Genomic DNA, 117,500 nt, shown 5'->3' on the forward strand with positions numbered 1-117,500 from the left:
CGTATTTATGTGTGCGTCAGTGTGTCGGGCTTGCGACGGTGTGTGTGTGTGTGTGTGTGTGTGTGTGTGTGTATGTTGAAATATATAGCTTCTTGCAAACGCTTCAGCCGTTGTAAATCCAACACTCTTAAAGGAGGTCAGACAAGTGAAAGAAATATTCCGGCCCCAAAGAGAAGCAGAAGGACAGCCAAGAAAGAAAACAGTCCCATTGTAGACCTGTTCTAAAGTAAGAATGTTGAACGTCAGTCACACAGAGAAATGTAAAGCGACGTTTCGTGCTTCTAAGACTGGCGCTAGTGTGTGTGTGTGTGTGTGTGTGTGTGTGTGTGTGTGTGTGTGTGTGTGTGTGTGTGTGTGTGTGTGTGTAACGTGGTAAAGAAGTAACAGGACACCATTAAAAGACAGGCCAAACAAAGATGGAAGATGGTAGTTAAGTCACACCAGGGAAACAGTCGAATAAAACGTGAACACTGGTAATTCTTGCTTCACAAGATACAAGTCTGACAGTTATAATTTTATTGTCGGCACGTTTCGCTCTGAAGAGAGAGCAATCCAAAGCAGGGGAGATAAAAGAAAAAACCAAACGTAAAGCTTACAGAGTTACTTCCCATATAGTGTTGATTGAAAATTTTGGTGCATAATTGTTATATATATTTGTGAAAGTAGATAAATTAGATAAACATAAAAGAAGAAAAGCTGTCTAATTTGCGATCAATAACATGAAGACGGGCTTTTCTTTAGATCGCTTGAACCTGTATCAATCCACTTGTTTAAAATACGATTGCCATTAAAAAAAAAGAAAAAAAAAAAAAAAAAAAAGAAAAAAAAAAAAAGAAGAAGAAAAAAAGAAGACATGTCAGTATAGTTGTGTTGTACTCACCTCAATTCACAAATGTTCTTGTTGATCTGTCAGTGAATGCATTTCCCCGCCAGTGTACTACGGTGTGAAGGATAAGCACAATCTGAATCTGAAATAGATGATTAAATTCTTTAAAGATAAAATTTTTTCGCATCATATCAGGTTGACATAAAAAGTTTCTAATTCCAAACGAAATTGTACTTTGAATTTTGTTTGCAGAACGTCGGCCGGACTGAGGAGTCAAAATCATATATACTCATTCATTCAGCTACAATTGTTATCGATTTCCCCAACTGAAGAGTTTTCTACTTTTAGTGACATGATAGCGAACACAGGCCTTGATTATTTGTATGTGATTATTGTCAGGATACTGGATCTGCGTGTGTATCAAAACTCAGATCACTGTCGACAAAACGAATGTGTGTGTGCGCGCGTGTGTGTGTGTGTGTGTGAGAGAGAGAGCGATAGAGCGAGCGCTGATGCAGGGGAGATAAAAATGAATACTGATAGGCATAGAGTTACTTCCCCCATCTTTGGGATTCACTATAAAAATTTTCACGCATTGTGGAAAGTCTGTGCAAAATTTATTTGTTAATTCATTTTTTATATCTTAAACAAATTACTTGTCTTGGAAACATTTGTTTAGTGCGTACATTGTATTTTCATACACACAAAAATCCCAGTTATTCTCCTTGAAAACTAACTGCAAACTGTCGGGCAGACTTGTTGTTGTTGTTGTTGTTTGTTATTATTATTATTTTTTTGTTGTTGCAAAGTCAAACAGTCGCTCGATGTGTATGAAATACATTTCACTGACATTCTGATAATTTCCGTGACATATGAAAGAAAAGGCAGTCTTGGGAAAACTTGTGCCTTCTTTTAAAAGAAGATTGTTCTCCACATTTACTTAACACAAACAATAACATAAGAAATCCAGCAGCAACAACAACAACAAAACAGAAATTACGGAGCCATATAGGAAGCAGCCATTCGCCGTTTGGCAACCATCCAAAACGCAAGATGGGTTGGTGGGCATGAGTGGTATTTTTTTTACCCAGCCTTCGCAATTGCAGCGATTCTTTCTGGCTCACCATACTCCGCACGCATACTTTCTCCGTGTCCCATAATAAAAACAAGACACAAAACAACCAGGCTTTCAAACTCTTTTTTTTTCCAACCATCTTTTACAGAAGTTGTATCTCATATAAAAATGTACTCCCTGATCTCATGTACAGTGTGTGAAAAAGGTGCATTGAACATCAACCAGTCAGACACAGAAACAGGAAAACAGACCACTCAGGAACAGGACACCAGTTGTCAAGATCACAGAACAATGGCCAACCACAAGCTGAATGATAGTGATCGTAACTCATAATCCCAGGTCATTAATGAGGTGATTTTGAAACTTTTTGTTGTTGCTGCACCGCAAATTCTGTAAACAAATTGACAAAGTTGTTTTTTTTTTTTTCAGTAACAAGGATACAACGGTTTTGTAAGCAGAAACGGATTATTAAAAGACAAAAAAAGGGAAACATAAAACTAGGATTTATAAAGTACAACCAGGAAAAGATATATATATAAAAAAAGAAAAAAAAAGAAGAAAAAAAAAGGACAAAAAAAATTGGAACAGTACCGATTATACTACAGTGTAAATATCATATAATCAGTGTCAAAACATGTCATAATCATAGTAGAACATGACAGTGGTCGGATTTATGGACAGAAGATAATTCATCACAATCGTTGACAATCTAGTATTGTCCTTAGCTATTTTGTTTTCAAACTGTTCAAATAGTCCTACAAATATTGAATTCCAAGACTCAACATCATTTGGTGACCAAAAAACAAAACAAAAACAAACAAACAACAACAACTTCAACAAAAATTAAAAAAAACTACCGCTAATCTGACTTATGTTTATGTTTTGTCTTGATTTGCATTAAAAAAAAAAATCTGTATCGTCTTGTTGATATGGGTTCCAGCTGTCCGTGACAATATGTTAAATTTAACTGTTTAACTACTGAACCTTAGTAAAATGAGATCCATGAGGCATGGAACTGAAATAAAACTACCACTACTCTTTGTGTACTTCAAGTGGTGTCACTTACTTTGCTGAACAAATGTAATGCGAACCCAAGAAAGGAAATCCAACTAAAGAATGATGACAGAAACCCTGACATGAAACCTCAGTTTTATCGAAGTGGGATGACAACCTTCACTGACGAGCATGCTTGTCAAAAGCAGTCATGGGTTAAAATGTGCCTACGCGCGTTTCGCCTACGGACTGTCAAGCACATTCGTTTGGCCTACGCTTTGTTCACCAGACTACAGTGCTGTAAACATCCAAATGGATGTTGTTTGAGTGATAGGGAAGCAGGCTTTGTCGTCGCCCCCACAACCCCCCTCCCGACCCCCTCCACTCACTGTGTGACCTTTGATGTGTGCATTCTAAAATAGGTGAATTGTATATGAACACGACCGTTCACAAATGCATTCTTTTATCCTTTCCATGCTGTTCTTGGTGCACTCCGTGTTTGCAGGCCCTTGCGCTACACCAGGAGTTCATTTTCAACCCGACCATTTATTGTTGTGCAGTAATGAAAGATCACCTCCACGTTTGCGTGTGATAAATTCCCTGTTGCCCTGGTGTGTACATTCTCACCAATGACCACCAGCATCTTCAGATGTTCAGAAAACTGAATATAGACTGTTTCAATTTTCTCATTAATTATGCTCATTCCTGTATTCGTAGTTTGTGTCAGTTGTATAATCTGTGCAAAATGCATGGTCTGATACCTGTTTTAGCAGTTGAAAAAAGTTTTTATCACGAAATGTGAGAATGACCTGATGGCGAAACGAATGGGAGTGTGTAGGTGAAATGACCCCGCTGACACGATTACAGAAAGGGAGGGTGGCGGGTGATGGGGAGGGGGTCGAGGGGGAGGGGGGAGCCGGATTTGGGGAACAAAGCGTAGGCGAAATGTGTGTGGGCGAAACGTGTGGCACCCGATAAAAAACAGACCGAGCAGAGATAAGAAAGCATAAAAATACGAGTTCAAACGCTGGATGTTCACCAAACGAAGATGAATGCAAAAACTGAGTGGGGAATAACAGTAAGCATAAAACTGACAACGCTAGTCAAACTCTGGGTATTTTTGCCGACAGAACAGAGACGTTCGACGGGTAAAATATTGACTCATCCCAAAACAACAACATCCCCCCCCCCCCAAACAAAACAAAACAAAACAAAACAAACAAAAACAACAACAAACAAACAAAACAACAATAACAACCCCCCCCCCCCCCCCAAAAAAAAAAAAAAAAAAATCAAGCAGAAATACTGACAAAACGAATAATGTTGGCTTAAAGCGACTGCTGAAAAAAAACAACAACAAAACAACCTAACAAAAATGTTTACCAACACCACGTCCAAACGCTGACATTAAACCCGACATAAGGTATCTCATTACGGAGTTCATTGAATGCTCACAAAACGTATTTCTGATCAAGCAGAATCAAAGAGAATGTCAAAACACGATTCCAATGCAGTGCAGAAAGACAAATGGAATGAATATTTTTGTTCTCTTTTCTTTTCTCCATCATTTTCCTGGTATGGTCATTGCAAAGGCGATTTCAAAAGAATGGAATAAAAAAAAAAAAAAAAAGAAAAAAAAGTGCACTGTCCAAAATGTAATGCTACCCCTTTTACATTCCCCATTATTACCTTCATTTGATGAATGATCATCAAAACAGGAACTCATATAAAGTTATAAGTTGATTTGTAACACATATTACATCATATATATAAATATATATATATATATATATATATATATATATATATATATGTGTGTGTGTGTGTGTGTGTGTGTGTGTGTGTGTGTGTGTGTGTGTGTGTGTGTGCGTGTGTGTGTGAGTGTAATTCGTTAGAATGAAATCCAATCAAGAACTGGAATCCACTCGCAAGAATAAAATGAAATCCAACTGATCTTCGTTGGGAATAACTACTTACGTTACATTTCCATACGAATGTAGGACGTGTCCATAATTCTATAATAGATAGGTCTGTAATACTCAAAATGTCAATCTCAGCAATATTCTTCAGCACAAAGAATATATGATATCGCTTAACTTGCACGGTTTCACAAAATACGCAAGATCTTACACGGCAGGTCCTGAACATGTGAAGAAAAATACAGAAATCAGAATAATAGGGAACACTGAGTGACGCAAACAAAAACAATACTGTCACCAGTATGCAGAAATAGTACAAGCGATAGTTTCAACAAACGTGACAGTGATATGGAACAATCAACCCCCCCCCCCCCCATCCCCTACTCCCCCGCAAAAATTGACGTGGCTTGCGATGACATTGCTCTAAGAGAACACACAGTGATTATATACAGGATGTAGCGTGTCACAATGCATAAAGTCTGACATTGCAAGGCAACAATGTGGTCTTCTACAGCTACACGACGGTGATCGGAGATATGTGCGGTGTTTCTAAAGCACTGGGGAAAAGGTGGGTGAGAGAAGTCAGCAGAATTCTACACGGAAGGACAAGTGACTCTCATTTTATTTTTAAACAACAGCGAAAATCATAGTTATTGTTCGAAAAACTGTGCCCGAGTTCAAATGTATTTGAAAGTGGTTCTTTTCCAGCAAACTGGTTTGACAGAACTTGGATTAAACGCTAGTCGACATAACAGGGCTGTGTGTGTGTGTGTGTGTGTGTCCCGGAGTCAAGAGCATACCAATATTTTGAAATTAATGCACTAACGTTTTTCTCTCTGAACTATTTTCACGCCAATGACAAACTCAAGAAGATTGATTCTGATTGGTCACACACTACAATTAAGTGTCTGTGGGGAGGGATCAGGGTCATCAACATGTCAGTATGATACAGGATCGAGCCTAGTTGGCACAAAGACTACTGTGTGTTGGGCCCCTGTTCTATCGGGATTACTGCCTTTTCCTCAATTTCTTTCTTAATTAAAAAAAAAAATCTCTCTCTCTCAGTAAATCGAATAACTTTCTTCCACAAAAATTATTCATTGAAAAAAAAAAGCAGCTTTCGAATGGAATAGTAACAACACGTGCTCTTAGTCTGGATTAACTGATTTCCTGAATCAGGCTCTGCGACGGAAGAAAACAACAACCAACCATGGTATTGAAACAGGATGCAAAAAATAGGACACCAACTGGCTGTATCCTCTGTAGATATGCATGTCATGTTCAAGTCACGACCAACAAAAATGACTACAAGAAACACAAATTCCTTTGAATGGCTTACAAAGGGGTTTCCTACCAAAAGTTGTTAATAAAACAACAACAAAAACCCCTTCTGTTTCAGAATGGACACCGAGAACAATTGGTGAATTTGGATACTTATGAATGATAGTAATATTGGGTCGTTGAACATCAACGGTATTACTCCTGCACCATCAGATACTAAATCACGTGAATACAGCGTTCTCAATAAATACCGATATTTTTTCTCCTCATCGCTGACAGGTTCACATTGCTTGTAATGCAGTTGTCAGATTTCCCCATCCCGCCCCCCAAAAAACGGCATGCACGATTTGACATTTATAAGACAATGCTGTAAACGGTTAAATAGGTCAGCGTGAAAAAAAAAGGTCAAACCAGTTGCCAATCTTGTTTTCTCTTTTGGTCTGGCACGTTCACTTGTGTGCCTGAAATGACCAATTCAAATGGACACTGTGTGAATTTGGACATCGGGTGTGTGAAACGGCCATTTCAACTGGATATTCGTCACTTCATTCTAGCTGGGGGTCTGATCCAAAATTTGCAAAATCCACCGACCGAGATCTTTGAAGTCGACATTCATTTTGAGGCATCTTTCGCAGAGCTTTGCGTTCATCTGAATTCGTCCCATCTCCTCTTTTATATGAAATATTGATAGAAATACAACATAGTCGTGTGCGAACGTGTGCATGGGATTTGGGATCATTTTTAATTACCGTACAACTTACACATTATTCACCGCTCTTCTCCCACATTTTTTTTGTTTTACACAACAGAAATGATTTCAAATATTGAGGCATATAATTCAAGGCGTTAAAAGAGAGGGACATGGGAGTGAGAGGGAAAACAAAAAGAGAAAAGGTACAAAAAGAAGAAACCACAAAGTATAGTGGTCCACGTTGGAAAAAAAAAAGTAAAAAGAGAAAAAAAATTCAGATATTGCAGGTCAGTAAATACTGTACATACCACGAATTAAATGAAGTCCATGACAAAACGGCGACCAGCGCTCTCCAGTACACGTTAAGATACATATGATATACCCCCAGCAATTTCAGAAAATGACCCAATGTTAATTGAAGAATTTCACTCACCACAAAATAAACACAAGACCGCACAAGAAAAATCACGGTACAAGAAACCGCAAGACCAATGTTTGGGAAAGAAGACTTTGATATGTGTACCAATGTACCACCAACAATCCACATTTTGTTATTATTGTAAAATCATATATCTAGTGTTCCTGACATTTCCGTTTTTTTTAATGCTCACAACGCCAAGACACTACACAACACGGATTAGCATACTGTAACATTCTTTCACACCTCAGATCCAAACATTACGTGTGTTTTTTTTTAACCACTGCTAAACCCGATGATAAAAGTGTTGGTTGATAAAATAAAAGTCGGTGAAGGTAAACAATAATGGACTTTAGTATCATATGGTTCATTGGAGTTAGGTCTCTTCACCGCGTCTCTCTCTCTCTCTCTCTGTGTGTGTGTGTGTGTGTGTGTGTGTGCGCGCGCGCGTGCGAGTGTGTGCTGAAATCAAATCAATATTCAATTCTCTTTCCTTTACAGTTTGCAACGTTACTGGGCCCTACGATTCTGTAAACAATGTTGTCAAAGTTATCTGTTCTCATTCGGAACTTTGTCTCGAGGGCGAAAACGAGTGTTGCATAGCTGATACAGTAGTGCCAGAACTGAGCTCCTCATCATCCTTCCCCTTGTCACCTCTAAACGAAATATGCTGGAACTCATCTTCTGACCTGGAGTAGGGGAAGACAGGCAAAACAATAACCTAAAATGACCAGTCGCACACATTGGAAGGCATGTTATGTTAAAATGGTCAACACAGTGATTTGGATTTTTCCATCGGGGTCAATAAATTTCGAAGGGGCCTTGAGGGTGAAATTATTCATACTATTCATACAAGCATATACAGGCGCCCGCAACTTGCTCTTTCATACATTCGCCGATAAAAATTTAGTAAAGAAAATGACAAAGCGAGAGAGAGAGAGAGAGAGAGTGTGTGTGTGTGTCTGTGTGTTTTATGTTTATTGTAAAACGCTTTTGAGCTCCCTTTCAGGGAGGAAAGCGCTCAGAAAGTATCCATTATTATTATTATTATTATTAGAGAGAGAGAGAGCGTGAGACTGGGGGAGGGGAAAAGAGGGGTTGTGACGTATGTTACATGTTAAAAAAAAAAAAAAAAAAGTCACTCAAATTGTAAGGACGTTTCGCTCAGGATATCCACATCAGAAGGTCAAAGTTCAAGTTCACAACAATGCGTATTGAAGAAAATATTGAAGTTTAATTCAACTTGGTACAGTGATTTTTTTTTTTTTTTTTTTTTTTTTTGCCAGAACATATATGCTTTGTAAATCTAGAGGTCAAAGATAATATAAATGAGTGTCTTTTCGCCGGATGATCCGCTTTGTAGTCCTTTTTTCACGCAAATATCTTTGTTGAATTAAGTGCATATCACAAGTGAATCTTGAAGGTCTTGCCATCTCGTGTTTTGTATATAGTGATGAACGTGCGTTTCTTCTTTTTTTTTCTTTTTTTTCTTTTCTTTCTTTCTTTCTTTTCTTTTTTTGGAATGGGCACGTTTTACTGAGTACATTCTAAAAGCAGGCGCCATGTACTTGGTTTCGTGTCTGAAAACCTGCAGAGGTGTTGTGTAGTGTTTTGTTTCCGATTTGGTGAAGGATAAAGCGAAAAAACCAAAAAAGGACATTGCACACACTATTTGCCAGGAACATCTATATGCAAACAGAATCTAACAACTCTTGAAAAGACGAGAACGACTTTTCAAACCGTCATCAGATCATCATCTGAAATGAACTTATTCATAAAAAAGGGGGAAGAGAATTCATACTGAAGAGGTGATGTGGTTGAGAGGAAGAAAAACTAAGATATGAACCCCCCCCAACCCCCCCCCCCCCCCCCAAACAAAGCAATCTCTAATAATAATGATGATGATGATGATGATGACTATAATAATATCAAATGTATATTGCGCTGAATATTGTGCAGACGAAAAAACAAAAAGCTTTCACACAAATCCGTCACACGTACGCAAAACTCTGGTTCAAAAGTATGGACCCCCGCTCCCCCCACCCTCAAAAGAACGCAAAACGCTCATAAATATAAGCTAATAGAAAGCCAGAAAGCCAGAGAAAGTGAAGACCGGAAAGGGGAAGGGGGTATGTTGGAAAGAGGCAGGTTTTAAGGCTGGACTTCAAAGAACTGAGTGTAGTGGTTTGAAGAAGCGAAAGAGTGCTCGCTCCAAGTGCAGTATCGTCCAGAGACACAGAGAACGTGGTAATGGAGTAGATCTGCAGCTGATCGTTGAGAGTGAGATGTGTTATAGAGGTGAAGGCAGCCACAGCGATGTGAAGGGCCGGGTTTGTTTGTGCGTTCATAACAGAGAGTGATGATCTTGTTCTTTATTCTGTGAGAGACAGGGAGCTAATGGAGAAACTGAAAGAGAGGAGTGATTATTCTGTGTGGGACAGGAAGCCAATGGAGAGAGTGAAAGAGGGGAGTGATGTGTTCATATATTTTTCTTTCCGACGACAAGTCGAGCGGCAGGGTTTAGTTTTGTGCTGAAAGGAGTGACTGGATGAAGCAGGCAAACCAGACAAGACAGACTTTCAGCAGTCGAGGTGAGAAAGAATGAGAGGAGCGACGAAGTTAGATGTTGCGGTCGATGTACAGGTAATTTACTGATGAAACTCATACGCCGTTGTTCACAGCAGCAGGACTGACAGATCTGAGAGATACATTTTTGCACACACAGTGTGTGACTAAGGTTCTTGACAGAGCTGGAAAGAGGGGTTTATTTATTGTCAAGTTTGAATGAGCCAGTAGTGATGAGAGTTTCTGTGACTACTGTGAACATTGTTCTCGGGACCTTTTTGCCGCGTGGAGGATGTTTGGTTACATCACGAACATAACTTCATGAACATGAGGGGATGTCCGAGTGGCATTGTTCTCAAACGATGCTCACGGTCAAAGGACGTGTTTAACTTCATGAACATGAAGGGATGTCCGAGTGGCATTGTTCTCAAACGATGCTCACGGTCAAAGGACGTGTTTAACTTCATGAACATGAGGGGATGTCCGAGTGGCATTGTTCTCAAACGATGCTCATGGTGTAAGGACGTGTTTAACACAAAGTTCACTTGACACAAACACAACTTTGATGACATTTGTTTTGCGCCTTCACGTCATCATTTACAGTTGAAAACTCAAAACACAGCAATTATTTCACACACAACGTCCACGTTCTGAAATTGCAGTCGTTTTCAGAGTAGAAACCATGATGGATGTCTGCTCAGACGTGGCACTCCACTGATGAAAAACAACAACAATAAACAAAACTACCTATCTCCACCGACTTGCCATCTCTGTGTTCAAGACTTTCAAGGCATGTCGGTGTTTTCCTTTCGTAATCCAGTTAAGAAATTTCTTCGTAAATCGGTTATGAGAGCGTGCAGAAGTTTTCTGTTCTCTGGCATTGTTTACAAGCTTGAAGATTATACACGAATATAGCTCTTCTGTTAGTAAAGTGTAATCAAAACAATGAATGATGATATACGTTTGAATCGTTTGATGTTTGGTAGTGAGATAGTGGTTTATCTCACAGGAAAAAAAAGAAGAGATACGGCAGTGATAGAGGAAGGAGGGGAACACAACCATCACACTGTCCACATGAACCAAGCATGTGCTGTCGCCGTCTGTCCAATGCAGAGCAGCAAAATGTCCTCTGGCCACAGCTGACCGTCGTTGATTGGGCCTGGGGGACATGGGGGCGGGGGGTAGGTGGGTGGGTCGGGGGGAACAACGAGAAAAATATTCAACGAAGTGCTTGTTGAAGAAGAAAATTTGTCTACAGACAATGGGCTTCTCCACGCCTGTTTTCCCCAATCAAATACATGAAGCCAACGCACTCAGAGACAGAGAAAGAGAGAGGGAGAGGGAGAGAGAGAGATCTAAAACGGCAAAGAATCACATTGTACCCACACCACAAAGCCGGATATCAACAAGTTAAATAGCTTTATCCAAAGCTTCTCAATGGGCACACTGAATTCCATAAACCCGACGAAACACTGTTCTTCCTAGCCCAGCAATACCCGGCAGGGAGGTGTATATTTCCTTTTAAAGTCAACTGGAAAATACACAGGAATGCCAACGAATTGAAGATTTCTATTTATTATATCAATTAGAGGAGGAGGAGGAAAAGAAAGAGGATCAGGTGGAAGAAGTTGTAGAAGAGGAGAAGAAGAAAGGTGGATTTAAGTCGAAGGGAAGCTGTTCTACATGGCTGACCATACAAAAGATTCATTGTCAGTGTGTATCACTTAGTGTGAACTGTTCTATGGTATAAAGGTAGGCATTGTGCAGCGATTACAGCCAATATATACGTTTCAACTGATGATACTTTGTCATCTTGACAAGGTGGCAGCGCCTCTTCAACTGAAAGAAATACCACACAAAAGCAGAAAGAAAACATATTCGTGATTTACTTCTGTTGTTTTTTTCTTCTTCTAAAATCAAGCACTGGCTGGCTATGCGTGGGTAAAAAAAAAGAAGGAAAGCTCGAAGGGAGATATCAATATAAAAAGGCACATTTCACATTCCTACGAAACTTAAATTCACCATGCATTGTAATGCTAAGTAGTCTGTGTTAAGAAATTTGACGAGTGAATACAGCTTTCCGTCGCTGTCACAATGCCGTCAGCGTCTACAGATATTGTAGTGCACATCCGAGCACACTCATCTCCTGAAAACGAGTGCTGTCTGTCAGAAATGGTTCTTTTTCATAAGGAGCGATCAGCACATTAAATCATTAAACTCATGTAGACCTACTTTAAAGCTGTGACGCGCATACTTTATGATGGTGGAAACAAGTAAGTAACTGCCACTGTAACAGGAAGTGAATCATGTCTGTGTATTGTTTTTTGTTTGCTATTTCTTTGTGAACCTTTGATGTTCCTACTTTTTTGCTTGTAATACATCATTTATTCATCTATCCATATCGATCTGTTGTCGTGTTCACAATGACCACTTGGTGCAGGGTGGGGTGTTATAGGGGTCAGCATAGCAGAGGATATAGTCAGGTGACCAATTATTTCTGTATATGATTTCTGAGAATATAATACTTGTTTCTGTCTGCACAACCTCTGTCCCCGTGTTACTCGAATCATTCAAATGCTACAATCCTCACTGAAAAAACAACAACAACAACACATACTACAACTAACATGCATATCCACAACTGGACATGCAGCATGTCTAACAGCAACAAAACCCTTTTCACTGCAATGCTCCCACCTTCTTCACCATAGCCTGTGTATAATGTTGTGAACAAGCATCCAATATGGGAAAGGGCCGTATTCATTCGTGCGTTTTCGATTAGAGCACAAACCATTTCACAAACTTCAACAGAGCACTACGATCTTTATGCGGCTATTCTCTGTGCAAAGCATGCTGATAACAAACAGGTTTGTCCGTTGTTAGTGCGTTCCAGTTCCAACACACTGGGGTTAGTTGGGGAATGGGGGTGGTTTGTGGTGAATGGAAGAGAAGGAAGGTGGTGGGCGGATTATGTGTCAATGTGCCACAGATTATCACTGCCAAAAAACTGGCCAGAAAACCCAAATTGTTGGGCTACTTTCTCTCCCGTGTTTGATGGCGTTACGTGATACAAACCCAAGAACAAGTACGTGTCTAGAAAACACAATTCTTTCACAGTCAAATGAATCAACTGGTGAAATGATTGCCACTAGTTCCACTGTCTGATGATCTATTCTTCTAAAGTGCTCAGCCTGGCAGGCTAGGACGTCACAAGAAAAGAGAGGTGAATGTAATGGGACTGTGTATTCGGCATGTCATGTCAAACACACCCACAAAACACCCAATAAATGCAATATCGGATGAATGAAATGCACACTCTCAAAACCATATCCACAGTCGCGGTCACAAACGCAAGTCATTCATGTCTTGAGGACGTAGATAGTATCGAACGCTTCACTTTTGGCAAACAAGTGCAAACAGGGAGTACAAGAAACTAGTCAGCTTACATGAACAAGTACACACCCACACTAAAACGTACTGAAAGAGAAAACGGTACTCAACCGACCCAAAGAAACAATCAGAAACCACTGATGATTAACAGTGCAGTCGAGTCACATCATTTCTCTCGCAACTCCACATCCATTCCAAAAAATCATAACTGATGTTTGTACAATACTTGGAAAAATAGCAAACGAAAGTATGACCAGAGAACACTTTGACAAAGTATGGTACACTTTAAACATAATAAGTCTGAAAGACGGAACTAGGCTTGTAATGGCAGCATTCCTTTGCATTCATGCTCAAGAGCAGAGACATACTTTACCACTTTACCACTCCTGATCAACATTGCACACACAATCCACTTGTTCAGTCTTTCAGTTTTCATTCCACACTGTACTCAAGACACTTGGGCCAGTTATTGCAGTGATTTCACACACTGGAGACCGCGACAACTTGGTTGAAATGCCTCAAGTTCACAACTGCTGCTTTTAGTAATTCCTATTCTGTGAACCGTCGTGGCAGCACGGTTGCATCTGTTGATAAGCGTGTCAACAGTTTCATTTGGTTAATCAGGGCATCAAACGAAATGCTTAATCCCGTTTTCTTTTCTTTCTTATTTCTTATTTCTATTCAACATTTGCAATCAACGAGTTTGTTTGCATCACATGGTTCCTCAACAGTGAAAAAAGTCTACAAAATACAATGGTGTGTGAAACCCCTCTAACACCAACAAAAGAAACTTCCTCATTGAACATGCACATCACAAATTGATCTTTATTTTGGCTATCACAAGTTCCCCTCCACTGTACACTCATGAATTTCACAGATTCAAAATATTGCAACAAACCTCGTCAATCTGAACAAACAGGATAAATGAAAGAAAAGTTGCATTCCTTCTGCACAACACTGTATGAGAAACAAACGATTGACTTCTGCCGTATAAAGCACAGTGTAATAAGAAACATTCCCAACACTTGTTTGTCGTCAGTCTGCTGGGCCCCACTGGCTTGCAGTCGGCACAGTGTTGGGTAAGATCACACAGTTTTGGAAACAACAGTCTGCCCCATCAATGAAGTCTCCCGCCCTGAGGAGAGAGGAGATGTGTGCGTATTCAACAAGGGGCTGAGCTGTTGTCTGGACAGTCCCGGTCCAATGACTGACGGCCGGACAATGTTCGATGTCGAACTTTGGGGCTCTCCGGGTGGCTTCCCCCTGGGTTGGAAGAAGAAGGCAAGGGGGATAAGCCTGCGCTGGCTGGCTGAGGTGGAATGGGAGAGGGTTGCAATGGATGTGTTAGGACAGGGACCAGGAGGCTGCCCCCGCCCCGGGAGTCAGTCCCCACATCCACGTTTGTCAGAGGGTTCATGGAAGCGGAGAGGTGAGATAACAATGGCAATGCTGTCAGAGAGGAAGAGTCCCTGGAGGAGGCCGGGTGATCTGTCCTGGAGTGAGCAGAGGGGGGAAGAGGCGACGAGGGGATGGGGTAGGGCGACACACAAGGGTCAGACACAGCGCTGCTATGGTCACACTCCACAGGCACAGCCAGGGACTGGGGACGAGGGCCGGGGGGCACGGGGGATGTGGAACACATGTGAAGGCGTTGAATGGGGGGTGACCCTATGTGTCTTTCCTGCATCATGCCCGGCACGGGGGACTGGGGGCTGGGCAGCCCCTGTCCCAGCACGGGCACCTGCAGGAAGGAGCCGGGGCCGAAGGTCGGGGTCACGGGGTGATGGTGGAGGAGGCCCGGAAAGCCCGCCACAGGGGACCGCAGAGGGGTCAGGAGATGGGACTGCGGCGTGGCGGGACTGCTGGCTAGGCTCAGGCCTGACGTCACCTGCCGGAACGACGCGGGCGACACACTGTCCAGACCGCTCCCTGCCGACCTCAGCGGGGTGTTGGTGCTGCAGGGACTCCGCCCTTTCAGACTACCCGGGGTGCCGGATTTGCTGCTCCCCACGGAATCGCTCTTGGGCGTACGAACCTCTTCCCCCAGATCAAAACTGGAGTTATCGATGCCGGGGTCTTTGAGGTGGTGCTTGGCCTTCTTGCTGCCCCCACGGCGGGATGGGCAGGGGGACTTGGCCAGCGGAGAGATGGCCTGGTTGGAGCCCAGCCCGTAGCTGCGGGACACCCCGGAAGCGGTGTGGGAGCTGGAATGGATCATGGCGTCACAGTCCAGGGAGTGGCGGGAGTCCGGCACTGCGTGGGCCGAGGAGTGAGCAGCGTTGGAGGGGTCGTCCAGGTCGATGGAGGTGTAGGATACCAGGGTGGGCCGCACGTCGTCCTCGTCCTCCGCCGCCTCCCCGGTGATCATCTTGACCTCCTCGTCACACGCCGCCTCCTCGTCCGCCCAGTTGCTGATGAGCGAGTCCTCCATGTCGGAAGCCGTCTCCACGCTGCCGCACTGCGCGCCGCGAAGTTTTTCCTTGCGCGGCCCAGAGTCCACCATTCTCTGGGCCACGGGGTTGTCCTCCCCATGCTTCTCCCGCTTGTACTTGTCCTTGAAACGGCTGTACTTGGCCCCGCTGCTCCGGCTGCGAAGCAGGCGTTGTTTGAACCGTTGGTGCGGCGTCTTCTGCCCGGGGTCGCTGTCTAGCGAGTCCGACTTTGGCAGCGTGGGGTGGGACTGGGAGATGCCCTGGCTGTTCTTGGGCTTCTTCTTCAGGTCCGAGGTGGCGGCCTTCTCCTCCTCGCACTTGTCCCAGACGTTGGGCACGCTGCCGTGGTGCTGGTGGTGCAGGTGGCCATCAGAGCCCAGGTCCATGCTGAACTGCTTCATCAGGGGCCGCCGTGCCGCGGACTCTGACCGCAGGTGCATGAGGCGGGGGTTCTGCTGCACGGGGCTGAGGGGCGGTGACGTGATGTGGATGCCTGGCTCCGACAGACAGGGCGACACGGACCCGGGGGTCAGCAGGTGGGGACTGTGGGGCACGGGGCTGAGGGAGGCAGGGCTGAGCGAGGCGGGGCTGAGGGACAGAGGGCTCAGCAGGCCAGGGCTGGGCAGCAGGTGGCTGGGAGTGGACAGCGTCTCCATGGTGATGGTGACGCGGGCTGGAGATAGACTGCCTGGAACCACAGACACACTGAGCTAAAAAGAACAAAACATACGTTTTTTAAACAATATTTTTACAGACCATTATAATAAATAATAATAATGGTACTCCTATAGCGCTGAATCTTGTGCATAGACAAATCTAAGCGCTTTCGCACCAGTCATTTCTCACGTACGCATAACTCAACTGGAGAAACTAAAGACAAGGAAGAGGCAGGGAAGGGAGGCTATTTTGGGAAGAGGTGGGTTTTAAGGCCAGACTTGAAAGAGGTGAGTGTGGAGACTTGACGAAGCGAAAGAGGAAGTTCATTCCAATTGCAAGGTCCAGAGACAGAGAAAGAACGGCAGCCAACAGTCGAGAGTTTGAATCTGGGTATGCATAAATGGAGTGGATCCGAAGCTGATCGTAGTGAGCGAGATGGAGTGTAGAGTAGAAAGGCAGCCACAGAGATAGGAAGGGGCTGATTTGTGAATACATTTGTAGCATAGAGTGCTGATCTTGTACTTTATTCGGTGTGAGACAGGGAGCCAGTAGAGATGTTGCAAAAGAGGAGTGATGTGCTCAGATCTTTTCTTTCTGAGGACGAGTCGGGCAGCAGAGTTTTGTATGCGCTGAAGGGACTGAATGGATGAAGCAGGCAAACCAGACAATAGAGAGTTACAGTAGTCAAGGCGAGAGAGAATGAGAGAAACGACAAGTCTGGATGTTGCGTCAATGGACAGGTATTTCCGGATGGAACTGATGCGCCGCAGTTGGCAGTAGCAGGATTGACATGTCTGATTGATAAATTTTTGCATGGACAGTGTGTTGTCAAGGACAACGCCGAGGTTCCTGACTGAACTGGAAAGAGGGATGGATGTACTGCCAAGTTTGATTGTGTCAGTTGTAATGGAAGAGTTTTTGTTTAGTTCCTATGATCACTGCTTCAGTTTTGTCCGCGTTCAACTGTAACTTATTTAGAGTCATCCAATTTTGAATATCCAGGAAGCAGTTAGATGTTTCTTGCAAGAGCGACGACAGTTTTTCAGGTGTATCACTCTTCTGGAGTTGAGTGTCATCAGCATAAGAATGATGACTGACATTATGGCGGTTGATAATTTCAGCGAGAGGAGCAGTGTACAGTGTGAAGAGCACTGGGCCTAAAACAGATCCCTGTGGGACTCCATGTTCAATTTTAACGGGTTCAGACTGGTAATTATCAACAATGACAGACTCCCACCGCACATTTTTAACATTTGACTTTGCGGTATGGCCCCCGGCATGAAGGAAGAAACTGAGGGACGAAATGATGGACGTAGGAAAGGAAGAACAAGAAGAAAAGGAGGAGGAAGATATGAAGAAAGAAAAGAAAGAAGTGTTTATCATCTTTTCAGGTCTGAGGTACTAGACGAGACGAACAGTTTTCAAACAGCTGATATAAAACCAACCCACAAAGTCTGAATAAAGCCTTTATACGTATGGTTTGGGATACTACAGTCACATTTAGCAACACATTCATCAGTGAACGTCCTGCGAGTTGATGTCTTCTCCATGTCACTACCGTCACAGTGTGAATCCAGCCTGACAGACGAATGTTGCAGTGCCCTTCAGATCGTGTCCGCAGCCCAACAGTTTAACCTGTATTCCATTGCCGGAACTGGAATTACTCTCCAAAAGACACTTCTATGACGTGGATGACCCTCGATTGCTGCGGCCCCAGTCTTCCCATTTGAGCTCACAGTACACTTAGCTGAGAGTAGGAGACGGCCACGGGCCGAAAAACACTCACTTCTGATAGGGAGACAGAGACTACCAGCAACAAAAACACACACAGACATGGAACAATAGAGATATTAACAGACAGCAATGAACACAGACACACTGATAGAGAGATACAGATAGGCAACAACAAACACAGACCGCAACAAAACAGAGAGAGAGAGAGAGAGAGAGAGAGAGAGAGAGAGAGAGAGCCAGCCAGCCACAAGAAGACCATCAACAGAAAAATACTGTTGTCATAGTGATGGTCATGTAGTGTCAAGGTTTGTTTAGACAGAGACAGGCAAACAACCACGGACAGACAGAGTCATAGAGGATAGCACCACTACTAACTGCTGTTATCGGAGTAGTGGTAGTGTTGTGTCAATATTTATTTAGACAGAGACATGCAGACAAACAGACAGAGTCACAGAGGGAAACACACAGCCTGGGTAGAGCATCACTACTAACTGTTTTCATCGGACTGGTGGTTGTGTTGTGTCAATGACTGTTTGGACAGAGACCGACAAACAAACACGGACAGAGACATAGAGGGCAACACACGGCCAGATGAAAGCACCACTACTAACTGTTTTTATCGTAGTGGTGGTCATGTTGTGTCAATATTTACTGAGACAGACACACGCAGACAAACACAGACAGAGACACAGAGGGCAGCACTCAGCCGGGGCAGAGCATCACTAACTGTTGTCATCGGAGTGGTGGTCATGTTGTGTCGATATTTACTGAAACAGACACAGGCAGACAGACAGAGACATAGAGGGCAGCACACAGCCAGGGGAGAGCATCACTAACTGTTGTCATCGGAGTGGTGGTAATGCTCCTCGCTGGGCGGGCGGACGCTGAAGGCGAAGCTGGGGGGCTGGTTGGACACGGAGGTCACCAGGTCCGTGTCCTCCTCCTCCCCGTCCGCCTGGCTCACCTGCACAACACCACACCACACAGTCACCATGGCAACAATAACAACACCCACTACAGGTACGGTTCCAGGAACTCGCCATAAAAAAAAAAACAAAAAAAAAAACGAAACCGAAACTGACTGACTTAACCGTCGACCCGTTCGACGAACATGAATCAACCAGTGTGGTGTATGGTTTACATCAAGTTAATATTTAAGCATTTTATGTGCTTTGTGTATATATGCTGAGTGACTGTGCTTCACGTGCAGTGTTTGTGTTTTATGCTTCAAATCAATTTCTCTTATTAATTTTTTTTATATAGATAATATAGCATTCTGTATTCTGCAATCAATTATACCAAAACAAAACAAAACAACAACAACAAAAAACCCACAAACAAACAACAACAAAAAACCCAACCAAACAAACAAAAAACCCAAAACAAAACAAAACAAAACAAAAAAACCACAACTAAAACAACAACCCCCCCAAAAAAAACAACAACAACAACAAAAAACAACGACAAAAACCAGCAAACCCTCAACAAGACAACAAATCAACCAACCAGTTATACACCCGATCAAACAATCAATCGTTCAAAATTGTGGGTCAGTCCATAACCTGCATCTACCACTCTAATCAAGTAAAGATCTACTCAAACCAACACATGAACGAGGGTCTAGAACTGTACAAACTTAATGTATTCATTTGTCAAACCCAGACACCACCTCAGAACCTTTTAAAGCTTCTTCTTCACGTGACAATCTTGTCATCTCATCGTCCAGTGTGTCTGTACCCGTTACCCAGTCTCTCCGAGAAAACTAATCTTTCAATACCTGGGACTCTTGAAATGGAAGCATAGCAAATTCTGCATTCCCGACGTGTATCGTCGAGCCGGCAGTAAACTTCATAATAATTATTATAGATCCGATTAATTTCTCTTATGTGTGTCTTTCCTTTTTAAAAGTGTAATGTATTCACTTGTTTATCTATTCTATTTCCTTGTATGTTAATGTCTTATGCATACCTAGGGTGATCTTTTATGGCCTAATTTGCGCATTGGGTTTAAGCGTATACATGTCTGGTCTCTGCTCCCTAAAATTGTTAAAGCGGATTTGGTGTAGCGTACATGGATCAGCCCTCACGCTTAGACACCTCCTGGAAACTGAAACTGAACTCTCACCTCATCGGAGTTTTCGGTGACGCCTTTGGGGTAACAGTCGGAGTTCATATTATTCTTAGTAACAATCATCAGTAATGATGAATGGTATTCGTACAGCGATTTTGTCCAAGCAGATTTAGACTCTATGCGCTGGAAATCAAATCACCCATTTGACTTGCAGCCCACCCGAAAGTGACTGACTGTACGTACCTCAACCATATACACACATCCATGAGCAGAAAACAGATTGACAGTGAAGGAAAAAATCTTGTTCATGTTCTTGTTGCTTTTAGTATAGCCGACCGCGCAGGGCCATATCAGGACTGTCAAACCATACAAGCGCTCAACCGAGTCAACTTAAAACCGTCACATCTGAAAAAACAACAACAAAAAACAAAACAAACAAACAAACAACAACAACAACAAAAACAACAACAAAAAACCCCACCACACAAACAAAAAACAACACCACTAGGGCAAACCCACAAAACAGGAGAGAAAATCACACAAAGAACGCTTCACAGAACAAATGAGTTTTTAGCTGGGATTTGAACTGAGGGATTGTTGGTTGGTGCAAAAGATCAACAGACAGCGAATTCCAGGCAGTGGGAGCACAAAAAACCAAAACTCCGGTAGCCGAAAGATTTTAAGTTCATTCTGGGCACTTTAACGATTTTTTCCCCATAGAGGACCGGAGGGAACGCGAAGGTTTGTATGTGAGAAGTGCTTCAGGCAGATAATGCAAAAGTGCCCCATTTAAATGGCGGTAAGCAAGTGTAACAGATCACATGTGTGTAAGGCTATGTTTATGTTTCAGTGGTCTAGTAAGACAAGGAGTGACAACTTATAGGAAAGACGTCAGGAGCGAATGACGTCATTTGCAGTTTCTGCAGTTTCGGAAAGCATTTTTTAAAGGCCGGACTTACTGTTTACAATCCTTGATTTGTTCATGAAAATACAGATGGGGATCGAAAGAAAATCTGTACATAGTTCATGTGTAAAGATCATCATACCTCCGGGACTGGCTGAGGCTTTGGGATTATCATTATTACTATAATTTTACGGGATAAAAAGAGAATAAATAAAAATGAGGTCTTGTTTTGTCGAAATATGAAATTCGTGTCTTGACGTCACTGTTGTAAAATGGAATGCTAAAAGAATACACCACAAGCCCATATATTTACACATAAATAAATTCCATTACATGCTCATTTTGGGCACATTAAAGATTGTTTCCCTTGAGGGCCGGTGGAAACTCGAAGACTTGTATGTGAGAAGTGCTTCAGACAGATCAGGCGGAAGTGCCCCATCAGAATAACGGTAGGCAAGGACTATCACTATGTAATGGCTGCGGAACTAACTGGTAACCAATGTAGCTATTTCAGAAGTGGTGTCACCGATCGCTCTTACTTGGGCTTTCTCAGAATAAGCCACAGGCACCGTTTTGAGCTCGCTTTAACCGCGAAAATTCTTCTGCTGGGAGTGTGGAGAAAATAGAATTGCATAAATTCAGACGAGAAGTGACGAAAGTTGAAGCAAGGCAAGCGCACGAGGTTGCAGTAAGGAATGACCGAATGGATGAAATACGCCTCAAATCCAGGAAAGAAGCGAAATAAACATTGTTAATACGTCTGTGCATGGACAGAGTCTGATCAAGTGATCCCTGAGATACTTCACGGACAGTCTGAAAGGAATAATGCTTCCCACAATGTCTGCTGATCCACAGCCTGTCATTCCCAGACGATCGGACAAACCAACAGGTGAGAGTTCTGTTTTATCTTTATTTTTGACTCATTTGTGTAAACAAAGTGAGTCTATGTTTTAACCCAGTGTTCAGTTGTCTCTGTGTGTGTGTGTGTGTCCGTGGTAAACTTTAACATTGCCATTTTCTCTGCAAATACTTGTCAGTTGACATCAAATTTGGCATAAACATAGGAAAAATTCAATTCTTTCCAGTCATCTTGTTTAAAACAATATTTCACCTCTGGGATGGACACAAAAGTTTTTTTTAAAAGAAGCCAAATTATATGCAAACTGAATTAACTGTTATATTTATATATATTTTTTTTATTATCTAAACTTGGCACTTTGATCTGATATTCTGACACAACAACAAGAGCAGTCATTTTTATCATTTTTTTTGTTCAAACAGGAACTTCTTTTGCTAAGCATGGAAGTTATATTTATTTGCATGATTTTGGTGCAGATAGTAAAAAAGGGAAATTAATCTGTAATTAATGCTAGGGGGCTTAATTTGCTTTAAACTGATCTTTCTCATCTTAAACATTACATTTTGAAATTATACTCAATACATAAAAAGCTTGTGTGTTTTACTCTCAGTGTACAGGGCTTTCACTATGTTTATTCGCCCAAATGGTCTTTTTCGGAAAATACTAAAATCAATACGACGAGTGGACTTTATAGATCTATTGGCTGAGCCCTGAAGGTCATGGGCAAATCAACTGCGTACACATATTTATACATATTCAAAGCGCGTGCTCATATTCTTCGCGAACGCGAACGACGCCATTTTGTTTCAAGTTGTTGGCCTGCCCGTTCAATCCTATATTCAATCGACAATACACGATAACGTGTGATGGAAAGTTGGAGGAGACTGTTAAATATTTATTCAGAGAAAGATTTGTGAACGCCTCATCACTTACTGGATTATGCCCCAAACTGCCATAAAAATAACCACAGAATCAGTGGGAATTCACAGTTAAAAATAATAAACCATGAGAGTTAATACCCTTGAATTGATGAAACGCAAAATTTTCCAGTCGTGACTTTTCTCAAAATGAAGTCCTTTTCACTTCATATGACGTTTAAAAATACTTGTACTTGGCTCTACATGTTATTAGTTTAACAAAATACTCAATTTTCATATCAACTTTAAAACTATAAAACTAGAATGAACATAAAAGAGAAATTGAATCCACCGTGTCAACTGGGTGTAACAAAACTTGTACATCTATCTAGATCCAGAGAAAACGGCTAAATGTTGCAGTGTGATTGCGGCGATAGCCAGGTCTCCTTTACCGCGGACTTAAAAAGAATTTTTAATTGCCCTTAAAGATTTTTTAAATGCCCAAGATACACCAGAATAATACGATTTCAACAGCGTTCTCACTGCGAATGCCGGAATCGATTTATCGCCCTTTAAAAAAAAAGCATGTTTATATATTATATTTTTGAACGTCAGTTAAGGAGCCATGATAGTGTAATGGATACGACAGATTCTTCTCACCCGAACACGCTGGGTTCGAATCTGCCATTAGGACTTTTTTTCTTTTTCTTTTAACCCGAAGCTTTATAACAACAAATACAGAACACATTTTAATGATTAGATTTTTTTAAAAGTGTATCACAAGTGAGTCTTGAAGGCCTTGCCTCTCTTGTCTGATCTGTGTTCGGCACAAACTTTTCAATATTCATGCATGTAAGGTAGTGATAAGGAACTCTAGGGAGAGCTGGACAATGCAAGGTCTTCAGAGAAGAAGCCCACCCTCAGTCAAGTGTTTCGGCCCCTTAACTCCTTACAATCTAAGGGGTCCGGGCCACACCCAGGTCATTCTCGTATAATCTCTTTCAGTTTTTCTCACCTCATCGGAGTTTTCGATGACGCCTTTGGGGTCACTGTCGTTGGTGCCCTCCTCGTCCACCTTGTCGCCGTTGTCGTCGTTGGCATTGTCTCCTGGCGCGCTGCCCGTGCCGTCGTCATCAGTGGCCTGGTGGTGGGCCTCCTTCAGCACGGACAGAAACACCTGACACGTCACGCTTTAGTCCTCGCTGTTTCAGGTCTGCCCTCGTGTGTGTTGTGTTGTGTTGTGTTGTGTTGTGTGTGTGTGTGTGTGTGTGTGTGTGTGCACGGACAGAAACACTTGACACGTCACGCTTTAGTCCTTGCTGTTTCAGGTCTGCCCTCGTGTGTGTTGTGTTGTGTTGTGTTGTGCAGTGCAGTGTGTGTGTGTGTGTGTGTGTGTGTGTGCACACGGACAGAAACACCTGACACGTCACGCTTTAGTCCTCACTGTTTCAGGTCTGCCCTCATGTGTGTTGTGTTGTGTTGTGTTGTGTGTGTGTGTGTGTGTGTGTGTGCACGGACAGAAACACTTGACACGTCACGCTTTAGTCCTCGCTGTTTCAGGTCTGCCCTCGTGTGTGTTGTATTGTGTTGTGTTGTGTTGTGTTGTGTGGTGTGTTGTGTGTGTGTGTGTGTGTGTGTGTGTGCACGGACAGAAACACCTGACACGTCACGCTTTAGTCCTCGCTGTTTCAGGTCTGCCCTCGTGTGTGTTGTGGTGTGTTGTGTTGTGTTGTGTTGTGTTGTGTTGTGTGTGTGTGTGTGTGTGTGTGTGTGTGTGTGTGTGTGTGTGTGTGTGCACAGACAGAAACGCCTGACACCTCACGCTTTTTATCTACGCTGTTTCGGTTCTTGCCTTCGTGTCAGTGTGTGTGTGGGGTAGGGTGGGGGGATGGGTGTGGGGGTGAGTGTGTGTGTGTGTGTGTGTGTGTGTGTGTGTGTGTGTGTGTGAGAGAGAGAGAGAGAGAGAGAGAGAGAGAGAGTGAAACAGCTGACACCTCACGCTTCAGTCCTCGCTGTTTCGGCTCTTGCCCTCGTATCAGTGTGTGTGAGGGAGTGTGTGTGTGGGGGGTGGGGTTGGGTGGAGAGGTGTGTGTGTGTGTGTGTGTGTGTGTGTGTGTGTGTGTGTGTGTGTGTGAGTGGACGGGGCGTGGGGAGGGGAAAGTGTGAGTGTGTGTGTGTGTGGTATGAATGTGTGTGTGTGTGTGTGTGTGTGTGTGTGTGTGTGTGTGTGTGTGTGTGCGCGTGCGAATATATTCAGAGACAGATAGAGATTGAGTGAGAGAGAGAGAGACAGAGAGAGAGAGAGAGTAATGTGTGCCTGTATCATGATGTGTGTATGCGTATGAGCACGCGCGAACACTTGTGCATTTGTTTGTACCAATGCACGCCATTACAGGCATTCACTATCATGACCTTAGTTTTTGTTTGATATGAAATGTACAATCTCCACTTAAACTAACAGGTAAAATGAAACTTCAACATACAACGTTTGCAACAAACGAACACGATAAGTCCCCATCTTGCGCAAAATTGAAATAAACATATCAACATGATGTTTGATGTGTTGTGTCATAACGTGCAGATCATCATTAGTGACTTTAATCTTTGCCTGTATGTTAGACACCAAACATATCAAACATAATACAAGAGATCATAATCAATGCTTAGAATTTTCTTTTATGTGACACTAAAACACCAAATTACGACACAGTGAAATGACAAGCATGTAAACCTCCTGTTTTCTTCAGGCAAAGTGAAATTTTTTAACCAATGAATGGTACACAAAATGTGCCCGGAAACACACATGTAAATATGTTACATTACTCAATCAAAACAATTTGAACAGCACATTTGTTTTCGTGTCCATTTGCAAATAATTCTGACATTGTTATTTTGTCTCCTGTTTTATAACAGGTAACAAGGAAAATAAACATGTGGGGAAAATACATGCACAAACAAAAGAACAAAACATAATGAATTGACCTAATATTCCCCAAACAAGTGACGATGAAAATGAACCCATGTGCAGACATTACTACTCTAAGAAAAAATGAACAAAAACAAAAACAACAACAACAAAAAAAGAAATGGAATGAAATGGAATGAATCGAAACCAACCACCAAAGGATGAATTCGATAAAGTAAATAACAATACATATAAGGAAGTAAACCAAAATCAACGGCAAATATTTCGTATCATTCTCAAACACACATGCGTTGAGAAACATTCAAAAATCGTGGAAGGTGCCACATTCACCGAGTGAAAAATACAGGCATGCTTACATAAAGACTGCTACGTTAAAAAAGATAGAACAGTGCGATAGATCGGATACTAGTGCTGTCTATTTCAAGTCCCTGCCCCCGCCCCCTACCTCACTCACATGCACACATGCCTGAGCATGCGCGCTATGCACAGTAGACCACTATCATCACTAAACTAAATGGACGAAACAGCATAATCAAAGCAAACCATGAGGATTAAAACATCAACAAGTGAACCGAAATAAACACTCCAAAATTCAAACTATCAAAAGGAATGCAAACAGAACAGTTATAAAGCCGATACTGACGCAACGAGTTCAATAAAAGCTGGAAGACTGAGGTAAAGAAAAGACTGAAAAAAAAGCAACGAAATACACCGAAACAAAAGAAAGAAAAGAAGCAAAGCCGATGGAAACAAAATAATTATGCAAGAAGAAGGTGATGAAGAAAAATGATACATTTAGAAATCACCGCAATGAAAAATGATTGAAATCATTTGTGCTCAATCATTCAGTTATTGTTTAACAATTAACGCATAAACCTAACACCTTCCGAACTGAAATTTCGTGAAAGATATATTTTTGGGTTTGATTTACAGTGTATTCATATGAAAACGAGCACGATAACCATTTCTGTCAGTATGACACTCTCTGTGAATTGTCTCTGTGGTCCGTGGTCCAAATGCCACAGCAAGCGGACAGAATCACACAATCCATGACATAAACCACTCAACACATTTCGTCCCAAGCTTTTGAAGCAGCAGGATTTCTGACAGTCTTCAGCAGTATAATGAAGGCTGATCAATACAATACAGGTATGTATCATTTGTTTTGTTTTTATTAAAGCAGAAATGAAATCGTTACTCATTATCCAAAACTTTCGCTTGCACATACACGGGTACTTTACATTTTAGTTTTATTGATCGTCTTCCTTACAAAACGAAACAAAAACTCAGGAGGAGGGATGCAGCAGTTGGTGAAAACTCAAAATGTGACTCTACACACGAAAAAAAACTACTGTCTTCTGCATGAAGTCCTCTACAAAAAAGCGAAGCTTCCATCAGGCGGCAGGTCATACCTTGAGCTCAATGCCTTCATCTCGTTTACCCAGTTCCAGTGCAGCCATTTCCTGTCTTAACTCCTCTTCCACTTCATCGTCCAGCTCTTTATACTTGTAGGTTTCCTGTTAGTAGTCACATGCAAGGTAACACAAGCACACACTCACACTCCATGCTGCCAAACCCCCACACACAAGGCACACAGATTCTGCCGTGTGCACAGTTTGTGGCTCAACACAGGAAGAAGGCAGCACTAAGCACTTATGGCACCACAATTCACAACTGAGCTATGAATACTCATCATCCATTCTGAAAAAAAAAGAATCATAGCTCTGAAGTAGTTTCAATGGAGTCTGGGACTATCAAGTGCCAAGCAGTTTATAGTGAATTGTATTTCAGTACATGTATAGTAATGAATATTTCCAGACAAATGAAGCCACTTTAATAAATGAAATAGCAACTCGCGGCAAATTACAGTCCAACTATCAATCTCTTAATATTGCAGTTTTGAACATCAAATGAAAATATTCAACAAACAAAGATGAATAATGAATTCTTTTATGTTAGAAAATGTTAACCAGGATCCTCTGTACTCAACTGTAAATGATTTTATCAAAGGGAAATTGTGATTTCCTGTCTTTTTGATTAATTCATTCATCTTTACTCATCCTATAATATCAAATGATCAAGAAAATAAAGCAAAAGAGGAAGAGAGATAGAAAGACAGAGAGAGAGAGAGAGAGAGAGAGAGAGAGAGAGAGAGAGAGAGAGAAATGGTTTAGTTCTTTTTATAAACGTATCTGCTATTCCACAACGGCACATTTTGCCTTAACATTATAACTGGAATAAGTTGTTTCTGGTCACAATCACTTGTGATAAAATAACTTGACAAACGATGAGCAATGCTTTCAGAAGTACCGCACTCACAAGACAAGTGCAAATAGAAACAAAAAACTTGTAGTAGGTTTGATCCACATTGGAATGTGCAGCCAGAAAAAAAAGATGGGAAAATTTGAGAGAACTGTGACACATACATATACGGCTTAACTTAGTGTGTATAACGACGACCGCAAAGAAGAAATCAAACAGCCTGCACATTACACATACACACACGGAAACACAAACACGCACACTGATGCGTGCAGCAGGAAAAAAAACAAAAACAAAAACATGACTGGAGAACTGTACGACAAGCAAACATGATCATTTCTTAAATATGCATAAAGAACACCCACATTTATACCCGCACAACTTTCTGCCCTTGACTCGTATTCTGTTGACTCGATTGAATCTTCCATTAGATCGTATCTGTTTTGTGACATTTCTCTTCATTTGATGTTAAAATACCAAATATCTTACACCTTCAGTAGGTCTGACTTTTGAAGTATTAGTAAAACCAATACTACACACACACTCACACACACACACACAAAACGCAAACACATACAGCCTTGTTTGTGCGTACGCTCGTACACACACACACACACACACACACACATATATATATATATATATATATATATATATGAAGGAACATTATTTCATGAGTCATTCTTCATTAATCAATTGATTCACGTAACTGTGAATAAGTTATAGTATCTAAAAATATCCATGAAATCATCTTTTGTATATAACAGTAGTGCATTAAAATACGTGGTCACTTTTACATTAATCAGTTTTGTAGATTGCATGGTGGTGTGAATCCACCCCAAAATGACTTCCCATTTGAGCAAACAATGAATTCACGTGGAAGTTACCGTTTTAGAGCAAAGGGTTCAGCATGTCAAACGCCACAGGATCTATTTCCACAACTGGCAATGCTGAAGTTTAGCATTCAAAACAGATCGAATCATTCATTGGTTCACACGTGTGTTTTGCGATTCAGTAATTAACCACCCCAATCCAAAAAACTGAAATGCAACAACTGTCTACTAGTTCATGTAATGCACCAGTCTGACCTCGCTTTTAATACATTTAATGCAAACATTGTTTGGCTTTCACCGTACAGTTGAAGGCAACACGACTGCATTCTGAAATAACGCTGATGGTTTTTAATGCGAAAAAAACTGTCTAGCTTTTACAAAGTCAGCCTGAATACATTCTGAAATAATCCAGACGGCATTTAATGCACAAACTGCCTGGCCTTTATCACATCACTGGCTTTTAACATAGCATTAAATGGTATTCTGAAATACAGCAGAAGGATTTTACTGCACAAGCTGCTTGTTCTGAACACACGACTGCACAGTCAGCATGGCTGTGAGTATTCCAGCGCCACAACCATTTCTTGCCATGCACTTCAGCACACACTGTCAATTCTCATACTGACAAGCACGATTCATCAACGAACGCCATTCCAATCATCAGGATTTTAGTGCACATACCATTTGTTTCACACACACGTCTGAAAACACAGCCTGGCTGTGTGTATATATTCTAACTCCACAGCCTCCCTCCCGCCCCTTGCCCTCATGCACTTCAACACTGTCAGTTTTGACAAGCACGGATCATCAAACAACGCTTCTGCAATCATCAGAGCCTGCGAAGGGCAGGGGGATGAGAGGGAGAACACTGACCTCCAGGTGTTTCATGAGGACGGCAACCACCACGTTGACCAGGACAAACTGGGCCATCAGCACGAACACCACGAAGTAGACCGGGGCGATGACTGGGCTGACGCAGCAGTTCCTCACACAGTCGTCAGCGCGGTTGCAGTCCTCTCTCAGAGTATCCTGAAGGCAAAATGTGGCCGTGTTAATGATGGTATTAGCCCCCCCCCCTCTCCCCAGCAAAGAAACAAAACCTATAAAAATCAAACAAACAAGAAGAAGAAGAAGGAAGAGGAGGAGGTTGCAAAGAAGAAGAAGAAGAAGAAGAAGAAGAAGCAGCAGCAGCAGCAACATCAGCAGCAACAGCAGCAGAAGAAGAAGTAGGTTTGGTTCAATCCTCTAGCAAACCATCAAATGACACATGCTATGGTTTGAGCTTAAAAATGATGTCGTCAATTCGCCGGAGGCATGATGTTTTTTCATCAGTCTGGTCAAGTTTTTTTTGTTGTTGTCACTTTCCAAGATCACCATTCTCAAACTATGAGGTACCTAGAAATTACTGTTGACCATGGTCATTGGGAGATACCGTATGCATCAGCCTTTCATGTAAAGAATGATGACCAGAAAACCTAAATCAAACATTAGGGAACTAGCTTTCAAATCTATTTTTACACAGTCTGGCCTGCTGTGCATGCATAAAAAAAATACACTTACTACTCATATCCACCACATGAAAAAATACAAACCCTGTGTCAACTTAACACTACAATACGCTCTCCTAAATGACGGTTTTCACTCCTGGGATGTGCGAAAACAAACAAACAAACAAATAATTTAAAGCAGCAGACAATGTTCGACCTTCATGATGCCATTCCAGTTGTCGCCAGTGGCAACTCTAAAGAGAGTCAGGAAAGCCATGCCAAAGTTCTTGAAGTGGGCGTGTTCACTCAGGCCGACACACGGGTGTTCCAGGGAGCATTCTGAAAGAAGAGCGTGGGAAGTGACGGCACTGATCAAAACAAAAATCGTTTTTGAAATACATTTTTAATGACATTTTCATTACACAATGGAAACACAGAAGAAAGAAAAACAAACATATAAATAGGACACACCACACACACACACACACACACACACACACACACACACACAGAGCAACATACACATAAAACCTATCAATGTTCTTTCTGCTCCAGATTTTTCACCCCAGCACTTACTATCACTATCCATCACTGTTTTGAAGTTTTGTTTGATGTGCAAGGTAACAGAAACGAAAGTGAACATTTAAAACTCAAAACCAACAAAGTAGTTTCTGGTTTTGATACTTTTTAAACAGAACAGATTGTTTTTGTTGTTACAGGGCTGTCACGGACAAATTATTATAATCTACAAACTGGCACACTTACACACACACACACTTACGCACACACACACAGACACACCAATAAACACATACACACACACACACACACACTAAACACACACACAAGCAGCGCTCTTCCCACTCACCAAGGCGACCAAAGAGCTCGACGCCCAAGGCAGCGAAGATGAAGAAGAGGAGGAAGAAGAGGAGACCCAGGTTGCCCACCTGGGGCAGGGCCTGAATCACTGTGTCCAGCAAGGCGCGGATCCCTTTGGCCATCTTCAGCAGCTTCAGCACTGGGGGGATAGGTCATAACAATGATGATGATGATACTGCTACTCATGCTCCTACTACTGCTAAAACTATGATAATCATCATCATCATCATCATGATAGTGTTAATTCTACCTTTTAAGTGTGAAGCCTATTTTATGCTCAGGGACATCTGTTTGCCAGGGGATGTTTTGGTCACATAAGGTATTCTCTCTCTGTGTATATATTATATATATATATATATATATATATATATATATATATATATATATAATATATATAACACAATACTACTACTACTACTACTTCTGCTACTGCCACCATTACTACTATTACTAATGATAGAGATGATGATGATGAAAACTTGTGCAGATATTAATGGGATTCTGCAACCATTCTTTATTTGTATGTAATTGATATCATTGCTATTATTCTTTCATTGCACACAGACGCTTACATACACACACACACACACACGCACGCACACACACAAACATATATACACACACGGAAATTTGCGTCTGGTGGCACCCAGATGATGCTTATAATTATAATTTTAACAATGTTAATTATGATGACGATGACACACACAACACACACACACACACACACACACGATTCAAGAATATTTAATCCTTTAACCCATGCTGGGTTAAAGACGATATAAAGTAACAGCACTGGTATCATTCACCAAAAACTGAAATACAAACAACAAATAAAACGAAATTGGTGATAAAAACAGAAAAAAACAGTCACGCACATACAGAAAAAGCAGTCACGCACATACACACAGCCACCCCTCCCCCCACACAACCACCAACACCCCCACACACACCACCAACACCCCCACACAGACCCCACAGCCCTAACCCCTGGCGATCCTGAGCACCCTCATGACGCGGATGATGGTGGGGTTGATGGGGATGACGTTGGTCCTCATCTCCTCCAGGACGATGCCCACAATGGACAGGATGACGATCAACATGTCCAGCTGGTTCCAGCGGTCACGGATGTAGCGCACGAAGCCCAGGGCCACGATCTTCATCACCGCCTCCAGGATGAAGACGCAGGTGAAGAAGTAGTTGAAGATCTTCAGGGCGAACTGCAGCTCCTGTCACACACGCGCAGACACACACACACACACACACACACACACACACACACACACAATACATGGTGCATGGAAAGTTAAGGAACGCTGATGAAGACGTTGAAGATCTTCAGTGCGAGTTGCTGCTCCTGTACACAGACACAGACACACGCACAAACACACACACACACACACGCACACACTACAGAGTGCACACAAGAAGTGAAGGAGTAGTTGAAGATCTTCAAGGCGAACTGCAGCTTCTGTCTCACACACACACACACACACACACACACACACAGACAGGCACACACACACACACACACACACACACAATACAATGTGCACAAAAAGTTGAGGACAAGACAAATGAGGTCAGGCCGTCTTCAAACTGAACCATAACTTGTGATGTTTTGGATTCGGATCCTCAACAGTTGTTGATTCGGAAATACAGCTTAATCCAGAAGAATTACAACATATTATTGGCATGACTGTGAAGACTGTTTTCACACTATGTTTAATCCAAATATGGCATTGGCAGGCAGAGATTTTCCAGAGAAAATGACAATGTTAAAGTTTGCCACGGACACACAGACATGCATACAGACAGACAGACAGACACACATTCACAGACAATCGGACACTTGGTTATTGCATAGACTTACTGTTAACACAAGTAAGTAAAAAATGGACCACGTTCAGCGAACTTGTGCGCACCCACTCACGCGTGCATACTCACACAACAAAAGCAACAAAAAAAACCAACAAAAAAACCAAAACAAACCAACCAACAAACAAACCCCGCCACCCACCTCTGGCATCATGTAGTACTCCATGGCCATGGTGATGACGTTGAGGCCGATGACCCCAGCGATGGCCAGGTCAAAGTACTTGCTGCTGATGACCGTGTGGATGACCAGCCGGGGCCTGGAGTATGGTGACCAGTACGGTGCTTCTTGCAGCTCTGTCCGAACCAGTGCACTGCGGTCAGTGTGCTAATCAAACCATGAAAAGACTTGGGGAGGTGGGGAGGTAGGGGCGAGGGGGTATTCAAACATGCAACACATCAACATCGTGGTTACGCAAATCTACAAAATTAACACCTTCTGACATACACACTGACAATTTTCATTGCAAAAACAGGACTACAATATCCTATCGATAATGAAGGCCAGGATTCCAGACATAAAATCTCGGCGGGGAAAAGACATCATTCAACAATTCAGTGTGGCTATCCGGTGGTGACCAGTCGTTAGAGTAAATACCATCCACCCATTCCAAAAGAACATTTACAGAAGCGGCCCACAAAGAAAGGTCCACAACTTGCTTGCCGTGAGAGAAGAAACAGGGCAAAACAAAGATGAAATACATTTATATACACAGATGCACCAATGTAGCATGTGTATGTTGGCTGCTTTTGTTAAAATGAACTTTAACACTGGTAAAAATGCCTGAATAGTACGGCGAAAAATAAAACCAACGTGTGAAAATATTTCTTTCAAAGAACTAGTCACTGGTTTCTCAAACCGAAGAATATAGATACATTGAAAGCAAATATCAGGAATGTGGACAGTGCTGACAGTGCAGTATGACTCTAGCTATGTCCACCGTGTTGTTGCTGATAGTACTGATATGATGGTGATGTCTGCCATCTATTATTTCAGACTAAATAATGTAACTCCTTATCGTGAAACTCAGTCAAGAAACCAGCCTCCAGTTCAGCCTGAAAGGACATTTCAGGATCTGCTTTGTAAAGCATGAATTGGATGATGATGGATGCACGTTTCATGTTGACGATACCGGCGATGATCATTGAAACAACACGAAAAAAACAAATACGCAAAAACATCTTAAACATCACACTGATAACGTTTTTCGAATGAAATCAACTGTAGAATGGGAGCCAAAGAAAACACATTGTATTTTCAGCAAAACTCATGGCATGAATCTAAACTTAAAAAAGATTAACCCTTATCAAAATATGAATATTTAAACATTTAACAAGGAATTTTGTTTTCACCATTGAATAAAGATGACGGTAGAAATAACAACCGATCTGTTAGGTACTTCTGTAATTGAATCTTATCTTGATGTTCTTTCACGGACATTTTTTTTATATACTGAATTTGAAGCATTGAAAACAAAAGGAATAACACGTTACCATTACTTTCGACGACAAACCAGATAATACAAATGGATAAAACTTTAAGAAAAAAATCATGAAATGAATAAAGACAACGACAGTTTTCAATGCATGAACATGATTGATGTCAAGACGTGCAGAAGACGAACTTGCCAACCTTTATCAAAGGCAGAGAAACTGTGGGCAGTGTGCAGACAGGACATGACACATCAAATTGCGACAAAACGAACACACTGAGTCTGGCATTGGGAGTTATCAAAACTGAAAACAACACCAAGAAACATGCATCTCTACACTACAAAATCAGTGCCAGTTAAAGAGTCAACTCGAGAAAAACAACAACAACAACATAACTGCAATGGTCAAAGACTGAATATTTCCTCAAAAGGAAATGAAAAATATCTAAATAAGTAAACTAAAGTTACTGATGCCATAGTTCTCTGCAAAGAAAAAGCTGACCAGTAAATTAAAACAAAATCATTCACAACTGTCCATCTCACCTTATGACCTAGTTTGAGGTTGAGGTTAACATGATTTGTTTTGCTGTTTCCGAAGAAGAAACATACGGAACAATCAAATAATACCAGCTGTGTTCCAAGACCACTCAAAATCCACCCATATTTCAACATCTTCAGTCAAATCTTTTCTGAAACAGTGAAACCATCTATAAGAGTTTCACTGAAGCTGTCAACAGATGATACCATGCTGTAATCATTATTTACAATTCGAGTTAAATCGATGTATTGTTCTGTTGTCACATCTAGAATTTAATGTCAGCGAAGAAACTGATTTATTTGCACGATAGTCTGGTTTTTGTCTTCTGAAATGCGTGTCGTTAAGAAAACGAAAATCAGTCAGTATCCATCAGTGTGATCCTTTATTGTGTCTGCGAACACAAAACACTCTGCACACTGCTGAATTTGTTGCACCTATCGTCGAACACACACCATGAAAACATATTTTGCTGCTGCTCTGTAAATACTACCATTTCCAGTGGACTAGAGCACAAAACGCAAGTTAAGTTAAGTTGCTTTAAGGAGGTGTCACTGCGTTCGGACAAATCCACATACGGTACACCACATATGCTAAGCAGATGCCTGACCAGCAGCGTAACCCAACGCGCTTTGTCAAGCCACTGGACAAAACAAAAATGGTGAAAGATGACAGAGTATCCACTGTCTGTCGCAAATATCGCTTGCGTAGTGAAATAAACATGCCTTCCTTTTATTGCATTTTTCAGTGGAGTGTGTGGTCTATATTCACAATTCTATGCTGCATTTACTGTCAGCAGTGAGCTGACAAATGAATTAAAAAATCAATTAACTGCATGATTCACGACAACGTCAAGGAAAAAGATCGATTGCATCTGACACGAAAGAATGAAACGGAAACAGTGAAATTCAGACACTGATACAATCACACAAATACTAACACACTACACGTTTGCAACCGCTGATAATAAGTCTAAAGGCAATACATGAATACAGTGAAAGCAGGTGAAAAGTAATAATACAATCACTCTAAACAGGAAAAAAAAAAAAAAAAAACAGACAAAAAGGAGAAAAAAAGAGCAAGCCGGGGTTTTCGTCAAGAACTTGAGCATACAACTTTGTTGTAAAAAAATAGACTGCTTAAATAAGTACCAACCACCTTTAAAAGTTCTCACACCGAATGAAAAATGAATCAGAAATGACATTCCATGCATTATATTTCCCTTTCTTTTTCAGAACATGTATCAGCTTTGTGAAGTCACTGAATACGGATTTTGAATATTGTGTTTGTGGTGGTGAAGATATGCGCACAGCACACACGAATAGGAGAAAATGCAAACATTTGCCTAGCCTACTTGGTGAATGAAAGGTGCCCAGCTCTTCACCTGGTGGCAACTGAAACATGCTCACGCATGATTTCCCCCACAAAAGCAATGACAATTGGCAGATGACGGCTGTTGAAAGAAAAGGTATTAACAACACGTCAAAGAAAAATCGCTTGCTGACATCAAACTGATTATGCAGACTCATAAGACACATTTAAATACTGGAGGAGACTGAAGGGTGAGCAAGTAAGCAGTTCACAAAGGGAGAAACTTTAAAAAGAGAGAGACTGAGCTTAGAAACATAGCGACATATCACAAACACAAATGGGGCAAAACCAATTCATGAAATTACCCTAAGATGACGAAAATGGTTATTACCAAGCATTTCAAAATTAGATCAAATAAAAAGAAAGTTTACGTAAGCAGAAAATAAACTCATTCGTGTAGAACGAAACATAGGAGCAATTGAAAATATCACAAAACACGAATAAGATCCAATCCATGCTATCAAATAAACTCGAACACTTACACAATGAAAATCATAGAAAAAAGCCTGGTGATGTGATGAAGACGTGCAAACAGAAGTTTAGCAAACAGTTACTAAGTCTGCTACTACACATTAATCAACCAAAATGAACTTAAAATAATAATCAAAACAGTTAGTTCTTTCACATAACAAGGCTTTGAAATACCTGCGCCATTTCATGTTTCTGTCTACCGCAGATAATATTATTGTTAATTGATGATTTCACACATAGTTAACATATCAACATAGTGACAGTGAATTTTCACGAAAGAATGTAATATTCATGACACTATGCCCATGGACAAACTTTACATGAATGGTAATGATCACCCATGAAATTGCACATCAGAATTAGACGGTTTTAGATTATGTGCTTCTGCTTTAAGCAAATACAAGAAAATCACCCCTCTGCAAATATCTTATGCCATTTTCACGTTTTTGTTCATGTGTGTACACTTTTATAACACCCCTTCTCCCAAGATAGATAATATGCGGTATGGAAGATCTCGATGATAAAAGCGATTATACATATGTACACTGACGTTCAGCCGATGGCAAACTTTTGATAGATATACTGATGACAGAAGCAGCTTATATATATATATATATTTACATATATGTATACATTTAATGTACACAGCGAGCTAGATTATATGAATGAAGCCTTGTTAATGTGATGCCAGACTCAGCAGACAATACCAACCAGAACCCGATCCAGATTCTGTGGGGCTAGCGTCCTCATGCTCACTCTTTCGTTTCTTCTCCAGCTTCCCCTGCCGCTTGGCAGCCCGCATGGCCCTCTCCTCCTTCTCCTGGGACTCGCGGCACTTATGGAAGTTCTCCACCACCACGCCGACAAACATGTTCAGCACAAAAAAGCCCACCAGCAGGAGGAAGGAGATGAAGTAGAGCAGTCGCCATTCATTGTAGTTTTCCTTCGGCTGCAAAAAGGAAAATCAAAACGAACTTCGTTTGTTGAGACGATTGGCTTAATCAGTGAAATGAAGACAGGATTATTGTTAAATAAAAGGAAGATCAGCGAAAAAAAAACAGACACAGGCACAGACTGACAGGCAGGCAGACCGACACACACACACACACACACACACACACACACACACACATTACACTATATTCCTCAGAATTGCACGTTTGTGTCCCAAACAATAAGAGATAGAGAACGTTCGTACCAGTACCGCTGTTTACACTGATCCTCAATGGTAACGGGCGAAGAGGACCACGTCATACTTTACAGACGCTAAAGTCAGTTTCAGAGTGAAGCGGTGGCCTAGCAGCAATGCACCCGACTAGAAGGCGACTGTCAACAAGTTCGATTTCCATATACAAACCGGAATATCTAACCCCGCCTCCCTTCACTTGACCTAAAGTGATGGTGTGGGTGTGGGACGGAAGTCCTATGTGCAGCATGCAATAAACGCAAGAAAAAGAATCGACAGGAACTAAAGAATTGTCTCTGTCCGAATTCTGTGGAAATATCTACTCTGATAGTACAACAAACAAAGCAGCCTGAATTTCACGCTGAGAAATCGGTTTGACAAAACGTAGCACATCAACAATAAACAGAAACGTCTTTTTTGTGTACAGAACAATATCCGCTTGTGACATTAATCTAAATCAGAGATTTTCAACAGACTTAGACAATAATTATTACTGTGTTTGAAAGAACTTGTTCTGATATATACCAGATATTTGCTGCCCTGCATCATTTACAAAACTTACAGCGCCAGATTCAGCTCATGCTAACAAACCACCACACCCCCAGAACACCCTTTGCTCATAACATTTTGATTAATTCAATGATATTCATTTTATATTTTCCTAAAGAGCCACCCACCCTGACAATTAATAAAAGCGAAATCATAGAATAGGTTTCTATAAAACATACTTTGAAAACATATCTTAAACAAGAGAGGCAAGGCCTTCAAGACTCACTTGTGACACACTTAAAAAAAAATCTAATCGTTAAAATGTGTTCTGTATTTGTTATTATAAAGCTTCGCGTTTAAAAAGAAAAAAAGAAAAAAAAGTCCTAAACAGATTCGAACCCCGCGTGTTCGGGTGAGAAGAAACTGCCTTATCCATGACACTATCGTGGCTCCTTAATTGACGTTCTAAAATTTAACATTTGAACATACTTTTTTAAAGGGCGATAAATCAACTGCGGTATTCGCAGTGAGAACGGTGTTTAAATCATATTCTGGTGTATCTTGGGCATTCAAAAAATCTTTAAGGGAAAAAAAAAAAAAAAAAAAAAATCTTTTTAATGGCTATCGCCGCAATCACACTGCAACATTTAGCCGTTTTCACTAGATCTAGATAGATGTACAAGTTTAGTTTCACCCACCGGGAATGTAGTACGACACGGTCGATTCAATTTCTCTTTTATGTTCATTCTAGTTTTATAGTTTTAAAGTTGATATGAAAATTTAGTATTTTGTTAAACTAATAACATGTAGAGCCAAGTACACGTACTTCTAAACGTCGTAAGAAGTGAAAAGGACTTCATTTGAGAAAAGTCAAGACTGGAAATTTTTTCGTTTCATCCTGATCAGTTCAAGAGTATTAACTCGCATGGTTTACAATTTTTAACTGTGAATTCCGACTGATTCTGTGGATTTTTGTTATGGCAGTTTGGGGCATAATCCAGTAAGTGATGAGACGTTCACAAATCTTTCTCTGAATAAATATTTAACAGTCTCCTTCTCCAAATTTCCATCACATGTTATCGCGTATTATCCATTGAATATAGGATTGAACGGGCAGGTCAACAATTTGAAACAAAATGGCGTCGTTCGCGTTCGCGAAGAATATGAGCACGCACTTTGAATGTGTATAAATATGTGTACGCAATTGATTTTTGCCCATGACCTTCAGGGCTCAGCCAACAGATCTGTAAAGTCCACTCGTCGTCTTGATTTTAGTATTTTCCGAAAAAGGCCACTTGGGTGAATGAACATAGTGAAAGCCCTGTACACTGAGAGTAAAACACATAAGCTTTTTATGTATTGAGCATAATTTCAAAATGTAATGTTTAAGATGAGAAAGATCAGTTTAAAGCAAATTAACTCCCCTAGCATTAATTACAGAGTAATTTCCCTTTTTTACTAACTGCACCAAAACGTTTGCAAAATAAATAAAACTTCCATGCTTAGCAAAAGAAGTTCCTGTTTGAACAAAAAATGATAATAATGACTGCTCTTGTTGTTGTGTCAGAATATCAGATCAAAGTGCCAAGCTTAGAGAATACAAAAAATATAACAGTAAATGCAGTTTACATATAATTAGGCTTCATTTTTGTGTGTGCCCATCCCAGAGGTGCAATATTGTTTTAAACAAGATGACTGGAAAGAACTGAATTTTCCCTATTTTTACGCCTAATTTGGTGTCAACTGACAAAGTATTTGCAGAGAAAATGTCAATGTTAAAGTTTACCACGGACACACAGACACACACACACCCACAGACAACCGAACACCGGGTTAAAACATAGACTCACTTTGTTTACACAAGTGAGTCAAAAATTCAGTTCCTGATACTGCATCCCGATACCATCATCTGCATCACAAAACTGAAAGCCAAATCCAAGAGGACGAAAAAAGAGATGATACTTTTTTGTGTTCAGCTAACTTTACATGTTCCATCCGTACTGGAAAACCCAAACCAAACAAACACAAAAAGTGCCGTGGTGTTTGTGTTCAGCTAATATCCAAATTAAACTGAAAAAAACAACAACAAAAATCTGCAAAACATTCTCTGGGTTGGGTCGCAAGTTTCCTTAGCGTTAAAAACGTTCCAAAGTCTAAGGAATTACCGTTGAGTTAGGAGTGGACTTTATGCTGAGCAAACTTAGCTCTGTTAAGATCGCCCATGTGCTTTGATTTCTCCTCTGCACAAGATATAGCGCTATGTAAAAACTGATTGTCATTATGCCACCCGGCATTGGAGTTTGAACAACTACAGACACGTAGCCAATCCACGGTCTGACCTGCTGGTCGACGCCCACAGCATCCAGCCCTGTGTACATGATCTGCACCCAGCCGTCCTTGGAGGCCAGCACGAAGAGCGCCATCAGAGCCTGAAAAAACAGGGCACCACAAACAGACTGAACACAGGGCACCACAAACAGACTGAACACAAGGCACCGCAAACAGACTGAAAGAAGGCAGGGCACCACAAATGGCCTGAAAGAACGCAGGGCACCACAAACAGACTGAACACAGGGCACCACAAACAGACTGAACACACCACAAACAGACTGAACACAGGGCACCACAAACAGACTGAACACACCACAAACAGACTGAACACAGGGCACCACAAACAGACTGAACACAGGGCACCACAAACAGCCTGAACACAGGGCACCACAAACAGACTGAAAGAACGCAGGGCACCACAAACAGCCTGAAAGAACGCAGGGCACCACAAACAGACTGAACACAGGGCACCACAAACAGACTGAACACACCACAAACAGTCTGAACACACAAACAGTCTGAACACACCACAAACAGACTGAAAACAGGGCACCACAAGGAGATTGAACACAGGGCACCACAAACAGCCACAGCCTGAAAACTGGACTGGGCACAGAAACAGCCACAGCCTGAAAACAGGGCACCACAAACAGACTGAACACACCACAAACAGACTGAAAACAGGGCACCACAAACAGACTAACGCAGGGCACCACAAACAGACTGAAACATAAAAACAGGGCATCACAAACAGCCAACAGTTCCATCACCGGCAACAAAGTTGAGCCTGCATGATTCTGGGAACAGCTGTCACACACACACACACGCACAGACATACACATGCACACACTATCTATCTCTCTTCGCGTTTGCAACCACCCAGACAACAAATCCTAACGTATGCAAGCACACGGACTCTCTCCAATTCTCCGTCCATCTTTCTCTCAAACAGTAAGAAAAGCCACCACTGGACGAACAACAGTAAAGTTAAAACCAATGAAGCTGCATGATGATGAAAGTGTATGGTGCATGACTGACGTGTACACAGACACGCTTCAAACAGGTTCATCAGTTCATCCAACACGCCAGTGAAGCAGGCCCTGACCTGTCCCAAGCTGTCAAAGTTGTACTTGTGGTTGATCCACACGTTCTTCTTGTCCTCCTCACACTGAGTGCGGTTGGTGATGTTCTGGATGCTGGGCCCTTTGCAGTAATAGAAGGTGCCTTTGAACAACTGCAACAGGAAAGAATGGATAGGTTAAAAAAAAAAGTGAGCTGACGACAATCATAAAACAATCTCGACGCGTATATGTCACGTATTGGCATTTATATTTTAGCACATCCTTGACATAATATTTGCACTCACTCACCAACTCACTCACTAACTCACTCACTCACTAAATAATTAAATCAATCAACCAATCACTTTATCGTCTGAAACTGAGTACAGATAATTATTCGCTTTCAGGCTCATTGTAAGAAAAACAAAATTGTTGAGAAATAGGACTTTTGAAAGAAGAAGGCATTTATCCTACCATTAAATCAAAAACACTCACATGAACATGGTGTGATAGGGTTGGGGAAGAGGGAAGGAAGGGCGTTGCACTATCAACAATGTTCGTGGATATAAGTTACAGCATGTAATTTAAAGTTATATCACTTAAAAACGTATGTCAAATATTTGAATCATGCAGGCAACCACCAACGATCGTACTCACAAGCCAGCTAGCTGATCAAGCAGCTTGATCAACCAGACAACCAATGAATCAACCACAAACTTTCTTACTCAGCCAGCCATATGGAACATGTCTGAATATCACAATGCATACCTGCAACCAAGCTAGCAAGCCCCCCCACCCCCTAAAAAAAAACCAAAACAAAAAACAAAAAAACCCACCCTAAAACAAAAAAACAAACAAACCAGGAGTGTAGCCCTGCAATGTATGTGGGCGGCAGTGTATATCAAGGATTGATCTTACACCTGAGGACCCACTTCAGCAGTTTCAGTCTCTCAAGGAGGCGACACTGTTTTCGGACAAATCCATATATGCTACACCGCATCTGCTGGGCAGTGGTCATACAGCAGCATAACCCAACGCGCTGGTCAGGCCTTGAGTGCATGCTAATATATGTGTACCTGTCAGGGTGTGTTTCCTCTGCAGAATTTTGATTTCCCAGTCAAACGTTGGAGAAGTCCAGGAGTGGGAATCAAACCCAGCCTATCACGGACACTGTGTTGGCAGATGAGCGTCTTAACCATTGTGCTACCTTCCTCCCACCCCAACTTAAACAAAAACCCATGAAGTCTGCTCCGTCTATTCATTCGGCGTGCCGACGGCAAGAGACTCCAACTGATATCATTTAAGAGTGGAAAGACAGGAAAAGTGAAGACTGAATACAACTGGGTATCAGGACGCCCAAGATCACACACACACACACACACACACACACACACACACGCACGCACACACAGAGACACAACAGACAATATAACTGGGTACCTGGACGCCCAAGATGGCATACACACACACAGACACAAACAAACACACACAGACACAGCACAGACAATACAACTGGGTACCTGGACGCCCAAGATGACATACACGCACACAGACACAAACAAACACAGATAGCACAGACAATATAACTGGGTACCTGGACATCTAAGATGACATACACACACAGACACAAACACACACACACAGACACAGCACAGACAATACAACTGGGTACCTGGACGCCCAAGATGACATACACACACACAGACACAAACACACACACACAGACACAGCACAGACAATACAACTGGGTACCTGGACGCCCAAGATGACATACACACACACAGACACAAACACACACACAGACAGCACAGACAATACAACTGGGTACCTGGACGCCCAAGATGACATACACACACACAAACACAAACAAACACACACAGACACAGCACAGACAATACAACTGGGTACCTGGACGCCCAAGATGACATACACACACACAAACACAAACAAACACACACAGACACAGCACAGACAATACAACTGGGTACCTGGACGCCCAAGATGGCATACACACACACACAGCCACAAACAAACACACACAGACACAGCACAGACAATACAACTGGGTACCTGGACGCCCAAGATGACATACACACACACACAGCCACAAACAAACACACACAGACACAGCACAGACAATACAACTGGGTACCTGGACGCCCAAGATGACATACACACACACACAGCCACAAACAAACACACACAGACACAGCACAGACAATACAACTGGGTACCTGGACGCCCAAGATGACATACACACACACACAGCCACAAACAAACACACACAGACACAGCACAGACAATACAACTGGGTACCTGGACGCCCAAGATGACATACACACACACAAACACAAACACACACAGACACAGCACAGACAATACAACTGGGTACCTGGACGCCCAAGATGACATACACACACACAAACACAAACAAACACACACAGACACAGCACAGACAATACAACAGGGTACCTGGACGCCCAAGATGACATACACACACACACAGCCACAAACAAACACACACAGACACAGTACAGACAATACAACTGGGTACCTGGACGCCCAAGATGGCATACACACACACAGACACAAACACACACACACAGACAGCACAGACAATACAACTGGGTACCTGGACGCCCAAGATGACATACACACACACAGCCACAAACAAACACACACAGACACAGCACAGACAATACAACTGGGTACCTGGACGCCCAAGATGACATACACACACACAGACACAAACAAACACACACAGACACAGCACAGACAATACAACTGGGTACCTGGACGACCAAGATGACATACACACACAGACACAAACACACACACACACAGCACAGACAATATAACTGGGTACCTGGACACCCAAGATGGCATACACACACACAGACACAAACACACACAGCACAGACACAGCACAGACAAAACAACTGGGTACCTGGACACCCAAGATGACATACACACACACAGACACAAACACACACAGCACAGACAATACAACAGGGTACCTGGACGCCCAAGATGCCGAAGATGATGAAGAAGGTGCAGCAGATGAGGACGATGTTGCCGATGGGCCTCAGGGAGGACAGCAGGGTCTGCACCACCAGCTTCAGGCCCGGGGCACGGCTGATCACCCTGCACAGTGTAATTTCCACGCTGTTATCTGATCCATTACAGACTGAATGCTGCCCAATGTCAAGTGCGTTCGTTTCACTGATGTAAGCATACCATTTCTGACTATGGGTTGGTTGAAGCCTTACCACACGAACACACACACACACAAACACACACACACACACACAAGGTACCTCAGAGGTCGCAGTGTACGCAGAAGCCTGAAGACCCTCAGGATGCCGAAGATGCGCGGACTGCTGTTGGCGGTGAGAGAGATGAGGATGTCCACCAGAGAGATGATGACCAGGAACCCGTCCATCACGTTCCAGCCGCTCTTCAGGTAGGCGTGCTTCCCAACGATTAGACCTTTGGCAATCACCTGAAAAAAGAACGATCAGATCTTTGGCAATCACCTGAAAAAAAAAGAACGATCAGATCTTTGGCAATCACCTGAACAACAAAAACCGTCCAGACATTTGTCGGTCAACTGATAAAACGACCAGACCTTTGGTTCAACATTCATCAGAAAAAAAACCCACAAAAAAACAAACAAACACGTGTGAGGGTTCTCATTATTCTTATGGAAGCAAAAACTTGCATTCTTGAAGACAATACCTATGGCAATCTCCAGAAAAAAAAGTGCGAGGGTTCTCATTACACTCTCCAGGTAGGATTTTTGGCAATCTCGTGTGATGGATCTCGGTTATGATAATGATGATGGTCACGATGATGATGATGATGATGATGGAGGTGGTTATTATCATTATGTATAGGCCTTAAGCAAGTCTACAAGACAGTCAGACAGACACACTTGTTGCACACACGCACACACACACACACACACAGACCCACCTTCACCAACATCTCTATGGCAAACACCACTGTGAACACATAGTTGGCGTACGTGAGAAACTGCCTCTCCTGTAAGAGTACAATCAAAACAACATGTCATTTGATAATCTGTAAAATGAGTTCACCACATGGATTACTGAACGGTGGAAAAAAAAAATGAGCGGATCACGTCAAAGTAACATTACATATCCATTTATCAGTTAGCCACTGCACATCGATTATAAAATTAAGCATAAAATTATACCATTTGATGCGTTTTTCTTGCATAGACGGGAATTTGTGTGAAGAATCTTTTTTACACACGGAGGCTCAGATTTTAGAAATGGGTATATACACGAACACACACGCATACACACACACACACACACACGAACACACACATGCACGCAAACACACGCAAACAAAAGCACACAGACACACACACACACACACACACACACTACCACACACACGGACACTACACATACACAAACACACACACATATATACCGACACACACACACACACACACACACACACCGACACACACACACATACCAAACACACACAACACAACCCCCACACCCGACACACTCACACACGAATACACACACACAAACAGACACACACACACACACACACACACACACACACACACACACACACACACTCACTGAGCTGGTGGGAGGGATGTCAGGCCGCTCCATGGCCAGAGTGATACAGTTAAGGGCGATGAAGAAGAGAACACAGTTGTCGAACCAGCGCCGAGAGATCAGGTAATGACACAGGCGACGCAGTCTGAAACATAGCCATTCTGTGCTGTGCTGTGCTGTGCTGTGTTGTGTTGTGTTGGGTAGCGTTGCAACGGGATGCGCTGTGTTGTGTTGTGTGTTTTGTTGCCGTTGCGGTGTGTTGTGCGTTGTGTTGCCGTTGTGGTGTGTTGCGTTGCTATGCGTTGTGTTGCCGTTGCAGAGTGGTATGGTGTGTTGTGCTGTATTGTGTTGCAACGGGTTGCGTTGAGTTGCGCTGGGTTGTGCGATGTGTTGCTTTGTTTTGTTCTGTGCTGTGTTGTGTTGCCGTTGCGGTGTTATGTGGTGTGGTGTTAGTGTAGTGTGGTGTAGTGTGGTGTGGTGTAGTGTGGTGTTATGTTGCCTTTTGTCACAAAAGATTATTGTGTGAAATTCGTGGCTGAAGTATGAAATCAACTGACGTAAAATGGCTGTGTGAAATCTGGCCCAATCATCATCAATATATTAAAAAAAAACCCCAACTTATCCGGAACTACAAGAAAGAACACAAGCAGACACACACACACACACACACACACAATCAATGATCTTAACTGTTTACATTCATTTTACTATTACACTATTAGGAATAGAAAACAAATCCAGAGACAACGTCACACCTGAGTTGTAAGAGAACGCACACACACACACACACACACACAGAGATAATTTTATTTTCTTCGCTCACGCGTGTTCGTTGGGCAGCAGGTAGAAGGAATACTCGTGACGTTCCAGGAAGCAGCCTTTGGGTTCAGGGCACCAGGAACAGTTCCAGTCCTAAAACAATTGACAGCGCTGACACTGGGTCCCGTTTGATGCACAGTTAACAGAATACAAGTTATTTCATTGCACGACTATACCTCTTATTATATCTAAACATTGTACAAGATAACTGAAATGTGTGCAGATGTGTCAAAGATTGACGACAATAACAACTAACATCAACGATAATAATAATAATTAGAAGAAGAAGTAGAAAAAGAAGATGGAGGAGGAGAAGAAGAAGAAGAAGAAGGAGAAGAAGAAGAAGAAGGAGAAGAAGAAGAAGAAGAAGAAGAAGAAAAAACAACAACAACAACAGCAACAACAACTACAAGCTCCTTACAATTTCCACCCCTGACGCCCGCTCCCCTCTCCCCCATCCCAACTAACCGTTATGTCAATGTCAGGATCGTCCTCGTTCTCCCCCCCTCTCCCCCTCCCCACTCACCGTTATGTCAATGTCAGGATCGTCCTCGTTCTACCCCCCTCCCACCCATCCTCCCCTCCACTCACCGTTATGTCAATGTCAGGATCGTCCTCGTTCTCCCCCCTCTCCCCCCCCCCACTCACCGTTATGTCAATGTCAGGATCGTCCTCGTTCTCTCCCCCTCACCCCCCCCCCCACTCACCGTTATGTCAATGTCAGGATCGTCCACGTCCTCCCCCTCCCCCCCCCCCCCACTCACCGTTTCGTCAATGGCGTCACGATCGTCCTCGTTCTCCTTCCCCCCCCCGCCCCCCCCAACTCACCGTTTCGTAAATGGCGTCACAATCGTATTCGTTCCCATATCCACCTCCCATCCCCCACTAACCGTTTCATCAATGGCGTCAGATCGTCCTCCTTCTCCTCTACACCCCCCGCACCCCCCCCCCCCCACTCACAGTTTCGTCAATGGCGTCAGGATTGTCCTCGTTCTCCCCCCCCCCCCCCACTCACCGTTTCGTCAATGGCGTCACGATCGTCCTCCTTCTCCTCTCCCCCCCTCATTGTCCTTGTTCTCCTCTTCCCCCCTCCCCCCCACTCACTGTTTCGTCAATGGCGTCACGATTGTCTTCGTTCCCCTATCCACCTCCGTTTCATCAATGGCGTCAGAACGTTCTCGTTCTCCTCTACCCCCGCCCCCACCCCACTCAACAACAACAGCAACAACTACAAGCTCCTTACAATTTCCACCCCTGGTGCCCACTCCCCCCCCCCCCTCAACTCACCGTTATGTCAATGTCAGGATCGTCCTCGTTCTCCCCTCTCCCCCCCCCCCCCACTCACCGTTTCGTCAATGGCCTCACGATCGTCTTCGTTCCCCTATCCACCTCCCACCCCCCACTAACCGTTTCATCAATGGCGTCACGATCGTCCTCGTTCTCCCCCCCCCTAGCCCCCCCCCCCCCCCCCACTCACCATTTCGTCAATGGCGTCAGGATCGTCCTCGTTCTCCCCTCCCCTACCCCCCCCCCTCCACTCCACTCACCGTTTCGTCAATGGCGTCAGGATCGTCCTCGTTTTCCTCTACCTACCCCCCCCCCCCCCGCCCCCCTCACTCACCGTTTCTTCAATGGCGCCAGGATCGTTCTCGTTCTCCTTCTGCCCCCCCCCCCCGCCTCCCCTCCACCACGCACCCCTCCCCCTCCCCACTCACCGTTTCGTCAATGGCGTCAGGATCGTCCTCGTTCACCTCCTCGGACTCCCCCCGCTCCAGCGCCACGCTGACGTTGACGTGGTCGTGAAGGTTCTTGGCCTTGTGCTGCTCCTCCTTGGACGCCCCGCTCCCCAGGGAGTTCACCGTGCGGTGGCTGGTGAACGAGTTCTGCCGGCTCAGCTCGAAGGAATTGCAGACGCTCTTGCCGGAGCTGATGGAGTTGTTGCGGCTCCAGCTGTGGTTGCTCTTGATGGAGTTCTTGGGCGTCAGGGTGCGCGTGCCCTTGACCGAGTTCTGCGGGCTGAAGGTGCGCTGGTTGTTCAGCGGCAGGTGCCCGTTGCAGTCGCTGATAAAAAAAAGTCGGGGGTTGGGTATGCAATGAGAATAAAGAAGGCAAAAGTTGGAATTATTCGTAATTGTTTTAATCTGGTTCCCCTATTGAATACTCTCGTTCGTTAAGTGATTTTCTATAAGTGTTCTTTATCTATTTTATTCACTTCAAATATTCAACTTTGATTCCACCTTGCACCTATCCTATCCACCATACAACCCTTCCTTCTTTCCTATCGTTTGATTTATTTACTTTTAAACGGTAACATTCAAATGTCAAAATTAATAACTTAACTAAATGACTACAATCACCAGTATGTGTGAAGGGACATTTAAACGAAATTCCTCCTGAATACTCTTGATAATTACGTGGATTTCAAAGCTTGATTGTTACATTTAGATATTGCATACTGTTTCGGATTTAACTTTCAGTAAAGTACACTTTCAGGCATTGTTTCAAATCTTAAAAGGGAAGAAGAATAAATTGTATACGGTTATCAATACTTTGAACGACGTAAACAGATATTTTTAATGAAATCTCAGAATCTTGAAGTCAGCGACAAAGACCATTAATTTCCTATTTATCTGTCTGTCTGGCTATCTACCTTCCTGCCTATCAGTCTATCTGTATACCTATCAAGCTATCTAATTCTGTATGTCTGTGTCTCTATATATCTATCTGTGCACAATTCTGCTGAAGCTGTATATAATCTGCGCTCATTTTCTCTTCCACGCACTAAAATATGCAGAATAACTGCATTACTGAAATATTGTTGTGCAGCATTTTGTAGTTTGGAGGCATAACGAGAGCGAGAGAGCGAGAGAGACAGAGAGAGAGAGGGAGAGAGAACTTTTACAGAGAGGAGAGAGAGAGAGAGAGAGAGACAGAGACAGAGAGCTCAGAACTTTTAAAGAGAAAGAGAGAGAGAGAGAGAGAGAGAGAGAGAGAGAGAGAGAGAGAGAGACAGAGAGAGAGAGAGAGAACATAACTATTAATGTGAGGTCACCGACCTGTATTACACATAATTACACGTGTTGTGCACACACACAGAAACCAAACCTTGAGCAGGATAAACGACAATAAGCAGAAAAGACATACTGACGATATAACAAAAAAAAAAGACGTGAAGAGAGAGAGAGAGAGCGGGAGAGAGAGGGGCAGAGGGAGAGGAGAGAGAGAGTCTACCCCCGAGGTTAATGATCCAATCATATCAAAACATTTTTTGACAAAAAGAAATTGAGATCTCATGCCAACACTCCATGTTTCTCACAGCAAAAAAACAAATATAACAAACAAACAAAAATCAACAACATGTACACATACAACGTCAATACACACCAAACTGTCTCAAGAACAGAACAGATTATCACTCCAAATGTTACCACACCAAAACCCAGATGAACAAATGGTGACTGCTGGACCTTTTAAAACGAAGTTAAAATGGTAAAAAATGGTTTAAAATCAAAGGTATCTTAAGATGAAGATAAAAACGACGTTTCGAGTCATAAACTCTTTGTCAAGTGAAGAGGTGGAGAAGCCTTGGCAGGTCTCAGCAGCCTGTATTGTATTTTACCTTCATCTTAAGGTGCCTTTGATTTTAAACCATTTTTTAAAACCGTTTTAACACCAAAACCCAGTTGCACCACAAAATGATCCATTTACTCTGTTCAATCCCCAGTTGACAACATTCATTTTACAGATGACAAAATTTCGAGCAGTCGGTGTGAAGCATATTTTTTTTATATGTGATATAAGCTAAACACACAGAATGATAAAAACACAAATCAATGCCCATCAGTTTTAGTGAATATTAGCCAATACAAAATTGGCCAGGAAACGTTATATCACTGTCCACATGTGCACAAAATTCAAATCAATCATTCAACATCCTACAGGCTGCCTACATACACGGACATATAAGCACAACAATTGCTGTCTACGAGGTCTCGCAAATGTTCCTATCATGTCAGGATTATTCGGAAAGGTTTAACTCACTCAGTACGGCCAGTCCTCTCTTCTCCTCTACACATACCCCTCGGATGTCCAGTGGGTGTCTGAATGACCCAACCTTTAGCTTCCGTCGTCAGAATTGTGGTATTCTTTGTCAACATTCACCTCTTCAGTATAAGAGCCTTCCGCTTGCAATATTTTGATGATGGTAACTGGGGTGAAACGCTGTTAACGTCGTCTCTTTCGCCGTTCGTATGGAGAGAGTTAATTTCATAACATTTAATTCTGCATCTTTCGCTACCAAAGAAACAGTTTGACAGAAAAAAAGAGTACATACATTAAATTTGTTTTTTTCTTTGGCCTTGTAAGTTTGAGACAATCTCAATGTCTTATCCTCACTGTGACCTTCACCTGTAGTCAAAGTCAACCACGAAGCTCAGAGTTTCAGAATATCTTGCAGGCATCTGGTTTGTCAGCCATATAGTAAAAAAAAAAAAAAAAAAAAAAAGTCTGCACACCTCTCTGGAGTTGCCTAGAACATGTGACCTGGAACCAAGGTCAAAGTCAAATAATCGATCGTTTTCAATAGAATTCAAATAATGGGGAAACAACCCGACTGTCAAACACAGAAATCTGTTGTGAGTAAAACGCAGTGCAATGCAATACAACCAACTTCGATCCAGCGGTGTGCGACATAGCGTCAGCTTCCAAGGACAGACAGACAGGCAGACAGAACGTGGCAAACTTCCCAGCTGTAACCGGTTCCTGTACCAAAGAACTGGTACAAAACAAACAAGACGATACTGAACAGAAATCAAACCTGATTTGACGGAAACGTGTAAAACAGAATCAAGTAGCAGGTTTCATGCAAACGAAAAAGACGGGGCATAAAAAACAACAACATAACAGACCATTACGCACAAAACCACGAAATCAACAGAACACTCACACGCACAATAGATATTCCATGATCAAGACTGACCAAAAGATGGAAAATATAAGTCGAAGAGAATGAGGGGAGAATTACAGATCGAGGAAATGAAGCTGTACTTTCTTTGATTTTCATAAAAAAAAAGAATAACAAATATACCGTCATTCTGGATCTAAACTCATTTATCCTGAACACCAAATGATTAAAAAGAAATTAATGGAAATTGTAGAATGTGACGGCAACTGAAAAAGAAACGTCTGGACCAAATTTTTAAGCCAGTCGCAGTTGCTCGGTAGAACTCTGGACACATAGCCTTTAACAGAAATGCTACGACAGATTGGGCGGCAAAGGAAGTCAAGCGAAAGGACATCCAATATTAACCTGTTATGTTAAGCAAAAAACCCCGCCAAAATCATGGATACAGACAATGACGTTTTGGAAGAATGGAGGAAGAGAGCATATTGAGACACCACCAACGAAAACAGGGCCATCTGCAGTGGACATGTGTTCCTCATGAGAACAAAACTTTACTGCATCCGGAGAGATTTATAAAACACTGTGGAGAAGCAGACCAGTATCCATATCGCAACCCAAAGCTTTTGTCTATTTCCGGAATGCAGCATGGCTTCTGAAAACCCCAACGAAGGCTAAAATATGATTATAACACGGAAGATCCACGCCAACAGCTTTCAGTTTATCGTCACCTGATGGATCCAGCACACGAGGAAAGGAAAGGAAAATGAGAACAAAATCAAAATTTCGCATGATTCACAATGAAACACGAGGTTATAGGGAAAAGGCAGATTTTGATTTTCGGCGGGGAAAGGGAACACGGGAAGACCCAGCACACAGAAAAGCAAGATGTACAGTTCACTCGTTTTCTTTTTATTATTATTATTATTTTTAAACTTTGTTTGAAATGGATGACAACTCCAACACACACAAAACACAATGTTTGAATATTACCTGAAATAATACGTGACACAGCTGAAATGGAATGAATAAATAATAGGTTTAAGCAGCAGTACAAAAAAACTGTCATGCAAGAGGAATTTGTGACAGCAGTATGGATTACTTTTGAAGCACATGCACATCACTAAAATAAAAATAACTCATATTTTGCATTCAGTTTTCTACTTAAAAAACAACAACAACCTAAAGCTAAATACATTACTAAGCAAACTTAACGAAATTAGCAAGGCCAAGGGTGATTATATTTATGCTAACTACATCATGGAAAGAACAACAAATAACCAGAGCAGCGAAAACACTAGTCATCCCATAAAAAGAAATTCTTTTTAAAAAGACTAATAATAATAATAACAATGATAATAATAATGATAATGATAGCAATGATAATAATAATATTAATAATAACAAAACAAAAACGACCTCTACACAGATGGATATAAGAAACAAACATTCCAACATTATAACTCCCCACGCCTCCTGTAACAACACCATCGACACAACCACCACCATCATAGCATTGACCAGGCGTAGCCCAGCGACTCACGGCTTGCTGGGCATGGGCCTAGTCTGCCACCCACCCACCACAGCAGCCTCCTAGCCTCACCTCTGGTTATGCACCCCGGGTGACACGGGCACCCCGGGGCTGTAGAGGGTGGGGGACTGGGAGTTCTGGCTGGAGGAGAGGGTATCGTCCTCCACATCGTCGGCGCTGTCGGAGAGGCTGTCCACCACCAGGCTGGTCTTGTCGCCGTTGCGCCGTCTGTTCTTGAGGCGCCAGCTGCCCCGTTGACTTCCCCGGCTGCCCGTGCGGCACAGGCGTGGGGAGGGGCGGGGGGAGCCCTTGTAGCTGATGCTGGTCTGTGGGACGATAAAAATAATGAAAGATGACTGCTGGGTCTATGGAACCAAGAGATGGAGAAAGTAAGATAACTGCCGAGTCTATTGAAAAACCAAATAGAGAAAGTATGATACTGCTGAGTCTGTTGAAACTACAAATGGAGAAAGCAAGATAGTGCCGAGTCTACTGAAACAACAAATGGAGAAAGTAAGATACTGCTGGGTCTATAGAAACTACAAATGGAGAAAGTAAGATACTGCCGAGTCTATTGAAACTACAAATGGAGAAAGCAAGATACTGCCGAGTCTATTGAAACAACAAATGGAGAAAGTAAGATACTGCCGAGTCTATTGAAACTACAAATGGAGAAAGCAAGATACTGCCGAGTCTATTGAAACAACAAATGGAGAAAGTAAGATAGTGCCGAGTCTGTTGAAACAACAAATGGAGAAGTAAGATAGTGCCGAGTCTATTGAAACAACAAATGGAGAAAGTAAGATAGTGCCGAGTCTATTGAAACAACAAATGGAGAAATTAAGATAACTGCCGAGTCTATTGAAACTACAAATGGAGAAAGTAAGATAGTGCCGAGTCTGTTGAAACAACAGATGGAGAAAGTAAGATAACTGCCGAGTCTGTTGAAACAACAGATGGAGAAAGTAAGATACTGCCGAGTCTACAGAAACTACAAATGGAGAAAATTTATAATAAACTGTTAGTTGTGAGATAAGACTTAACGAGAATGTAAAATACTCTTGAGTCTACAGAAACAACAAATGGAGAAGTTTATAAAAACAAAACCTATTGGTTGCAAAATAAGACTCGCTTTTGATAAGAGATGTCCAACGTTTCAGACCTTGGGTCTGTCATCAGGGACTGTGTTAGAAGGAAATGACAGTGGAGGTGGAAGAAAAGCTTAAAGTTATGAGTGTTCATCAGTAAAAGGAAGCGAGGATGAACGTTTGGTCTGTGGGAGGTTGGAAAGAAGTGGTTCAGGGCTGGGCTGCACGTGCTTATCTTTGCAGCGCAAAGTTTGCTTTGCGCTGTGAATGTTCCTGAATCAGCGTATCTAGGTTAGGAACGTTCTTCACGCGAAGCAAACTTTGTGCCGTTCGAAACGAACGACGAGCGCCTAAAGGCTGCAGTCACTCAGCCCTACGCAGTTATGCAGCCTGTTGTGCAAATGACTGTGTGTCTAAGGCGCTTAAAACTAGGTCTCTGGCCGAAGATAGGCGCTATATAAGTATCAATAATGCAATGAACTAGAATGAAATGAAACGAAGGGTAAGAAGAACTCACAGGAGTCTTGTCGCCCTCAATGGTGAGGGAGGTGCGGTTCGTGTGGACGGACACGGTCAGCTTGTTGCTGTCCTTCAGGGTGCTCTCGTTGGGCGACCCCTGAGGCGTGGCCATGGGGGTGCCCATGGGGGTGGCGGCCGTGTGGGTGATGATGGGCGGGTTGAGGGGCCCCTCCTGCCCTGGGGGCTGCTGCTGCTGCTGCTGCTGCTCCTGCGTGATGCTGCTGGCGCCCGTTTGAGTGCCGCTGTCCTCCTTGGTGGCCGCCACAGAGGCTGGGGAAGGGAGAGTCCGCATCTTCCTCTCTGTGTGTGGACAGGACAAACAAGTCATGTCGTGTCATCATCTTCCTCTCTGTATATGGAAAACAGGTAATGCCATCGTCTTCCACTATGTATTTATGGACAGGGCGAACAAGTCACGTTATCGTCCTCCTCTACGTATATGGCAAAGACGTCATGTCATCGTCTTCCTCTGTATATGTGTGTGTTTATGCGTGTGTGTAGAGGGAGAGGGTGGTTTGGGATTATGGTAAATCAAGCCGAGATGTTGTATTACATGCTAGTGTACCAAGGTTGGTCCCCCCAAAAAAAACAACAACAAAAAACATCGCATATAAAAACCTTTCCCATGTTCATGTTATGTGTGCGTTGGATTCTGCTTAGGGCTGAGATATTGTGTTAAGTGAGTGAGTTGCCTGCGGATGCACAATTAATTTCCGATAAAGATGTATCGTATCGTATTGTAATTGTATTGTACTGTATTGTACTTCACATTATCATGAATCATTGTTGTATGGCCATACACACCTTTCTCCTTGTTGTTCTTGAGGTCCAGCGAGTCCGACGCTGTAATTCGGTCTGGTTCCCTCTGAACATCGCCTATGTTGTTGTTCTCGGCCAATCGCTGACGTTCTTTCTCCTTCTCCTGCTTCTCGATCTCCTCTTGCTCTTTCTGCTTTTCTCGTTTCTTCTCTTCATCCTGGTTGTGACACAGATTCGTTCAGAGCTTCATGACACATCCACCACCGTTGTTGGTTTTTGTTGTATGAAACACCTTAGTATGAAAAAAGTGTTGCTAATGTCCGAAAATCTTGTTTCCTTATAACTTCCTTAACATTTTTTTTTCCAATTCTCGATGTGATTGAGGAGCAATATATCTGCATAAAAAACAATGAAAAACGAAAGCGCGCATTCACGTATGGAAACACGTACATACCATACACCCTCACACCCACCTGAAAAAAACCCAACTGAACACACAGGCGAACTTGGAAAAAGCTAATCGGGATCACCAATGCAGCGATAAGTGAATCGGGAATGTGTGAATCGGGAATGGACAAACCGGGAACTGTCAATTCGGAATGGGCAAATCGGGAATGCGTGAATTGGGAATTGTCAATTCGATATGGGCAAATCGGGAATGGGCAAATCAGGAATGGGCAAATCGGGAATGCGTGAACTGGGAATGGTCAATTCAGAATGGGCAAATCGGAAATGGTCAAATCGATATGGGCAAATCGGGAACGGTCAATTCGTAATGGGCAAATCGGGAATGCGTGAATTGGGAATTGTCAATTCGATATGAGCAAATCGGGAATGGGCAAATCAGGAATGGGCAAATCGGGAATGCGTGAACTGGGAACTGTCAACTCGATATGGGCAAATCGGGAATGCATGAACTGGGAATGGTCAATTCGGAATGGGCAAATCGGAAATGGTCAATTCGTAATGGGAAAATCGGGAATGGTCAATTCGTAATGGCAAAACAAGAACGTGTGAATCGGGAATGGGCAAATCGGGAATGTGTGAATTGGGAATTGTGAAATCGAAATGGGCAAATCAGGAGTGGTCAATTCGTAATGGGCCAAAACAAGAACGTGTGAATCGGGAATAGGCAAATCGGGAATGTGTGAACTGGGAATTGGGAATGGGCAAATCGGGAATGTGTGAATTGGGAATTGTCAATTCGGAAATGGCAAATCAGGAATGGTCAATTCGGAATGGGCAAATCAGGAGTGGTCAATTCGGAATGGGTAAATCGGGAATGTGTGAATTGGGAATTCTCAATTCGGAATGGGCAAATCAGGAATGGGCAAATCAGGAAAGTGCGAATGAGGAATGGGAGAATCGGGACCACACCCCAGCTAACCTCGGTGGAGAATCCCTCGACGAGGATGGCGACGAGGAGGTTGAAGAGGACGTAGTTGCCGAAGGTCATGAGGGCGATGAAGTAGAGCGAGGCCCAGGGGGACGTGTAGTTCATGCCGTTGTACAGTACCGTGTTCCAGTCCTCCTGGGTCAGCACCTGCCATCCCCAACCCACAACATACAGCACAGACATACACACAGACACCCACCCACCCCGCCAGATACACACACAGTCACACGGACTCACACACAAACACACACACAGACACAGACATAAACACACACACACACACACACACACTCACACACAGACACACGCACCCATAGAAAGGCAGACAGACAGACAGACACACACAGAGTTTCAAGGAGGTGGGAAAACATGCCAAATCACATCTGCTGTTAAAAGGAGCAGATGCCTGATTTCACATAAATGCCATAGGTCGTGTAAAACATTAACATAGCTTAAAATATAAACAAATACATTAATATTTAGGAAAATTAGAAATAAAAGCACTATCAGCCATCACTACACACACGCACGAGTGCATGCATACACATACACGCGCGTACGCACATACGCACACACACACACACACACACGATAGTAAGCTTATGCATTCTTGAACATTAAACTTGCTATCACCTGAAATACACTTTCTACTTACTTTCGAAATGTTACAGAACACAACTTCATAATTTAAAAAAAAGTCCTAGTAAACACATTTTAAATTTGAAAGTTAAGCTGAGGCATAATGCCGATAAAAGAATACCAAATCATTAAACTAAAATCTTGATTATTTTCATTAAAATAAAAACTAAAACACACAGTTTCACTTTCATCTTCAAAATCAGGTATTTAAAATGAATAATAGTGCAGGCCCATTATTGAGCAGAAATTATGACTCAATTGAAGAATGGAAATTTGTCAAATCACATTCATCAACATAAAGATCTGGTCTCTAACATGAAACACGATGTTCAAGAAATGTACAAAACTGCCGAATCTGAATTAATATGAGAACTCGGAACGACAAAAACAAACGTAACAGAACTATCTATAGTTCTATCTGCACACTAATCATTTAAACGACTGCAACATATCCTAAAAAACAACAACCAGTTTTCAACAATTCACTGTGAAAATTGAAAACAATGCAAGAAATTCACAAGCCACAATGTAATATGTCTCCCAAATTTCACACATTATAGCAATACTAATAATTTCCAAAACATAATATAACAAAAAGCAACAACAGCCATTAATGACAAAATATTTGAGTGTCCACCAGAACGTGAAAGACATATCAAAAACATTTATGCGGGAAAACAACCGCCATTGACTTCCTCTAGTAGTCACTACAACCAATGACACTACCACGCTCACGTACTAGCTGTAACGAGCTGCCATGCAAAAGAATACCACAACGACCAAAACAAACCCCAACCAACAAAAAAACACCCCCTCCCCCCAAAAAACCCCCAAACAAACCCAAAATAAAACAACAACAACAACCAAAATCCCACACCCACGCCCGTGAAAGAAACAAACACTGCAGAACAACTTGTCACGAGCTACCAACAAGGGCCATACAAAACGAAGCATGAGCACAACGCACTGACCTGAAAGACGGTAACAAACGACCACAACAACGAGTCAAAGTTCGCACGCCCACAGAAGCAGTCCGGGGAGGGGTGGGGGTGGCACGGGCAGTGGGTCCAGCTGCGGCGAGCACAGAAACTACCACCAAAGATACGCATGCCAAGGACACTGCACGTGGTACAGGGAAAAAAAGCAAAACACACTCCTGTCAGTCAGGGTGGGACCACGGACCGGAGGCATGCAGAAGAATAATTGTCCGTGGGGTTATTCAGAATGAGTAGTTGGGCAGCTGTCGTCCTTTTTAAGCATTCATCTTCTTTAGTTATCTTTTATATACATGTTTTCAGGATGAAAAACATTTGATATCTACAGAAACACACGTGAAAGGTGTTGATCAGCTATGGCCTACTTCTTGCCAGTACCCTTTCTGCCCAAAACGTCACCGTGTTTCAGGTGTTGATACTGTTAATCTTTATTAAAACATGCTGAAGGCATCACACTGTGCGGGCTTTAGGGATTTTTTTTCACGAACAATTTGATGTATGTTATCGATTTCACAGATGATTGTCAACTGTTGATCGATATCAGATACAGCCCTTTTTTGTATTCATGACTGTTTCAGATGCATTTTTTCCATTTAATCCTTTGTTCTCATTTTGTTCACATTAATTTTTTGTTTTGTGTTCACTTAAAAATATAATATCAGAAGGTCGGAAAATATCATTATTCATTTCCCATTGATCCTAGACTGGTGACTTCATCATAACTTTGGTTCAAACAGTCACAAAGCGAATTTCTGCAACGTTCAGTGTCGTCTTCGAAACACGACGATTGGAACTTGACTGGCAAAGCCAGACCATGCGTTTTAGTGCCTAACTACTCACTCCTTCCTGTGACAATTCTACGTCTACAAATGTGACAAAAGGCAACATGCATACATGTACGACGAAAGAACTCCCGCACCCCTCCTCCCTCCCCGACCCACATACATACGGCGTTGCATACATTTAGCTCGCATCTAGTTTCACAAAACACTGCTTGGTATTACGATGGTAACAAGCCAGAAAGTTACAAGAAAAACAACAACAAAAAACAAAAACGCCACCGCAATATAACTGATAATACAGATAGACATTGTGGGAAATAGCCAACACACAGGGATACACGCGAGCCTGATTGCGCAAAGTTAAAACATGAGTGAACATGCGAGCGGACGGAAGAAAAGAAAGACATAAATATGGTGAGGGAGACACATCTTTATTTCCAAAGTGTTGTTTACTTTCGTCTTCATTTTTTTAGAGAGAGAGAGAGAGAGAGAGAGAGAGACAGACAGACAGACAGCGTTTTCTTCTGTTCTCGTTATCTGTTGTTTTTTCATGATGTAGCTTGCATAAACATAAATATATAGACAGAGAAACAGACACACACATACACAGACACGCCGAAATGAATACAGAAAAAAGACACAGAGAGAATAAGCTTTCACAACAACTAGAGACGGGACCACGACACAAGGGGGGATAAAAGGAAATTGTCAAGGACCATGCAGAGGCCACCAGGCAAAGGAAGGGTGACGGGCACGCCAACAGCACGATACCTGAAAGACGGTAATTATCGCCCACAGCAGGGAATCAAAGTTCTTGCGATCACATCGCCGACCAAGAGTTGGTGTGGTCGTACAGAATTTGCAGCCGAATAAGTTCATGCCCAGAATGCTAGAATAAAGAAGACATGGAATTTATAGCAAAGCAAATGGAAACAGATCGAGAAATTATGAACTGCGAAAAGGGAATGCGTTAGAAAAAAAGGAAGTGGGAGATGGACGATTCTGAGAACAGCAGCAGCAGCAACACGCACAGACAGACAGACAGACAAACAGACAAACACACACACACACTGACCGTATCAAATTTGCACGATACAAAATTGTGTTGTAGAAACTATTTGGGGAAATTTCTATTATCGTCGAAATCTGCATCAGTCAGTGTTCCACACAGCGGGGGCCGAACAACATCGTTGTACGTTGATTTAACCCAACAATAAACAATGCTCCCCGTATTTAGTTCTGCACTGACATCAGACTGACTACAGAAAACAGTGAGTAGGTTAAAAAAACCCAAAAAACAAACTATACAAAAGCCAAGAATGCTCACATTTAAAATAAAAGATATTGAAACACCACAATGACGGGCGCAATAGCCGAGTGGTTAAAGCATTGGACTGTCAATCTGAGGGTCCCGGGTTCGAATCACGGTGACGGCGCCTGGTGGGTAAAGGGTGGAGATTTTTACGATCTCCCAGGTCAACATATGTGCAGACCTGCTAGTGCCTGAACCCCCTTCGTGTGTATATGCAAGCAGAAGATCAAATACGCACGTTAAAGATCCTGTAATTAATAATTGTGGGTTATGGAAACAAGAACATACCCAGCATGCACACCCCCGAAAACGGAGTATGGCTGCCTACATGGCGGGGTAAAAACGGTCATACACGTAAAAGCCCACTCGTGTGCATACGAGTGAACGCAGAAGAAGAAGAAGAAGACACACCACAATAAAAGATACTGACACACTGCCTCATTTTCTCAAATTTCAACCAATTATCTGTGATTTACACTGGATGCTAGCACAGAGCTCTATCGACCGTTAGGCCCGTCTTTCTTTACACTCATTTATCTGTCATCGATTATACTCCCCGCCACTATCTGTCGATTCTACCCGTTTTTACAGTGACATCTTCGGCCACAAAACTCCAGTCCTCTTGACGTTTTCAATGGCATCTAAAAAGAGCTTCTTTTTTTCTTTTTTTTTCTTCTCAAAAGCAGTTCAGCATCCACCTTTTCAGAATGCTAAGTGGAAAATGAATCAGTGTGTGTGTGTGTGTGTGTGTGTGTGTGTGTGTGTGTGTTTGTGTGTGTGTGTGTATACGTGTGTATGTTTATGTGTGTATGTTTATGTGTGTGTGTGTGTGTGTGTGTGTGTGTGTGTGTGTGAGGGAGAGAGAGAGAGAGAGAGAGAGAGAGAGAGAGAGAGAGAGAGAGAGAGAGAGAAACACCACGGACACATGCATTTATGATCAACTCATCGATCGAATTATTTCTTTCTCTCTTTTTTTCAAGGACACACACACACACACACACACCAATTTCCCCTTCACGTACACACTCACAAACACAAACACAAGTTCTCTGTCTTTCTCTCTCTTTGGCGGCTGGATGTAATAATAAAACAACGTCACACACACACACACACACCCTCCCCCCAAAGAAAAGAACCCCCCCCCCACAACCCCCCCCCCCCACCAAATGTTCTAACAAAAAACGTTTCGTTTCCTGGCACACACACCTGAAGATGAACATGAAGAGCACGAGCAGCGCGAAGAAGGTGGCGACGTTGTCCATGGTGCGCAGCATGACCACCAGCTGCCGCCTGAGGGCCGGCATGAAGCGGACCAGCTTCAGGATCCTCAGCAGCCGGAACGTCCGCAGCACGGACAGACCGCTGGCCCCGCCCTGACCCAGCTCCACCACGCTGCAAACACACGCCCAAAAGTGTGCGTCTGTCTATAAAATTTCTCTGTCTGTCTGTCTGCCTACCTGCATGCCTGCTGCCTTTCTATCTGTCCATTACTCTAACTTTTCAACGGAGTCTTGGACCCTTAATGGCCGCATAAAGGACCATTCATCTTCTGATCTATCTATGTATTTGTGTATCTATCTATCCATCTGTGTCTGTCTGTCTGTCTGTCTACCCACCTACCCACCAAGGTCTATCAAGACAAGGCAAGAAGTATATTTTCACGTGCCACATGGGAGCACTGAAACAATATACACATACATCTTTTACATACACCATATACATAAAAGGTGAAGTCAAAAACAAACAAAAACGCAAATTCTAGTTGACAAGCAATTAAATATAAAGTTAATTTTCCTTAGTAACTGAATAATAATGCAAACACTTAAAACATGTAAATTTTCCACAGTACTTGACTGTTTTTCCCTATTAACAGATAAAGTTCTATCGAAATGAAAAACGTCTGGAAGAGACAAAGGATTTCAGTTTTTATAGTACTCTTTTTTTTCCAATCTATCTATCTGTCTGTCTGTTTAAAGCACATCTCTTTATAAATCAGTGGTCTTACTAAAACGTGGGCGCATGCTCAAATTGTATGTTGGTCTGAGGGGAAACGTGCAAGGCATTTTTTCTCTCAGATAATAAGGTATTTTAATGTATCTTTTATTGCGACAGTCCAGACGACCACACTGCCTTATTTGGGCTGAAAACTGTAAATTTCATTTCAGACGACCACACGGCCATATTGGGGCTGAAAACTGTAAACATCATTCCAGACGACCACACGGCCTTATTAGGGCTGAAAACTGTAAACATCATTCCCACAGAAACAAGAACAAAACAAAACAAACCAAACGGCCAAAGTCTTTTTAAAAAACATACGTAAAAAATATATTCTGCTGCTTATAACCAAGCCGACTACACAGGGCGATAAATCAGGGCTGAGAAACTGTAGCCTAAATATCGATCCTGTGGAATCTGAAAAAAAAACCAGCAACAAAAAACAAACAAATAAACAAACAAAAAAGAACAACAAAACACAGAAAAAAAAACGTTCTGACGTTTGTTTATGATAACAGAACAGTGATCATCAATGCTGATGGCGACAGTGGTAATTACCAAAAATCTAATGTCAGTGTTACATCACAGTCCTTTGATTCATTGTTTCATTTAAAGCGCGCAATATTCCCAGAGGTAAAGATAAAGCATATATTATGATCAGCAGTGACAAATTTTCTCTTGCAGCATGTAGTCTACACGTGTTACATTTGCCTTCGTTTCTAAAATCACTTGTATTAATTTGACGAAATGGATATTATCACGTAGCGCTATGTTTTTGTACAATGTAAATAAAAAAGAAAAAAAAAAACTTGAGAAAGAAAACAGAAAAAAACCCAAAAACAAACAACAAAAAACAAAAAACAACAACCAAAAACAAGAACACTATACTAGATTAAAAAAAAGGTTTTTAGTCCGTACAGCAAAGGCTGCATCTACACAATCACGTTTCGTCGATAAACAGAAATATCATTTGTGCTTCTTCTCAAAACTGAGCACACACTTCCTTCTTGCTCATGATCCACAACTCATATGTGATAAAAAAACCAGTGCAGATTTATACTCATTTAATAAAGCCCAGTATGAATGCGAACAAATAAACCCCACTTATCTATTTTTCCCATTAAACTGCAGATGGATGCCTTAGCCAATCTCATAACAGCAGAAACTTAGCAGACACAAAACAGGTATAAGTTTACCTGAGAATAACAATAAATCCATCAAAGAGATTAAACCCATCACTAATGTATCCAAAGGCACCGTAGGCGAGGATCTTGAAGCCCATCTCCGTGGCAAAAAGAACACAGAAGACAATGTTGCTATACTCCAGAACCTTTGTCAGATTATCAGGCTGCACACAGACAACACAAAAAAGATGTTGACTTTTTCCGACAAAGTAAGAAGTGAACACACACACACACACACACACACACACACACACACACACACACACACACCGGATCTGAAGAATAAACAGCATATCAGTCGAGTCACTTGAACTATGGTAAGTACAACACAACATAGACTTTGGCAAGAACTATCAAATTGTCTGAGGCAATCAGAAACAACGAAACTACACTGGTCGTTTTCGATTCTCTGTAGCCTCTTTGTGATTGTTTCACAAGAAGGAACGCACATTTGATTGAGTATTCAGATTTTCGTTTCCCTTTAGATACTTGAAAACACAATGTGGGGCGAAAACAAGGGAAACATATTGAATACACAATCACAGGGAAATCGTTTCGCCAGGTGTTTCTCAAGTGAATATTTACCAGGTAGACATCAAAATGACCAGATGGGTTCACTAACATACCTGAATCACAGAAGAAAAAGAAGAAAGTGAGAAAGAGAATGGTAGAGGGAGAGAGAGAGGGGTAGGGGAGAGAGAGAGAGAGAGAGTAGAGAAATGATATGTAAATGAAACAAAGTATCATAAAAAAAATTAACAATCTAAATTCAAATATCAATAGTTGATTGTTATATTTAACACCCATGAAACAAAAATATCATAGTATCATAAAAGAACACATTAATTACCATCATAGAAATATCCATAACTGACTATGATATTCAACGCATATGAGGCAAAAATATTATATCATAAAAACACATTAATAACAACCATCCAAGTATCCATACCGGACTGTGATATTCAATACCCATAAAATAAAAGTATCATTGTGTAAAAAAACAAAACCCCCATTAATTACCGCTATCAAAATATCCATACTTGACAGTGATATTCTACACCTATGAAACAAATGTATCAAAGCACCATTAAAACACATTAATTACCACCATCAAAATATCTGTACTTAATTGTGATATTCTACATTAATGAAACAAAAGTATTACAGTATAATAAAAACACATTAATTACAACCAACAAAATAATAATACATGCTTGTTATATTCAACACTCATGAAACAAAAGTATTTCAGCATAATAAAAACAAATTCATGGCCACCATCAAAATACCATACCTGATTTTGATATTCTACACCCTTGAAACAAAAATATAATGGTATCATAGAGATATTTATTACAACCATCAAAATATCCGTACCTAATTGTGATATTCAACCCCCATGAAACAAAAATATTATGGTATCATAGAGATATTAATTACCACCATCAAAATATCCGTACCTCTTAATATTCTACAGCCATAAACCAAAAGTATTTCAGCATAATAAAAACACATTAATGACCACCATCAAAATACAATACCTGATTGTGATATTCCACACCCATGCTGAGAGTGTTGAGAAGGATGGCGACGAGAATACTGCGCTGGAAGAAGTTACTCTCCACCAGTTTCTTCATGCAGCTCTGGAACTGGTTCAGCAACGCTGCAATGGACAGACATGCCACTCTCATCGTTTCGATGCCACGGACAAATATAAGGATCAAACATTATTTTCAAAATCTTGAAAAAAAAGGAAAAAAAAAAGAAAAAGAAAAAAAGAATCAACGACTAACTTATGACAACACATTCACGCTAGAATCTTGAATATTATATTACTTACGTTTACTGGTTATAATTGCAAGTTTGTTCTTATCAATCTGCAATCAACAAAAAAACCCAACAGGTGATTGAGAATATCTTGTCCTCTCCGACTTCAAGAATTCTCACTCGAGCCATGCATTTAAACTGAATAATTATACACGTTGTAACAATTAACTTTAATGCATCAAGATGCTTGTTTCTTTGCGTGCGTGGCGCGCGTGTATGTGTATGCGAGCGAACGTGTGTGTGTACGCGCATGTATATGGATGTATTTTGGGGAGACGTCGGTTGGTAGATGTGTATGTACGTGTGTCAAAGGGGAAGAGAAAACTTGGAGAAGAAGAAGAAGAAGAAGAAGAAGAAGAAGAAGAAGAAGAAGAAGAAGGACGAGGAGGAGGAGGATGATATAGATAGATTGATAGAGACATAGAGAAAAAGACAGGCACACAGAAAAGACAAACTAATAAAGAGTGAGAGAGAGAACGGGAGAAAGAAGAGAGGGAGAGAGAGAGAGAGAGAGAGTGGTAGAGATAGAGAGAATGACAGAAAGAGGGAGAGGCAGACAGAAGGAATGAAAAGGGCAGGGAGGAATAGGCACAGAGAACTACAGAGAAGGACTGGAAAACTTTTATGAGAATGTGAGAAAGTATTTTCCAGTTATGGGATCTTCAGCGACTAATGTCCTCTTCTGTTCATTTCAAAGTGATAGCTGTATTGTCCACCAAACGCTTTATATCTCTTCTGCAACAAACATTTCTCTGTTTTAGCGTGCACGAAATTCAGGATTATTGACGAATTGGAAGCTGTTGTTAGTGTACAGAAACGATGGCAGAGAATAACCACAAAATCAAAGGGAGCAGAAGCAATAGAGAGGAATAAGGATGACGTCGAACGTGACAGAGAGAGAGAGAGAGAGAGAGAGAGAGAGAGAGAGAGAGAGAGAGAGAGAGAGAGAGACAGACAGACAGACAGAGGGACGGAGACAGAGACAGAAAGAGACAGAGAGAAATGGGAGGGAGGGAGGGAGGGTGAAGCACATTTAAGACGACGTAAGGCAGATTAGTAATAAATACACACGGGAAGTATACAAAGAGTTAGGTACACACAGTATCACGAATGCAAGTGCCACTTCAATATATTTTCCGGTAGTGGTTTAATAAGCATCGTTTCTGAAACCTATAACTGCAGGTTAAGCTCAGCTAAAAACGTGTGAACATTTGAGACCTTTTGCGTCTGTTAGGTTTACGTATAAAACCTGTTATGGAATCGATAATATTGATATTTAATATTCCTTCAAAATTGGTAATTCTACCAGCATAAAAATTATGATCGTATAACTATGTAAAACTACACATGGAAAAAGAGAAAACTCCCAGCAAAAGAAAGAAAATGATTATCTGCTACTGGTTAATATTTCAGGAGGCTCATGTAGTCAGTCCACGGTCAAATACCATTAAAATAATTTTTAATAAATAGATAAAATGAAATGAGGTCATATTTGCTTTGTCTATTTTATAGTTTGTGTCATCACACGTGCACACACGCGATCTTTCAATTAAGCAATACTCAAAAGTAATGTGATATTGCCTTTGTATTGCAGTACTGATTGTAAAACACTTTGGTTTATACAATATAATAGGCGCAAAACTGTTGATACAGAACAATAATTAACAGCATTAACATTAAAAGTTTTCTGCGAAAGTCATTAGCAACATTTGCGTACTCTAAATCAACAAAAACAACAATGAAAATAGTGTCGAATTGTATCAAAGGATATGATTTAAAAAAAAAAAAGACAATCAAAATGCTTCAGATGAATTAGAACACCACAAATACTCCATATAGTTGCTATGAACTATGCTTTAGGTGGCACTTACATTGTAGACACAAGAAAAAGAAATTAATGATTAAAAAAAATCAAAAAGGAAAAGCAGTGCAGATTTATCAACCATGACAGGCTGTGACAGTTATCCTGACTGCATGCAACTGAAAGGCGAAACGGTTGAAAGATCAGGGGGATCACAACGAAAGTGTTAAAACAGTGAACACAGGTACACCCTGCAGAGTGACTAGCTTGGTGACTGCAGGCTAAGTCAGTCTGCCACACACAGCAAAACAAAAATGTCTTTTCTGGTACGAGACATTTACGTTTGTGTGCATCAAGTTCATATATATATATATATTTATCTTTTTTTTTTTTTTTTTTTTTTTACATTTTCGCGTAAACGTTACTCATATATATATATATATATATATATATATATATATATATATATATATATATAAAATATATATATATATCAGGATCTTTGCTTTTCTATAAAAAACCCATTTATCTGCATATTTTTAAAAAAAATATCATTTTATCTGTTCTCCTTTTGGCTCAGAAACAAGTCATTTCGGAACTGAGCCAGTGTTTGATAATATTAACTATCATGTTTATGTAATCTTTTAAGCCTTAACTTGACACACACAGAGCCAGCAATACCAGATATTACACAAACATAGTGCAGCAATCGTTTATTGAATGTTAACTAAATATCCGGGTTTTAGGATGTAAAGCGTTTATGTCTACAATTTATCTGGGCCCGAATAAGAAATGAGAGAGCAGGGGGGCTCAGGGGGGAGGGGGGGCTCAGGGGGGAGATGACAAGTAAGACAATTTATCGATTTATTGAGACAAGTTGCTATAGCGCATATTCTTGAAGCTCTTTCAGGTTTTAATTATAATTTTATCACCAAACTGAAAGATGCATATATTGAAATGCATCTGTTAAAATGGTCAGCGCACATGAAATGAATCTACCGAATTCAACTTCATGCACATATCTTCTCTGTTTAAAAACAAATCCACTTAACACTGTGATATGCAGTTTTGTCGCCATTAAAAAGCAACAACAACAAAAGCCAACAACAACAACAGATAAATCGATTTATTACAGACGGTATAATTTCGGATTTGATAACTATATTTCAATGTGTCTTTACACTTACAAGCAACATTATCAGAAAAATTGTGCTTCGAACAAATTGGTGCTCACTTCAAATAAATATGTGAGAAACTGATCTAAGAAAATCAACAAAACGCAATAGTGTAAAATGATCTGGTCATTGCTGGCTCATACTGGTCAAATATATATATACCAAACAGAATGCCTCATGGACAAAACGTCAGTTGAATGAAATTCCATCCGTAAAAATTGAAAAGACAGTAAAAAGGCATCTAAAAACTTCAGTGGATCATGTGTTGTAAGATGTCTTTCCTTTTTGTTGTTTTTTCCCTTCTCTCTCAAGGCCTGATCAGCGTGTTGGGTTCATGTGAAGGTCAGGCGTCTTGGGACATATATGGTGCAGCGTATATGGATCAATCCGCACGCTTTGACAACTTCAAGAAACCGAAATTTCTTCTTTTTTTTCTTGACAGATATTGTACACGTTTCTTCTTCAAGCATATTGGACGGGAAAAAATCCAGCATAATTTAGCAAATATCTTCTTCTCTCCATCGAACCCATGTCCATGAGACACCCTGGCAAACCAGAACAGCACCACTGAGAACAAAAGGTCAGAAAGCCTCGGCTGGCGGGGGAGCACAATACCACAGATATTACTTGGGGCACGTCTCCGGTGCGATTCACTTTCCCCCTCCTCCTCCTCCTCCTCGTCCGACTCGGACTCGGCGTCGTCGCCGCCGTCGTCGCCATCCTTCTCGCTGTCGTTGTCGTTCTCGTGGTCGGAGTGGCTTGGGTGAGTGTCTAGCTCGCTTTGAACAGACAGCTGAGTGCTAAGCTGCTTGTCTGCCACAATGTCCATCAGAAGGTTGTCTGCGAATAAACCTGTGTGCAAAACCTTCCACGGTTAGCAAGGCCCGGCCAGGGAGGGACCAGAACACATGAGAACAAGAGCAGGAAACGCACACAAAGAGGTAGAAATGAACTGAATACCAAATCCGAAGAGACAACTAAGCTGAGTACCAAATCTGTGAAGAGAACTAATCAGCTGAATACCAAATCCGAAGAGACAGGGAATGCAGAAGCAAAGTGCTTAAAAGATAAAAACGTATGAAAAATATTGTTGTAAACCTCACACTGGAAAGTTAATACATCATTCTGATATACAATTCCGTTTCATCATCTGGAACGGCTGTACTATGCTGTCTCTCTTCATATACTAACAACAGCACCATAAACACTCTATACATGGTCAGAACAATATGATTGATTTACATCGACACAGTGCAACATGCAACGATGTACAGATTGTTTGACAAGTCTAAAAAAATATATACTCACAACGAAACTGTCAGAATATTTGACACAAATATAAATGTAAGCTACAATAGTCGCTTAAGAAAAAACTACTTTCAAAGAAAGATACAGCACTGAAGCATGAATAAATTCAGGCGGTTGTGACATTTCAACAGCAAAAAAAAAAAAAAAAAAAAAAAGAAAAAAAAAAGAAAAAAGAAAAAAAAGTGAAGATAAAAACACATAGAAAAAAACAACTCTATCTCTCCTATTATATTCATAAACAAAGAGAGGAAAAAGAAGCGCCTCAAATCAGAGACACACTGACTAGTGACATAATATAAAAAAACACACGATGAAAACAAGCAAGAAAAAAGGGACTATTTAAATGAACTGAAATGGTAATGGCACAACTGCAGAAATGAGCAAATATGACATGAAATGACAGTAAGTAGTGTCAAACTAATCTGAGGGGAGGGTTACTGCTGCCTTGTTTTCCTTACAAGGCACTCTTGTTGGCACAGTTAGGCAAATTTGTTTTGGTCAGGGTATCCATTCCTTGACATGGACACAGTGCTGATGGTAGAGCCCTTCTCTTGCTGCCCGTGGCGTGGTGTGTGGGAGGGGAGGGGGGTACAAAGAAACACAGAGGAAAGTAAACAGAGACATGTACATCACCATGCAAGATTACGAAACAGGAATCCAAATCAGTGGTGAAGCAAAAAACAGAACAAATGAACACAGACCATTGGAGACACTTACTTCGTTTGTAGCGCATATATTGTTTCAGGTGCTTTTTCTTCACGACAAGAAAGACGGTGCGAAAAGTACGACAAACGATCAAGCATCACCAGACCAAACAGAGAGTCATGCACAATTCAGAAATATATCCAGTTACAATGAACTCAAGTAAACACAATGCACAGTAACATACAAACCGGGAACCGACGTCCTCAAGCATTCTGGCATGTATTTATTCTCTTTAACATTTTGAATAACCACACTGTGAATTTGGACTATGCAGACCATTACTATATGTTACATTCAAATTTGTGAAATATGAAAATTGTCAGGATTATTTCTAATGTACCATTTGTCCTAAATGCCGAGTAGGGTTTGCCATGATTTCCAATGATACGCATTGTGCTTATTTCTCTATGAAATTTAATTAAGGTTTGAATGGACCGAGATATTGCAAAAAATGAAGTTACTCAGAAAGTAATGACGAAAAACCGAGTTCTGTGGTTTTTGATACTGTTTATCAATTAAACGTCTCAAATATTCTTAAATCCGAACCATGAACATATATGTCTAGAAACAGTCCTATGCAGACACCGGAACATTTCCGATTAGCTTGTAGGAAAATGAAACAAAACGTGTATGCAAAGTATAAAATCTTAAAAGAGAAAAACGAAACCTGTTTTACTCAAGTAGAAATATGCTTTTTTGATAGTCGAAACATTCACATCGTTTTGCAAACCAGTTGCTCCATGTTATTTTTTCATTTATGCAGTTACAAAGGGTATCCAACTTACAATGGCTGGAAGCAGACATCGAATAATCCGTATTCAGACTTTTCAACTTCATGTGATGAAACCTAATTTGAGAAAAGACAAAATCTATATTTATATTAGTAAACATGTTTGATAACATAAATATTATACATGAAATGTGTACTGTGCAATATAATTTTCCTTAATCATTTCAATGGGCTGACACACACAAAAAATTAATTATCAATGAAACCACATGCAATCTGTCAAAACCAACTAACTCACTGATATCTGGTGAAATGTTAAGCACGGCACGTTTCTGTTCAACAGGCAGAAACGCACCACGGTGCTTAAAATCTCACCAAAAATCCGTGAATCGCATGTATACTTACCCTTGTTATACAAGTTGCTAACAGTTAGAACGAATCGATGTTTGTAACACATGATAGGCATTAAACACAGCCATAGCTTAATGGCACAGGTCTAGATTTACTTGCCTGTCTGTTCCACATGTATGGTTGTTGAGGAGTTAATGGCATGTTGGGAATAATAAATGAATAAGCAACTAGCTTGTTTGACTTGAAAACAACAACGCCCGAAACTATTTCTTTTGCTCAGTATTGTATAGTGGCACAAACACATAGTTTTAATGTAGCATTGAAACGTAGACTAGACGACATGATTTGAACACACAACTGACCGACAGAAACAGACAGACAAAACCGACATTCGGCAAAGACAATGACAGACATAAAAACTCGTTTTAATACTTACTGTTTTTATCGTAATATCTTTGGAAATTATGGCCATACTACTATCTCAAAAATTAAGTTTCCCCCCTCTATCTTCAAAATTCTGGAAGTAGAAAAATATATGAAGGACTGATTAAAAAACACTATTGCTTGGAGTTCTGAGCTGATGTCATGAAATCTTAAGCTTTAAGTTAAGTAAGCAGCCAGCCAGCAAGCAAACAAACAATAATAAATATAACAAAAACAGAAAACACAAAACAAAGCAAAACAATAGAAATAAATAGGCACACTTCTTTAAGGCAGTGACCTGTGGGAATGTAGAAATATTCACCATTGCCTGTAAAAACTAAGGTATCCAGCGTTTTTGTAGTTTCTGAATCAGTAGGAAATCGTAGTTAAATATTCATCATTCCTTATTATTACTAAATTCATCCTGTGTCTATGCAGTTTCTGAACAAATGGGAAATGTGGTATAACATTTCAACATCGTCTGTTATTGCCAGGACTATAATGTCTGAACTTACGGGAAATGTAATTAAAGATTGGTCATTGCCTGTTGCTACCAAGCGTATCCTTGGACACTGCAGTTTCTAAAACAGTTCACCAGCATTACTGTCGTTTACTGAAGACGATCAGACACAGAAATAGACAATGTTGAGACATGACGTATCATGTCACAAGAAGACAAAGAAACATACAGTAACATATGACATGACGTCATAAGATAGATAGCATTTATAAAGATGAGGTGGGGGTGGGGGTGGGGGTAAATTTGAAGAATAACAAGGAATGAACTGAAACGATCGCAATCTTCAAATAAGCATCACTGACCTACCATGTAGGATACATTCAACAATATCAATATGAACGAAAAACCCCCCCAAAGATATGGCATTAAAAACCAGGCCCAACGAAATGTCAAAAAGTAAATGAGCAAATTAGGCTGAAGGCAACAGATTAAAAAAAAATTAAATGTGACAGGGAAGAAGCTGAACAACAACTGACAGGCTGTGATATGGCACTAGTGTAGACTAAAAGGCACACACGAATGGTTCGCCATTTCATGCCAAGGTCCATGCTTTATCAAATCTCGCCGCGGCAAAGCATCTGCAGCTGAATTTTCCAGAAGCCGTCACTGTACATGTTCACACAAAACTCAAACATGTACCTCCTTTAAGTGCCATTACCATTCCATTCAGCAAATCAAAACGGTGGTCAATGCAGAAAGGAATGAATGAAACCGTCTTCAGATGAGAATAGCCTTGGGTGGTGGGGGTGGGGCTGGGGCGAAATAAAGCAATGCATTATGTGAAATATACCAACTGAAGATATTAATAAAATACACTCACTCAGTCTCTTCTTTTGATGAAATATTCCAATCAAAATAACTGACCGGCTACACTAATTCAAACCAACCTGTACTATTATATTCCTGTCCAGTTGAAGCTTACCTGATATATTTCAAATAAGCTATTAAAGCATCTTCTGCCCTAATGAAAAATTAAGACACAACCGAGCAAAATCATTATGTTTAAAAGACCAATCCGTGTATCTACTGAAAATGACGCAATCAATATAACATATTGTTTTATCACACAAAGCTGCGTACATTTATTACAGAATTGTTTGCTAAATTAAAATAGAGGCTCACATCAATCGAGAAGTAAAACATCAAAACTTGAACGCCTGCCCTGACAACCTGGCTAGACATACATACCAACCCATCTTATTCAGCACTATTTGTCATCTTATTTTCCAGTTGATAAAATCAAACCTACTCCGTTTAAAAAAAACAACAACAACAAAACAACGCAATATAAGAATGCGTTCAAGTCACTATTGCTCTCAAAATTACCGAAAAGCACTCTCCTTTCATTTATCCAAATTAGAGAAGATGAAATGCTTGTACACTGACATTACTACTTCCTGACACTTCAGCTGTGGTTGTGGTCCTAAAAAGTCCCATCACGATCTTATCCGTGGGATCTCATAACGACACATCAACACTGCAGTGAGAGCCAACACCATTGTGATTTAAAAAAAAAAAGAAAACAAAGGGTGAATGTGAAACACTGGAGACGGGGAGTGAGAGAGGTCGGTGGGGGAGAGAGAAGAGGGAAGGTGAAGGGGGACACAGTGCTCATCTGTCCTTACCTTTGTCTGCAACCGACTGCAGTTTTGTGGGCTCAGACTCCATGTTCAACAGCATATTGGAGGCCGCGAGGGCGGCATTTTTGGCCCCGTGGGCAGCAAGCACCTCGGGGAGCGAGGCAAGGGCCCTACCACTAACACTGCTAGTAAAGGACGACCTAAGGGAGGTAAAATTCGGTGCCGGCTGCTGCTGAAATTTGAGCAGCGTCGGAGTCAGGGTCTCCACCGCTCCCAGCGCCAGAGAGTTGATGGACTCTGAGGAGGGGTTGAGGCTGTGCGGGTGGCCCGGAACCGTCAAAAAGTTGGGTCGCCGCGGCGATGACATGGGGTCCACGTCGGACTGTTCGGGGCTGGCGCAGGGGGCTAAGGGGCTGGACTCAGCCCGCACCGCGTACACGTCGGGACTGACTACGTTAAACTGGTAATGATGGTGGTGATGATGAGGATGGTGGTGGTGGTGGAGGAGGTGGTGGTGGGGGTGGGGGTGGGGGTGGTGGTAGTGGTGGGAGGGGAGTAACTGTATGCGACTTATCTGACGGCTACCTTTCTTCTTAGTCCTTTTTCTGCGCAGGGTTATAGATTTCTCGGGGTTTATTTTCTGACGCTTCTTGCTCTGCACGTGTTTATTGTAGGCCTGCACCAGTTTCCGCTTGGCTCTGCGCGCCACCTGCGCGATCAGTTTTAAGAGTTCCGTGTAGCACCCTGCCGGCTCCGAGTTGCTGGCCAGCGTGCTGCAGGACTGGTACCGCTTCCGCTCCTGCAGCATCCGCTCCGTCTCTCGCTTCTTGGTCTCAGAAAACTGAGTGGCGATCACAACAAGACATAGGTTGATCATGAAAAACGAGCCAATCTGAAACAGAAAGACCGTGGATTGCACACGTTTCACTGCCCTCAGAATCAGAATACCTTTATTATCTCGTAGAGAGATTAAGTGTGGTGAAGTCTGTGATACATGCAAATAATAAGCAAAACGGTAAAATCTGACAAACAACATATACATAACAAAATGACACTCAACTCAGTCATAGCAAAGCAAGTCATTTAACTTTCAATCATTTAAAACGCACACATACAAGCGCGCACGCACACACCCGCCCGTATGCAAGCACCCATGCACACTTACTGTATATACACATGATCAAATGAATATAGTGGTAAAATCAATATAAATTGATACTAATCTGTAAAACATTCAACCAAAGTTTAAACAAACATGGCATGGGAGCATCAACCCCAGGCATTTTAACATCAATTTAAGTAAACCAATCAACCACATCATCATTAAGACCAGCATCCCCGTAGTAAACTTAAAACATCTCAGCTCAAAATCAAATTCAGAAAACTAAAATCACTATCACAGTAACATTAGAATCCTTATAATACGACAGCACAGGACAAAAGATGACCGTAAAACAACATGTTTCCAAGTGGGTGAAAGCTTCACTACTAACCACCAGTATGTGTGACGGGACATACATTGAACGAAAATCATCCCTTTCCTTTTCCTAGGTGAAAGCTTTTAGTTTGGTTTGTCTCTGCGTTGTGGACTTGAGACATTTCTCTGTCAAAGATTTCGTCCGCAGACTTGTATCTGTATGGTACAACTGGTAATTCATAAAACACAAACAACGAATCCTAAACCATAGGGGAACATAGAAAAACTATCGAAAGTTGAGGAAATGTCCAACGAACAGGACTAATTTTATTCCAATAGTGCGCTCTCCTCTCTCCCTCTTCCATACACACGCACACACACACACACACACACACACGCGCGCGCGCGCACACACACACACACACACATGCACGCACGCACACACACACACACACACACACACACACACACACACATACACACACAGAGCTTCCTTCAAAGCACAGTTTCATTTCAACAGGGGTGGAAATGAACCGTTTGAAAAGTAACTAAAGTAAAGAGAGTTTTTCGGGACAGTAATCTGAAAGCGAGGGAAAAAAAGACACTCACCACAATTAAAGCAACAAAATAAATCCAGTCCCAGAAGGAATGTGCATCCTGGATGTAGTACATTATGTTCACCCAGCTCTCCAAACTAATAACCTGAAAGGAAATAAAACAACAATATCTGAATGTGGTTTAAAATCGAGAATATTGTAGGAATTATGCCCGGCTTTAATGATAACGGCAGCTAATTCTAGGAAAATGTACTCACACACACACACACACACACATACACACACACACACCGAAACAGGCATGCACACACACAAGTACACACGCACAGACTCACGCAGTTTAGCGCGAGCACGCGCGTGTGTGTGCTTTGTGTGTGTGTGTGTGTGTGTGTGTGTGTGTGTGTGTGTGTGTGTGTGTGTGTGTGTGTGTGTGTGTGTGTGTGTGTGCGCCGCGCGTGTGTGTGTAAAGAAAATGATACAATAAAAACATACGACATCTGGGTAAACACTAATGTTTACTATTAGATGTAGTAACATTTTAAAGACTGTATCAAAAGAAATATTTCCATGGAGTTAGTCATTTCGACGAAGAAAGAAAAGACGTACAAATCGGTTTTTGCGACTGGTTTCTATGTTCTGCCGAACAATTTTTACCACTCTACCAATGGTAAACGAAATCTTTCGCAATGTAATTACTGGGCTTCTTAAATATATCTCTCTCTCTCCCTTCCTCACACACACACACACACACCCTTCTCCCCACCCATCCCCTACACTTCTCACCCTCCACACACACACACACACACCCTACCCCCAACCCACCCAACATCCACTCCCCACCCACTCCCTACACATCCCACCCTCCACACACACACACACACACCCTACCCCCCACCCATCTAACACAAACTCCCCACCCATTCCCTACACTTCCCACCCTCCATACACCCACACACCCTCCCCCCACCCATGTAACACAAACTCCCCACCCAGCCCCTACACTTCCCACCCTCCACACACCCAACCCCCCACCCATGTAACACAAACTCCCCACCCAGCCCCTACACTTCCCACCCTCCACACACACACACACACCCTACCCCCCACCCACGTAACACAAACTCCCCACCCAGCCCCTACACTTCCCACCCTCCACACACACACACCCTACCCCCCACCCATGTAACACAAACTCCCCCACCCAGCCCCAACACTTCCCACCCTCCACACACACAACCCCTACCCTCACCACCCAACATACCACTCCCCACCCATCCCCTACACTTCCCACCCTCCACACACACACACACCCTACCCCCCACCCACCCAACATCCACTCCCCACCCAGCCCCTACATTCTCACCCTCCACACACACACCCTACCCCCCACCCAACTACACAAACTACCCACTCAGACCCTACACTTCCCACCCCTCCACACACACACACACACACCCTACTCCCCCACCCTCATAACACAAACTCCCCACTTAGCCCCTACACTTCCCACTCTCCACACACACACACCCTACCCCCCCCCCCCCACCCTCATAACACAAACTCCCCACCCAGCCCCTACACCTTATGCATGTGTGTGAAGGGGCGCTGCACAAGATTCAGCGCTATATAAATACTATTATTATTATTATTATTATTATTACACCTCCCACCCTCCACACCGTCACTTCCACACACACACACACACACAAACACCCCCCCCTGTCCCCCACATCCCCCCCACACCCTACCTGAAAAATCACCACCCAAGCCAGACCGATGTTGTCGAAGGACACGGCGCCCCGAAACGGGTTGGTGGCCATGGGCTTGCAGCTGGTGTAATACTGGTTCCAGTTGACGCACGAGTCGTTGGAGGGGGTGTTGTTGCCGTACGGGGAGGCCGTCCCGTTGCAGAGGATGCCCTCGTACTCGTAAAGGGGCAGGTTCTCGCACTTCCGCATGCCCCCCTCGCCCGGAGGGCTGCAGATGAACTCCATCTTGAGGGGCTTCTTGGGCTTGAAGTACAGGTTGGTCTTGATGTAGTCCCTGCTCGGGGGTAGGGAGTCGGGTTGGATCGGGTGGGACACAGTCATGTTTCGTTTTGAAAAGGTATTCCGTCACGTTTTGATTAAAGGGGAAAACACAAGTTTCAAATTTCCATTTTGTTACTGATTGTCGACGAAAAATAACAACAACAAAAAACAAAACAAAACATGAGACAGAAACATAAGAGAGATAAGCAAAGAGAGAGAGAAAAAAACAGAAAGAGAGAGAGTGTGGAAAACAAAGGAAAACAGGCAAATTAAATATGCCACAAGCCAACCACTACAAAAAAAATATGAACCCCCCTGCCCTCCCCCCCCCCCGACACACACATAAACACACAGAGAATTCGTGTATGTGTGCGTGTGTATTTGTGTGTGTGTGTGTGTGTGTGTGTGTGTGTGTGTGTGTGTGTGTGTGAGAGAGAGAGACAGACAGAGACAGAGAGAGAGAGAGAGAGAGAAGTCTGTGTTGATGATGAATGAAGATCTGGATAATGACAAAGCTGCTATAGTGTGTGAGTGTGAGTGACTGAATGTGAGTGTGTGTGTGCGTGTGTGTGTGTGTGCGCGCGCGTGTGCTTGTGTGTGTATGCGCGCGTGTGTGTGTTTGACATTCCTCCAAGCTCCCCAAGCCCACACCAAACCAAACGATGACCGATGACTGACTAACAAGCCACGTACGGGATCCTGTACTGAGTCTCGTTGATGTCCAGGAAACACCGGTGTCGCAGCACGCCTGCCCACAGCTGCACGCCGATGATGCCGAAGATGAAGAAGACGAAGAAGCACAGAAGCAGCACGTTGCCCAACATGGGAAGGGTGTCGAGGAGAAGCATCACCAGAATGCGCATGCCTGCAAAGGAACGGAAACAACGAGAGAGGTTTTCGAGTCTTTGGAGGGGGGGAATTTTGTTTTAATTTCCCGTTACAAGGGAATTAAATGCAAAAAGTTTACTTAATGTGTCACCCGTAGTAATTTTAGATATTTAGTAAAAGTATCGATTTCCAACTTTCGATGTTCTCATTTAAATATGAATAAAAAAATAAATGAGTAAATACATGAAAAAGTATTAAAAAAAAGAAGAAAAAGAAAAAAAAGTAAATTTTTCAAATAAAAGAATGATATCAGGCTTACATTTACGGGACTCAGGCATTAAAGCAGAAGCACTTATATTACATATTGTAAATATGAAATAAGAATAGCAGAGATTCTCAACGTCAAAGAAAGGTTTGCAAGACAAAAAACATACTACACTTCCATCTAGAGGACTCTATGTGTATCAATATTTTTTTTTTCGAAAGTTCAATTCTTTAATTTCTCGACCAGGAATGCAGCGAAAGAACCACTAAGAAATCCCTGAGAAATAAAATAAAGTATACCTCAAAGACGGTACTGGCTAACATCACTCTACAAACACGAGCTCTACTTTTTTAACCCATTCAACACTCGGGAGTATACAATCTCCGTAGGCTTCCTTACCATACTGATGTGGAAAAATGGAGAAGGAAATATGTTTTTCTTCCAAAATACGCTTGGACACATCCGGAAATACTGTAGAAATTAGTTTCCTTCCCTTGCGGTTTATGCATATATACGTAGGAACGTGAAAACCATTTAAATGATGATGAATTTTGATGCCAGAGCGATGCTGGGGCACTGAGGGCTCAATGAGTTAAAAACAGTTCACCACGTTGACTCCCGTGGGCACGGGAAGCACAATCAGACCCAGCACCAGCAACAACAGTGGGTGTCAGTCTGTGGCAGGCGTGTGTGCCCTGGGTCCCCCTTGGGGTGAAACTGCTAATTACATGCAATAGAAACGGGAGTCTGAACCAGAGCCATTCTCTATTTTCAATAACCTCCCCAGCGGCTATCGAAGGTCTCTGCCCCAGACTTGAGTTCGGAAGAGTGAGTGAGTGAATTGGTGAGAGAGGTATTCAAGTCGTCAGTCAGTCGGTCACCTAATCAGCCGTTCACGAGTGAGTGAGTGAGTGAGCGAGCAAAGCAGCCAGTCAATCTGTCCGTTCTTTTAATCTCTCCCCAGTAACTTATCTAGTTTTTTTTCTCTAAGCTCCAACGTGAAAATAGCAAAATCTTTCAACTGATACTGCTCAGTTGCAAACTATATACATGGCTTTCTACAGTATGTTTCTCGTCCATACTGTTTCTTTTGGGGGGAGGTAAGGGGGGGGGGGGGGGAGGAACAGCAATAAAATCCTAGAAAAGAGCTGTTAAAACACAGAAAAGCGGTTTCCTTTACGTATTCTGAACAAAATGGCTGTGTATTTATTGTTCTTCACTGCGTCTCAGTTATAACATTGGTGTCCACGTTATTAACCTTTTACAATTACCGTGAATGCGACGTTCTTTACCTGTTTCATTTCATTTCTTCCTGGTTGTTGTTGCTGTCTCGTTCATCTGGGAAGTTACTCACTGACAATCTTAAAAAAACAATGGCAAACAATACAAATCAAAGCACCCTTTTAAATTGGAATGGTGTGCGGCTTTGGAATAACTGAAGAAGATGAAAGTCCAAAAGAAAATCGCCATGCGATGTTTAATTACTCTGCACCAAATCCACTTACTTGGAATCCTATTGATTGCTCTAAGCGGCCTCAAAACGCGAATGGTTCGGATGGCTGATATGCTCAAATTTTCCGTGTCCACTGCATACTCGACGGTTCTGCAAGTCAAGAACAAATTATCACAGAATGTGGAGATGAGAAAAGTCACCTAATTCAGAAAACGAAACCTCGAAATGTTTCTTTTTAAACATACAGTACATAAACAAGGTGACGGAAATGGCTAAAATACATATGCAAATAACAAAAATGTTACAGAAAGCATAAAACTGCCGTAGCAATTAGTTATTTTAGTTTAGGCTTAGAGTGAAGAAAAAAATAGACCCCCTACAGATTATCACCAAGGTGTTAAAACAAGCGGAGGAGGAAAATCATGATTTTTTGGGCATTGAACTGAAATTTGACCATATTCAAGGGGAACTGAAATACAGTGCACAACTTAAACAAATCCACAATTGAAACAAATTAAGAAATCAAACTAAGGCAAACTTTTGTAGTAATTTTATGTCAGTAACTAGATCAAAAGTTATCATTTTTTATTTGGTTGAAGCATGGAGCAGAGTTTCAAATTTACAGCATCAAAAAACCAACTGAATGAAACAAATAAAATGAAAACTGATATGGACCATTCTGGATGAAAACAGTACTGCACATATTCAGACTGACGCTGGCATTAAGGCCTTTTAAAGACAGTTCTGAAAGATGTCATGAAATTTGAACACACACACACACACACACACACACACACACACACACACACACACACACACAGAGAGTCAAGAGTCACACTCAGTGTGTTATAAACAACAACAACAACAAAAAACAACCCACAAAGAAACACCAATTAGGAGAACTTTTACTGTTTCCCACCCCGAGATTGCACTCATGAATGAATAATCACGAGAATAATCAACGAATTCCATATGAATCTCAAAATACGTAAAATGTTGTCTTTTACTTTATTATTTTTTCTATCAGTATTTGTTTCGCCTTTCACTCCACCGGACACCGGTACTGCCTTGGCCACTGAAAGCAACACAGCTTCAGTTTTTCAGCACAGCAGCCACTACGAACACTGTCATTTTACTGCCAGTATCACCGCACGGGTGATGTAAAGCTTAACAATGATGTAACACTGAGAAAATAAAACACCGGTGTGATGACACATAGCAACGGGGAAAGCATGAAAGACGTAACACTGAAGCCAGGTGTTATCATACCTAATGTTCTATACTTTTTGTGCTGCATACACAATACATAACATATATGTCCTTCTCTTTTCTAAGTTATGTGCCAGTGAAAGATCAACCAGTCATATAGATTTTGCATAATTATATATAAATCAAAGTGTTTATTTTATTTTATTCCATTTTTCATTATAAATCAAAGTGTTTTGTAAAGGCGTGTAATTTTACTTTTAGAACCGATAAACTAAGAGTTCCTTTGAAAGTTTATCGTAAATATAAATATAAAAAAACAACCACCAAGAAGTGAGCAGACAACAAAACCCAACAGAGGAACGAAACGGTATCAGAGTAAAATCGAATTAAAAAAAATACAAAAAGAAAACAACAACAACACCCCCCGCCCCCCCCCAAAAAACAAAAACAAAACAAAACCCAAACAAACAAACAAAAACAACAACAACAAAACCCAAACAAACAACAACAACAAAAAAATCCCGACACAAAACTACTATTCAAGAACCGCATGGAAATACCGGGGGTGGGGATGGGGGGCGGGGAAGCTAGCAAAACAAGGGGGCTGGTTTATATGGGACCAGTGGCACCCAACAGGCCAACACACTGAAGACCACTGAAGCCTCTTATGCAAGTTTGACAGTGCCACCACAACCCACACTGTGCAAACTGGACGCACACAAGAAACAAGCAATACACGAATAGAAATATGTATTAAAAAAAATATCAAGCTGTCCACCATGGTACAGACTGCAAAGAAGGCCACACTGAACAGAAACATCACGTTGGACAGCGGCTTGTTAATCAATAAATAGTCGACTGTAAGTCGCTTGGTTAGTCGTCCTGTGTGCTTCACACTGAAGATCAGTACAGCCAGGTATGATAACAATAACACATGTTCTAATATTGTTAGCTGTGCTGACACCAAAGCAGTAATAACACCTTACCAAGACTCACTGGCAGAATTCATTCTACAGATCCATACATTGTTACGCATACACTTTCGACACCGAATAACAACATTACGTTTGGAAGAAAAAAAGTTTGTTCAGTCCCGCTAGTGACAATAGTGACAGAATACGAAAAGGATGGCAAAAATCAAAACCTCGTGTAGCCAACTTAAAAAAAAGGTCCCCAGGAGCGTGCAATGGGAAAACCGAAACAAAATAAAACACCGATCTGCCGAACAGAAGCAGGAAGATGGTACAGCAGTTCTAATGAAAGGCAACATGGTCGTCGGGATGATTGAAAAGGAGGGAAATCAAGCAAACGAGGGATGTTCAATGCCCCTTACCAGTTTACCATAGCAACCAGACAATCGATACACTGATTCCGTTGATTAGCAATACTGCCTGGCTTAATTCTAATGTGTACAAAAAGTGCAAAATGGCGACAGAAGCTTAAACTGAGTCTGTGCACATTCAAATTATTCATTCTCTTGCCAAAGGGCTTGAAAAGTATGCAGTGCTGTTGTCACTTTCGTGTTGTAGTTAAAACACGCAAGACTGTCACAGTCACAACAAACACCTAAACTCTACTAATTTATTCCAGTATACAGAGAGAGTATGCCATTAGTACGCCACCTGCTTCCTTTAAAATACATGAAAAATAAGAATCCGATGTTGAAGGGGTAAAGGAAGTTAAAAAGATCAAAGAGATTGAATTCAACTTCGTCGTTAGTGCCAACACAAATAAATTTATAACGAATCAACCATCAACGGGTTCGTGCATTAGGTCGCTCTGTTGTGTTTTTATAGCTGTAAAGCTAACTGAATCTGGATGCTCACTGGGTGACTGTCTAAATCCATATTTCACACTGACATTCAAACATTAATTTTCTCTTCTTTTTTCAGAAACCTCAGCCAGTTATATACGGCTCCAAATAGCAGAGGATAAGCAGAGCTTACACTTTGCTGTCTAACGTAATAAAGTATCCCACAGCAGACAAAGCTGAAGGGATGACAGGAGGAGGAAAGGAAACGTCTGATGGGACGAAGAGTCCTGTGTATTCATGTCCAGGTTTCAGTAATTATCCACCTTCATTTTGCCGCACCTGAGATAATGAAGCTTCTTGTGTTTTGTGAGACCGGTCTTGCGTGTATTTTTGGCGACATCGACAGATGGAAAACAAGTAACACAATGCACGAATATTTAGAGAAATAATAAACTCGAATGATTTCCTGGATTAATCATAAGTAGCTGACAAGTATCAACTCTAAGAACTTACTTTTTTCCCCATGACTTGAATGGAAATCAATGAGGCTTATTTTGAATGGATCGAATGTTGAAAAACGACTTCTTTTTTCTATTAGAGTATCCATTTCGCTCTCAAGAAACATTCTAAATAGTCTTAAAGTAGCTTTGTTATTCTATCAGTTAATGGCAAACGAACTCTGATTATGGCATGGACTTCTGGTTGCCACAGTAACTGATGACACAGCAGTTTAAAGATCGAAGCGTGCCCGCATTCCCATGCTCATGCACATGCACAAGATTGCAGCAGAGTTTCACGCGAAGGTGAATTTTGTTGGTGTTAAAGTGAAACGTGTCATCAAACACAAAAAAATAAGGCAAAAAAGTCTTACTTGTTTAACATATACTCTGCAACACTATTGGGCATGGAACAAGAAACAAAATTTTATAAGCATTAAAAAGTGACTATATTAATCAACGAAATAAAGAACCGATAAAGTAAATTAAGAAAGAAAAAAACACCGTTACTGCACATATGTTTTCCCGTTATAAACAAATTAGAAACGCTGTTATTTCAAAACATGACCTGCATTAGATGTTAATGTAAAATCAAAGTAGTAAGAAAAGGAAACAGACTAGGTGTACATCTTCTAAGGAACTTAGTACAAGATAATTTGCAATAAACATTTTAGAAGGAACAAATATACACAACCTTGTTTCAAATCAATTCAAAGCAGTGAGCAGCGCGTGATTATTATACACGTGACTGAAACTGTGAAAGGAAATAGGTCTTGACTGTTTCTGGACTGTTCTCTGCAAACAATATCTACTGGATACGTATGCACGACCTATCATTTTTGAAACAAACCCTGTGCATCAAATCAACATTCTCTTACCTCTTAAAGAAAAGAAAATTAAATGAAAGAGTAAAAAAAAAAAAAAGAGTAAAAAAAAAAAAAAAAAAAAAAAAAAAAAAAAAAAAAAAAAGCCAATGCACATGATTCGGTAAATTAATGTAAGTAACATTCAAAACAGGCATAAATGAAACATATACACACGTACAGGATACGTGAAAGAGTGGTACTTTGTTGTACCGAAACTGATACATTCAAAAAATGATACAATGGCACATCAATAAAGATCTTGGTTTCACTGATTTATGTTTTTTTTTGGTCTTTTCCCCCGAGCATTGAATACGCATCAGTTTTTTTCAAGATAAATAAAAATCGGCAAATGAGAAAGAATATAGTTCAGTTTGAAAGGATTCCGAGGTATCGTTACTGCTTTGTTATGTCAAATTAAGTTCATCAGCAAATACCCACCCAAACAAACACCCCCCACCCCACCCCACACACACACCCAAACTCACACATGCACGCATTCACAAACTTACACATTTATACAGGCATATATAACCGAGTCATTCGGATGAGACGATAAACCGAGGTCCCGTGTGCAGCATGCACTTCAGAAGCGCATGTAAAAGAACCCACGGCAACAAAAGGGTTGTTCCTGGCAAAATTATGTAGAAGAATCCACTTCGATAGAAAAAAACAAATAAAACAGCACGCAGGAAAAAAAAGAAAGAAAAAAAAAGAAAAAAAAAGAAAAAAAAAAGAAAAAGAAAAAAAAAAAAAAGAAAAGAAAAAGGGTGGCGCTGTAGTGTAGCGACGCACTCTCCCTGGGGAGAGCAGCCCAAATTTCACACAGAGAAATCAGTTGTGATAAAAAGAAATACAAATACAAATATACACACACTTACAAAATAACACACTTTAATTTCACGCTGGCCGGTCTTTAGCCTCCTTCTGTAATATGTTTATTAGAATGCTACAATAAATCCACAGCTCTGTTCACAGTAACTCTGGATTGAAATGTATTGTCACAGGGACGAAAGTGTGAAAAAAAGGTGCCTTGAATGTCTTGAAAATTTAAACGGTTGAAGCATAACTGAACTGGAAATTTATCTATAATATTAAATCGGAATTAACACACACACACACAGATATATATATATATATATATATATATATATATATATATATATATCATAGTATTATCATAAACATTATATTTCATTATACAATACGTACCCAACTACATGCCCACACAAATCGTGGGGTGATAGATTCCCTTAATAGAAATATACTCAGAACACTCACGTTCACAGACGCACACACAAAACCAACACTTCCACTACGGAAGAGAGAGAGAGAGAGAGAGAGAGAGAGAGAGAGAGAGAGAGAGAGAGAGAGGGGGGGGGGGGGGGGAGGGGGGAGAGAAAGAGACAGAGACAGACACAATGAGGTAGACGGACGGACAGAGACAGAGACAGAGAGACAGTAAAAATACAAAAACAAAAACAAAACAACAACAAAAACAAACAAAACAAACAAACCAAACAAAAAACCCCAAAAAACAAAAACAAAAAAAACCGTGAAGAAAGTATTGTATACACCGAATATCAACCAGAGTTAGAATAACATCAAGATTCAAAAACTCCTGTTTCGTGACGATATAATGATGATCTAAGATACGAACAAGAACTCTACAGACTGTGTACACGCGGTATTCTTGTGCATGTTCACAAAGATGACATAAAAAACAAAACAAAACAAAACAAAACAACAACAAAACCGAAAAAAAGAAAAGAAAAATGCAACGCAGTTTCAATTCCCACTGGAACTTTAAAAAAAAATCACACTTGTCCATTAAATTCTGGGATACATGGCACTTGTAGGACATATGCTTACTCATCCTTGTCATATTTGTGATTGGAATGCTGACCATAAAAAAATCACTTCATTTGAAGCCAAGTTACGGTCTAACGTCTTCAGATAAAAAGCAATTTAAAAACTAATCCTAAGTCTGTATGAACGAACGTAACTAATAACCAGCCTTTTAAAATGCATACAATGATAGATCGAGTCTCCGTCAAAGCTGTTTAACGATATACGATCAAAAATAGTTGCAACTAGTTGAAACGGGTCTGGAAAGCTCCCCGAGGACACCCTCATCAAGGGAAAGGGAACAAGGTAAAACTGATGTGCATTCACAAGAACAGTTTGTGAAAACAAAAAGTAGCACGAGGTAGGCGACATTCTCTGGAGAACGTTAAGAACACTGAAGTAGAATGAAAAAAACAAAACGGAGGGGGGTAGGGAGCTGTGGCAGGTAAAGGACGACAGGAAGAAGAAGAAGAAGAAGAAGAAGAAGAAGAAGAAGAAAGGGATAACAATGACTATACAAACAGATAAACACACAAAATATTACATATTCTGATAAAACAACAGAGAACACACTACCAAACCCAGCCGAATATTGATACATTTTTTCGTTGGCCATTGTACCCTGAGAAAAACGATTTAATTTACTCAGTCGTTTCAGAACAAGAGGCAGCAAAACACGTGCGTTCAAAGGAGTGTTACCCGGACCTTCCATCCACAGAAGGATGTTGCACTTAAACAAATGTGCTTCCGCCCCCCCCCCCCCCTCCACTCCTCCCTATCCAATGAAAACCAGCGACTGATATATGGCGAGCGAAATCGGCCAGCTCTGAGCAGGATACTGCTACGACATGCTACGAATAACAAACCAACAAAGAAACAAATGGGTGGGTTGTTTGTTTGTTTGTTTTTTCCACTTAACAAAAGAAAGGCGGCTGTGGTGAGTCAATGTTTTCAGCATGCCAGTGCCAGTGACGACGCCGATCTAACGTGAGTAATTGGAGCACCACCCCTTTTCCCCTTGTAAATCCATCACTTCCCCTCTCGCCAATTCTTTCGCCGCCGCTTCTTTCCCCCACCCCCATCCCACCAACCCTCAACATTGCAGACTGTCCTATATACGCTAATGATATTCCGCTGGAACGTGGCATCTACAGACTACTTTAAAAAAATCGATTGCAGGTGCAGGGAAGAAGAGGGCGAGGAAGTTGATTTAGGGAGGAAGAGGTGGGCGTTTCTATTGAAGCGGGTGCGTAAAGGGCTGAACTGGGTGTCATTTAATTATCTAGCACAAACATTATGTCACTAATTAATGTGTAATTACCTTAAGGCTGTCTGTCCTTTCTTAAGTCTTCCTCGTCTGATTTCTTTTTGCAACGAAAACCGAGATTCGCCTATTCTGAATAACTATCGACTGTAAACTTTCTATAGAACTGTTACACTAATAAACTGCTTCGAAGAACAGTATTAAGGTAAGTTTACGGTGGTACAGCCTACAATGAGCTTAGTAGCATGCAAGCAAGCAAAGGAGCAAGGCAATATTATTATGAAGAAAAAAAAGGAAAAAAAGCAGGGGGAAAGTGGATTAATTCCATTTGAAAATTGTGATTACATCGGATGAAACAGTTCAATCAGAAGATACAATAATTATTTTACCATCTCCTAACACAAACAGATGAGCTAATTTTTAGTGTGCAAACAGCTTCCTAACTGATCGCCGCCAAGATACGAGATACAAGAAACAATTTGACAACGCATCACAAACACACATACGCACACAAACACCTCCGACACACACACACACACAGAGGTTTGTGTTGTCTGTAAGATATATTCCTCACAGTTTTCATCATGGAATACCATTCAATGTCTGTTTCTTGCTTCGAACGATTCTTTCTTTATGATTTTATAATAATGAATTAAAAATCATATACCAATAGCCGAATTACAAAACGAAATGTTCTTTCATGATTTCTGTATCGTGCTATATGACAGCAATTGGGTTTAAACGACTTTCGCTGTAAAACAATATATAAAACGGGCCCAAAACATTTTTCACTGTTACCAAAACGAGACAAGAGGTGCGTAAATCCTTTTCGCTGCAAACAAAATGAGAGAAAAAGCGCCTAAGTATTTTACGTTATAATAAGAATGTGACCAGGACGACATAAACACTTTCCACTGTAAACAAAATGAGAGATTTAGGGCCTATTTTTCTTTGTAAACATAATGAGACAAGGGGATGGGGTTGGGGATGGGGGGTACATAGTTTTCGCTTCAAACGAAACGAGAGAAAAGGGGGCTTAAATACTTTACACTGAAAACAAAATTAGAGCAAAAGGGACATAACTGTCTTCTTTTTTCTTCTTCTATCGGTTAATCTGTTAACCGTAACCAAAATGAGAGCAAAGAGAAGAATTAATTTTTCTTGTAAATAAAATTTGAATAAAATGTCTGAATGTCTTTTACTGTAAATACAATAAGAGCAAAGGAGCCTAAATGTTTTTCATTGTGAAGAGAGAGAGAGAAAGAGAGAGAGAGAGAACGAGAGAGAGAGGAGAACAAAGGGGCATAAATATTTTTTAGTGTAAATAGAATAAGAATACTACACATTTCGAAACGCTGAAAAAAAAAGAGAAGCAAGAGAGAGAGAGAGAGAGAGAGAGAGAGCGAGAGCGCGAGAGAGTATTCTCCCTTGGCTTGCCGTTTCAATTTTTTTGGGGGGATTCCTTCCCTTGCACCACAAAACGATCTCGCTCAACACCCGTTCGTGTGCTGCGATGTGCTGCTGTTTGTTTCTATCCGATTAACAAACCGCTGAGCAAGATTTCTCCAGCTTCTGCTGCATTCTCGTACTTTTTAGCTTTTGTTTTCCCCATTTGTCGCCCACCTCCCTCTCCCCGTCTCTCGGAGATAAGTCTGGTTCCACAAATGTTTATATTTTTCAGAACGCGTCGCCGGCTGTGGCCCTGAACAGAATGTTGTGTGAAAAACTGCGAGAGAAATTTACAGCACATGCAAATCAAGAATAATTCGTCACAAGGGACGAATCGAGTGGCTTGTTTGAAAAAATATTTCATACATATTTCAACGTAGATTGGAAACGCTCCATGTCAACCGGTGATTTCATGTTGTTTCAATGGCATCCTGAATGCGAAAAATGAGAGCGCGAAGGTGTGTGTGTGTGTGTGTGTGTGTGTGTGTGTGTGTGTGTGTGTGTGTGTGTGTGCGCGCGCGAGCGTGCGTGCTTGTTTGTTTGTTTGTGTGTGTGTGTGTGTGTGTGTGTGTGTGTGTGTGTGTGTGTGTGTGTCCTTTTTTTTTCAAAAAAGAGTGTGGGTGGGCGGTCATGAAAATAACAGCAGCAACGTCATCACAAACAAGACAGGAGGGAAAGAAAACTTGCCCCCTTCCTTCTCAAGGAATATTGAGTATTTCGGATTTTTTACACACTAAATATACATGAACTGGCGGGGGATGACATCCCGAGACTTGTTTTCATTCTAACCGTAATTAGGCAAATTCGGTAATTTAATCAAGAGATTCATCCAATAATACGTTCTCCTTTAAAACCCGTGGGGGGATAAACTGTTGCAAAATCCCAAATGTAAGCTCAATGCGTTTCCTTTATTACATCAGCGTGATAACCAGTTCTGAAGCCTGACATCATAGTTCAGGACATGGTGAACATTCCTACTAGCCCCCTTCTACCTATCTTTCCCATCACAATAATATCATTACCTCAATATTAATCGTAATTTACTTTATTGTTTATGATGATGATGATTATTATTAGCAATATTATTGTTGTTGTTGCTGCTTTTATCATTATCATCATTACTGTTATTATCATTATCATCATTATTATTACTAACATTATCCTTCTTCTTATTATTATTTCTGTGAATTTCCTTTTATCTCAAGGCCTGGTCAGCGCGATAGGTAATGCGAAGATAAGTTATCTCTGCTCCTTTTTTGTAGCGTATATGGATCTGTCCGTACGTCCCGACACCTCCTTGAAACTGAAACTTAAAACTAACGATAGTCCTGGTGAATCTGATGACAATAAAGACTCTGACGAGCACTCACCAGATATCAGACTGAGCGGGAAATTGAAACCGAGTTCATCATGGTAACATAACAGAAAACACGACTGAATTCAGCAATTCGCTAATCATGATATCATGATAATCCACGATGATAATGGCGCTACATTGATCCACGTTCTGTCGTCAGCCGATGGAGTCTCCCGTCGGACCAACGGATGAGTAGGCAGGCAGGCTTATCTGTCGGTGTGTGTCATCATATGGTTGAAGAGGCCGATTACGGATGCTCAGCACTTCCCACAGGTGTTGCAAGGGAAAACGTCTCCAGAAGTTGAGCCCTGCTTCGCTGGCCATTAAGGAGAAGCGTGTTCTGTGAGAGTTCCCAGGAAGCGATGTCTATGTCACAGGCTTTGAGGTTTGTCTTCAAGGTGTCCTTCAAGCGCTTGCAGGGTCTTCCAAGTTCGCGGTGGCCTTCCTTCAGCGGGCCATACAAGAGCATCTTGGGGATCCTGCTGTCTGTCATGCGGACAACGTGTCCTGTCCAGCGCAGCTGGCACTGGATCAGCAGGCTTTCAATGCTGGGCAGGTCGCTCCTCTCTAGGAGCTGGAGGTTGGAGACCCTGTCTTGCCACTTTATGCCAAGAATCTTTCGTGGGCATCTCTGGTGAAACTGCTCAAGTTGGTGAATGTGACGGCGATACGTCGTCCATGTTTCACAGCAGTACAACAAGGTGGTCAGCACAACAGCTCTGTGGGTTTTGATTTTGGTGCTGAGCCTGATGCCTTTGTTGTTCACAGCCTGTTGTTGAGTCTGCCAAAGGCGGAGCTGGCCTTGGCGATGCGCAGTGTCGTCAGCCAAGCCCGAGAGATATAGCAAGACAGCTGCAATTTGGGTCAGGAAGATTGCAGACCACTCTCAGACATATCAGCCAAGGGGATCACACTGGGATATGTATGCCCGTTCATTATATCTGAGCCCCGAAAAAAACATCCCGATGTCTTCGGAACGTTTTCTGTTCTCAAGCCTTGAGGTGCACACTCCGTGTCACGCGCGCACTGACGTTGCGTATGTGTTTCTGGAAAAGAGGGCGGGGGGGGGGGGGGGGGGGGGGGGGGGGTGTGTGTGTGTGTGTGTGTGTGTGGGTGGGGTGGGGGGTGTGTTGTGTGTGTGTGGGGGGGGGGGGGCGAGGGGGGAGGGTAGAAGTAGACGGGCAGTTGGGAGTGGGGGGCTATGTTAATCACCGGCTAGTCAGTACAGATGCGTTGCTGCATGCCATTCATCAACCAAGTATTACGAAATAAATCTTCCCCATGAAGGTAATGATTTTCCATGTGAAAATAGGGAAAGCGTAGCTTAAACCTACCATCAAATCATCTTCGCAAATTCCGTGAGATAAAACAAAACTCCATTCAGAAAAATGGCATATTCCATCTAATCAACGTTGAAAAAACAAAGACGTATACTGCACAAACAGCAGCAAGATTAACACGATTAAAATATATCCTTGAAAAAACAAAGTTCCCAAGATTCCCTTTAATCAAAAAGGAGATCCCATTCCATTAGGCTGACGATTTTTCCCACACAATCGTTGTTTACAAGATCCGAAAAAAATCCATTCAGATGGCACATATGTGGTCTCAGCTGCATGCGTGCGCACGGAACACGTTGTACCACTCTTTTTCTTCTTCTTCTCTCTCTCTCTCTCTCTTAATGTACTCTTCGTGTGTCTTTCTTCATTGGCCGAGGTGCCCATGTTCGCAAGGATAGTGCAACCTGAAGATAGAACTGATTCCCTTCCTCAAATACATTTTTTTTTTTAACGTAGCTCTGAAGCGGGTAGAAATCTACTAATGCTGCTCGCAGAATACAGCCACGGGACACTGATGACCGTGGTTTATTTTCTTTGTTGTTGTTGTTGTTTGCTTGTTTCCCTGTACGGAGACTATATCGATGTGAGATGAGGTTGGGGCTGGATTGGTAGCACGTGCATCGGTGTTGACAAACATGGGTATACAGGGCGAGGTCCATCAAGCTCATACAGAGAGTCTGGCCGAAGGCATCAAAACAACTCGTCAGGATAAAGTTTACACATTTCATCCATGGTATGGAAAGGAGGAGGGCGGGGGCGTGGGGGAGGGAGGGGGGGATGAAAGAAAATCAGGTGAGTGGGATTTTGGTGGTGGGATTGGGAGGTATACGTATTAGTGCCGTGTTATCACAAACATTTAAACACAAAGTAACAAAGGCTTTGTTTGTTTGTTTGTTTGTGTTTTTTTGGTGTTTTTTTTAAATAATACGAGTGAACTGGTGGTACCTTATTATTTTTTTTTTTTTAAATCTTTTTTTTTCTCTCAATAATACGAGAAAATGAATGGAATCTACTCGACTAAAAGAGAAAGAAAAAAAAAAGGAGGGTGGGGGTGGGGGTAAATGGTAGTTACGCATATCAAACATGTGTTGACAAGGAGTATAATTAATACTATATTTGAGCAAGTCTTCCAACTGCACCGTCATCTTCCGTAAATAACTCTTCCCTGTTAACTTCAGTAAACTGATTTGGTTTCAACATTTGCGTGCGCGCGCGCGAGCACACATACACACACACATATGCGCGCGCGCGTACACACATACATACACACGTGCGAGCGGAAAAACACACATAAACACACGTTTTTTTTTTAATTCTAAAATTCGTTTTAACTGGAATCACTCATATCTTCACCATCATCTCTCTTAATGTGTCTTTATTACACAAACGACTGTCACAAAGTTAATCGCGACAATTTTTAACTTTTCGAAACAGAAGTGTGTCTTGTCACCTAACCTATCCCGTTCTCAACCCACAAAGACAAAATAATACAACACGAAATTTCCCTGAGCAAATATCTACGTCATTTCTTTTGAATACATAGGGTGAGGCCTAGTTCAGTAACATGAGAACGATAGCACAGTTTGCTACGTCTATTTGGATTATTCTTGGAGCAAAATCAACATCTTAGCACGTAACCGCTTTCAGCTAGCTTTTATACAACGAACAGGGCATCATTAAGACAAACACGGACATACATTCCCACACTCGCCCCCACCCCCATACACATGCAGAGAAGACAGAAAGAATACCGTCTTAGTGTGCGTGTGTGTGTGTGTGGAGAGAGAGAGAGAGAGAGAGAGAGAGATCTAAACAAATAAACCGGAAAGAACAGATTTGTCCTTTCTCTCCTCTCAAATTTAGCTCATAGGACTTTGTCAGGAGAGCGTCTTCTGTGACGTATTGTCTACAAAGTACGTCATCACCTACGTTTGACGTCAACATCAATGTATGCTTGATTATTTCTATTTTCAACTTTTTGTTAGTTGTGACCTCCGAATTCCAGTTGTGAACACCCACTTGTCATTCCAGTTCTTTTCTCTTTGTTAATAATTATATATTTGAAAATGCTCTACAATAAGTAATGCCAAAGAAATCAAATGAACAAGCACAGTTTCTCTTCTTTGTCCTCATGCATTGCTGGGCTGGGTGGATTGCAAAATCTTCGAAAAAAAAAAAAAAAAATTCTGTTTTCCATCCCATTGCGCAATATCCACCTTTTCCATTCCCGTCTTAAAAAAAAAAGTCCCTGTGCTCTCAGTTCAGATAGAAACGCCTCTTCATAAACATACACTTTTGCAATTGAAACATTCATACAACATAGGCGTACTAAACAAGGTTTCGTTAAAAACACGCACATTCTTGCCGTTACGCAGGCTTGTACGCACGCCTGTTCAATAAACAACAGTTTTACACCATGACACGGAATATGGGACTACACTGCTTGCAGATCGGCTCAAGCTGGCGAGGTATCGCCTTCGACGAAAACAAAAGCGTGCCTGGATATGATCATTACCTGTCGCCACGACTGACTGCCATGAATAATACACGTGCCAGACTGCCACAAGAAATCAATACACATCCACCAGACACGGCCTATCGTCTGTGCAGGAGAGAGAGGGCATCGGTGTCAGAGGACAAGACAAGGACGGAGACGACACGGCTGCCACAGTGAAGCGCACACAGCACGAGGAGGCACAACACGTGAAACACGTGATTGACTGTACGTGCGTTCAGTTTTAGGTTAACTTACTTAAAAAAAAAAAAAAAAAAAAAAATAAAGGAGGGGGTGGGGGCTGGGGGGGCGGGGGGGTCGAGGTCGTTGGTAATAAATGATGTCAAGGTAAACACACACAAACGTAGGGAGGAAGAAAGGAGGGGGCAGGGAGTGGTGAGGGGGTGGGGGTGGTGGGGGTATGGGGGGCAAGTGATGGAGAGGAGTTCACTGACTGGGGAGACGTGACAATGGCTTGAGTGGGGAGAGAGAGAGAGAGGAGTGGACAGATACACGTTGAAGGGGAGGGTTATGATGGTAGTGGAGGTGGAGCAATGTGGTGGGTGGTGGTGGTGGGTGAGGGTTGGGTGAGAAAACCATGGATGAGATAAGATCATGGTGATTTGATGCTGTAAATATCCACCTGCTTCTGTGGCATAAATTTGCGTGAATGTGATTTTTGACCCCACCCCCCTTCCCAAAATAGAAGAAAAAAAAATCCTAAAGGCGTAGGCGTTGTAAAATCTCAAGTTTAAGTCTGCATGACTCTCCTTAATGCATGACTTTTATATATAGATTCCATGTTCAAATAATAAAAAAAAACCCTTTAAATTTCACAGTGACAACAAAAAATCTGAACTGTATTGGTGTAATCGGATCTACTTAGAATACAGTGAAACTCATACTAAATACAATAATACCAATCATTCATTACACATTTAAAGCATACATACAAAACAGGTAATGACCACTGAAATACACTATGAATACTTCTTTCGCAACAAAATAAGAAATTCTACAAAATAAAGCCAATAAACAGTTCAAATCAGAAGTAACACTCATCATGCTTTCATTTTCTAAACACTGAAACTTATAATACGCAACATCTATAGTCCTCCTTTTTGAAACAAATCAACGAAAGATTACCAGATCAATAGTGTTTTGTTAATATGTAACATATATAGTTATTTCTGCTTTTATTGTGGAAGATAAGAAACGTTGTTTCTTAATAACAATAATACAACAAACAAATCTGTTATCATTAAGAATCTTTGATACTCAAATAGTCGTCAACAAGGATAAAGAACGTCTTCATGTATGCCAGAATGCATCACAAAAGTAAAAAAAACTTTGCAACAGTCAGTACCGAAATTGCTTACCAGCTAACTACAAAAGCAACCATTTCATCAAATGAACCTTTTTTAAAACCCTTTTTTCAGCACCGGGTAAAAATATTTTATTGTTTACAAATCCTGCCAACGTTCTTTGTCCTTAAACAAGCTGGGACTACATAAAAAAGAAGACGAAAAAAACAAACAAAAACAAATTCTACCATCATTCCCTAAAACATCCTTCACAAAAAAAAACCCAAGAAAAAAACAAAAAAACAACAACCCCACAACACACGAGGGTACTCACCCAGCCAGAACGATGAAGCAGTCCAGACGATTCCAAGTGTCGGCCAGGTAAGTCTCCTTGCCGAAGACCCCCATGGCCATCATCTTCACCAGCATCTCGAAGGCGAAGAAGACGAAGATGAAGTGGTCGAAGGCTGCGAGGACCTTGCACCTGGTCGTGCTGCACTCGTCGTCCTCACACGGCTGGTACATCCCCAGGGTGACGCAGTTCAGGAGGATGACCATCATGGAAATCCTCTCGAAGTGAGTATGACTGGTTAAGGATTACTGCGCAAGTGGTGTGGACCCCCCAACCTCCCGCCAATGCACACCCATACCCATCATGAATATGATTATTGCGCACGTGGTGTGGTCTCCTCAACCCCCACCCCCAGAACCCCCAATACACACCCTTCCATACCCATCATGAATATTGTATTGCATTGTATTGTACAAAATATTAATTATTGTATTGTGTTTTATCGTCTGGCATTATCTTGTATTACAATACAAAACATCTTTATTAATCCGATTGGAAATTCCATTTTCATTCAAAGGCTCGTCATTCACACCACACAGTCTCTCAAGAGCCCGCAGTCGAGTCTAGCATACATAAGCACATGACAAACGTTTGTACTGTATTGTACTGTTTGTACTGTATTGAAAAAAAAAAATCTAACTGGATTTAATTGTAAAATGAAACAGATGATGGACATGCTGATCATAGTACAGAGGGCACAAGAAACTGTGGAGATGGGAAAGAACTCAGAGGAGGAAGCAATAACTCAGAGGAAGAACTCAGACGAAAGAGGAAAAGGAGGAAGCAAGAACCCAGAGTAGTTTTGGAGAGGAAGTCGAAAGACAGGAGAATAACAAAAACTCAACACTGCCAATAAACACAGAACAGAAATAAGAACAATCATAACACTAGCAAGAGAAGAACAGGAATAGGAACAACAACAGCAGTAACAACAAAAACAACAAGAGAGGCAAGGCCTTCAAGACTCACTTGTGATACACTTAAAAAAAAAAAAAAAAAAAAAAAAAAAAAAAAATCCAAGCTTTTTATGTATTGAGTATAACTTCAAAATGTAATGTTTAAGAGAGAAAGATCAGTTGAAAGCAAATTAAGTCCCCTAGCATTAATTACAGAGTAATTTCCCTTTTTTACTATCTGCACCAAAACGTTTGCAAAATAAATAAAACTTCCATACTTAGCAAAAGAAGTTCCTGTTTGAACAAAAAATGATAATAATGACTGCTCTTGTTGTTGGGTCAGAATATCAGATCAAAGTGCCAAGTTTAGAGAATACAAAAAAATATAAATATAACAGTAAATGCAGTTTGCATATAATTAGGCTTCTTTTTTGTGTGTGTGTGTGCCCATCCCAGAGGTGCAATATTGTTTTAAACAAGATGACTGGAAAGAACTGAATTTTTCCTATTTTTATGCCTAATTTGGTGTCAACTGACAAAGTATTTGCAGAGAAAATGTCAATGTTAAAGTTTACCACAGACACACAGACACACACACACACACACGCACACACACACAGACAACCGAACACCGGGTTAAAACATAGACTCACTTTGTTTACACAAGTGAGTCAAAAACGACGTCAACAAACGAAGACAACAACAACAATACAACAACCGCTACAACGCGCATGCTCTTGGACTCTTGTAACATTTTCCTGCCGTCAAGACAGCACAATATACAAACGCACAATAACCAAACAATCCTTACAACAAAAACAACCTCGAACGATATCACAAGAACAACAGCTGTTACGTAACAAATCCGCAACCACAGCAACCGCAACCAAAACAAACAGCATCATGTATCCCTGAAAAACCTCTTCCTGCCAAAGAGATCGTTCCTTCCTTTCGCACACAAACACCGAGCAACAGCATTGTTCAACGCTGTTTGCACTCCTCGGCCTTTTTCCTACAAATCTGGTTGGCAGCCCAGTGGTTTATCCAGGGATATATAAACATCGAGATATTAATCTTCCCTCCCGCCCCCCTCTCTCTCTCCTCCTCTCTCCAACACCCACACCCACCCACGCGCATACACACACACACACACTCTCTCTCTCTCCTTCTCTTTCGAGCGCGCGCGCGCGCACACACACACACACACACACACACATCCACCACCACCACAGAGTCAGACATGCAGAAATAACAGGTAACAAATCGTGATATCGATCCACCAGCCTCCTGTTTCTATCGGTTCAGCGCTTCTGCATGCCCACGCAGCAAGGTGAGACACGAACAGGCGCATGATAATCGTATCTGATGCGCACTGTGGGAATTCGGAAAGCAATACAACATACAGACGATCCACACAGTGCTGGCAGACGTTTCACACCACACCGCACACAGCACAAGACACCAAGCCATTGTTTCAACTAATCGCCAGAAATGAACCCAACTCCACAACGTGCATGTGGCTCATTCCGGTATTAAGTTGGCCAACAGCATAAACGTCATAATAAAACCATAACAGCAAAGCAGTGAATAATCCTGTGAACCAACTCGGTATTCGTTCAAGGCTATCAAAGGAAACAATTCTGACTTCGGTGTATGTGTCGGTGTGCTGTGATGGTATGTGTGTGTTGGGGTTGGAAGTGTGAGGTGGCTTCTGGACAACCTCACTGGTCCGGGTTAAAAAGAGGAAAATTTAATCTTAGCCAATAGCAAGAAAAAAGAAAAAAACAAAAGTACCCAAACGCATATCAACAACTATAGAGAAAACAGTACACACGCAAAAAGAAACCCAACCCAAAATCAACAAGAACAACAACATTAACAAGAACAAGAACAAGAATAATACTGATGATAATGATGATGATGATGATAATAGTTTATGTTTTGCGCATATTTTTTGTGCTTGATGCAACTTAATGTGAATGCGCAGTAATACAGCAATAACAACAACAAAAGCAGTGTGGCTGCTAAAGAACCGACAACACTTGTCAGCCATAATTAGCTTGATCTTAATGTTTTGTTTTGTTTTGTCGTGTTGTTTTTTTTTTTTATAGAAAAAAGTGAGATTTTTGTAAAATATAAACAACACAACTTTAAAAATATACGCTGCGCTGTTTTGTATGTATTTTCTTGTTTGCACTTTGTGAGTAAAGACATGGTTTATTGATAACGACAATGGCTTCTGTTCTAAACTTATTAAACTGCCAGCTTCCAGCTGGGCTGAAAGGATAATTGTGGATTGACATTCTGGAACATTTTTGCTTGACGACAGGTTTCCACATACGCCACCTTGGGAAAATATTTAGACCATAAGACCGGTATCGTCTCTTTCTCCACCTCTCTAGACCATCTCTCTCTCTCTCTCCTTCTTTTTCTTCTTCTCCTCCGTTTGTTCTCTCTCTCTCTAGTTTCATTAAATCAAACGTTATGCAAAAACAGTGAAAGTGCCACCACTATACGAAATATGCAAAAGTGAACAAAGTAACATTCAATTGTCCCTCTTTTCTCTTTTTTTTCCCTGTCAACTTGGCAGTTCTGTAAAACTGACAGTAACGAAGGAGGTGATCGCCAGAGTCGTGTTGCACGTGCCTGTAGTGTGCATCAAGACGAGCATGTCACAACAGCAGACTCACTTCAGCCACGCCCTGCCATTGTTTCGGTTGGCGGGGGCAGGGTGAGAGAGCGACAGCAGAGTTGACTGGGAAAGAAAAAAAAAAGAAGAAAAAAAGCGGGAGGCAGACGCAGGGAAGAGAAATGATAATTATAACCTATTTATGGAAACTGAGCTAATCTTGTGATGAGACAAACCGCAATTATGATGTGATGTGCTGTGCTTTTAAGTGTGAGCGTGTGTGTGCGTTTTCTTACGTACATGCATGCATGCATGTGTGTATGCGTGCTCGCGCGCATGTGTGTGTGATCCTATAATTACCATATCAGTCCTTTAGTACAATAACCAGACCCGTTGCTAATACAGTTTCGTTATTTCAAGCATGGTAGGTTCTGTTCTTTTCCCGCCAACAATAACAAGCATAATAATGATAATCAGACGCATTTGACCAAAACACCGAAGACTCTGCATGTCGCCATGATAATTTCGACAGACTGGCTGAGAGACAGGCACAGATAGGGGCAGGGGAGACTACAGAAAGAGTCAACGAACATATTATACAATCCTACATTCCAACCCGCATCTCCCACGCCATCCAGAGACATGAAACACAGAGACAACAAACAGCACAAAAGCATACACTCCAATCTCCACACCACCCCTCCTCCTCAAACACCCCATTCCACCCTTTATCCACAGACATAGAAACAGACAAACAAACACCCACCCACCCCCAACCCCTTGCCCACCCACCGCCCTTCCCATTTACAGCAGCGAACACGGTCTGTCTCATTTTTCCGATAATGAACCCACCGAGCAGCACCATATAGAACAGGCGGGGTTGATCGTTTCGCCGAGCGTCACGTGCTCCGTTTCATTATGGGGAAAGGCTGGCTGGCTGGATGGATGGATGGAACCCAACAGATCATTTCTTGGTGCCGACCCAACTGCCGCCACAGGATCCCCCGAATGCTATGCTATGGCATCACAGCATACTCTTCGTGACGAAACGGGAGTCACTGGCGAACTGATGATACGATACTAGCCTGCAGATCCCGTTTCTCATCTGTCACACACACACACACACACACACACACACACACACAGTATCTCCCTCTCTCTAACTGCCTGTCTCTCTCTCCCCCCTCTCTCACTCATTGTTTTACGTCTCTCTCTCTCTGTGTCTCTGTCTCTCTCACAGACCGTGCGTGGGAACTACTTTTTTTGAGCGGTAGCAAGTCTGGATTGCGCTCTTTATTCATGGAGGGTACATATATACCAATGCACGTATACACAAGCACACGCACGTACAAGCACTCACACATGTACATATTCTGCGAACCATGCAGTTATGATTACACTGACCAACCAACAGCAGAAACATAGAAAAAATGCATATATTTACTTATATATGCATATTACAATACACCACACTGCACACTGCACACACACACACACACACACAGAGGAGAAGGAGGAGGAGGAGGAGAGAGACAGACAGACAGACAGAGAAAGAGAGCAAATTGCGCTGTGTTTATTGCCTGATGGATGTTTCCGAAAGAGAAATAACAATTTCCCACACAAAAAAATCACAATTGCATTTCAAATTCGAACTGGATTTCGAATGTTTTGTAGAGGGCAAACAAACATTATGAGAGGGGTAAAAGGATACGCTGAAAGCTCCTCACCATGACCACACAAAAAACGATGAAATGTAAACAAAATGAAAAAAAAATAAAAGGAGGAGAAGAAAATGAAGAGGAGAGAGAGAGAGAGAGAGAGAGAGAGAGAGAGAGAGAGAGAGAGAGGAGAGGGAGGGAGGGAGGAGAGAGAGAAAGAGAGATAGAGTCAGACAGAGGGACAGACAGAGACAGAGACAGAGGCAGAGACAGAGAGAGAGACAGACAGACAGACATAAAGAGAGACAGACATTGATGAAATATCTTGCAAGCACCGTTCTGCTCAAGAGAAAAACAGAAAGAAAATGGTAGTCTCAAAGTCTCAACACCCGATGCCCCTTTCACTCCCAGACGGAAACAAGACCCAATTAGCGGGGATGGGGGCTGAGCCAGGACAATCCCACTGACTGACACGAGGCTATGCATGCACGTGCGAGTGTGAACAGTGTGTGTGTGTGTGTGTGTGTGTGTGTGTGTGTGTGTGTGTGTGTGTGTGTGTGTGTGTGTGTGTGTGTTCATCTACGATGTCGTCAAAATGTGACCTTACATTTTCACTGTTTGCATCAATGGTATTGACTTAAAAATTGGTTTGTGATTGTCGCTGTTAATCAATTATAGTTAAGCTTTGCTGCTTCCGCTCTTGTTTGTTTTTTTCTTCTATCTAAAATTTAATGTCGTTTCATTTGAGTGAGACACACACACACACACACGCACGCACGCACGCACGCACACACACACACACACACACACACACACACACACGTGTATATGTATGTGTGTGTGTGTGTGTGTGTGTGTTGGGAATGGAAGTGGGTTCTCGCAATGAAAACATGTGTTGCCGTTACTATTGCCAGTTGATATAATATAAGTCTGTTGTGAGTGTCAGTGTCGGTGACTGATAAGAGACAAGAGCTCCGTATCAATTTGTCCTTTTCAGGAAATCACACACGTGTGTCAATATTGATGACACACAGCAAAAGGACCACGCTCGATGAATTCTGGTCTCGTTCTCTCGCCTGCACCTCCCATATTCCTCTTGTCTTCCATACCATTTGCTTTGATGAACTCCCCAAAGACACACACACACACACACACACACACACACACAGACGCGCGCGCGTGCACACACACACACACACACACACACACACACACACACACACACACACACACACACAGATCATCTCTCGCCAAAACCAACTCCCTTAGCCTTTATGAACACATGGCAGAGAAAACCCATCTTCATTCGCACCACGTTTCACCCCCGACATCATAATCATTCCGCGGGACTCTGCAATCCGAGAAGGATTCTGATTCCCCAAGGAGGAAAAAATGTCCTGAGGCTTGCAGGAGGTCATGATGATCCTGAATCTGTCTCCCATCTTTGGTATTGTCCATGTGATGAGAGAGAGACAGTGAGAGAGAGAGAGAGAGAGGGAGACAGACAGACAGACAGACAGAGACAGAGAGAGTGCCAGCGGACAAGATGACTTAAAATCGATTCCAAACGTTCTTCTGAGAGGGTGAGAGGGAGAGAGAGAGAGAGACAGAGAGGAGATAGATAGACAGAAAGACAGACAGACAGAGACAAAGAGAGTGACAGCGGACAAGATCTTAAAATCGGTTCCAAACGTGCTTCTGAGAGGGTGAGAGAGAAACAGAGAAAGAGAGAGAGAGAAGAGAGAGAGAGAGAGAGAGAGAGAGAGAGAGAGAGAGAGAGAGGCAGAGAGAGTGACAACGGCCAAGATGACTTAAAATCGATTCCAAACGTGCTTCTGAGAGGGTGAGAGAGAAACAGAGAAAGAGAGAGAGAGAGAAAAGAGAGAGAGAGAGGCAGACAGACAGACAGACAAACACACAGACTGACAAAGACACAGACTGATAGAGACGGAGGGAAAGAGTGAAACAGAGACAGAAAGACAGAGGTAGACGCACAGAGAGACAGAGGGAGAGACAGAGAGAGAGAAACAGACAGACAGACAGAGGCACTGACTGAGAGAAACACAGAGAAAAAGGCAGACAAACAGTAACAGATAATCGATTCCCAGTGTGGTTCCACTGAAGGCAATCTGTGCCTGAAGCAACACACAGACCATTGTTGTCCGATCACATGGAGGAGCCTCTCGCAATCTTGTTTGCCGACCTGCTGTCTGTCTGCATGGAGCTCACAGTATAGTTCTGTTCATCAATATGACAGTATTCTATTTTCCGTCTTTCTTTTTTTCTTTCTTTCAAACTTTCTCTTTCTCACTTCTTTGTTTTCATACATTTGTTATGCTGGTGTGTGTGTGCGTGTGTGTGTGTGCGTGCGCGCGCGCGCGTGTGTACTTGCGCTAGAAATTGAGAGAGAGAGAGAGAGAGAGAGAGAGAGAGAAAGAAAGAGAGAGAGAGAGAGAGAGAGAGAGAGAGACAGAGAGAGAGAGAGAGAGAGAGAGGGAGAGAGAACTTAGACAAACTGCAGGGAAGGGGAAAGGCCAGTCCACACTTGCCTGTTTTGTCTCTTTTGTGGTTCCAGCAAAATGGATGCACGTTAGTTTAGCGACCGCGTCTGTATCAACATTAGGCACAATTACCCTCACAGCAGAGTTTAAAACCACTGAAAATAGGTTACAACATCTACGGATGGTAATGTCGTTTCATCTATGCACGACAGCTGCCGAAAAAACGGATCCCTGAATTATGGATTCTAAACAAAAGGAAATCATCGCATAAATTATGCAAAAGAAAACTTGTGTACAGTCAGTCATTTGCAAAAAAAATGAGCAGAGGCTGAACAACTTCCAAAGAATACATGCATGAGAAGATAGCTGAGGGTTGTGCCAACGATGCACCAAGTCTAACCTCTGTTCACGGTGGTATCAAGGCAGTGCGAAAATCACTGTTTAGTTTCAATCACCATTCTCGTCTGTCTGACACAACAGACATCGGTCGTCTGCTCGACCGTTTATTTCTTTCGTAATTGCCTCCCCTGTAGTAATCCTTTTTTTGTTTTTTTTTGTTTGATTTGTTTTGCATAGGCCAACTCGCCAGCTGCAGGTTGATTTTCAAAAGAAACAGTTCGTGGCGCGTGCAAACGTGGGAAGGGTGATTTTTTTTCTTGTCTTATGTCCCGTTAGACATTTTGGTGACTGCAGACATTTTGTATTAATTTTCACATTTGAATGTTATCCGCTTATCGTTTAAACGGTTGGAGAAAAAATGAGGAGGGTGGGGTTGTGGGTGAGGAGAGTTGATGATGACTTCGGGGAAACCGGGTAGAAATAGGGTGGAATGCATGAAAAGGTGCAAACCTGCAGACGGGGAATGTGGTGGGAAGGAATGCGTGTTGTTGTTGTTTGTTTGTTTGTTTGTGTGTGTGTGTGTGTGTGTGTGTGTGTGTGTGTGTGTGTGTGTTCTCGTGTCCTTTGTGTCCACACGACGTGTTATTGTAAAGCGCTGTGAGAGGTTTGAAAGCGCTTTATAAAGGTATTATTATTATTATCATTTCTTTTTATCATTGTTATCAACATTTTTTTTTATAAATAATTAAAAAATCATTACTATGTACATCTGCGGCTGCTGTGCTACACAATGTACCTTCAGGCCAATCAAAACGCTCGATTTCTTCCTTCCTCCTCTTTCTCCTCCTACTCTTCCTATGGTCATCCTCGATATAATAATAATAATGATAATAATAATAATAATAATAATAATAATGATAATAATGTACATTTATATAGCGCCCTTTCTCTCTAAGAGCTCAGGGCGCTTTACATGAAAGAAAAATATTACAAGTTACATAAAGCATTCATGACCACTCTCTCTCACCCCCCCCCCCCCCACACACACTCCCCCTCCCACTCTACATACATCCAAAGTGAGCTGACATGGGTGGTGTTGGAGAAAAGGAAGCTGAGAGTGCTTATAGATAGGTTTTAAAAATATGAGTTTTTAGTGATGAGCGAATAGCAGAAATAGAATCAGATGCACGGATATGATGAGGAAGGTTGTTCCAGATGTGAGGAGCAGCAAAGAAGAAAGAACGTTCACCATAGGTTCTTCTATTGACACGAGGAAGATATATCTTTGTCTCAGTGTTTCTGCTTAAAACCCTCCAGTGGTTTCCTAATGATTACTGTTTTCCCTCTGTGGATCACTCATTAGTCTCCACATCGAGTATCGCTGTTGTTATTATTATTGTTGTTGCTGTTATCGTTGTTGTAGTTATGAGGAGGGTGATTCTGATGGCGATGGATTGTATGTGTGAATCCCTCATCTGTCACAATTGCTCCTAGGTATTTAAAGCTGTGGACAGTTTCTAGCTTCTGGCCATCCACTCTTATGTCAGTGCTGATGCCATTGGTGTTGTTGGTCATCAGTTTGGTCTTCTCTGCACTGATCTGCATGCCATAGGCTCTAGAGGTTTTATCAAGGTGGTCCACTAAGCTAGCTAGCTCCTCTTCTTTTTCTGCTAGGCCATCAATGTCGTCGGCGAAACGTAAGTTGGTGACTGCTCTGCCTCCGATGTTGACTGTTCCTTTGTGGTCTTCAAGTGCATCAGTCATGATTCTTTCCAGGAAGATGTTGAAGAGAGTTGGTGAGAGCAAACAGCCTTGCCTCACTCCGTCTGTCTGTCTGTCTGTTTGCCTTTCTGCCCCTCTCTCTCTGTTCCAACAACCTCCCGCTATCGTCCAAGCAAATCCTCACGTTCAGTGGAATTAGCATCGCTAACGAGCATAATTAAAGACATCCGCATGTCCGGAGGGGGTGGAGGGTGGGCGGGGTGGCCAGGAGGCGGGAATGGGGTTAAAACCAGAGGAGCTGAACGGATGGCGGAGAGTGGGGAGGGGGGAATGTTGAGGGTTGGAGAAAGTAGCGAGGACGGAACTGAATGCAGACCTCTGGGCACTTCACCCTTGAGTTCTTGTTGCGCGCGAGAATGACTTCCTGAGTACGCTGCTTTTCTGGCCAGGCCAGACTGACCGGCGATGGTGAGGTGCTCTGAGACGTGCTTTCAATTATTGCCATCTTCTGCCCGTCTCCACTGACTATTGACTGCTGCAAAGTGTTCTCTTGTGCCCAGCGTTCCAAGCCGAGGGAGGAGCAGCGCCACAATGTCGCCCCGCACGTACACTCACACACACACACACACCACGCACACACACAGAGATACGAAAAACAACAGCAGCAGCAACAACAACAACAACACACACACACACCACGCACGCGCGCGCGCGCGCGCGCACACACACACGCACACGCCATGCACGCATACACACAATATATATATATAAATACAATATATATTGGCGCATTGAAAAAGAACCAATGGTAACGAGAGTGTTGTCCTCTGGCAAAATTATGTAAAAAGAAATCCACTCTGATAGAAATATATATGCATGCACTCAACGCCTGACAAGCGCATTGGGTTATGCTGCTGTCAGGCATCTGACTAGCAGATGTGGTGTAGCGTATATGTATTTGTCCGAACGCAGTGACGCCTCCTTGAGAAACTGAAACTGGAAAAAAATATATGTATATATATATATATATATAGATAGATAGATAGATAGATAGATAGATACATATATACATATGTATATATACTGTAATTATGTTTGCTTCTGCATCTAAAAAGATTTTCTCCATAATTTTGCTAAAGGATAACTCTCTCCCATGAATTATTCCACACGCTCTAAGGGCATGTCGCATACAGGACTACAGAATTTCGTCTCATTCGAAAGACCAGGACTCAGACCACCGAACAAGGTCTTATGGCGTGCACGTGGAAAAGTCCCTTCATTGTAAAAGCCACTCAGTAATCCACACAACCATTGTAGGTGGTAATGAACCCTGGACCCTCTCTCCCAGGTCGAGAGCTTCGTCTTGTATTGCATTTATTGTCAAAGTACATATTTCTACAGAGTTTTGTCACAGACAACCCTTTTTGTTGCCGTGGGTTCTTTCACGTGCGCTAAGCGTATGCTGCATATGGAGCCTCGGATTATTGTCTCAAACGAATGACTAGCACCAGACATTGAAGGTGAAGTGGAGAAGGAAGTAAAATTCCCAGTCCGTGTATACGCGATTCGAACCGGCGGACACTCGCTTCCTAACTGGGCGTATTACCACTAGGCCAGCGCTCCACCTATGTGCGTAGCCACCAAGCCCACCAACTTCTCTCTTCCCCCACCCCTCCCCCAGCAAAGTGGCCCCAGTCTCGAAACTCCTCGTTCTGGGCTCACCCCAGCCGACGTCAGTATACACCTCTTCTACCCGCCACTTCATTTACATACCCGTGCAAACAAATTAGCTGGCCAGATGTAAAGGGGCGCAAATCCCATTTTGAGTCTGCGCCGATCCAAAGAAGCTGGCTGCTCGCTCTGCCCACCCCCCTTTTCTCTGTCTCTCTACCACTGAGCTGAATAGTATTGAGCTCGATGCTCTCTCCACGCAGTGTTTTCTTTCACACATTTGTATTTGTATTTCTTTTTATCACAACAGATTTCTCTGTGTGAAATTCGGGCTGCTCTCCCCAGGGAGAGCGCTTCGCTACACTACAGCGCCACCCTTTTTTTTTTTTTGGTATTTTTTCTTGCGTGCAGCTTTATTTGTTTTTCCTATCCAAGTGGATTTTTTCTACAGAATTTTGCTGGGGAGAACCCGTTTGTTGCCGTGGGTTCTTTTACGTGCGCTAAGTGCATGCTGCACACAGGACCTCGTTTTATCGTCTCATCCGAATGACTAGCGTCCAGACCACCACTCAAAGTCTAGTGGAGGGGAAGAAAATATCGGCGGCTGAGCCGTGATTCGAACCAGCGCGCTCAGATTCTCTCACTTCCTAAGCGGACGCGTTACCTCTAAGCCATCACCCCACACCCCTTGCCCACCCTTCCGCCTCGTCCACTGAAAGGCAATTCGGAACAGTCTGTACAGCGAGTTTGTATGACGAATTAGAACATCACGCTGGATATGTTTCATCCCGAAGAATTTTTACCTTTGATACACCAACAAACAGACCCTACTCCTAATCCCCAACTCTGGTAAACACAAAAGTAACTCTCTGTTGCCCACCGCACAACACACCCCTACCCCCAAACATTGCTTTCCTTGAAAGTCGCATTATTCAGCAGCAAAGAAAACAACAAGAACAACAACAAAAAAGAGAGAGAGAAGAGCAATGTATCTACTTATGATTCCTTCCCCTCCCCCCCTCTCGCCCCATCCCTTACCTCTCACCCCGCACTCCAACCTCCAACCCTTCTTCTCCGCCCCCACCCCAACAATAAATCATCCGATTTCTAAATACGTGATTTCCATAGCTTTCGGTATTTTGGGCGATATGTTTATTCCAGGACCATACTTTGCGACGTCATCGGTACAAAAACACTGCCCATCGCGATGTCGAAATCCAAGTGATGTTCGCATGGCACGGGATCTCAAATGAAGGCTATATATAATATCAAGATGACAAAAAAAAAGTATGTACGAAAGCTGATATTGAGTCAGAAACGGACGGAGACAGAGGATTGGCTCCGTGTCTTCAAAAGCGAGCTAACGTTCTGGCACCAAAGGGAAAGAGAGCCGAACCGATGGAGATTGGCACAGACAGCAATTAATCACCTGTAAAACCTACAGAAAATATTCTCTACATGCTGAATTTTTCTAAGATCAACCCCAGAATAAAAGTAAATCGGCATCGGGAACACACACACACACACACACACACACACACACACACACACACACACACACACACACACACAGAATTGACCAAGTCCTTGTTTGACCCAGCTGTCTTGACTCCATAACTTTGAACACTGACATTTTCGGATCATGGCCTCTGAACGCTTCACGGGAGCAAAATGATCGTTGTTGAGTACTAAGAAAGTTCCGTTCGATGTCACTGTTTAATCAAACTCCGGATCCAATCCAACTTTTTTGTTACTGGAACCTCGTGGAAGTGGACAGTGTGCTTTATTTGAGCTCCACGAATTAAATGACGTGCCTGTGAAACGTGGTTCACTGTGGACTGAGTGGTCTGACAGATGGGCCGACACCCAGTTTGAAGGAGTTGTCAAAACGTGCCGACTGATCCATATACTCAACACCACATTTGTTGTTAAAAAACAGAGCAGCAAATGCCTCACTTTTTTTGCATGAAGCCAATCCGCAGTTCACGTCTTAAAAAAGACAAGACATACGCACTCAAACCGATGCCCTCACCCAGCATTGTAATGGAAAGAAGCCTGTAAAAATCTGAACGAATGGTACTCTGCTTTTGGGGTATTTCTCTGTAAGGCCGAGGTTTCTGGGTAACTGAATCTACCGGAATATTGTTATTCCGGATAGTCTGAGAAGTGCCCCATTACCGGAATATTGTCATTCCGGACAGTTTGAAAAGTGCCCAATTAACTGAATCTACCGGAATATTGTTATTCCGGACAGTTTGAGAAGTGCCCCATTTACTGAATCTATCGGAATATTGTTATTCCGGACAGTTTGAGAAGTGCCCCATTTACTGAATCTATCGGAATATTGTTATTCCGGACAGTTTGAGAAGTGCCCCATTTACTGAATCTATCGGAATATTGTTATTCCGGACAGTTTGAGAAGTGCCCATTATCATGCCTCCTCATGCATAGTCAAACGGTTTGTGGCTGGACGAGAACTCAGTCCTCGATTCGGCATTGTTCATTAAGACTCAGAAAACAGACACAGTGCGCAGTTTATATCACACGAAAGGATCAACCAATCTCGGTTTATACGAAACAACAACAGTGCAATGAATGAATGAAAGAATGAATGAATGATTGAATCAATAAATATATACACAAAACCAACCAACAGACATCACGTTCGAGTAGCACTTCTGTCTTCCTGACTCTTTCTTCTCATCCTTCTTTCTTTCCCACTCCACCACCTTCCCTCCAACTTTCTGTTAACACCTCCTTCGTCCACCCCCCCCCCCCTCCGTACCAATCTTGCCCCCAGAGCAATCCCTCACCATCCCTGCCCCACCTCCCGCACAAACCTTCCCTCTCTCTCGACCCCGAGCCGCCCAATCATCAGCACCGTTCCCAGTTTTTCACTTTCTCTTGCTTTCGTTACATTTCCATATCCGCCCCGTCTCGCCCAGCCAGAGGGAAAGAGGGGCGAAGAGGCGATACAGATATGATCAGGCACACATACATATCCCCTGGCTGGGGGGGTCTTGTTATTCTGTTGATCGCTGGAGAAAGGGGATAGGCTCATATCCTCCCCCTCCCCCCGTACACCCCCTCCCCTAAAGGGAGAGCAGCCCGCCAGCAGCCAAAGCAGTCACAGTCAATCCGTTCGGGCCGCCGACCACAATCCGTCGGCCGAACCCTTGAGATTCCTCTGCCCTCCCTCATCGTTGTTGGGGGTAAAACCAAGGCTCGTCGGAAAGTATTCTCGTGGAAGGGTGGTGTAAAGTGGGAGTGATGCGCGAGTAAGGTCACTCTGGGATTTTTTTTTTCAGATCAGAAAAACCCCGCCGTATTTCCATAAAAATGTCCAGACCTCATCTTGGAACCCCATGGTATATCAAAGTTATATTAATACATGAATATACAATGGAATAGGCGAGCGAGGAAAAGAGAGAGAGAGAGAGAGAGAGAGAGAGAGAGAGAGAGAGCATTGGCAAATTCCCACTACAGTGGAAGGATCATTGTTGTGCATGACTTCATGATCATATCTAAAGGAAACGAAAACGAAAAAAACAAAAAAACAAATATAAAGCCGGGGTCGGAAGGATATTCTTTTTGTTTTGTTTTTAAATATTCTTACATGCACTCACACGCCCACATCAAGTCAGAGGCACCAGATTTAGAGGGGTAAGTCTAGCTGTGGTTGTTAAAGGAGGAATAATCCGGCATCGGAGGTGGGAACTGACTTTACATAGCTCAGTCTGTCAAGAAGAGTCAAACTCTGATGCAGACTGACCCACTTCGTGGGGTGGTGACTGACTTAGAGTGTCCGAACTGACCTGCTAAAGTATGTACAGACCGATGTAAGGAGGATTCCAGTCCACACTGACCCTCGGAGGTTACAGACTGACCTCGGAGAGGTTCACACCACGGAGACAAACGTTTCCTTTCATATCCAGGGTAAACACCCGCTTTGGGGCACACGCTGATCTCAGGACGAACATTAACACAGCAATCATTTTGGTCCATGCTGAGCTTGGGGAATTACAGAGTTGACCACGAGGGCACGCTGACGCAAAGGTTGTTCTGGACCACACCAACCCTAGCGGCTACAGACTGACCTGTCGGCTATAGATCAAAGGGATGAATGACCCCAGTCATCTCAGTGGTAAAGTGGGACCTTGGATATGGAGGTCAATCGTAGTGCACAGGTTGATCATATTCTTAGTCTGCGTACGCGGGCTCCAACTCCCACGTTCACTCGTATGTACGAGAAGGCTTTTACGTGTATGGCCGTTTTTACCTCGCCATTTAAGCAGCTATACTCTATTTTCGGGGGTACGGTCTTTTTTCCGTAACCCATCAAACGCTGACATGGATTACAAGATCTTTAACGCGCGTATGTGATCCCCTGCATGCGTGTTCGCAGGAAGGTGGTTTAGGCACAAGCAGGTCTGCACATTTGTTGACCTGGGAGATGGGGAAAATCTCCACCCGTAACGCGCCAGGTGCACCGAGACCGGGAATCGAACTCAGGAAACTAGGGCGATAATCCAGCGCTCGGCCACCGCACCCGCCACAGGCTGATATGATAGTGCTGTCCTGGCCACACCACAGCAGGCACAGACTGACCAGAACAACTACGCCGAGTTATTCGTCATCAATCTCAGTGGTAAGAGATCGACCCAGTGGGGGTCCAGACGGACCTCAAACACAGACTGATACAAGGACAGTGCCTGCCCCACACCAACAGATTGATCCCCAGGGTACCGAATGTCCTCCGAGCTACAGGCCACGAGAGGGGCAGTCGCATTCATCTCTGTAGTGAACGCCCTGCCTCGGGGAAGCTGCACAGACTACCCTAAGGGTACAGATTGACAGAAGGGTATAAATCTACCCCCCCTGACAGTCAGCACCCAGTCCCTGCCAAGGCACACGTGGCGAAACAGTCATGACCTCCATCGACGCTTCGATTTGTGGGAGAGAGAGAGAGAGAGAGAGAGTGCGAGTGAGAGAGAGAGACAGAGACAGAGGGGGGGGGGGGGGATGGAGAGTATTGATTCTCACTTCATTACGCTAATGCGTTTTGTACAGCAGTGATGTCGCCATCCCCCTTGTCCGACCATTTCCCAAATCAGGTGCAGACACTACTTGCACGGCGAGTGTGGGGTGGTAAGGGTGGAAGGGTGGAGGGGTAGTGGTGAGGACAAAGTAGATATGTACGATGAAGGAGCTGGACGGGGTGGGAGGAGAGGAGGGGTGGAGCGGAGAGAATATGGGAGGGTGTACAGCTCACCAAGTGAACACTGCAGACACAGGTTAAGAGGAAGGAATGACCACACGTCCCTGCTGTATGTGCACGTGCGGTCGCGTGTTTGTCTACGTGTCTGCGTGCAAGTCTGTTTGTGACTGCTTGCTAGTAACACATGCGAGTTTGTGTAGCACGCGAAAACATGGCGTTGTATAAAAACTGTTCACCTCACAATCCAGAGCACAACAAATTAAAAGAAAAAATAAAGCGCAGTTGTGTTCGCCTTTGCACAAGAGCACATCTTCAGCTCTGATTAGCCGTCCAAATCCATCAGTGTATTATTAACAGATAGACAAACCTACCCAAAAAGTGCCACAAAAGACAGTTCATATTCTCCCTATTTACATGCATATGTGAGCCAGTTGTATTAAAGCTAAAGCTCTGCTGCACATGTTTTTCCTCAGTAATAGAAAGTTTACTCAGAATTAATCGAAATTACTTATTATATATTTCGGCGTTTTACTCAGAATCAAATTTTCAGCTTACGTATGTGTTTTGAGACCACTGAAACTTCGATTGTGAGTAAAGAAAACTTTCTCTTGTGTGAATGCAGAACCAGAGAATCTTTACCAACGAAATACTCCAAGCCCCACCTAAGGCTTGGGTTTCTACCACCATCATCTCCAGTATCCACACGTGTGTAAAGCACGGGAGCATGTCCACAGGGACACGTCACGGCCAAAGCTTTGATGGTTTTCTTCTCTGCGTGTCCTGGCTTGTGACCTCCTCGTCCGATTCGCACGCGAAATTTGGGTGGACGTGCAGATCCCCTGCGTGCCAGAGTCGTGTTCCGTGTCATTAGTAAGGGAAATGTGAATCGGGACCAGCTGGATAATAACAAGAGCAGAGTAGTAATAATAATTCTGCGATTGATTTAAACTGCTGTGATTTGGGGGTGGGGGGGCGGGGGCGGCGGGGGAGGGGGGGGGGGGGGGGAGGGGCAATATGAAGACCTGTATGCTGGACATTCGGAATGAGATTTTTCTCCGTACTGTTAAGATTTCCGCTGTTCGGAAATTATCATATGTGTGTTCCTCCAGGGTCTAATAGCTGGTATCGTATTTACAGAGAGAGAGAGAGAGAGAGAGAGAGAGAGAGAGAGAGAGAGAGAGAGAGAGAGAGCATGATGAAATTTGGCCGGTCGGACATTCATCTGACATGTTCACCATGCTGTGCAGATGACTATTCTCCGGTAATTACCGTACATGTTTTCTTCAGGGATATGTGGCAGGTATCTCGTACTTCAGAGAGATGAAAAGGGAACACAGAGAGAGAAAACACACACACACACACACACACACACACACACACACACACACACACACACACACACACACACACACACAGAAGGAGAGGGAGAGAGAACTCAGAACTCAAAACGTTTTCATTAAAGGATTAAGATTTTAGGCATAGCCTATTCTTCCAATCTGTCCTTGCTAATCTACATCTATTACAAATAGCACACACATAAATGAAAGGAAAAGGTATTGATGCAGAAGGGCATACATAATGAAGAAAACAACCCCTCCCCCCCCCCCCCCCCCACACACACACCCACACCCACGCACACACATGCATTCACACACGCGAGCGCGAGAGCGCAGAGAGAGAGAGAGAGATGCAGAGATACAGAGAGATACCCAGAGACACAGACAGACAGACAGGTGAAGGGAGAAAGGAGGGGCAATACTGATGTGCAGAGGAGAAAAAAACAAACCGCACCACAACAAACCACCGGGGCAGTTTCAATTAAAACTGGTTTAAACAAAATCAAACGTTACGAAGTCTGGAACTCCCCTTCAACCGCCCTCTCTCCCAGCTCCCCTCAATCCCATCATTCCCCCCCCCCCCGCCCCTCACCCCACCTCCCCATCATAAAGAACCCACCATCCCTCCACCCGGTTATACAACCTGCACATTCACACTTGCCAGATTTCTTTTAACGCCTCTCCCTCTCACCACTCCATTTTGTTTTTATTCCTGCGTTTCGTACAGGAAAGCCGACTTGAGAGATTCCCAATCTTCAATTAACTCACTCAGTACGGCCAGTCCTCTCTTCTCCTCTACACAGACCCTTCGGATGTCCAGTGAGTGTCTCAATGATCCAACCTTTAGCTTCCGTCGTCAGAATCGTGGTATTCTTTGTCAACATTCACCTCTTTAGTATAAGAGCTTTCCGCTTGTAATATTTTGATGGTGGTAACTGGGGAGAAACGCTGTTAACGTCGTCTCTTTCGCCGTTCGTATGGAGAGAGTTACTCAGACGGAACTGTACAAGGAAGTCACCTGGCACACAGGACCGACCTGCTACTATGTCTGTTATTTGACAAGGCAAGGTAAGGCAAGGCAAGGCAAGGCATGACAATACAAGACAAGGCATGACAAGGCAAGGCATGACAATACAAGACAAGGCAAGGCAAGGCAAGACAAGGCATGGGAATACAAGGCAAGACTGGACAAGACAATACAATACAAGACAAAGCATGGCGATACAAAACAAGACAAGGCAAGGCAATACAAAGCAAGACAGGACAAGACAAGGCAATACAAGGCAAAGCATGGCAATACAAAGCAAGGCAATACAACGGAAGACTGGACAAGACAAGGCAATACAAGGCAAAGCAAAGGCAATACAAAACAAGACAAGGCATGGCAATACAAGGCAAGACTGGACAGGTCAAGGCAACACAAGGCAAAGCATGGCAATACAAAGCAAGACAAGACAAAGCAAGCCAAGGCACATTTATCATTAAGGAGGGAAATAAACAAGCAAGGTACACAGTTTTCATTCTATCTTTCACCAAGTCCTCGCCCTTCAGAGGGGCTAAACCGGAAGTAGCCAACTCAGAAAAAAAGGGGGGGGGGGGGGAGAGGTCTGGGGGGGGGGGGGGGGGGGGGAGAACACGTATCACTGCAATCAGAACAGAGCAAACGAAAACCGTGTTGTGTTGCTGAGTGATGTGTTGAGTGTTGTGTTGTTGAGTGTTGTCTGGTTTCTGTGATTCTCCATCTATAATCAAAAGGAGAAAAGAAAACAAGAAAACGAGGAAAAGAACATCAACAAAACAAAACAATGCATAACAACTATCTGGGCCTGCTATTAGAAAATGATGTCACTCCTCCAACCAAGTCTGATATCGCCTTGAAAAAAAAAACACAACTGTTTACATACGACAGGAAATTGCAGTGAACGAGAAATCGCTGACTAGGCTTCCCACTGAAGACGGTAACATGACTACCGAGACTGCGAAAAGGCCATAGGGCACGCACGAGTTTACCCAAGAACAACACACTATCCTCTAGTCTGAACATCATCAGTCGCAGCAGCAGCAGCAGCAGCAGCAGCAGAAGAAGCAATCGCAGCAGCCAACAGCAGTGCAGTGTTTGCTGTTGGTGGTTACACAGCACATCTCAGGCTTATTGATATGAACGGAAAGGTCAGGCAATACAAATGAACGTCGGCGGAAATGATGTGAAAGCTCAAGGGTTTTATTTAGATTGTAAAGAGAAAAGGCTACAGAGCGAGAGAAAGAGGGAGAGAGAGACTGGGTGAGAGAGAGAGAGAGAGAGAGAGAGAGAGAGAGAGAGAGAGAGGGTGAGATAGAAAGAGAGAGGGAGAGAGAGAGAGAGAGAGAGAGACAGGGTGAGAGAGGGAGAGACAGGGTGTGTGTGTGTGTGTGTGTGTGTGTGTGTGTGTGTGTGTGTGTGTGTGAGAGAGAGAGAGAGAGAGAGAGAGAGAGACAGAGAGAGAGAGAGAC

At 42.3% G+C, this 117,500-nt stretch overlaps 1 protein-coding gene across 1 annotated transcript; it reads right to left on the reverse strand.

The window, feature by feature from the left end:
• Positions 1–9,722: 9,722 nt before the first annotated feature.
• On the reverse strand, positions 9,723–97,262 carry LOC143283449 (voltage-dependent T-type calcium channel subunit alpha-1I-like). Its single transcript, XM_076589689.1, has 34 exons — positions 97,022–97,262; positions 81,362–81,459; positions 79,457–79,628; positions 78,482–78,776; positions 76,786–76,878; positions 75,345–75,651; positions 69,758–69,994; positions 65,881–66,002; positions 64,349–64,500; positions 62,361–62,546; positions 60,614–60,731; positions 57,418–57,573; positions 56,076–56,247; positions 55,270–55,571; positions 53,737–53,990; positions 53,127–53,147; positions 48,949–49,294; positions 47,238–47,326; positions 46,436–46,559; positions 45,783–45,851; positions 45,125–45,309; positions 44,825–44,951; positions 41,852–41,980; positions 40,755–40,844; positions 37,452–37,689; positions 33,076–33,227; positions 32,044–32,284; positions 31,048–31,197; positions 30,397–30,518; positions 29,566–29,721; positions 27,010–27,114; positions 23,687–23,827; positions 18,819–18,945; positions 9,723–16,278 (listed from the first exon to the last, which is right to left on the reverse strand). Exons 1-34 carry the CDS (start codon positions 97,246–97,248, stop codon positions 14,321–14,323), a joined length of 7,461 nt encoding a protein of 2,486 aa, XP_076445804.1. The 5' UTR covers positions 97,249–97,262; the 3' UTR covers positions 9,723–14,320.
• Positions 97,263–117,500: the final 20,238 nt, after the last annotated feature.

The sequence above is a fragment of the Babylonia areolata genome, chromosome 1 (assembly GCF_041734735.1).
Source record: "Babylonia areolata isolate BAREFJ2019XMU chromosome 1, ASM4173473v1, whole genome shotgun sequence".
NCBI classification, from domain to species: Eukaryota; Metazoa; Mollusca; class Gastropoda; order Neogastropoda; family Buccinidae; genus Babylonia; species Babylonia areolata.

Bases quoted from the DNA above. Each gene is read 5' to 3' on its own strand.
- LOC143283449 (XM_076589689.1), bottom strand. From the start codon at position 97,248: ATGATGGTCATCCTCCTGAACTGCGTCACCCTGGGGATGTACCAGCCG. The intron at 66,003-69,757 runs GTATTGTGCTCC...TGTCCATTGCAG, and splicing joins TGCCCCAAGTAATATCTGTG to CGTTGCTGAACCAGTTCCAG. The intron at 45,852-46,435 runs GTGAGTGTGTGT...GTACTCTTACAG, and splicing joins ACATCCCTCCCACCAGCTCA to GAGAGGCAGTTTCTCACGTA.